At 40.7% G+C, this 144179-nt stretch overlaps 1 protein-coding gene and 1 non-coding gene across 2 annotated transcripts; both read right to left on the reverse strand.

Annotated features, from left to right (window-relative positions):
- Nucleotides 1-28816: 28816 nt before the first annotated feature.
- On the reverse strand, nucleotides 28817-114029 carry LOC126419344 (uncharacterized). The gene is made up of 4 exons (XM_050086529.1): nucleotides 113999-114029; nucleotides 83951-84028; nucleotides 71254-71331; nucleotides 28817-29626 (listed from the first exon to the last, which is right to left on the reverse strand). Exons 2-4 carry the CDS (start codon nucleotides 84020-84022, stop codon nucleotides 28817-28819), a joined length of 960 nt encoding a protein of 319 aa, XP_049942486.1. The 5' UTR covers nucleotides 84023-84028; nucleotides 113999-114029.
- Nucleotides 54466-54540, reverse strand: Trnal-caa (transfer RNA leucine (anticodon CAA)). Its single transcript has one exon. It is a non-coding gene; the product is annotated as a tRNA-Leu (tRNA).
- Nucleotides 114030-144179: the final 30150 nt, after the last annotated feature.

The following is a 144179-nucleotide window of genomic DNA, read 5'->3' on the forward strand; positions in this document are numbered from 1 at the left end:
GGTTTCTGATTTTATTTGCATGTTACTAGCAGATCGAGCATTATACTAGGTGGTTTGATAAGTCTCGTAAAAAAGCAAGAAAAAAATGTTTGTTTCGTAAACAACTCACCTTACTTCTCAACATAGTCTTCTTTGAGGGCCACACACTTGGTCCAGTGATTCACCACATTTTTCATCCCATCGCAAAAAATAGGTTCTGCCAAACTCTGCAAACTACTCATTGACTGCAACTATCAAATCCTTATTTGATGAAGATTTCTCCCAACAACCCAAAGTTTCAAGTTAAGGAAAAGGAAGAATTCACTTCGGGTTAAGTCAGGTAGATAGGGTGGATGAGGAACCAATTCAAAGTCCAGTTCATACAATTTCGCCATTTTTATCGTTGATGTGTGGGATGGTACATTATCATTGTGAGAGAAAACTTTTTTGCGTGCCAACCATCTGTTTTCAGCCAACATATATTGTAACAATAAAGCTAGTAGGGACCTGTTACGGTTCTGCATTTTTCCAAGTAATCTATGAGGAATATTCCTTGGGAATCCCATAAAGCAATAGACATCAATCTTACCAGCTGACAAAATGGTCTTAGTCTTAATTGGTGCACTTTCACCAGAATTTATCCATTGTTTTAACTGCTGTTTTGACTCTGGTGTGTAATGGTAGACCAAGGTTTCATCAACAGTCACATATCGGCGCAAAAAGTCTTGTAGATTGTGATTAAACACCGACAGACATTGTGCTGAAATGTCGGCTTTTGGCCTACTGTGAGCAATCTCGGCATACACCTCGCTTACAGTTTCTTCATAGTCAATTCCCCATACAGGATATTATACAGTTGCTCAGTTGAGACTCCTATAGTGTCAGCAATCTCATGAATGTTTATTCGGCTGTCTTGCATTAACATATATGGATTTTGCCAATGAGTTCCTTTGTGCTGATCTCGATTGCACTGCTGAAGCGCGCTTCGTCTTCGGTGCTTGTCCGACTGAATTTAAATTCATTAATCCAAAAGTAAATGGTCTTCAGTGATGGTGCAGAGACCGTGTGAACGTCATTCAGTGCTGTTTGGATTTGCGCAGCAGTCCAACCCTTCAAATCAAAATGTTCAATGACAACACGAAATATAGTTTTTTTTCCATTTTCAGTCGCAGTCGACACACTGATCAAGCATTGGGAAAACAATACTCGCGTTCGTATGGGCTCGAGATTTCCCGCTACGCGGCAGCGTTCGATACAATATCGAACCTGTTCAAATAATTATGTGATATGTCAGTCACTCGGTGCGAATGTAAGGGATGTGCAAGAAATTACGAATTAACCCCAACAAGAAGCTATGGCTATGCATTAAAATTGACAGTTTAGTGAAACTCAGAAAGAAATAATGTTGAGTCTTACCACTGCTCAACCTGCCTATATAACCATTTATGCTGATGTTTAAGTTGGAGTCAACAAGCAAAGGCGAAAATGTAGCCCTCCAAAAAAAAGTAATTTGACCAAATCCAAATATCTTATTTGTGTCTGAGAGACTAATGATTTACAAAGTGGGTTGTAAAATAACATTTCAATCTCTGTGTAAATACCATTATGTGAGGTAAAAACGTTACAAATCAGGGTGAAAACAAGATGGCACATTCAGATGAAACAAGGAAGAAAAAAATGGCTCTGAGCACTATGGGACTCAACTTCTGAGGTCATTAGTCCCCTAAAACTTAGAAGTAGTTAAACCTAATTAACCTAAGGACATCACACACATCCATGCCCGAGGCAGGATTCGAACCTGGGACCGTAGCGGTCTCGCGGTTACAGACTGGCATCGCCTACAACCGCACGGCAACTTCGGTCGGCGAAACGAGGAAGAAAATTAATCAACAATTAAGTGCCTAACAAACGACATACCTTGTAGTTGCTATCCTGGTGATACATTATAACAACAAGAACCATCTTAGTGATCAGGCGTCAGTAGATACAGGACGTGCGAGTACTCAAGAACTGTGCAGAATCATGACTGCAATCTCTTATTGATTTATAGTTTCGAGGGAATTTATTACGATTTCGTTACGCAAAATTAATATATTTAGCTTGAAAGAGTTTTTATCTGCCATTGTGTCATATAACTTGCACGTTTGGGATAGGACGTGAAAAATTGTTAAAAAATCGATTTTTCAAAAATATGTTCATTTTTGTAGCGCATATCTTGCTGAAGAGTTTGATAATTAAAACATATTTGTTCGACGAAATGGAAGACATGTTATTTGGTCTTAAGTGTGCAAAGTGCAGTGCATTGCAAAGCATTCTTCTATCGCACATCCCTGTACTTCGTTCTGTGGAATTCAAATGTGTGTATTTTATAAAGGAAGCATTCAAACCTATGTTCGGGACATTGGAAATAAAAATCCTTTGGTGGTTCTCCTGCTCCTGGTTGACTGGTTTGACACCATATCCCCATTAAAAAATACTCACAATTAATGCTAGGTGGGGTTGCTTGTGACCAGGAGAATAATAACTCTTAAGAAAATTTGCACTCTTTATTTCTTGTTAGCTAATAACTTTCTCTTTTGTGTGACATGAAATTAAATATAGGAAACAAAACCAGTAAAGACAAGAGACAGGCGACACAATAAACATTTCTTCCATTCTTAGGTTCTAGTATATTTTTCTCTTTAATCAGAGTGCTATCCTTTCTGCAAAAGAATACCTCATCAAAGTTCTTCAAATGGTTTACTACATGAAAAATCAAAATGTCGTTGTTGAAAAAATCATTAGTTCAAATAGTACCCAAAATTGATGTGGCTTCTCAATTTTATTAAATCTGTTTTGTCACTGTCTGCTAGGTAAAACAAAATAGGTATTTCTAGTACTGCAGCAATTGTAACACACGCCAAATAAGAGAGACTGCTTTGGCACAAATGGTCACTTGTATGTAGCTCATTTACATAAATAACACGACAAAATATAATTCATGAAGTACCCATATTAAGTGCTTATCACGCCCAACACAAGCAAAACGTTTTGTGTTAGGAAACAGTTTCAGATTTCATGCATATGCTCCAGTTTCTCAAACGTGAGACTGAAAAGTAGCAGTACGAAATTTATATGTGAATTTGGAATCTTCATATTTTTCCATATAATTTATGTGACGTCCCTGTTTCTTCCCCTTCCTCGTTCTAACAAACCATCTTGTCATCACTAATTCTGTGCCTATTCCTGCCATTGGAAAACTATTCTCTGTTTAACTTACTTAAATCTACCAGAATGATCAGTTCAGTTATCCCGCGTCTATTGTCCGGTTAGGTGTTACTACGTGTTCATACATCTCGTTTTCCACGATAATTCGAAAACAATTGAGGTCTGCTGACCGGGTCTGTACAATTGGCCCTATTATAGCGATCTGGCAAAAATTTTCTGTCAAAATTTCGTTTTCATTGGATACACAGAGAAGATATGTAATCTTTCTTGACTGCTATGCCTGTTAGTCGTTTATTTCCACTCTGGTAGTCTGAATCTATGGACTATAATAACGTTTACCGTTTGCACACACAATCAACGACATAAATAAAAAAGCGGTTGGTAGGGGAGACCAGGGACAAAATTAGCATTTTGCATATTGCATTTTTCATTACACCCCTATTTTTTATTACATCCCTATAAACCACAGAAATAAAAAGCGATTTGTAGGGGAGACCAGGAACAAAATTAGCATTTTGCATATTGCATTTTTTATTACCTCCCTATAAACTTTTTAAGCAAAAGGAACTAATGTATGTGTTCTCTGAAGCTTTCCTAACACAAATGAATTTAGTTTCCAGAAAATTACATATATTTGGTATTTGTAAAACTAATTTCAAGGCATCAGTGTAGCTGTTACTCCAAAATAATTTTCTTCTGATTCTAGTATTGTGCTTCTGAATTACATGTTTCATCCTATATTTACTCTTTTTAATAATCGCAAATGATACAAAGTAGTAAATGCACTGGCATGTAAGTGTAAGAATCCTTACACACCTGAAAAGGATTCTGCAACATGCTAGGTTATCACCTTTCACAATAATCTTACTGTATACATTTATGGAATAAATACTTTGTTGACCTTGGCTGCATTGCTTCACAAGATTATGCAACACCCCAGTGTTGAGTGAATACAGAAATCTCATTTGCAAGTCAACTCAATAAAAGAGTTTTCCAAGTGTAAAGCAGGCACAATTGAGCTTTTTGTTTAACTAATCTGTTGCAGACGGACAGGTAATTAACATGAGACACAATAGCTGACTGAAACAGGAGAAAGAAGTACCAGTAAAAGCAGAAGACAAATGAATTGCTTTGAGAGATGGACTTGTGAAGGCAGCAGACGATCAAGTTGACAAAAAGACAAGGCTCGGTATAAATTCTCAGCTAACGCACAAGAGACTGAATTTAACTGATAGAAGGATAAGATGTAACAATTCAACAAATGTTGCAGGCAAAATAGACTACATATATCTAAAAAACAAAACTGATAAGAAGAGTAAAATAACAAAGCAGAAATTGCTAGAGGAGAAATGCAGAGCTGTGGAATCATGTGTGACTATGGGAAAGATTGATTCCATCTACAGAAAAATTTAAGAAACCATTAGAGAAAGAAGAAGTAACTAAATGAAGTCAAAGAGCTAAGATCATAAACTAGTACTAAACAAAGGAGGGTGAAAGGTGGGAGGGACATGTAGAAGGGTTCTACAAAGGGAATGTGTGTAAAAACAATAAGGAAGGAAATGGAAATAGATGGTGATGCAATAGAAGAAACAATGTTGTGAGAGAAATGTGACCGAGTTGTGAAAGATGTAAGTTGAATCAAGGCCATGCCTTCAGAATTGCCATGATCCTTGGGAGAAAATACTATTCTGATGATATATAAGATAACTGAGATAGCTGACATGGCCTAAGACTCGAAGAAGAACGTAATAATTCCAATACCAAAGGCAACAGGCATTGAAAGATGTGGACAGTACCAAACCGCCAGTTTATATACTAACATGAATTACTTATAGAAGAGTGGGAAAACTGATAGAGCCAGCTTGGAGAAAGATTAGTTTAGGTTTTGGAGAAATGTGAAATGTAGGAACATACCTATGACTTATATGAGAAGATAGGTTGAAAAAAGACAAAACTAAGTTCATACACTAATATTATGGAAAAATAGATTTCTGCTTACGACATAGGGAATGCATTGAGTAGATGAGTTCTGCTGTTTTAGCAGACGGCAAACTGCATAAAATGCAAACTGGTAGTAGCAAGAAAAGTTATCCTGAGAATAGAAATTTGTTAACATCAAGCACAAATTTAGGTGTAAGGAAGTATTTTCTGAAGTGTAATATGGAGTGTAATCTTGTATATAACGTTAATATAAAAAGAGAATAATTGCTTTTGGAACACTGTTTTATAGAAGCATGAGGGAGATTAAATGAGTAGACTGGATAACGAACAATCAGATACTGAACTGAACTTCAGAGAAAAGAAATTTAAGATATAACATGAGTACAAATAGAAATCAACTGATGGTATGTAGATTCTCAGACATCAAGAAATTGTCATTTGGTACTGGAGGGAAGTGGGAGGGGGGCGGGGGGTGTAAAAATTGTAGAGGGAGAACAACTCATGACTACAGTAAGCAGTTCAAATGAAAATATGTTGCAGTAGTTATTCAGAGATAAAGAGGCTTGCATGCAACAAACTTGTGTGGGGAGCTGAAATCAAACTAGACTTTGGACTGAATCTATTATACATCCAGATGACTAGGAACTTCACACATGGAGCTTCATCCAGAGTGTGCCCACTGATCCCTACTTCTGAAACCATGTGAGCCATATTTGTTTAGAATTGCATAACACAAGTCTTCATAAGATTAAGGTTTAAGCTGTTTGCTGTGAACTATTGTAAGCCTTATTCATTATTTTCCTGGCTGTATCTGCTACATCGCAACTCTACACTAATGGGCAAGAACATTATGATTACCAACTCAATAGCATGGATGTTAGAAGTCCCAGCTAGGTTTCTGGAGGTAAATAGCATCAGACATCTATGTACAGGTTATACAATTCCTTAAATCAAAGGCCATGAGTTTTTGGTTACAGTATTGGTGTCTAAAAGTGTCTCAGATGTCTTCTATCAGATCAGATGAATTTGGTGGCCAAGGTATCAATGTGATTCGGATGTGCAAGGTCTGCAATGTTGTTGATGTCGTGGTCTTCAGTCCTGAGACTGGTTTGATGCAGCTCTCCATGCTACCCCATCCTGTGCAAGCTTCTTCATCTCCCAGTACTTACTGCAACCTGCATCATTTTGAATCTGCTTAGTGTATTCATCTCTTGGTCTCCCTCTATGATTTTTACCCTCCAATGTTAAATTTGTGATTCCTTGATGCCTCAGAACATGTCCTACCAACTGGTCCCTTCTTCTTGTCAAGTAGTGCCACAAACTCCTCTTCTCCCCAATTCTATTCAATACCTCCTCATTAGTTACGTGATGTACCCATCTAATATTCAGCATTCTTCTATAGCACCACATTTCGAAAGCTTCTTGTGGTGTCACTGCCAGACACCACACTTGCTAGGTGGTAGCCTTTAAATCGGCCGCGGTCCATTAGTATACGCCGGACCCGTGTGTCGCCACTGTCAGTGATAGCAGACCGAGTGCCACCACACGGCAGGTCTAGAGAGACGTCCCGGCACTCGCCCCAGTTGTACAGCCGACGTTCATAGCAATGGTTCACTGACAAATACGCTCTCATTTGCCGAGACAATAGTTAGCATAGCCTTCAGCTACATTTGCTACGACCTAGCAAGGCGCCGTATTCAATTGATAATTAATATTATGAAGCATGTACCGTAACGAGAGATGTTCTACAATTGTGGATTAAAGTTAAGTATTACATCATCTACGTACTTTATTTACAATTCTCAAGATATTGTCCTGTTCCAGACCTCACGCCAGTCAGCGTGTAATTAAACGCGTGCATTTCGGCCTCCTCTAGAAAAACAGTGTTGGCTTTTCTGCCAACACTACAAATTGGCGACGAGTCTCAAAAGGGTCTTCTTTTTTCTACTTGCTTAATTTACTTGTGTCATGGCTTCGCCACAATCTCCAGATGTACTGTCCGAATTTTATCGCTTGCAGAATCAGCAGACGCAGGCGTTATTGGATGCCCTTGGACAGCTCGTCCAGGGTCAACGTGCAATGCAAACCGATGCGGCAGCCGCCGCTCCACCGCTACCGCAGCCACAACATGCAGTTGCACCACCTTTTCGTCATTTCGATGCGGCAGTGGAAAGCTGGACGGAGTGGTCACACCAATTTGGATTCCATCTCGCCGCCTACAGAATTCAAGGTAATGAGCGGCAGCCTCACTTATTGTCATATGTCGGCGTCCAGACATACCGTGTGATAGTGAAATTGTTTCCCCGACGCGACTTAGCAACTCTGTCCTACGACGAAATTTTGTCTGCATTAGATGCATATTTCAAGGAATCAGTCAATGTAGTTGCAAAAAGGTATACGTTCTTTCGTACAAAACGTACAGCCGGTCAAACTAATCGGGAGTGGGTTGCAACTTTGCAAGGCCTCACAAGGGATTGTGCTTTTGAGTGTGAATGTGGACTCCCTTATTCAGATACTATGGTGCGTGATGCAACTGCACAGAACGTTTCTGATGTTCATATACAGGAGCAGATTTTGAAACTAGTCAATCCCTCTCTTCAACAAGTGATAGACATATTGGATAGGCAAGACACACTTGACTTTGCTCAGGAATCATTTGAGACTTCGCCAGCCGTGTGTCACATTAACCGGCCCGCCGGGCGAGCTGCACAGAACTGTAAACAGCCCTCGCGCCCGTCTGCGCAGCTGCCGCCACGATCTCAACCACGTGTCCCGTGGCAGCAAGCAAATGCAGTGAAATCATGCCCGCGGTTTGCTACTAGACATTCGCGTGAGAATTGCCCATCACGCCAAGCTATTTGCTTTTTTTGTAATAAAAAAGGACATGTTCAGAGTGTTTGCCAGAAAAAGCTCAGATCGGACATTCACAACCATTCCAGGCCCTTTGCTTCGCGCCGGAATCGAACCAAGAATATTCAGGCTCGTGAACCCTCGCCCATGGACATTCATGTAGTTAATTCCACTCCGCCCAGTGCCACTCTCTCTAAAAGTGACTGTGTGCGTCCCACACATAGTGTGCGTCGACGTCGATGGAAATCCCGTCAAGTTGCAAGTGCTTCTGTACCAGTGTCTGTTCAAATTGCACGAGACAGTCGCTCTTGCCGTCAGCTGGACAATAAACTTTTTGTAGACTTGGACATTCATGGCAACGTGATCCCATTCCAGCTCGATACCGGAGCTGCAGTTTCATTGATCAATAAAGACACGTACAAACAACTGGGCACACCTCCGTTGCGTGCCGCAAATGTTACGTTAAATAGTTATTCAGGTCAGAATATCCCTGTGTTAGGACAGTGCAGCCTTCTTGCAACATACAAGGGACAAACAAAACTTGTGTCATTTTACGTACTTCGTTCTTCTTCTGCAGTGAACTTGTTTGGTTTAGATTTATTTCAGTTGTTTAACTTGTCTATAGTCAATCAGGTCCTATCGGTGAACCAATCTGTGCCTTCAGACAGTGTTTCTCGTCTATGTGAAGAATTTGCAGACTTTTTGCACCGGGCCTCGGTTGCGCTACGAACTATAAAGCACATTTGGAACTGAAAGTAAACGCGCAACCGAAATTTTTCAGAGCGCGCAATGTTCCCCACGCATTGTGTGATGAGGTCGCAAGAACATTACACGAATTGGAATCACAAGGTGTGACTGAACGTGTGCAGGCTTCTCTCTGGGCATCACCCTTAGTAATTTTGCCAAAACCTTCCGGAAAATTGAGACTTTGTGTGGACTTCAAGGCAACAGTGAAACCACAATTAGTGATTGCAACTTATCCTTTACCCCGCCCGGAAGATCTTTTTGACAAACTGTGTCTGGGTAAATACTTTTTGAATTTGGACCTAGCAGATGCGTACTGGCAAATACCAGTGGACGACGAATCCCAGCGTGTCTTGGTGGTTAACACGCATCTTGGTTTGTACCGATTCAAAAGACTGCCATTCGGGTGTGCATCCGCCCCTGCATTGTCTCAGCAATATCTGCAAACAGTTTGTGCGTCGGTCCCTAATGCAGCAAACTATCTGGACGATATTGTGATCTCTGGAAAGACGGAAGAAGAACATTTAGCCAATCTCTGAACATTATTTCAGGTCTTGCGACAAAATGGTCTTCGTTTGCGGAAGGACAAATGTGTGTTTTTTGCTCGGGACTTACCCTACCTGGGCCATGTACTCAATGCCCAAGGCATACATCCCAGTCCAGAGCACCTCCGTGCCATACAAGACTTGCCTTCGCCGCAGAATTTGAAGCAGCTACAGTGTGTGCTGGGTAAAATTAATTATTACAACCGATATATCCCACATGCCTCTTCCATTTCAGCTCTGCTTCATCGCTTACGCCGTAAAGGTGTTCCGTTCGTCTGGACGACGGAATGCGAACGCGCCTTTCGCCAGTTGAAATCGGCGTTGCTTTCAAATACTTGCCTTATGCCATTCGATCCCCAGAAACGCCTTTTGTTGATGGTAGATGCATCGGATTTTGGGATCAGTGCTGTGCTTGCGCACAAAGATGGCTCGCATGATCGCCCTATTGCCTTTGCGTCCAAATTGCCCTCATCTGCGCAAAGTAATTATTCCCAGATCGAGAAAGAAGCCTTGGCTCTTGTATTTGGTGTTACTAAGTTTCACGATTTCTTGTATGGTCGTCACTTTACCATCATCACCGACCACAAACCTTTGACATCGTTTTTTTATCCGAACAAGCCTGTACCTCCACGTACAGCGCAGAAATTCATTCGCTGGTCTATTTTCCTCTCGCAGTACCGCTACGATATCTTGTATCGGTCCACTGCTATGCACGGAAACGTTGTCCCGTTTGCCTATTGCTGAGGATAGAGCATTCGATTTTTCCGAACTTGCTTGCATGTTCATTGATTCGGAAACCGATGATGTGGTCGAATCATTTCCGATTGATTTTCGTCGTGTAGCTACAGCCACAGCTGCTGACCCTGTCCTTGCTGCCGTTTTGCGTTTTGTTGCTACGCAATGGCCTTTGTCAAAATCACGGATCGAGGATCCGTTGGTTCGCCAATTTTTTGCTCACAAGGAGAGACTTTGTGTACAACATGGTGTTTTGCTGTTGCGTTCTGATAATGATCAGTCCAGGGTCATGGTCCCACGTTTGTTACAGTCCTCTGTCTTACGGCTTCTCCACCAAGGACATTGGGGTATAGTGCGCACGAAACAACTTGCTCGTCAGCACTGTACTTGGTTCGGCATCGATGCTGCGATTACGAAACCATGCTCTTCTTGCATGGCGTGTGCCGAACAACAATCCGCACCACCGCGGAAATTCTTTGCATGGCCGAAAGCCACTTCCCCTTGGCAACGCTTACACATCGATTTTGCTGGTCCATTCTGGAATGCTCGATGGTTGGTTGTTGTCGATTCCTTCAGTAATTTTCCTTTTGTTGTTAGGATGTCTTCCACGACGTCATCTGCCGCCATCCAAGCGTTATCCGCTGTCTTTTGCATAGAAGGTCTTCCACAGACTATTGTTTCCGACAATGGCCCACAATTCATGTCCGCAGAATTTCAGTCATTCTGCAAGGCCAATGGTATTCAACATCTGACATCCGCGCCGTTTTCGCCTCAGTCCAATGGTGCCGCTGAACGATTGGTCCGGACTGTCAAGTCCCAGATGTTGAAGTTGAAAGAGTCGCATTCTCGGGAGGACGTGTTATTGCTCTTCTTGTCCTCTTATCGCTCTCAGCCCCAAGATGGTCACTCGGCGGCTGAGTTACTCCACGGTCGTCTTCATCGAACCTTGATGTCTTTGCTGCTTCTGCCGCATCAGGTTCCTGTGCAGCGGCAGACACCTGCTTTTGTTCCAGGCGACGTTGTATATTATCGCAACTATCGAGGTTCACGGCGTTGGCTCGCAGGGCGCATTCTTCGCTGCCTCGGCCGCGCTATGTATTTGGGGGCCGCGTAATTAAACGCGTGCATTTCGGCCTCCTCTAGAAAAACAGTGTTGGCTCTTCTGCCAACACTACACTTCTATTCTCTTCTTGTCCAAACTATTTATCGTCCATGTTTCACTTCCATACATGGCTACACTCCATACAATAATGTTCACAAAATTCCCAGTTGTAATGGTACCTTTAACTACTAGCAAGGGAGCTGATGACCTCAGATGTTAAGCCCCATAGTGCTCAGAGCCATTTGAATTATTAGCACGGGCACCTTGGAAGTGTAGGTGAATTTTCCCCACAGCATAATACTGCCCCCACTAGTCTGTGTCCATGGTGTAAAGCATGTTTTGAGAATATGTTCACTGAGATGACAACTTATCTGGACACATCCATTGGCCTTGTCACAAGAAACATGATTCATCCAAACAGGCAACACTATTCCATTGATCCACCACCCAATCTCTATGATCCTTTGTGCAGTGCAGTTATTGTTTATGATGTCACTGGGTCAATGTGAGAACCATAGAGGCTGTCTACTGTGGAGCCCTACATCCCAACAATGTGCATGGATGAGTGTGCTCTCAAAACACTTGTGGGTGTACCAGCACTGTACTCTACCATAAGATCTGCCACTACTCATCCTCCTTTAGAATCAGGTAAGCCTCCAACCTCCACATTCCATGTTTAGGTGGGGACATCCATCACCTTGTCACCAATTCATTTGTTTCACCACTTTCCGTAGATGCTCACTACAGTAGTACATAAACAGCTGAACAGTTTTGACATTTCAAAGATACTCATTCCCAAAAGCCTGGGCATAACAATCTGCCCTTTGTTGAAGTCACTTATGTCAGTCAGTTTCCCCAGTTTCTGCTTGTGTTACTGCTGGAATGATTCTCTGTTCACCTCTGATCCATTTACATACTTTCCTCACAACATCACCAGGCAACATTCAGTCTCACAGTGGGCAGTCGTTATAATGTTTTGGCTCATCAGTGGAAACCTTCCAGCCCATTTCATTACTGGCAATGTTTTCAAAAGTGTTTGAAACGGTTATGTACAAAATGGACTTATAAACACTTAGTACAGAAAAATATTCTCATTCACGATCAGTTTGGATTTCGGAAAGGATTGTCAACTGATCAAGCTATATTCACTTTTACAGATGATATATTAGAATCAATAAATCAAAAGTTATTATCACTTGGAATATTCTGTGATCTGGCTAAAGCTTTTGACTGTTTTAAGCATGATATACTTATACAAAAATTAAAATATTATGGGATAACAGGAGTAGCAGGCTCATGGTTCACATCTTGTCTTTTTAATAGAAAACAACATGTGTCTGTATCAGGCTCACCACATAAGAATAGTCATTCAAAATATGAAATCATCAGACAAGGGGTGCTCAGGGTTCTATTTTAGGTCCCTTGTTGTTCCTATTATATATTAATGACCCTCCATATGCAGTGTCACAAAATGCAAATTTTGTCTTATTTGCAGATGATACAAGTATTGGTATATAAAACAGTACTTGTGATCTCCCTGAGCAATCAGCTGATGAAATATTTGTAAGTAACAATGGGTGGTTCACAGCAAATGGATTGTCACTGAATTTTGACAAGACCCAGTACATACAGTTTAGTTCCTCACAAAGAATAACTGACCCTATAAGTATAATGTATTCAAACAATGAAATTAAAGCTGCAGAAGATGTCAAATTTTTAGAGCTACAAATTGACCACAACCTAAATGGGTAAAACTCACACTCTAGACTTAATGAAACATCTTAGTTCAGCTACATTTGCAGTACACATGATAGGAGAAATAGGTGATTTAAAAATGAAGAAGTGGGTTGATTCGGCCTACTTCCATTCACCAATGAGTTATGGAATCATCTTTTGGGGAAACTTCTCTCACAAAGAGAACATTTTCAAAATTCAGAAACGAGTCATTAGAATTATATCTGGTGTCAGTCCTAGATCATTATGCAGAGACCTCTTTAAGAAACTTTGTATTCTAACTTCTACTTTTCAGTACATATACTCATTGATGTCCTTCGTCATTTCCAACATGTCTCTTTTTACACAAAGTAGTACAAAACATGATTATATTACCAGAACCAAAAACAATCTGTATAAGGACTATAAAAGCTTAACATTAGTACAAAAAGGAGTCAAATACATGGGCACTCGTATATTTAATAACTTACCAGAGCATATCAAAGCTCTTTTAAGTGCTAAAGATCAGTTACAGAGTGAATTAAAGAACTTCCTGTTGGCTCAGAGTGAATTAAAGAACTTCCTGTTGGCCAACACCTTCTACTCCATCAATAAATATCTTCACAAGGATTGTAGCTGCCAGTTTCTGTATCAAACTATTTGTTTTGAAATGTATTTTTTGTGCAAAAAAAAAAACATAAAATATCTTGCATTTCATTATGGTTTTCTTGCTCTTTGGATGCATAAAATTGTTTCATGGACCAAGTGCTGCCTACCACTGATCTACACATAATCTAAGGTGTTGGCTAGGTAACAGAAGATTTATTTTGTTTAGCTATATCATAACTGAGTTTGAGAGATTACATATTGCTTTCTCTTGTAGAAAGCCAAACTGAGCTGTTGTAAAAGTTTATGAGAAAGGTGGTGGTGGTGGTGATGATGATGATTCGTTTGTGGGGCGCTCAATTGGGCGTTCATCAGTGCCTGTACACATTTCCAATCTGAACACAGTCCAATCTCGCCACTTTTTATGAATGATGATGGAATGATGGGGACAACACAAACACCCAGTCCTCAGGCAGAGAAAATCCCCAACCCAGTCAGGAATCGAACGTAGGACCCCATGATCCAGAGGTAACGTGAGAAAGGTGGTTCCATATTCTTATATAAGATACTGCTTCCCAAAATTTAGAGAACACATAAGAGAGAGAGGGGTCTGCAATTAGATGTCATTTGCTTACTTGGCTTTTTGTCTAAATGGTTATCACTTGCACACATTTCAGTCTTTTAGGGAACACGTTTTGACTCATCAACAATTACAAACATTCTCAAGTGGACCACTATCAATTCAGCACAAGATTTTAGTAAATTGATTAAAATACCATCATCAGCAGAAGAATTACTGCTTTTCAGTGGCTTAATGATGGCTTTAATAACTGATTTATCAAACCTCATATCTGGTGGTTGAGTATGCAGTTTCTCTCTACCCGTCTAATGGAACTTCTAGATAGTCCATGCTTTGCTACTGTATTTTCAGCTCCTGTCGCAGAGAATTCATCACCTGTCTGCTGCTGTCACCAGGGAATTTAAAATCATTTGTATTAAGTAGTTCATTAGTTTCATGATTAGTAACATCCTAAACTTCCTCTGCTCTGTTATTGGAATTTTGAAATTTTTGTTCAATGTATGGTTTTAGCCTTTTTGACGATACAATGAAGAATTTAACAAAATTGCTTACAGTGCATTTTAGTCTTTTTATCTCCTCCACATGTCCAATGTAAACTGTCATTGTCAGATAACCCATTTGTTATGGAACACACATCTATTTTATGAATGACAGTTGGTTTTAGAAATAAATTATTAATCGTTGTTTTGCGATTAAATCAAGGATTGAAATCAGTAGCCCCTAAGGGGCCTCAGTCAGTAATATCAAAAATCACTTACAATAACTGCCCAGTTATATCAAAAAGGTCTTATTAGTACCAGCTCCAATTTTGTAATGGAGTTTAAAATATTTTCTGTTGTGTTCTCATACATTGTCAGAACCGCTATTCAAGCCAAATAGTGAGATACTTTTTTTGTTTCTCTAATGACTGTTGCATTTGTGCGTATAGTTATTCGGCAGTTATGGTTAAACTGAATGTTGCTGGGAATTAGTGGTGCAAGTAAAATACTGCCAGAAACATTGAGATGTGTGGGGTGACATTTATCACTCCCATGTGATATCACTCTCCTATTTGAACAACTCCTGCAGCTCTGCATCCACATGTTTGAAAAAGTTTCATACAGGGTTTGTCATATTGCTCCTACAGTGATACTGCCTTATTAGTGCGAGGAGCATTCCCAAAGACGTGCTTGATGTTATCCTCGATTTCATTGTTGTGGTCAGAGGTCAAACTGTTTCCAGCTCCCCCAACAATCAACATAGTTCTACAATATTGAGATCTTCCTCAGAGAGACAGGTGGCATGCACTTTGCTTCAAGAAATTAATTCTTCAATATACACAATCCAGAGACCAATTTACTAGTTCAGACGATCCCCTCACAAGAATATTCCCTAGTAGATACTTCTTCCTTGTCTTTTAAAACCTCTGACTACTTCTACCTTAAACTTACACTTTTTTCCCTATCTTGTCTGACCATTCCTCGACACCTCGTGTAGTCTGCCAATTATGGTCCATTGTTTCCAGAGCAGTGATGCTGATAATTATGTCTATACTAAAAACAGTAGGCATGTAGCATCTCTGGATCCTTTTGCTTGATTCTTACCACTGTCCAGTCATCTAGTCTATTCTTATTTCTGTGTTGGGGAAAAATCTCCAGTACAGAACAATTAAGGTAGGTGTTCCACAGGGATCCGTATACTATTCTTCACAATAGAAATGATTTTAGTAGTCTTAAAACTTGTGTTGCAAATACAACTGATCAAGTGTCCTATTGGTTTAAAGCAAATGTATTCTTGCTAAATGAAAATAAGACACAGCAAATGGTTTTTAGTCTAAAAGACAATCTTCCATCAGATGAGCCACATTATGTTAAATTTTTGGGTGCATATTTAGGTGATAATACAGAGTCCGCCAGAAAAATGTATATACACTTGAAGGAACAAAAAGTATTACTTATGTGTTTATTTTACATTTAATAACTGGTCACACATGTTGTACACCCTTCAGTTCAGCACACGGTTACTTTAAATGTTCAAAATTTTCACCATTGGTGGCTACACGCATAACAGAATGCTGAGCGGTCGTCGCAACTATGTCAGCCAATGTTAGTCACTGCACGTGTCACTGTAATCTCCTGGCAAAGTTCCTCCAGTACATGTGGCTTACATTGATAGATGTTATCTTTCTGAGTTCCTCACAAGTAAAAGTCCATAGGTGTTAGATCTGTTGACCGTGGAGGGAACTCAATGGTCCCTCTTCATCCAGTCCAATGCCCCGAAAAATTTTCTTGTTGGCTTGAAACCATAAAAAATTATCACTGAATGACACAGATGTATTTTTCCCTTCTCCTTAAGCACTGCTGTGTTGCTCCTCCAGTTATTGTTGGTTCTGCTGCTGCTGCTGCTGCTGTTCTTGTTGCTGTTGCTGCTTCTGATGATAATGATGGTGCTGCTGCTGTTTCACTTATTTCTGGAGTTTGTTGTTACACAACTGCTGTGCCTTTCTGTGAATTGTTAACATTTGGGGTGTCCACTTGCATTAATAAAATTTCAGACTTGTCTTGGAGAGGTGTAGCTTCACTGACAGCAGAGTTCACATTTGAATCTCCAGGTAACACACACTTCCTGTCCATGAGAGGTATGACTTTTCTATCATCACACCGCACATTTGAGATTTTATTTACTAGTTCTAAAATTTTTTGTTACTATTACATTTTTTCCAAGTACATTTAGACAAGAACTGTGTGTTGTGTGAAATCTTTTCCCTAAATTGCTAGTGTTCACAAATGTTACATTTTCAAACCTCCTGCAAATCTTTTGCATCTCTTTATTTGCAGTTTCAATTTCTTTATTTACACAGAACCATTCTATCAATTTGTAACAGTGTGGCACTGAAAAACCAATAACATATGTTCATCTCAGCTCATACAGTTTTCTTTTTAGTGAGATTAAGAGATCGTTTTTTTCATTCTTAGCGACATCATTTGATCTCGCCAGGAAGGTGGAAAAGTCCTTTTTGCTCAATGAGGAAATTTTTCTTGACTTATTGACATAGCAGCACTGAATTTTGCTCCTGGTTTTATTGTACAATTAAAATTAAAATTCTGACTGCTTGTACACCGAAATTAAGTAGCTATATTTTGTCCTTGGCTGTTGGCATACTGTTCAATTTTACTACTACTTGCCGTTCGAGATTACCTGTTTTCTGCCTACCTTTGCAGTAAGCAAAGTCTTGTTTGGCACTATTTATTATGCCTTTTTTGTTAACACACGTCGATATTGTCTCAGTAGAACAGCTTAATGGTGGAAGATTTTTGGTGAGCACTTTTGCATGTGATCTTTTACTTAACTGCTGCTGAAATATTCCATGTTTTACCTCATTCACAAAGTCGTTTGGTTTTCCACATGGTACACTCGAACTGTTAACAACACTGTCACAATCCATAGTTGAAAGAACATGAAAGTAATTTTCATTCACTACATTTATGTTTCTTTCACCGTTTTCTGTATCTTGTGTTATCTGTTTGTGTCTTTTGTACTTCACTTCCGTCCAATTCTCCGACATATTCGTACTTTCATGGCACAATTCTGTCATGTTCCGTTCACTTTTTTCTTCTTTAAGTTTCTTGATATTAATCTTCAAGGAACCGGTAATAAATTGTAAACTAGACACACGTTCCCTGAGCTTTGTAATTTCATCCTTACAACTGTCACAATTTTGCTTTTACACAGCAAAATATTGAAGGATAATTAAAAACAATGGTAGAAGATAGTGCCAGAAGTACGTAGTTTAAATAGATTAACAGTTATTAAATAATGCCTTAAAAGTAGTTGAAACAAATATAAAATTGAAAATCAAAGGAGTAAATATGAGGTCATAGTGGTGGCTGACAAATGGCAATCCTGCTGGTAGTTACTTAGTCATAGAGGAACCGGCTAGTGAAATTTTTATAAAGTTGTCATCACAGTATCATAAATTTTGTTCCTAGTGACAAGTTGTTCATTGAGACTCAATTCTTCATAATGTTTCAAAAATGTTATTTCAAATTCCTCTAGTAGAGTTAACTTTTTACCCTTAGTTCCACATGAAGAAACTGTTGTTGGTTTGGCGTGCCTGCAAACCTTCTTATGCTCCACAAATGACGATTAGTTTTTCACAGCCCCTTCTAGTAAGTGCTCATGAAAACAAGTTCTAACCTTACATCTCATCTGTCTGATGTATCCATGAGGGCACTGGTTGGATATCAATTTGTAGACCCCACAATTAGCAAAGCAATCTCTACCATGTAGTTCATCATGGATCAACTTCTTTTTAAGGAGATCTGCAAGCCTTTATGATATGTTACCCACAAATGGCAAAGTGATGTAAGTACACTCAGTCCTAATATGAGAATAGTGGAGCATATTATTCATACTGGCTAATTTCAAATAGTGCAATGTATCTACAAGGCTGGGGTTATAGCCATTAGAGTATGCAGTGTATATCAGTTACGAATTTTTAAAACCTCAAATGGATGATTTGAAACATATCGCATACTCTAACAACCTGCAAGAGAGACCACCTTTTTATTTGAAAATTTGACTGCTGTTGCTGAACCAGGCTGGAAATGGAGAGGATAAAAATGACTGACTTATGATACTTAACAGAAGAAACGCACACATGCACGCATGCATGCACCTCGTAGTCACCCAACCCCTACCTCTTTGCAGATGTACTACACATTTGCCATACATCTTCACAAACTTCCCCCCCCCCCCCCCCCACCCACCTATAGCCAATAGAATCAACAGCCTCAACAGACCAACAACCTCTGAAAACTTTAGTGTCACAGAAGTACGGGTCCCTTCCAAAGACCTCACCTGATGTCCCTCTCCTAAATTCAATCATGCTGGGCTTATAAGAGACCATCTCCCCTCCTCCCAGTCACTACAGTGCAAATACTTTTTGTCACCAATCCTACAAATCAGACTCAATACAAAACCAGTACTGAACCCTGCCTCACTCAGTTTACTCATCCACCTACCTGTGATCCCCACCCCCAGGTCATCGCCATATAACTTTGCAGAACTTCCTAGCCTTCATCATTCTCCAAATGCCTCAACATGGATATCTCTCTCTCTCTCTCTCTCTCTCTCTCTCTATCTATCTGTGTGTGTGTGTGTGTGTGTGTGTGTGTGTGTGTGTTTTTCTACATCTGGAAAAGGACTCTGACAGCTTACGATATCTAACAGTATTATTTCAATGTACCTGTCTGCCACTCAACACCACCTCTATGTGATCAGTAGCAATGTTCTATATCAAAAAATTGTTGTAATTATTTTTAGTAATTTAATTTTCTTCAGTTTATTTTATTAGGATTCTGTGAATTAGGTAATGACTCTTTTCATGACCAAATGCATTTGGTTCCCATGGTTCCACAGAACCAGAGGAAAAAAGTACCATAAAGTAAAAAGGGTGCAAGGAGAGAAGGTCTGTCATGAGTAGAACTCACCTGTCACCAGGGAAGTTCTAGCAGCTATGCTTTGTGATTCAGAAGGTGTGTCATTCACTGATGTTGTTCCTGACTAAATGACAATGATTGCAACATAGTACAGTAAGTTATTGGTTGTAGAAACAGTTAAACAAACGTGCCAAATGTAAACAAGATGCAAAATCCCCAAGATTGGCGATCTTTTACAGAAGCTCCAAATTTAACATGGACTTCAATGCAGGATGCTTATAAATTTCTCCAACAAAACTTTGTCTTGAAACCTGGCAGAAAATGCGAAGAGATTCTGCTCGTATGTGAAGTATGTTAGCGGCAAGAAACAATCAATGCCTTCTCTGCATGATAGCAATGGACATACTATCAAAGACAGTGCTGCCAAAGCAGAGTTACTAAACACAGTCTTCCAAAATGCCTTCACAAAAGAAGATGAAGTAAATATTCCAGAATTCAAACTGAAAACAGCTGCCAACATGAGTAACGTAGAGGTAACTATCCTCAGAGTAGTGAAGCAACTTAAATAAAAGCAAGTCTTCTGGTACAGACTGTATACCAGTTGGGTTCCTTTCAGAGTAAGCTGATGCATTAGGTCCATACAACCAATTGCTTGATGAAAGATCTGTACCTAAAGACTGGAAAGTTGCACAGGTCACACCAATATTCAAGAAAAGTACTAGGAGTAATCCACAGGCCCATATCATTAATGTCAATATGCAGCAGGATTTTGAAACACATATTGTGTTCAAACATTATGAATTACCTCGAAGAAAACGGTCTATTGACACACAGTCAACATGGATTTAGAAAACATTGTTTTGTGAAACACAACTAGCTCTTTATTCACATGAAGTGTTGAGTGCTATTGACAAGTGATTTCAGATTGATTCCATATTTCTGGATTCCTGGAAGGCTTTTGACACTGTACCACACAAGCAGATTTTAGTGGAACTGCGTGCTTATGGAATATCATCTGTTATGTGACTGGATTTGTGATTTCCTGTCAGAAAGGTCACAGTTCGTAGTAGTCGATAGAAAACCATAGAGTAAAACAGAAGTGATTTCTGGTGTTCCCCAAGGTATTTTATAGGCCCTTTGCTGTTCCTTATCTATATAAACAATTTGGGACACAATCTGAGCAGCCGTCTTAGGTTGTTTCCATATGACGCTGTCATTTATCGACTAATAAAGTCATCAGAAGATCAAAACAAATTGCAAAATGATTTAGAAAAGATTTTTGAATGGTGTGAAAATTGGCAGTTGACCCTAAATAATGAAAAGTGTGAGGTCATCCGGATGAGTGTTAAAATGAATCCATTAAACTTTGGTTACATGATAAATAAGTCAAATCTAAAGACTGTAAATTCAAGTAAATACCTAGGAATTACAATTACGAACAACTTAGATTGGAAGGAACACACAGAAAATGTTGTTGGGAAGGCTAACCAAAGAGACAGAATCTTCTCACGAAATTCCAATCACCAACTTTCTCCTCCAAATGCGAAAATATTTTGTTGGCACAGACCTACATGGGGAGAAATGATCATCACAATACAATAAGGGAAATCAGAGCTTGTACAGATAGATATATGTGTTCTTTCTTTCTGCGCACTATACAAGATAGGAATAATAGAGAATTGTAAAGGTGGTTTGATGAACCCTCGGCCAGGTACTTAAATGTGATTTTCAGAGTATCTGTGTGGATGTAGATTGGTTGACATGGACGCTGCCTATTGCAGGAAAGAACTGGGAAAGCATTCCTCACATCTGCTTCAGCATGACAACTCTAGCCTCTAAAAACGCTCCTTACAGTCTTGTTTTACCCTCATTTGAATTCACATAGATGAGGGAAAAATGAGCAACAGCAGTTGTCTTCATTACTTGTGCAGATCTCTAAGTTGTTTGGTGAAGGGATTAAGAAAATACAGTAGAGTCCCACTATTCTGAAAATCTGCCTATTCTGAACAGAGTTCAGAAAAAATACCAATTTTCTTAACTTAAAAACAAGATAAATTAAGACATTTATACAAAGAAGTTAAACAGACATACATAAGGCCTAAACTTGATGAAAATGCATGAAAACTTATTGGAATGAAAGCTGGTTGCTTCCAGTACAGTACATAATGTACACTTAGACTCCATTAATAAAATTCTGCAGAATCATTTTCAATCACTGCTAAACACAGAAGAATACTAATTTACACATACTCAAGACATAAAGTTAGTCATTTTCTTTTGACAAAGAGCACTGAATCAACTTGAGGATGTAATGTTCTGCCAGCGTAGCATGAACATATCATCATTTGGTGTTCATGAAGTGTGCTGTTCAACATAGTATAAGGCGAGGTCAAGAGCATTTGCCACAAATGTGTGTGACACGAGTTCCATTTGAGTGTTCACCTCCTCCTTGCTTTCCTCTGACTCAATATGAGCTGATGAGCCCTGCACCATTGCTACGACGTCTTCATCTCCATACTCCTGGTGGCCATTGATGTTGACAGTAGTTCACTCCTCAAGACAGCTTTCTTCTGTGTCCACTGCCACAGTTTTTCTTGACTAGTGAAAGAAGTCACAGTCTTTCACTGGTGTAAAAATTGTTTCAACAAATTCCAATGTAGGCCAGAGATTTTTCCCTGATTTTTGTAATGCATCTTTAGTGGTGTTATCCCATGCTTCAGCCAACCACTAAAACACAACTTTTATAGTAATTTTCTTCAGTTTTTGCAGGATTGTGATTTCGTTTTCATCCTCTTCAAGTATGGTGTGAAGCAGCATTTTTGTTTTACGGTCTGCAACATTCCCTGGTCCACAGGCTGAAGAATTGAAGTTACATCTGATGGCAGAAAAACTGCTTTGACATCACCACAAACAAGTTTCATTTGTTCTGGGTGGATGGAGCATTGTCTATAAATAGCAGAACAAGATTAGACAGTCCATTTTCTCTATTGAATGCAGTCACTTTAGGAACTAATTGGTGCTTGAACCATACCTTGAACAAGTCACACTCAATCCAAGCATTTTTTTTTTATTCTTATAATACACAGGGAGTGAATTGACATTAATGTTTTTGAACACTCCTGGTTTTGACGATTTGTCTATTACCATCAACAGAAGCTAGCTTGTTGCCAAGGCACTGCTGCAAGCTAAGACAGTTGGACATTGTTTGCCCATTTTAAACCCTGGGGCATTTCCCTTCTTATGAAGCAAGACTTGTGATAGAAAAAGCCTTAAAATTTAGACCGATTTCATCTGTGTTGTAAACTTGCTGTGGTGAGCAGTTTTGAGAAAAAACAAGATATTTAAATTCTTGTAAGTAATTGGCAGCTGCTTCATTGTCAGCTGACAGCTTCTCCCCAGTAATCATGACCTGTCCAATTCCGTGTCTTTTCTTCCAAAGATGCAAAAAACCACAGCTAGCTGAAAATGATGGGTCACAATCCATAAGCTCGTTCAGTTGAAGTGTCTTTTTTTTTTTACCAAAGACCCAGAAATAGGGATTCCTTTCTGTCTTTGAGTGAACCACAAGAATAAGACCTTGTTAAGTTTTTCATATGATGACACGGTTGTTTTTTGCCACTTCTCAAGAGTTATTTCACTTGAAGCAGAATGAAACCGCCCAATTTTAACGCAGTTTCCTTCCCAGTCATTAATCATTGCTTTCTGACACCATATTATTTAGTATCACTTTCTCCCTTGTCCAGTCTTTGTAACACCTCAAGTTTTCGTTTTAAAGTACATGAAGAATGACCTTGTTTACTTGTCATGTTTAATGTTTTAGGGTTGAAGTCAAGGTCTACAAATATAAATAAAAAATGCAGAGTGATTCAGTAAAGTAACTCAATACTCACGGAACAAAACTTAGCAATAAATTTGCAATAATGTGTTTGGATAGCATCAAGATGGCGCCTATAGAGAAAGTACGTGTAGGTTCAGCTCCCAGTTATGAAGATAAAAGTAATAGTAATTGTAAATTGTGTATCAGAAAAGTTCGTAAAGAAATTCAGTGTAGAACCTGCAAGTATTGGTTTCATGAAAATTGCTGCAAGATCAACTTAAAACTCGTAACTGATGCCTATTTGTGGACCTGTGAGCTGTGCATAGCAGCCAGGTGTGAAAGTAAATTTTCAAACATTATCAAAAATAAGGACGAAATAATCAGAATGCTAAAACCGATACTGAAGTGCTAGAAGTGAAATACGCTGTCCTCCAAGACCAATATACAGCTCTACAAAACAGTAGTGCTTCAACAGTGTGTGTAGATCGGTGTTATGTACGTTGTGAAAACGTAACCGTCAATGACGCCACATTCATATACAAGAAAGGAAACCCACAAGTGAATAAAGAAGCCTCAACAGTGGACAAAGTTCAGTGCTTGATAAACAGTGATAATTCAAATAACAAAAACAGTGCATCTAAAATTGTAGTAGACGGCAACACGTGTACACAAAACACGCGTGGTTGCATAAGAAAAAGTTCCGATCGTGTACGTAAACAAACACAATGGAAAAATAACGTAAAAATATTTGGAGACAGTCATGCTCGCAATATTTCGACATACATGTCGAACTCTGCTCAAGATGGTTCGTGTATATCAGCAATTGTTAAACCAGGAGCAAAATTCATGAATGTGGTAGAAGACATACACACAGAATGTGCTAAATTCACGGAAAAAGACTGTGTTGCGATAATCGCAGGAGCAAACGATGTTTATTGCAACGAGGCCAGCACTTTCATTAAAAAGCTACTCGTATTGCTGCAGTTATTACAGCATACAAACATAATACTAACAACTGTGCCCACGAGATATGACCTGGCAGACTGGTCTTGTGTGAACAGAGAAATTCGCCTAACGAATAGTAAACTGAAACACTTTTGCACTAAGTTTACGAATGTGACACTACTGGATACAGACAGGTATGAGAGACACTGCTTCACAAAGCATGGACTACATCTAAATCAGTTTGGCAAAAATAAACTAGCAGCAGACATTGGAAAAGCTTTTTATGAAATAATAGGCCTAAACAATAACAATCATGAAAGCAGACCAGTCATAGCCCTAACTAACGAGGGAAACTAGTGAGCTGGGCCAACTCTAGCAGGATTTGGTCCAGTAACAAAAATCTGCAACAAGTAATTAATACACAAAATGGCTCTGAGCACTATGGGACTCAACTGCTGTGGTCATAAGTCCCCTAGAACTTAGAACTACTTAAACCTAACTAACCTAAGGACAGCACACAACACCCAGCCATCACGAGGTAGAGAAAATCCCTGACCCCGCCGGGAATCGAACCCGGAAACCCGGGCGTGGGAAGCGAGAACGCTACCGCACGACCACGAGATGCGGGCATTAATACACAAACGAAAGTTCACTCAAACAGCAATACAATTAAAGACAAACAAAAGTTAACAATGTTTCATCAGAACATAAGAGGCCTATACTGCAAGCTGGATCAGTTCACAGTAAATATAGAAGACACAAAAGCTATAAACAGTGCCCACATTCTGTGTCTAACAGAACACATCACTGCTGGTATTGAAGTGGTCCCTATTCCCAACTATGTTTTGGCAACGTCTTATTGCAGGAACTATATGGACAAAGGAGGAGTAGCTGTATATGTAAAAAACAATGTCTTGTTCACGGCAATAAATGTACAAAGATTCTGCTTTGAGCTACATTTTGAAGTATGTGCTATAGAGGTGCCAGACACTGTCTCCAGATTAACAGTTGTGGCAGTTTACAGGGCACCATCTGGTAATTTTAAAGTGTTTGTTAAACAATTAGATACTCTTTTGTTGTACTTAAGTAGAAAAAATAGGGGCATGGTAGTTGTTGGGGATTTCAACATAGATTTCTTGGTTAATTCTCCCTGCAAGGTGGAGTTTGAAAATCTCATGTGCACGTACAACCTTGTTCCCGTGGTTAGCTCGCCCACCAGAACCACAACCTCTTCCAGTACTCTCATTGATAACGTTTTTGTTGATCAGAGTAAAGTCAACCATATTAATATTGAAATGGTTATAAATGGTCTGTCTGACCATGACGGACAATGAGTTACTTTCAACAGCTTGGGAATTCCTCTGAGTGACACCTCACTTAGATGGAAAACAGTAAGGAAAATAAGTGAGGAAGCTATTCAAACGTTCAGATCATGTCTTCAGCATACTGACTGGACACCTGTTTATCTAGCAGAAACTGCTAATTCAAAATACAATTTATTCACAAATGAGATAGCAGGTACCTTTGAAACTGTATTTCCAAAAAAGTCATACAGAGTCCAACCTGCTAGGTCTGCAAAAAAAAAAAACATGGCTCACTGTCAGAGAAAAAGACAACTCTACATAGCATCAAAGACTTCTAACAACTCTGCTCAGCTAAAACATTATAACCTCTACTGTAAAATTCTTGCCAAAGTAATTAAAAACTCTAAAAGTATGTGTATAGCATCTGAAATTACTAATTCTGAAAATAAAATTAAAACAATCTGGACTGTGATAAAGAGGGAAACAGGGACTGTAAACTACATCAAAAACAAAAATATTGTTTTAACTGTTGACAACTCAGAGATAACTAATAGTGAGGAAATTGTTGAAATCTTTAACCAACATTTTTTAACTGTCTCAACACAGATAAGTTGCCATGGTTCTGTAGATAAAGCTGCCTGTATAATGAAAAATAATTTTGCAGAACCTTTCAGTCAAATAAGTGTGCTTCCCATTACTGCCAATGAAATCAAAAAAATCATACAGTCTTTGAAAAATACACATTTTGCTGGTATCGACGATATTTCAAGCAAGCTGTTGAAGGCTTGCTGTAGTGAAGTGACCGAAGTCTTGTCTCACATCTGCAACACATCCATGCAACAAGGAGTGTTTCCAGACAGAATGAAATACTCTGTTGTCAGGCCCCTGTACAAAGCAGGGGATGCTACAAATGTGTCAAAGTATCGCCCTATCTCTCTATTAACAACATTTTCAAAAGTCCTAGAAAAAGCTCTGTACAACAGGATTGTGGCACACCTTGGTGACCTGAACATCATTAACAGTCAGCAGTTTGGTTTTCAAAAGGGAGTTTCAATAGATAACGCAATTTTCTCATTCACAGATGATGTTCTAGAGTCTATAAACAGCAAGAGGCTGCCAATTGGTGCCTTATGCGACCTATCAAAGGCGTTCGACTGTGTAGATCACCAGATACTCTTCAAGAAGGCCTGTCATTATGGAATTACAGGACCTGTAGGGAACTGGTTAAAATCATACCTCGAAAATAGGAAGCAGAAGATTATTCTAGATGTTTCAGATAGTGTATCACAATATATAGTGGACTCTGAGTGGGGAATTGTGCAGCATGGAGTGCCACAGGGATCAGTGCTTGGGCCTTTGCTGTTCCTCATATATGTTAATGACCTGCCTTTATCCATCAATAAGCAGTGTAAATTTACAATGTTCGCTGATGATACGAGCATTGTGGTGGATAATGTGTCAACTACTGACTTAGAATCCGAGGTCAATGATATCCTTAAAGAAGTTCTGGGTTGGTTTAGTATTAACTCCCTTTCAATAAACCTGGGAAAAAAAATAAAAAATTATCCAGTTCCAGACAACCCACAAAAACCCAAAAGAAATAGTTATCACACAGAATGATCAGATGATAAAGCAAGTGTACTTATCAAAATTCCTAGGCGTATACGTGGACAGCAAAGCTGAACTGGGAACATCACGTTCTACAAACACTAAAACGGCTGACGTCGGCAACATTTGCTTTACGAATTTTGTCACGCTTCAATGACATTACCATCTCAAAGTCAGCTTACTTTGGCTATTTTCATTCAGTCATGTGTTATGGCATCATCTTCTGGGGCAATACACCTGCCACAAAGAAAATCCTCACAGCACAAAAAAGAGAAATAAGAATCATTTGTGGTGTACCCCCATGACCCTCATGTCGAAATCTTTTTGAACAACTTGAAATACTGACAGCAACATCTCAGTATATATATTCACTGATGTGCTTCATAATAAATAACCCCACTCTGTATGAAACGAATTGCCTACATCATGAACATAACACCAGAAGAAAAGAGGATTTCCACTGTGAGTTAAAGAACTTGACACTTATTCAGAAAGGGGTAAAGTACGCTGGAACGAAAATTTTCAATTCCCTACCCAACAGCATCAAAAGTATAAGGAGTAGTACATCAGTATTTAAACGCAGCTTGAAAAATTATTTACTTGAGACCTCACTTTATTCACTTGAGGAATTCTTTCAGAGAAATAAGTAAAACCCAGATTGGAAAGATGTTTTTAAATTTTTTGACACTGTTTACTGTTAAACTAATGTAATAATGCCCTAATGTAAAAATTCCTGTTTTCCTCATTTCCATTTTTGGGTCACTTTTAAAGCCAAAGTGGGAAGTTTTGATTACTGTTCAAGATTAAAATAGATGCAATAATGCCCTAAATATGAAACTGCTATCTTCACATTTATGTTGACTAGTTTTTAAGCTAATAAGTATGACTTTTGTGCACTGTTATTAATATTGTTATAATATATAACAATGTCTTTACTCTATGTATTTTATTATGTACATTGACACGTTCCACATCTGAGTGACTTGCTCACATGTACAGATCTATGGAAAAAGTATATAAATAAATAAAATAAAATAAATAAACGTGGGAAGAAGAGGGATAGGTAGGGCACCTGTGCTATGAATCGTCGAAGATCACTAGCAGATGTCCCCGCACTTAATTTATACCTTAACAAGTCAATGTACTAATATTATTCATGAGATCTGCCTATTCTGAATACCAGCTAAGCCAAACAGTGTTCGGTCTCAATTGGCTAGGAATAGCAGAAATCTACTGTACACGTCTGGTAGATAAAAATGTGTTTTTTTGAAGGTAACTTTATACAAAATAATATATTGCTGTTATAAATTTATTCATCACAAGCAAATTTATAAAAACATATCCCTCAAAGCTGTTTGCCAAATTAATTTTTGCATCCAACACTGAAATCAGCAGAAATCACATAAAGGAGGTAAGTCTCAATGCAGTCATTAAATATCAAGGCCCAAATATTAAGAATTTACTAACTTCATCTTTAAAAGGAAATAAAATTCACAAACTGTAATTTATTGCATTTTGGAGTTTATTGGGTTTTGGAATTATTTTTACCAAAAGTTTAAGAAACTTATACATTAATGTAAGTAATGAAAATAGTAAAGTTTATCATACTTTTTACTGAATTTTGTGGTCAGCATCACCTTTTATATTCACTGAAACACACATTTCAATAATATTTGAAAACTTGTTAGAGACTTTTAATTCACCATTACTATCAAAATGTTTATGTTGAATGCTGTAGCATATTATAAGGTGGAGCACTGAGTTGTAGAATGGGTTCCTCATAAATCTCCTGGATTAAAAATGAAACATCTGTTCTTGTAGAATCTTCTGAGAATTCAGAAGTGGTAGATGATCCATTGATGTCGTCTTTGCCACATACGACCAACGATATTAACTGGCCCTTCTCTACACTGTTTTGAAAGTTCTGTTGCTCATTAGTTTCTTCTTCATTTACAGCAGAATCCTGTTGTAAATTGTCAGTATATTCATTCAGGGATCTGGAAACCTCTGTATCTTCAGTCGCCTTTTTGTTATAGATATATTCATTACACCTATTATGAAAACCTGAGATGCTAGCCTGCTGTATGCATTCCTGTGGTGCTTCTTTCCGACATTCCAGACTGTCTGAGAAGGCATCTCTCTGAACAACAGTATGCTGTTCTTCGTCATGCTTTGTGATTTCATCACAACTCTCTACCCCTCCTGTTAAATAGGGGTGTGCAGACTTATTGTTTTGCTGACAGTTCAAGTTTATGAAAGTTTGCACTGAATCTGTATCCCGAACCTCTGATACAGAAGAACTTGTGGGTTCTAGGGTGCTAGATGTATGTGACTGCCTGTCAGAAACAATTCTTGTTCCTTTTTGCTGTTGTAAAAACAGCTGCTTGATTGTGTGTAAATCAAATTCTTTTTCTGAAAGTCTCATTTGTTCAGCTTCCACATCCAAATTCTTTGCACAGAAGCTGTTATCATTACAATGATATTTGGAGCCCCTGTCTTTCAGCAGCTCCTCAAGCTCCCAAATTAAACCCTGAAAACAAGAGAAGAATGTCAAGTATAACATACTTAAGAGTGAATTAAAATACAAGGGTAAAATATGCCATCTTTTTAGGCTGATTATTAAAGCACAAGCAAAATAAAAACACTTCAGCAACACCTTCAGAGCAAAAATTTGATAAGGAATGAATGAAACTCATGCACATAAAAACTATGAATACACACAACATTACTCAGAAGAGAATCAGAACTGTTCATGTTCTGACATAGCCACAAATGGCCAAGCAATTAAAAGTTGGCAGCTGCTAAATAGTAGCCTGCACTAGTGGCAATCATTAGATAATGGAAAGCAAAAAGTTTCAATAAATACACTGCTCCTTCTATTATTGTTGTTTTATTTAGTGCCTCAAAGCTTTTTCTGTGTACAGACTTAGCTTGTAACACAGCAAGATAGGCCCATTGTACAACATGTTTTCATACCACAGCCGACTTTAATATAATTATTTTTTCTTTGTTTTATGTCATTCTGTTAAAAACACATAAAAAAATAAAAAATAACAGTTAATTCTTACTACTGCACTGTTTCATTAAAATTGCTGTTCACTGGATACTTTTCAAACTACTGATGATGATAGTAAATTTCGTTCTTATGGAATGGGAGGAGACAGTGGTCATGTGTGCATGAGGTGTGCTTGCTTGTGTGAATATATGTGTGTGTTTTCCTTTTTCCTTTCTGAAGAAGGCTTTGGCTGAGAGCTCAATGCATAACCCTGTTTTCTTTTGCTTGCCTCCCTTTCAGTGCGTCGTCTTTATGATGAGTAGCAATCTATCCTTCCCATAATATTGTTGCTATTCCACCCTGGACCTTTGATTGTTTGATCTTGCCATACATGTGAAGACATGAAGAAATGATGAGAAACAGGGAATAATACTTCATTGCTACTTTTTCTGATAGTAAAACAAAAGACTACAATGTGTTTGGAAACTGAGAAGAAAATTGTATTTTGCTGTGTGATTTGATTTATATTTGAACTCCATACTCTGCTCAGAAGCAGTATATTTAATTTTGTGAATTTAATATAGTTCTTATAGCTTTCACTGCAGACACAGAAATGGATAGATGGCAGGTTGAAACTAACAAAACCTCAATGAGCTGTAGGGAATTATGTTATAATAAGAGACCAGTCCCGAAGATGCTATAACCTATATATCATTAAAGAACATAGTAAATGTGGAAGGACTGTCACAACAAGGATTCTGTCACTGTCTGCAATGGACTGGATGGGATAACTGAAAAATGATTTAATGATAGTGATGGAAGAAAAGTCAAAATCTGATGACACATGTTTGATGGACTGTTTCCCGCCAGGAAAAGATGGCATGCAGATGATAATTTGATGATTTGTAATGGAAATAGTGCAGTGTTAGGTACCACCAGAATATTGACATGTGAAGTGCAACAGGTGATTTCAACCACATCCAAAGTCACATATGGAACATTCATTTACTAAATATTGATGTCCAGATATGATATATATATATTGAACTTACTGGGAAATACATGTAACAATAGAAGCAAACAATACCGAAAGTCAATAATAATAAACAACCAACATGAGTAAAAATGCTGTGGAAATAACAACAATGTAATAATGTCCTATGTATTGAAATGTGCTGCTGACATTGGTAGGAATGAATGTTATTATCTGGCTCTTTGGTAATTTGCAAAAATGTAATCACAAACAATGAATGATGCAATATAATTTATCAAACATTACGATGGTCATATTTCAATGTAATATTAACCCAAATGTATTACTATTAAATGTTCTTAAGCTTTTCATGTTTTCAAAGCTACAGAAACAAGTTAATTTGTTAAAACTGTACAGTTCATGATGAAGGAATTATTAGGAAATATGTAAACAAATCTAACTTCCTGATAGCCAAGTTTTGCCTCTATCATGAAATTCTATACTTAATTTCATCTCTCATTATATATGGTAGGAACTCTTTATTAACTAGTTTGGCCATAATTAAAGAAAGATGTAACTGAATTGTTAAATTGAACATCTCGTATTTCACTATGAGAACATAAAAATTACTGTGACCTTTGTATTTAGAAATATTTACTTGTAAATTAGAAGTATTTTGCCATCCATTTGTCAGTTCAAAGTGAAAATTTTAATTGTAACCCCACCTGATGAACTATTTGCAATGTTAGCTGTTTTCATGAACAACAACAAATTCTTTTACACTTCAGCAGATTTTGAAATGATGTTACATTTCAAAGGAGTGGAGGATCTGGGATTCTAAATAAGACAAACTGCAGTGCTGATATAAATTTCAAGTTTTAGGTGCATCAGGGAGCCCACAGAAAGACAAGGAATATAATGTCAATGGGAAACTGATGACAACATCTGTGTGTAATCTGCTAACATCTAACTAAATGCAACCATGTTACCACAGCAGACTGTAACCTTATCTGCATGACACAGTTTTCATGTACTGGAAAACAGAAGATATTTCAAAACAATTTTTTTGAATACGAACAGCAGTGCACACACAATAAAGTAGGTTGTATAGGAAAAAAGTTTATTTTGAGTAATACAAAACTATCATGTGTGGCAAAGTAAATAGTGAATTGTTTACTCCCCTGTGGCGGGCAGTCATCGACCACCGGAATAGAGCAGAGTGGTATCTCTGCGCACTGACACACTCTTAGGACACGGGTCTTGGTGCACGCCTTTGTGCAGTTGTGTTTAGGTTTCAACCGGTGATGCTAGCGAGGCTTGTTTATGTGTGTATATGTGTAATTGTGCAGTTAGAATAAATACGAGTTTCATACAAGTGGTGTTCAGGTTATTACGGCAGCTAAGTGACCCGATTCCCATAATGGTGACCCCGGACTTTTTCGATACGACCACAGAACACACGTTTCTCATTTTTCCTCCTGCCACCGTTACGCACTGATGAACCACCACGTGATTTGTGACCTGGAACTTGCCATGAGTTTGCCTACAATATCATTCGTGGACAAATTGCCGGTAATTCAGCCATCGATGGCTCTGACTGCAGTGTTAAACCTGTGTGCACAACATAACCCCACTAGTACAGTCCATGCACCGTGGCCCACACATGTTGCAGTGCATCCAAGCGTGTGGCAGTTTCCAGACTTCATACCGCAGGTGAAACAAGAACTTCCCTCACCACAGTGCTCAGCAACACCCTGTATGAATATGTTACATACCAGCCCGACACACGACCAGGTACTTTCGCCCGAAGCGCATACCGCTATGTTCCCGACATACCAACAGCATGCGACCGCATTTGCAGCAGCTGCGTTTGCTCCCGTGCTGTGTGTGTCATGTGGTCAGAGGCCTAATTGCGCTACAGTACAGACACTCGACCCTATACCAGTTTCCGGGCCTCCGCTGCCCCCCCCCCCCTCCCCCATCGCCATCTTCCCACAACACCACAGCAGCCACCTGTAGGGCAGTTTCAGAAGCTGCCACAACTACAGAAGGACAACGCTGTGTCATAGTTTGTGTTAGTGGACAATATTCTGGACATTCACGGAGTGTGGGGAGACAACGCACATTTCATTTGTTTAATTACCCACCTCCACGACGAACCGGACCTGGTCAGTGACCTATTGCTCTCGCCACCAAGCTAGCACAAATTCCATCGCAAGAGCTCGCATCATCAAGCACTTATCGCGCCCTCCAGCAGAAGCCATCCACTACATAATTCACGACGTGCCAATAGGGGACCGTACGCCTTCACAACTTTGGCGCCATTTAAGGACCCAGGTGGGCAAGGAGCTACTCCCCGACCTCGCACTCTGGGCGTTGTGGCTTGTAAAATTACCGCCAGACCTCCAACTACACCTGTTGGCTTACCAAAATGCCACTCTGGAGGAAAAACTACAACTGGCGGACCAGGCATATTCCATCATCAAACATTGCCAGGTCGTGTCCTCCTGTTTTTCCAACACTCCTAATGTTGGCAACACTGTCGTCACGTCTACTACATTTCATCGGCCGGCCGGCAGAGGCCGGGCGCGCAGCTCGCAGCAACAACTGATGGAGCCCCCTGGTGGCCAGACGGCCGTACTTCCTATGGTTCTTTGACCGGTTGCCCCGCCCACCTCCACGCGGACGCAACAGAGCATGCCACATGACGTTGCTGGCTCAGGCACAACACCCAGCATACCTACTATGCTTGTATCATATCACGTCCGGCGACGCTGCGCGATCTTGTCGCGCACCCTGCAACTACCCAAACGGGAAGCGTGAGTCAGAATAGGCACCACGGCTTGCACCGGCAGTTTAGTGTGCCAAAAACATTATCGACTGACCACCCCCGCTGCCCACCATGCCGGCAGACTGTACATCCATGACAGGACAAGTACACACTACTTCCTCATGGACACGGGTGCCGATGCTAGCATCATTCCTAAGTCGAGCGCCCCATCTTCGACATTGACGCCCGCTGTGCCACTGCGAACAGCCAACAATTCCACAATTTGTGCCCACGGTTCAGCCGAACTCCAAATAAATCTCTCGCCTGATTTACGTTGCACCTGGACATTTTGCATCACGGATGTCGACTGCCCCATTATCGGTATGGATTTCCTGCATAACTTCAGGCTCTCGCCAGACCTTGAGGCAGCAGCCCTCCTGCATCATGCTTCCGGCAACAGGATACCAGGGATTTTCGCCACCTTCCCTCTACCCCCTGCCACACACTGTGATACCTTGCCCACTGTGACAGCTGAACGCGCCCATCTCACGACAGAGCTCTCCGCCGCCCGGTCGCGCCTGACAACCCAGCGCCTCGAGATCACCGATCTTCGCGCCGAAAACGCGCGCCTGCAACAGCTGATTACTGCCATGTCAGACGAACTGTCACGCGCACGAGAGGCAGCAGGGGACGCTTCTGCACCGTGGGGATACATCCACAATAAGTCCACCGAGGCACAGATATCTCTGCAACGATGCATTTTCCCGCAGGTCAGTGACATTCCTACCTCTAATGTAGTGTGTGTTACCCCACCTAGTCCCAGTGTGGTTCCCCAGGGTGTCCTACAGGTGATAGGTGCGATTACTAATGGTACCAGTCACCCCACAGAAGGCTCCCCAGTACGCAACAAGGCTTGACACCTTAATGCCACCAAATTACAGCATGCAAAAACCGCTGTACAGGAGCTGTTAGATTCAGGTATTGTCCGCCCATCCAACAGCAACTGGTTCTCGCCTATCCATCTAGTGCCCAAGAAGGATGGTTCATTTCGTTTGTGTGGCAACTACCGACAGTTGAACGCCAGAACGATTTTAGACAACTACCCTATACCAAACATACAAGATTTCGCCCAACAACTCCATGGTGCACGCGTTTTCAGTGTACTTGATTGCTGGAAAGCATACCATCAGATCCTCATGTACCAGTATGACATCTGTAAAACAGCAATTATCACCCCTTTCGGACTGTACAAATACTGTTACATGCTGTACGGCCTCAAAAACACCGCACAGACTTGGCAACGGTTTATCGACTCCATCCTTTTCTCACTCCCATACTGTTACGTGTATTTGGACGACATCCTCATTTCATCAACTACCCTCAAGGAACACGAACAGCACCTATCAACAGTTCTTAGTATTCTCGCCGAGAATTGAGTCCAAATCAACGACGATAAATCTCAGTTGCGCTCCGCTAGTGTGAAATTTTTGGGTTATACTGTTTCCGCGGAAGGGACCCGCTCCACGTCAGACAGAGTCGCCTTATATGTGACCTCCCCCTGCCCGAGACTTACCGCAACCTACGTTATTTTTTAGGGATGATACATTTTTCCCGCCGGCACATCCCACACGCCGCATCCCTACAGGCTCCTTTGACTGACGCACTCATCGGAAGGAATACTTCAGGGCTCCGCAAGGTCCTGTGGGGCGACAACATGTGACGCACGTTCGACGCACTAAAAACGGCACTAGCGAGCGCTGTCACACTCACGCACCCGGTATCTGACGCCCCAATATCAATCACAGCAGACGCAAGTGACACTGCTATCAGCGCTGTGCTCCTGCAGCAGGTGGCAGGCTCCGCACAACCACTACGTTTCTTCTCGCGGAAGTTGTCAGCCTCCCAGCATAAGTGGTCCACTTTCGACCAAGAACTCTTTGCTATTTACGAGGTAGTTCGGCATTTCCGAGAGGACATTGAGGGTAGGTCAGTGACCATATACACAAACCACAAACCGTTGGTGGACGCTGTGCGTAATGCCACAACCGACCTTCCCCCCCGCCCCTCCCTAGCCGTTTCAGGCACATGGACCTAATATGTCAATTCACAACACAGACGTCCGTTATAACAAGGGTGCGGACAACGTCGTTGCTGACTACATGTCACGGGGCGGTACGATCCCGTTTTCTTGAGACTTCGACGTCCTAGCTGCCCAGCAAAAAGTGGATGATGACATTCAACAGTTACTGAATAGCGAGTTCACCTCGCTCTCAATTGAGCCCCACTGAATTCCAGGTTCAGCCTTACCAGTCCTCTGTGACGTCTCCACAGGTACTGCCCGCCCCCTAGTATCGGCCGCCTTGCGCCATAAGTTATTTGCCACTATCCACAACCTAGCACATCCCAGTATTCGGGCTACCACACGCCTCATAACACAGCGATTCGTATGGACTGGGGTTAGAGCAGACTGCAAAAACTGGACACGGGCATGCATACCTTGCTGTCCGAGGGTTTCCGTTACATTTTATCTATCATCGAGCATGTTAGTCGGTGGGTGGAGGCGATTCCAATAACAGACATTACTGCCGACCTGTCGCACAGGCTTCCATCGCCTCCTGGATCGCACGGTTCAGCTGCCCATCTTCGGTCATGACGGACCAAGGACGACAATTTGAAGCTGTGCTCTTTGGCAAATTATGCGATCTATGTGGTGTAAACAAATTATGTACAACCGCCTACCACCTGCAAAGCAATGGGTCGGTCGAGCGCTGGCACCACACGTTAAAAGTACCGCTGATGTGCCACAACAGATCTTGGTCTGAAGCCCTCTCTTGGGTACTACTAGGTGTCCGTTCGGCTTACAAAGACGATTTGCAAGTCTCCCTCCCACCACAATTTGTCGAGGATTCCGATCCTCCCTCGCAGTCAGAACTTCCAACGCTTATAGAACACGTCCGACACTTCACCGCGAATGTATGCCCCCAGCCCCCACGAGCACACATGGTCCCTCGTGTCTTCGTGCACAAAGACCTACACGTTTGCGACTACGTGATGCTGCGCGATGATACAGTACAACCTGCACTACCCTACTCGGGCCCACACAAAGTGATAAGCCACTCGCCACAGACCTTTGACATTCTGTGCAACGGCAGAATACAAACAATGTCTGTCTCGCACCTTAAAACAGCTTGGCGCCTCAACAATGAGGCAACTTCAGAATACAACTTCCACCCCAACCACACTCTCATGCCACTTCCCATCTCTAATACCTCAAACGCGCCAAACCCCCCCTTCGGTACCCGTGACGCAAGTGACGATGAGTTGGATGATGCGTGTAACACAAGTGGTTCGTGTTCTCATCCCAGCTCAGAGGCTGCAGGAAGGTCGCGTGTGAAGGTTTCACCCCTCCCACCCCTCACCTTAGTGTTTCCGTCAACTGGCGACGCAGACCGACAACACCAGTGTCGCTGTTTTCCACGTCGACGTGTCACCTTCGTGTTCGTCCCCCCACCCCCCCGCACACTGGACGATTCAGCCGCCCAGGTTACACTCCTATGCACGTTTGCAGCACCGACAGACGCGGAGGAGGTGGCAATCATCACTTCGATTGATGAGGACGGCCACGTCTGCATTCGCGTGCCACTCACGGCACACCATGTCCCCGCATCGCCAGGCCGCTTGATCCCAGTTTCCCATTTCGGCCACCCGCCAAGCACACCGGCGTGGCACCGCGACTTCATCACAATGGACTGATCACCACGCCAACCTACATCACCTCCTCTCACCATGCTCCGCACTGTTAGGGTGGGGCTCTGTGGCGGTCATCGAACACCGGAATAGAGCAGAGTGGTACCTCTGCGCAGTGACACGCTCTTAGGATGCGGGTCTTGGCGCGCACCTTTGTGCAGTTTGTTTACGTTTCGACCGATGATGCTCGTGAGGCTTGTTTATGTGTGTGTATGTGTAATTGTGCAGTTAGAATAAATACCAGCTTCATACAAGTGGTGTTCAGGTTATTACGGCAGCTAAGTGACTTGATTCCCATACCCCTTTTCACTGGTTCACTAATGTGGAAGTCACTATAATGGTGGAAATAATTTAACTGAAGCAATGGCCAAACTTATTAATGGGACAGCCACCAAACAGTGTCAAAAGATTGATCAAAAGATTAGTGAAAACTTTAGAAAAACAGAATGAGGATCTTAAACATTTTAGGAAGGAATTTAATATTGTCAAAATCGATATTACCAATTCCACCGAATTTGTTGAAAATGCGGAACAAGAATGAACTGCATTTGAAAAAATTGTTGATTAAATGATAACCGTCTAGCTGAAGTTGACAGGCAAGATAAAAATAACAGGGTAACTGACTTTCGCTTCACAGCCTGTTTGTCTGAGGATTGTTTTGTGTAACCACGCTAATACAAATGGCAGAGATAGAGGTAGAGGTAATTGTAGGGGGAAATCTCATAATAGGAACTACAGATCATATCAGATAAATAAAATCAACTTCAATAGAGAGTTTCGAGAGGAAGTTTTAGCTAGTATAAGCAGGGAACTAGACGCAGATATCTTTATAAATTTACTTAATGAGACACAAAGTAGTAATTAAGTTTCGAATAATGATAGCTATGAAAATACTCAATGTGATTTTTGAGAGAAACATGCACTGTTCAGCTTTCTCGACAAGCCTATGCAGCCGGCTTTAGCAAAACTTGCTTTACTCCACACTTACAGAATAGACAATACAGCCCATGTTTGCAAAACTTGCCTCATGCATGTCTAGGGGTATTTTCAAAACTCACTTTATGCCACTTAGTTTGCCAAAGCTGTTAGAAGTATTCACAAACATATACTCTGAAGACCCAGTAAAAGTGGTCTTTGACATCCAACACATCTATCTCTGTCAAAGCTCTCTATCGGAGAAGTCTTTTAGACATGACAGGTATGGTTCTATAACCTGACTGTGGTGATACATGAGCCAAAACAAAGTACTGATAACATTTTTCAATATACTTGATGTGAAACAGAAGCTGGAACAGGTGCAAATGAAATCTTAACTGCACTACAATATTTTCTTCTACATCATTTGAAAGAGAGGTTTAGATGTCACTGGAACATGTATTTGGTAGAGCTGAGAAGGAATTTCAGAAGAAAGAAGAGATATCACCCTGTGAACACAGGAATATTCTAGCAAAGTTTGGTAAGGTGCTGGTGTGGGGAGAAGAATGGTTTTCCTACAACTTCTAATGGGTTTCTAAGGAAATACTATAGTCTATCTTGCCTTTCAAAATGATGGATGTACAAGCAATAACACACAGGCAATGGTAAGACAATGTGCTGTTAAAACAATGTATTTATTTGGACCAGAGGTATGTTGTGACACTTCAAGTATAACATTCCTTCGTTCAAAGCCAAGAAATGAGCTGTGATTATTCCCAAGATAAACCTTGTGAGTGCAGAAAAAAAGAAGGATCTAAAGAAGCTCATGCATTTCTTTACCATTCCTAATGATGCAGTAAGTTTCTACAGAGATATACTCTCTGCAAATGGTGAGGAGTATCAAGATCATGACAGTTGTCTACTAATTATAAAATACGGTCTAAGAGCCAAAAATAAAAAATTTCATTTTACTGTCTAACTATGGTCTATGTGTCCAAACTTCATCAGTAAAAACTGGGCTATCTAGTATCAGTGTGGAAGTGATTTAAAACATTGCCACCAGAATGTGCCAACTGTTAAGTGACACCTGTTCTGAAACACAATCCACACTATGTGCCCGTGTTGCTGTTTTTAGTTTGAGGTTTGATTGTGTTCAAGTTGCAGTGATTAGTACTGTCTGTTGTGTTTACTATTGTGGTTTATTTGATGGATGAAACAAGAAACCGTCTGGAAATGGGTGAAGGTAGAATTTCCCAAATAAATAAGAAACTAAGAGCCGAGGGAAAACCATATGAGAACAATAAGAAAGTTACTGTACCTCAAAAACAACCGCCACCTGATGAGATAAGCATATATGGTAACTTTAATGCCTTAGGACTAAGGCTTTTTTGAAGAACTTTGCTTGATTATGATTTTTCTGTGGCATTTTAAGCTAACCTATGTTTAGATTATGCAGACCATGTTATGTTATGTTTGACTTGGTTCCAGGACTGTAGTAGACATAGTAACTGTGCAGAGTAGCAAACAAACAGGTTATTTGTGGCAGTCACAAATTATTTAATGCCTCTAATTCCTGTGTTTGTTTGTTGTCGGTTTCATGCAGGTGCCGCTATCAATGCAGAGACATAGCATTGGAACACAAATTAAACATATTCAATCAGTTCTACAATCTTTGATGGGAAACTTAAGTGTATGCAGCGTTAGAGGATGGTATCTTGGTTCCTACGAAGGACCTGAGGAGAGTCACAAACAGGCTAGTGTTTTTTATACAGTTCCTGATGACAAAGGCAGACATTTTCAAGTTTGCAAAAAAACCTTTCTGAAAATATGCAAAATTAACAGGCAAAGTGTGGAAACCTTGGTAAAAGTAAAAAAATAGTGGTGATGTTACCTACACTGAACGTAGGGGAAATAAAAACAAAGAAAGGAAATATACAGCTGCTGATGTAAAACATGTTGTTGGACACATCGAAAGTTTCCCCAAGGATGAAAGCCATTACACAAGGGCTAAAAGCTACCTTCTACTTTTAAGCCAAGATTTAAATTACAGCATAATGTATTAGACTTCTGTTATGCTTTAGCCAAACAGAAACATTAGATATTTGTACTACAAAAAAGTATTGAAAGAACACTTTCCCAAACAGATTTCACCACCCAAGGAAATATACCTGTACTACATGTGATCTGCTTAGACGCAACCAATAGAGCTGTACATTGTACTTCACTAGAATTTCATTATAGATGCATTGAAAAAGCTAGATAAGAGATGAAGTGTGATCATGTACATTCTACCACTCCTACAAGTCATACATGCACAATATCCACAGGTTTACAACAGGTTTTCTATTCGCCAACATTGTCACACTGCCAAATGTATTATTTATGTCAACTTTCTTGTTACAATTTGGGATTGCATATGGCAGATAATAGTATAGGTTTTTTTGTTTCTTTGGCATGAGGGCAGGAGTGGCAGGGGAGGCAACAAAATAGAGGAGGATTAAAAGTAAAATTACCCAGAAAAAAAGTTAATAGTGTGGTCTGACAACAGCTGTGGCCAAAATAAAAATCAGATGGTATTGTTCCTATGGATATACTTGGTCTGTAATGATTTCTTTGACGAAGTTCACCACAAGTATGTTGTCTCTGGACACTCATACTTAACCTGTGACCGAGACTTTACTCTACTTGAAAAAAGAAAAAGAGTAGACAAATGTGAAGTTCCTTTGGATCTCGTGAAAGTTTTGTGTAATGCCAATAGCAAAACTCCTTTTCTATCCACTATGATGAACGATGATGATTTTTATGACTTCTCCTAAGTAGCTAAAGAACATCTCATCACAAAAAAGTTAGAAATTCCCAAGGCCATTAAGATCAAAGTTTCTAAAACCAACCCAGGAAAAGTGTTTACAAAAAACAATGAAGTTGAAACATGGACACAAACAAATGTATTCAAAAAAGGTGTGAAGATGGAAACCATAAAAAGCTTAGATCTACCCCAGCTTGAACTAACAGCCAGATTGAAAACTGGGAAGGAGGAGGGCTTAAAAAGGATGATACTTCATCTCAAACAAGAAAACAAACAGTTTTACCAAAATCTGATTGAGTAAACACAGCAGCTGTTTACGGACTGTAACACTGTAATATTTTGTTTATAAAATAGTGGTAAATTAAAACAAAATGTAACTTTTTAAACTTTGTGAAATGCATTTATTTTGAAATAAAATTTTTAAGAACACAGCACTTCTGCAGGTCTGACTGTCTTTCTTAGCCCAGTTTTTATGTTAATGAAGTTGGCACATGGCCCTGTTCTTGTTTTGTTCCATCAACATTTTTTGTTGTTGTTGTTAAATGTTTTACAGTAACTTTACTTTAAAAAATGTTTGTAGATTAACTGTCTTCATTTGTTTAGACTATAAAAAAAATAAGGCTATCAAAAAAGAATGCTTTCTGGAAGTTTTTTGTGATTTCCTCAAAACAACAGTTGTGGCATTTACCACAGATTTTATGATTAGTCGACAGTTTATGGACAATTTATGAGGATAAAGAGCCCTTGAAGTTGCGTATAAGAGAAAAAAAGAAGTATTATTTTAAAACTTTAATGTAAAAAAGAGCATTTACCATAATATTCAGGTATCACTGATCAAGTTTGAGCATAAAGTGAGTTTTGGAAAAGAAAACCGTTGTCCTACTCCCAGAAGCTGATGAACTATCAAAAATTTTATGTATATGCAAAGCCTACCTTAAAACATATTCAGAACTGTACGAAATTTGTTAATTGTAAAAAAAATTTCCCTCACAACTCGCATCTTAATTAGATAAATGTCTCTCCTGTAAAATTTTTTGCATAAAGCAAGTTTTGCCAAAACGGTCCTATTTATGAATTAGTGTTGGCTGATATAAACAGTGATGAAAAGGTAAGTCATGCACTTCAGGGGGGGGGGGAGGTAAAATTTATGATATCAATGATGTTTTTAGTGATACTTGAGAGGCGTATAAAGATGGCAGTGATTTGAAGTTGTAAAGAGTTGATGATGATGGTGGTGGTGATGATGATGATGATGATGATGATGATGATTTGCTATATGAAGAATTAGATGGGGTAATTTATGCATAAATACAAAGTGGCAATATGAATGATAATGGGAATACCATTATTGATCTTAATGATGATGGAGAGACAAAGAGGGAATACATGTTAATCCAATCATTCCAGGTGATGACAGTGAGTGTCCAAATGTCCAAAGTTAAAAGAGAGGAATTGCTTAAGAATAGATTAAAGAAGCTTACTACAGAGTATTTTGATAAATTTAAAAAGGTAATAATAATGTTGTGTGGCTAGGGCCTCCCGTCGGGTAGACCGTTCGCGTGGTGCAGGTCTTTTGAGTTGACACCACTTCGGCAACCTGCGCGTCGATGGAGATGAAATGATGATGATTAGGACAACACAACACCCAGTCCCTGAGCAGAGAAAATCTCCGACTCAGCCAGGAATCAAACCCGGGCCCTTAGGATTGACATTCTGTCATGCTGACCACTCAGCTACCGGGAGCGGACAAAAAGGTAATGAGGAAAAATGGATAGTGCATGTTATTTGAAAGGATTTTAGACCAGAAGGTAAAGCTAACTATAAAACAAATGTTGAACACAACTGCAATATCATAGTTGAAAGTTTACAACCTCATGAAATTAATATCCCTGTTGAAAATGTGAAAGATGTGTGTTTCAGGGAGATTGAGGATGACTTATTATATGAGAAGTAAAATACAGGTAAACAATGAAAGGGAACTGCCTGCAGATACTGAGAGCCCAACTTATGGGATGTCTGGAAAGTTGAGAGATAAAATTAAAGGAGGTATCAATTTTACTGAATTCCCTGTAACTGGGGTTAAACTAATTACAAAACATGTTCTTCTGCGCTTTAAAATTAATGAGATAGAGTTCATGCAAGGATGCCTAGCGGTGGAAGACCTGAATGAGTATCTAATATTAGGCATAGCATGGATAAAAAAAGCCAAGTTCAATTTGCATGTAATGATAAATGGGTTATGTTTATTGACCCAAAGACTGGAATTTCCAGATCTGGGGACTAAGAAGTAGTTTGGGTTTCAGGATATTATGAGGAAGAGGGAGAGTGCATTAATGATCCTTTTGATACCAAATCTTATAGTGAACTACTTAAGAGCAAAGAAGAGGAGGCAAAAGCATTAAGTACAGAAGACAGAACTTGAGGCATTTTATGTGAAAGTTGTGAAGCTTTCAGGGAAAGACCTGGAAGGGTGAAAGATAATAAATGCACCTTGAGATTAGAACTCCATGACCACTTCTTTATAAAGCCCTACAGTATTGCCATTTACAAAAGAAAAGAGGTAGATAGAGAGCTCCAAAAAATGAAAAAAATGGAAAATAATAGACAGCAGTTGCAGCCAGTACAACGGCCTGCTGGTTGTGGTATCAGAGGCTGAAGTGGGCATACATTTTTGTAAAATCATTAAAACTAAGGGAAACTTATATTTACTGGAGGGAATGTAAAAGAAAAATCCCTGTTAGCTGAAAAGAAAACTGCTAAACAATGTTTACGAAAATGGAAAATGTATGCTTAATACCATCAAAACAAACAAAAATTCTTATTTGAGGTACTGGAAGATAAATGGCTTAAATTTGAAATTTGCCAGAGCCTAAGTCACAAGCTTTATGACTTACAAATTATTTTCTCAAAACATAAAAACAAAAAAATTATTTGTTTAGGGTGTATACGTGGACAAGAAAAAAAATTCTCGGGTTTATCCCGGATTTCCCAATAAAAATACACTTTCTCCCAGGTGAAAATACACTTTTCCATTAAGTGACAGTATACTTTTCCTCGGAACTGTAAAACTTATCAATCCTTTGAATGGTTATGGTTTTATACACCAGCGTAGAATTTCCCAGCAGTTTAGGGAAAAATGTTTTTGGAAGATCTTTGATGTGCAGCAACATGTACACTGCATATTTTCGTATTATGAAAGCATAAATTCATATTCCACCAAACACCGCATCTTATTTTCCGAAGCATTGAAATCGAGATTACGTTGTGCTTTTGCAAGCCAGACACAGCTCATGTGTCACGATCTCGCCAGCTGATATTCAGATTGTAGTATAAGCGATCGTGTCAGCCAATAGCAACATCACTTAAGTAGCGCTAACACAAAAATAGGGAAAGTTAATGGCTTCAATTAATATAAATGGGGTTGCTACAAGAAAAAAAAAGCTTTCACATATAATATTGGTCTCTAAGATTAATAAGCTGCAAGAGAAGCTGAGCTTTCACATACATCATACAAATGTGCCAGTAAAATTTTTAATAACAACAAATGTCTGATCTTTTGGGCTCGAAATTCTTCTAAATGGTCGTCCACAAATAGTTGATTTTTAAATGAGAGTTAAACACTGTGATCTGAGAAATTCATCGAACATTCTCGTACATAGTTCATCTTGCGTAAAAGGAAACTTACTTTGAAAGTAATGCTTTTCAAACAAATATTCACAATGTTTTCTTGCGATCTGTTACAAATAGGTTCATTTCAGCAGTTGCCATGGAGCACCAGATAACAGGCATTACCAGGCTTGCGCATCTACGATTATGCACGAAGCCTGTATGTTCGTATGTGCAAAACATTAAAAGATCTTGTCATAAAAAAAGAAAAGAAAACAGTGGATACTCCAAGAGCATCGGAATTTCGTGAACCATACTAAAATGCATAATTCGCCCAAAGTGCACATTCGTATGTCCAGATTCAGATGTATATTTTCTTGGAGTACCAGTACTGTATCATCTCATGTTTGGTTCTTTATTAAGGCATAGTGCCATACGTGCTAGAAGATGATAACGTGCACTTGAAATTCAGCGAACAGGTTAAACTAGCCAATAGTGTAGAATTAAACACTTTGTTTCAAATAAATTTACTCCCTCAGTGGGAAAAATTAATAAAAGCCAAATTTCTTTAGCAAACAGGCCAAAATAACTTCATTGTTCTGCAAAGCGATTAATGCTAGACTGTTAAAAAAGTGGAAATAAAATCTGACACTAGTAAGGTATTTCAGCCTTCCATAATTATGTGAATGTATTTTAATTCACTTGATAGCTCCCAGCCACAGAAATCCGTTTTGTTTTCATTTGACATGAGCAATAAACAAAGAGGAAACAGCAAATTCACTAAACATAAACACGGGTCACGTGGAGACTACCCACCTGCCCACTACAACTCTGACTACTTTGTGCATCAGCCCTGGATCTACAGTATTTCCAAACCAGGGCAATACTAGATAGTGGCTTTATGTTAGGAAATAGTTTCACATTTCATTCATACGCTCCAGGTTCTTAAACATGAGATCAAAAAGCAGTGGTACGAAATTTTTATATAAATTTGGAATCATCGGATTCTTCCCTAATTTGTGTGATGTCCCCATTTTTTCTCCTTCCTCGTTCTAACGTACAATCTTGTCATCACTAATTCTGTAACTCTTTCTGCTAGTGTCAAAACTTATTCTCCAGTTAATTTCACTAACCCTGCCTCAAAACTTATTCTCCAGTTAATTTCACTAACCCTGCCTCAATCACTGGTTTAGTTATACCCATGTTTATTCTCTGGTTAGGCGTTATTACGTGTTCGTACAAGGAGTTTTCCAACGCTACTCCCAGAATAGAACTTAAGTGGCTGCTAGACTGGGACTGAACAACTTGCCCTTACTAGTGTACCAATCTGTTCAAAAATTGTCAAAATTTCATTTCTCTTGGATACACTGAGAAGATAATACGTAATCTATTTACCTGTTATTCCTGTTAGTCATTTATTTCCACTCCGGTAGTCTGAATCTATGGATTTTGCTAGTAACTATATCAATGCTGATCATTCGCAAATCCAGTCAACCACATAAACAGCAATTGGCATTCACCCGTTCGGCTTTATTCCACTCAGCTCGCATAGCACCATCCCCTTTTGTCTACAGGAAAGTTTATTTCTAGATGTGATGATAATTCTCAGACCAGTGACATCACATTACACTATGCACACATTCAAAAATCAACTTATGATTCATTTGGAAATCAACTTAGAATGTGTTAAAAAAATGTTCAAAAACCAACAGGGATGCATTTCAAAATTATATGAATAATCGATAGATCAACATGTGCTGTGTGCTAGGTGCTTTGTGAAGCATGTTTTCTTTTCCTCAAAGAATATGAATTTGGCACCTCAACCCCTCCCACATCCCTTGAAATTGCCACCCGGGTCACATACCCTGGGGCACGCCAGTAAAATTTTTCCGGGTAGCATCTGGCTGCTTACTGCTACTGCTTATACAGCTAACAGCCACCTTTCTGTAGCAGAAGCAGGAGAAGGTACTACTCACACACGACTCAACTGCGCATGCGCATGAACTTGCTTGCAGCTGCTTGAACGAATCTAACGTAAACAGTTGTGACTCATCGGCAGCAGTTTGTTGTTATGAAGCATGAAGCATTTGATACATTTTGGTGTTGGCAGCCGCTTGTATCAGCACTGTTTTGTTGTTGTATATGGCGCATTTCCTTTGCAATTTAAGTTTTATTTTTGCTTTTTCTCTGGTTCATGTTTTATTGCTGCACTATTATTCTGCAGAAGCAGGATACAGTAATATCCTTTATTAAGAGTATTGGTTCCTACAAGTCAAAATTACAAAAATTTAACTGAAAACTAAAACAATGAAAATTCCCGGGTTTTTCCTGGTTTTCTCCCGGATGAAAAAATTCCCTGATTTTTCCTGGGTCTCCCGGTTGTCCCAGGTCGTATACACCCTGGCTTCGCCCTAATACAATAAATATTTTAAATAAAATTGAAAATTTCAATGTTGCAAGCAGCAATCACAGGGAGAAAAATCTCACGGAGATTGCTGCATGCTCCTGGATTCTTCTATAAACTATGAAGTGAAAACAGATTTAAATTGCTTAAATGAAGATAGTATATTCGAAAGCTGTTGGGTAGAGCTTAATGACCTTAACATGTTAAGTCATTTCAGTTCATAGAACTCCAGAAAGAGCGTTAGTCATTCCATTCCTCTCTAAATCCCAGTGCTTGCTAGATAAAGAAAGAAAAGAGGAAAAGGGTTGTAATAACAGCTGGTTTTAATATAAACACTGCAAATGACAAAGAATCACACTCAGCAACATGCACTGATAACAATGTAACAAATTACTAATTTCAAAATGTATATACATTCTCTCTATCTAGACTTATGACTTTCTGATCACTCAGCCTTGTTTGTCTCAGTGCCAAAAACTGATAAAAATAATGCGAGAAAAACTTATGTTAAAAGAAGTTTCAATAAAACAAATATTGAAATATTCTTTGAGAAACTAAGTGAAGTTAAGTGGTCTCTTGAGGAGGATGGTGATTCAACAAATTTAAATTTTAGTACATTCTTAAACATTTTTCTTGAAGTGATTAATGAAAATTTCCCACCAAGACCACATTGCAATAAAACATCAAGTAAAATAAAATGGATCACACCAGGAATAAAACTTTCCAGTGAGAGGAAAAGAAAGCTACACTATCAGCTGAAGTACAACAAAGATTCTGATTTTGAAAATATGTTAGGGACTATAAAAATATTTTTAAAAAGGTTGTAAAAGCTCCAAACCAAATAACAAATAATACATTCATTCTAGGGGAAAAAAATAAATCAAAGGCAGTATCGTCTGTAGTTAAGTCTGAATTAGGTGTCAAAAATCACAAACAAGACATTTCAAAAATCAAACCTAAGGAAAAATCTGTTGTAAATCCAGATCAAATATCTGAGTGCTTAAATGAGATATAGCACAATATGATTTAGATGTAGTAAATTATCAGCAGGAAGTAAATAGTTTTGGATCAAAAGGCAATATCAGTGAATGTCTTAAAAAATCAGCACAGTCTCAACAAAATTTGTTGAAAATGTCATACTCTCCTTAAAAGACAAAGACTCTTGCAGTTAGGAAGATATACCCATCAAAGTGATTAAAAAATTTCACAACACAACAGCTCATCCCCTTTCTCTCTCTCATAATAAACAAATCATTTGAGGAGGGTTACTTCCCTGATCTCTTGAAATACACACCATTGTTGAAAACAGGTTCAAAAGATGATATGAGAAATTACTGCCCCATTTCTACACTCCCAGTCACATCAAATATAACTGAAAAAATTTCTGCTTTACAGGTACAAAGCTTCATCACACAGCATGATATCATTCCAAATAACCAATTTGGCTTCCAACAAGGGAAAAACACATAAGATAAATAAGTTATTGAAAAAATTACTTCATAGATAGGAAAGCTAAAATTGCAGGAATGTTCTGTGATCTAACAAAAGCATTTGATTCTGTAAACCATGTCATGTCGCTTTTCAAACTCAACAGGTATGGATCAGGGATACTGCTTTGAAGTGGTTTGAATCATATCTCAAGGAGAGGAAACAAAGGGTAATAATCACATCAAATTAGATTAGATTAGATTAGTACTTGTTCCATAGATCATGAATACGGCACTTCGTAATGATGTGGAATGTGTCAGGTTAATAAAAGGTGTCTATACAAGATATTACATTACACAAAATATTATGACCTTTTTTTTTTTTTTTTTTTTTTTTTTGGGGGGGGGGGGGGTGTTGGGGAAATTATCCACTTACTATAGCCAAAAATTCATCTAATGAGTAGAAGGAGTTGCCATTAAGAAATTCTTTTAATTTCATTTTAAATGCTATATGCCTATCTGTCAGACTTTTGATGCTATTAGGTAAGTGACCAAAGACTTTTGTGGCAGCATAATTTATCCCCTTCTGAGGCAAAGTTATATTTAATCTTGAGTTGTGAAGATCATCCTTTCTCCTAGTGTTGTAGCCATGTACACTGCTTTTACTTTTGAATTCGTTCGAATTGTTAATAACAAATTTCATAAGTGACTATATATATTGTGAGGCTAAGATCTCTAGCTCTTTAAATAAGTATCTGCAGGATGACCTTGGATGAGCTCCAGCAATTATTCTGATTGCACGCTTTTGTGCAATGAATACTCTTTTACTCAATGAGGAATTACCCCAGAATATGATGCAAGACAAAAGCAGAGAATGAAAATAGGAGTGGTAAGCTAATTTACTGAGATGTATATCGCCAAAATTTGCAATTACCCTAATAGCATAAGTAGCTGAACTCAAACGTTTCAGCAGATCCTCAGTGTGTTTTTTCCAGTTCAACCCCTCATCAATGCATACACCTAGAAATTTTGAATATTCTACCTTAGCTACAGATTTCTGATCGAAGTCTATATTTATTAATGGTGTCATTCCATTTACTGTGTGGAACTGTATATACTGTGTTTTGTCAAAGTTTAATAAGAGCCCATTTGCAGAATGTGCAAATGGAGCAGATTACTTCTCATAGTGGAAACTGTGTCACAAGGCATTCCTCAAGGCTCAATCCTTGGACTAACTTTACTCCTGCTCTATGCAAATGACTTGCCTCTCAATATAAATACTCATTTGACCTTGTTTGTAGATGATACTTCTGCCCTAATTGAAAATCAAAATTCTGACAATATACCACAGAGTGTCATGAATACATCAAGAAACATGGAAACATGGTTCAGTCTATATGGCTTGAAACAAAACAAAAAAAAATTTAAGAAATCTGTATTACTCACAATAATCAAAAACGAGAAGAATTTGATTCAGTCAGATTCCTAGGAATAAACTTAAGGTGCAAATTTGAGTTGGAATTCATGAACAGAATCTCTAGCAAATAAATTAAACAGCCTTGGATTTGCAATGGAAATTTTAGCCAGTGTCATTCATATTGACACCAGGTACTATTTCTTGGAAGCTTTCATGAAGGACAAAGTGATATTTTGAGCTGTATCCCTAAAATGGAATAAAAATTTATGATAGTTACAGTGGATGTAAATATTGCAAGTTTGACAAATTTTAAATAAGTAAGTTCTTCACAAAGTAATATAGTCAGTGTAACAGAATTTCATATAAGTGAATTGTAACCTTGACATTTCTACTGTACATCAAACATATGTTCTGAAATTCTGTATGTAATGAGATGACACACGCATTTCACAAAGAAATTTTTAGAACGTGAGACTGATTATTCTTAACAAGTCTGACAATGTAAAATACATGACTTGCCTCGACTTGACATCTGGGTTCCATCAGATTAAATAGGAAGATGAATCCAGAAAATCTACTGCCTTTCTCTTCAATGGGAAGAGGGACCAATATTGTATAGTGCCCTTGGCTTAAATTTGTCAGTGGCAGGAGCAGGAGGTTAGATAATGTACTGGGAAAAGAAATACTAGAAATCTGACTATATGTAGATCACATTTTAGCCTCAACCAAGACTTGGAAATAACATACAGAAACTTTGTGGGAAATTTGTGACAAAATGAGAGGGCAGAATGACATTGAAGCTATCTAAATGTAAATTTGCTCTCAAACAGCTTAAGTTTAAGGGACATACTATCACTTAACGTGCAAACAATTTCTGATTTCCCTCCTCCTAAGACTAAGAAGTAACTTAACTCATTTTTTGGTTTAGTAGAGTTATTTTGCAAATATGTGGAAACATAACCATTAAATGCACCATATCTCAACAATTTGCTTAAAAAAATAATGTCTGGGAATGGGATGATGAATGCCAATCTGCATCTGACGACATCAATGCATAGTTAGTTAACAGTGAGATATTACACAGACCAAACTTATCCATCCCTTTTTGCCTTACAACTAACAGCAGTGATTTTGGATACAGGGTCCAAGTGTTCCAAGAAAAACTTTTAGCTACATCTACATCTACATTTATACTCCGCAAGCCACCCAACGGTGTGTGGCGGAGGGCACTTTACGTGCCACTGTCATTACTTCCCTTTCCTGTTCCAGTCGCGTATCGTTCGCGGGAAGAACGACTGTCTGAAAGCCTCCGTGCGCGCTCTAATCTCTCTAATTTTACATTCGTGATCTCCTCGGGAGGTATAAGTAGGGGGAAGCAATATATTCGATACCTCATCTAGAAACGCACCCTCTCGAAACCTGGCGAGCAAGCTACATCGCGATGCAGAGCGCCTCTCTTGCAGAGTCTGCCACTTGAGTTTATTAAACATCTCCGTAACGCTATTACGGTTACCAAATAACCCTGTGACAAAACGCGCCGCTCTTCTTTGGATCTTCTCTATCTCCTCCGTCAAACCGATCTGGTACGGATCCCACACTGATGAGCAATACTCAAGTATAGGTCGAACGAGTGTTTTGTAAGCCACCTCCTTTGTTGATGGACTACATTTTCTAAGCACTCTCCCAATGAATCTCAACCTGGTACCCGCCTTACCAACAATTAATTTTATATGATCATTCCACTTCAAATCGTTCCGCACGCATACTCCCAGATATTTTACAGAAGTAACTGCTACCAGTGTTTGTTCCGCTATCATATAATCATACAATAAAGGATCCTTCTTTCTATGTATTCGCAATACATTACATTTGTCTATGTTAAGGGACAGTTGCCACTCCCTGCACCAAGTGCCTATCCGCTGCAGATCTTCCTGCATTTCGCTACAATTTTCTAATGCTGCAACTTCTCTGTATACTACAGCATCATCCGCGAAAAGCCGCATGGAACTTCCGACACTATCTACTAGCTACAGTATGGGAATATCAAAAATTTAGAAATTACTTATAAGCTCACCAAGCAGAGATATGTACAGACCATAAAGCCTTAAGCTATATTCAAGAAAAGAATATTAGAAGAATTTGCAGTCAACTCAGACATAATCAGAACTGTGATGACAAATGAATATTGGTAAAAAGTTGTCTGGGGAAAAAGGGACATGGAAAAGTACAACAACAGTACCAGGTTTTCGAGGAGATTCTTTTTTACATGTACAGCCGCGACAGGGATAGGTGGAAGGTTTGCTGGACTGAAGAATACACATACACCTTAATACTTTACACTCATACCAGTTTTGGTCACTGTGGGATAATAACGTGTGCTCAAAAAATACAGGACTGTGTCCATTTTCATAATATTGCCCACGGAGTAACAAAGTGCCTTAATTCTGCGACAGGTGCCAATGTGCCAAAGTTGATAATTATATCAACAGGAGCCACTTACAGAGTAACGCCTCATAAGCAGATGGATGTCATGGGCATTGACTTCTAGGGCAATTAACCAAAGCAAAGAGGAGGGTTGGCGGGGCGGGGGTGGGGGGGTGGGGGGGGGGGGGTGAGGGGGGGGGGGGTTATTGCTACATTTTTCTAATGGTGGACCTATTCTCGAAGTTCATTAAAATGTACCCAATAAAGAAAGCAACCAGCAAGAAAATTATTCAAAAAATAACACAAGACTACTTTCGTACAGTCAGTACACTGAAAGACTTACTTTCAGGTAGTGGAAGCCAATCCACATCCAAAACTTGGAAGTCATTTACAAGAGAACACAACATTAAAGATGTTCTCACCTCAGTGTAATCCCCAGCCTGTAATCCAACCGAATGATACATGCAGGAAATAGGTCGCCTGTGCAGGATCTATTGTAGGAGGACCATACCAACAGGTTAGAATACACTGAAAACTTTTCATATGTCCTAAACAGTCTGCAACATACCACTACAGGATTCTCATCCCAAGAAATAATGTATGACAAACAACGTGCATATCTGATCAATGAGTTAATAGTATTTCCATTGTGCAAATGCATCTCAGCAGCAGAGGGGGGAGGACGCTGTTAGGGAAACTATAAAGCAACATAGCAACAAAATAAAACAAGTACATGGTGGTAGGGTAAAAGACCCCAAATTAATGTTGGCGGCTTAGTCTTAACAAAGAGGTGTGCAAAATCTAAACTCATAAACAAAGAATTCAAAAAATTCTTTGACATACACATTGGCCCCTTTGAGGTTGTGGGAAATATTCATCCTAATGCATACAGGCTCACCTACTCCAAATGAAGAAAACTGTTCGAGTCTGGAAGTGTGACTCAACTAAAGTTTTACAAATTTACCAATTAATGTGAACACTGATATCCACTTTGTTTTTACTTTATTCATTTGTGTTGCGACAATAGAAGAAATTTTTAAGATGAGTTTCATTCTACCTCAGTGGGGTGTACATTCTTTGTGTGTCATGTACATGGCATGCACAGGGGTCCAACCATATGGCATTTTCTTACATAGCTATATAGATGTCACACAAACACCTTTACTACATTTTCAGTTGTTTACTGTATGTCTACGAACCTCATTTACATGTCACTTTAGACACCCTTACCACACTTTAGCTATATTTGATTATATATATCCTCTGATGTCATGATGGTTCAGTTATGGGATCACTGACTGGCACAAAAAGCTACAATTTTTTACAAAAACTGAAATTTATTTCAATTTATGATCAGGATGTATACATGGACAAGGAAAAAAAATTCCCGGATTTCCCAGTTGAAAATACACTTTCTCCCAGGTGAAAATACACTTTTTCCGTGTTAAGTGACAGTATAATTTTCCTCAGCACTGTAAAACCTATCAATCCTTTGAATGTTTATGGTTTTATACACTGACGTAGCATTTCCAGGCACTTTAGAAAACGAAACTCAGCGGGGGAAAAAAACGTTTTGGCTAGATCTTTGATGTGCAGCAGCATGTACGTTGCATATTTTCGTGTTACAAGGGTATAAGTTCGAATTCCACCAAACACTGCATGTTACTTTCTGAAGCATTCAAATCCAGATTGCGGCACGCTTTTGTAACGCTCATGTCATGTGATTTCACCAGCTGATGACAACATAGGACGCGTGATGTAGTCAGCCAATAGCAAGATCACTTAAGTAGCGCGAACACACAAATAAGAAAAGTTAATAGAATGAAATTTTCACTCTACAGCGGAGTGCACGCTGATATGAAACTTCCTGGCAGATTAAAACTGTATGCCGGACCGAGACTCGAACTCGGGACCTTTGCCTTTTGCGGGCAAGTGCTCTACCGACTGAGCTACCCAAGCACAACTCACGCCCCATCCTCCATGGAGGATGGGGCATGAGTTGTGCTTGGGTAGCTCAGTCGGTAGAGCACTTGCCCGTGAAAGGCAAAGGTCCCGAGTTGGAGTCTCGGTCTGGCACACAGTTTTAATCTGCCAGGAAGTTTCATATCAGCGCACACTCCGCTGTAGAGTGAAAAATTTCATTCTAGAAACAACCCCCAGGCTGTGGCTAAGCCATGTCTCCGCAATATCCTTTCTTTCAGGAGTGCTAGTTCTGCAAGGTTCGCAGGAGAGCTTCTGTAAAGTTTGGAAGGTAGGAGACGAGGTACTGGCAGAATTAGATCTGTGAGGACGGGGCGTGAGTCGTGCTTGGGTAGCTCAGTCGGTAGAGCACTTGCCCGCAAAAGGCAAAGGTCCGGAATTGGGAGTCTCGGTCCGGCACACAGTTTTAATCTGCCAGGAAGTTTCAAGAAATGTTAATGGTTTAAACAAATATACATAGTGTTGCTACAAGAAATACAAAGCTTTCACATATAATATTGGTCTCTTAAGATTAATAAGCTGCAAGAGAAGCTAAGCTTCTACATATAATGTTAACCTTTTTCTACATCTACATCTACATCCATACTCCGCAATCCACCTGACGGTGTGTGGCGGAGGGTACCCTGAGTACCTCTATCGGTTCTCCCTTCTATTCCAGTCTCGTATTGTTCGTGGAAAGAAGGATTGTCGGTATGCTTCTGTGTGGGCTCTAATCTCTCTAATTTTATCCTCATGGTCCCTTTGCGAGATATACGTAGGAGGGAGCAATATATTGCTTGACTCTTCAGTGAAGGTATGTTCTCGAAACTTTAACAAAAGCCCATACCGAGCTACTGAGCGTCTCTCCTGCAGAGTCTTCCACTGGAGTTTATCTATCATCTCTGTAACGCTTTCGTGATTACTAAATGATCCTGTAATGAAGCGCGCTGCTCTCCGTTGGATCTTCTCTATCTCTTTTATCAACCCTATCTGGTACGGATCCCACACTGTTGAGCAGTATTCAATCAGTGGGCGTACAAGCGTACTGTAACCTACTTCCTTTGTTTTCGGATTGCATTTCCTTAGGATTCTTCCAATGAATCTCTGTCTGGCATCTGCTTTACCGACAATCACCTTTATATGATCATTCCATTTTAAATCACTCCTAATGTGTACTCCCAGATAATTTATGGAATTAACTGCTTCCAGTTGCTGACCTGCTATTTTGTAGCTAAATGATAAGGGAACTATCTTTCTATGTATTCGCAGCACATTACACTCGTCTACATTGAGATTCAATTGCCATTCCCTGCACCGTTCGTCAATTCGCTGCAGATCCTTCTGCATTTCAGTACAATTATCCATTGTTACAACCTCTCGATACACCACAGCAGCATCTGCAAAAAGCCTCAGTGAACTTCCGATGGCATCCACAAGGTCATTTATGTATATTGTGAATAGCAACGGTCCTATGACACTCTCCTGCGGCACACCTGAAATCACTCTTACTTCGGAAGACTTCTCTCCATTGAGAATGACATGCTGCGTTCTGTTATCTAGGAACTCTTCAATCCAATCACACAATTGGTCTGATAGTCCATAAGCTCTTACTTTGTTCATTAAACGACTGTGGGGAACTGTATCGAACGCCTTGCGGAAGTCAAGAAACATGGCATCTACCTGTGAACCCGTGTCTATGGCTCTCTGAGTCTCGTAGACGAATAGCACGAGCTGGGTATCACACACGACCGTCTTTTTCGAAACCCATGCTGATTGCTACAGAGTGGATTTCCAGTCTCCAGAAAAGTCATTATACTCTAACATAATACGTGTTCCAAAATTCTACAATTGATCGATGTTAGAGATATAGGTCTATTATTTCGATATCTACCATTTTGTCATCTGTGCGACAATCTAGAGAAGGAACTACAGTGCAGTCTTCCTCTGTGAAACAGCTTTGGAGAAAGACATTTAGTATTTCGGCCTTTAGTCTGTCATCCTCTGTTTCAGTACCATTTTGGTCAAAGAGTGTCTGGACATTTTGTTTTGATCCACCTATCGCTTTGACATAAGACCAAAATTTCTTAGGATTTTCTGCCAAGTCAGTACATAGAACTTTACTTTCGAATTCATTGAACGCCTCTCGCATAGCCCTCCTCACACTACATTTCGCTTCGCATAATTTTTGTTTGTCTGCAAGGCTTTGGCTATGTTTATGTTTGCTGTGAAGTTCCCTTTGCTTCCGCTGCAGTTTCCTAACTCGGTTGTTGTACCACGGTGGCTCTTTTCCAACTCTTATGATCTTGCTTGGCACATACTCATCTAACACATATTGTACGATGGTTTTGAACTTTGTCCACTGATCCTCAACACTATCTGTACTTGAGGCAAAACTTTTGTGTTGAGCCGTCAGGTACTCTGTACTCTGCTTTTTGTCACTTTTGCTAAACAGAAAAATCTTCCTACCTTTTTTAATATTTATATTTATGGCTGAAATCATCGATGCAGTAACCACTTTATGATCGCCGATTCCCTGTTCTGCGTTAACTGTTTCAAATAGTTTGGGTCTGTTTGTCACCAGAAGGTCTAATATGTTATTGCCACAAGTCGGTTCTCTGTTTAACAGCTCAAGGTAGTTTTCATATAAAGCACTTAAAAAATTTCACTCGATTCTTTGTCCCTGCCACCCGTTATGAACGTTTGAGTCTCCCAGTCTATATCCGGAAAATTAAAATCTCCACCCAGAACTATAACATGGTGGGGAAATCTGCTCGAAATATTATCCAAATTAGCCTTCAGGTGCTCAGCCACAACAGCTGCTGAGCCAGGGGGCCTATAGAGACATCCAATTACCATGTCTGAGCCTGCATTAACGGTGACCTTCACCCAAATTATTACCTCTACGTAACAGTGGTTTCAACCTTCTTTTCTCAGACTTGCCAGTTGCTGAATTTTTACTTCCCTGCAGTGTCTTGTTTCAAACACTGTTGTTTAGAACTAATTCCTTACACTTCGGATGGTGCTTTGCATAGGGAATTTCAATACCTGAAGGGATAATCTCTTCTGTCTTCTACTTCGACCAATTAAGGCAATTTTAGTACGCAAAATGCGAACTTCCTTTACCTCTATTCAGAAGCCCTATCTGTCGCTTTCATCCACTCTTAGCAGTCCTCTTTGCTTTCGTACGCCGCTGACAAACTGAACAAAAATTGAAAATTTTTGGCTCTCACAGTTTCAAGATATATAGAATCAAAATATTAAATTAAATTGGCAAATAAATAGAAAACTTACACCGTTCGGTGCTTTTCTCTAAAAAGTGGTAAGTGGCTGAATACTACAAAATATCTCCAGTATTCTCCTATCGATTCTAATGTTTTGAACTTCTGCTCAAATACAATTTTGTAATCGAGGATCATAACGCTATTTGGGTATTAGGAATAGTCAGTGCTAAAGGGTGAAAACTGAGTTTGAAGAACTCTATTCTTTTTCGTGTTCATTTGTCCATTTTCAGAGGTTACAAGCAGATAAAGGCATATTACGTAGACAAAGGCAATAGATTAACTACTTCTAATTTTTATTGTAAACTACAAATAAACTGTTAAGTCATAAGTTTTCTCCTTGTATGACGTCGCAAATTTGTTGTGCTTCCTCCCGTTCTTAATCTTTTAAAGGAAATGGAGCACTGTACTTCAGTGGTACGACACTTCATAAAATACTTCCAGACTAGGTATGGAGTCATTCTGTAATACAACTGAGGTCCGTCGAAGGCAGCTTGAAACTACCATATGACCATATGGAGTAAGTCTTGCACTCGCCTTGTACACGCGTACCACCCAACAGACCACGCCACGTGGTAACAGGTACACTATTGTCTCAGCAATGCTGTACCGATGCTCGTTTCTGTCGGCATTGTTATTAAAATCGCAATGACAGCATTTCTCATTTTCTATAACATGCAATATTTCAAGGTAATGGAAAATTTACGAAAAAATACTCGTTTTTTTTAAAATATGTTTACTGAAAAACAAAAAAACAAAAAAAATAGCACTGTTGCTACGGTTAACTGATATTTATGTCTTTTTTGCTCAGTTATTAATAAAAAATAAAACCTGTTATAAACGAGACCAAACAAATATCGAAAAGTAGGTATTTTGCATCCCTACTCCCGTGGCCGCGCTACACACTCATGTTACACTTTAAGATAAATCACACAAATGTGCCAGTAAAATTTTTAATAGCAACATAAATGTCTGATCTTCTGGGCTTGAAATTCTTCTAGGTGGTCGTCCTCAAAGAGTTGATTTTTAAATGAGAGTCAAATGCTCTGTGATTTAAGAAATTCATCGTACTTTCTCGCACATAGTTCATCTTGCGTAAAAGGAAATTTACTTGGAAAGCAATGCTTTTCAAATCACCATTTGCAATATTTTCCCGTGACCTGTTAGAAATTGGTTCATTTCAGCAGTTGCCAGAGAGCGCCAGATAACAGGCGTCACTGCACACGCGCAGCTACGATGACGCAGGAAGCCCGTATGTTCGTACATGTAAAACATTAATAGATGTTTCATTATGTCTTAAAAGAAATGAGACATCCAAAAACGCATAATTTGGCTTAAAGTGCACATTCACATGTCCAGATTCGGATCTAAATTTTCTTGAATGCCCGTACTGTATTATCTCATGTTTGTTCTTTATTATGGCACAATGCCATACAAGTTGGAAGATGGAAAACGTGCACCTGAAATGCAGCGAATAGCTGAAAGTAGCCAGCAGTGTGAAATTAAACACTTTGTTTCAAATAAATTGACTGCCTCAGTGGAAAAGATTAATAAAAGCCAAAGCTCTTTAGCAAACTGACAAAAATAACTTCATTTTTCTGCAAGGCGATTAATGCTTGACTGTCAGAAAGGTGGAAATAAAATAAAATCTGAAACTAATAACATATTTTTGCCTTCTGTAATTATGCGAACATATTTTAATTCACTTGATAGCTCCTGGCCACAGAAATCCGTTTTGTTTTCATTTAATGTGAGAGCAATGAATGAAGAGGAAACAGCAAAACCACTAAACGTAAGCACAGGTCACATGTAGACTACCCACCTCCCCACTTCAACTCAGACTGCTCTGTGCTTCAGCACCGGATCTTCGATATTTCCGAACCAGGGCAATATTAGATTGTGGCGCCCAGCCACACATCCGTAGCCAGAAGCAGGAGAAGGTACTACCCATACGCGACTCAGCTGCGCATGCTCAAGAGCCCACACGCAACTGCTCAAACGAATCTAATGTAAACAGCTGTCACGTTATGCTCATCGGAGGCAATTTGTTGTTAGGAAGTATTGCACAGTCTTCCTAAAGCCTTTGACACCCTTTGCTGTTGGCAGATGCTTGTATGAGTACTGTGTTTTCTTGTTGTATATGGTGCATTTCCTTTGCGACTTAAGTTTTATTTTCATTTTTTCTTTCTCTCGTTCATTTTTTGTTGCTGCAGTATTATTCTGCAGAAGTGGGATACGGTAATATCCTTCATAGTGTGTTGGTTCTTACCAGTCAAAATCACAAAAGTTTAACTGAAAACTAAAACAACAACAAAAATTCCCGGAATTCTAAGAAATTCCCGGGTTTTTCCCGATTTTCTGCCAGATGAAAAAATTTCCGGGTTTTTGCCGGATCTCCCGGTTGTCCTGGGTCGTATACACCCTGATGATACTTTTATGATAGTAATACACTATCTTATGATGAAATATTGTGTTGTGGTCCATGTAATGGTCCAACAATGAAAAAAGAAAGATGATTATAAGCAAATGTAACAATTTAAGTTAGACATGCACATTTCAAGGAAATTTTGACTAAGCTCATAAAGATAATACATGCCTGTTTCGGTGTTATATGCTTCACACTTCACTTCTCAGACCTTGGAGATGATCTCAGAAACCTACGTTCGCATCTTCAAAACATGTATTGCCACCTCTTGGCATTCAATCTTTCAGGTATGCTCCTGATTAATGTGGTAATGTCCTGTTGATGAATCATACCCCATTCTTCTAGGAGGGCGTTCCGTAGGTTCTGCAGGGTGTCCAGATAGTGCTGACAGGCTCTTTTCCTCAGCCAGTTTCAAATGTGCTCAATAGGATTCAAATCAGAGCTTCGAGCAAGCCAACCAATAGCATGAATCCCTGTTTCATCCAAGAACTCGTGCACAATTCTTGCAACATGTGAGCGTGCATTGCCACACATTAGTGTAAAATCACCACCAATAAATGGAGCGAGAGGCACAACATGCTCCAGAAGGATTTCCTCCACATACTAATGTACAGTAAGGCTCCCATGCTCCACAAAGACCAAGTCCCTGCTTGCAGCTGTATTGATTCCTGCCTACACCTTCACAATACTACCCTGAAAAGGTGTCCTGGATAAGACTGTGCAAGTGGAATACCTTTCCCATGGCCTTCTCCAGAGACACTCTCTTCCATCAGGTAACCAAAGGCCAAATTGTGACACATTGGTGAACAACACTGGTGAGTTTCGGACCTGTAGCAGGTCTTCTTGACTGAAGATTGTCTTCTTCAGGTCTCTTCGAAGAGATCCCTCAAACTTGGTGGAGTCAGTTTTGTGCTTCAATAGTGGTGGTGTGAAGGTTGCAGAAGACTAAGTTATAAGAAGCAGTCATTTCTTTCCAATGTTGCTCTTCTCGGGCCTGTACCTAGTCTCCTTGCAAAGTCTCCAGTTCCCTGTACCTACATACGGTTGTGGAAATAGTAGAAGGTGTAGCTCTTAACACTTTGGCCACACAATGCATGCTGTAGCCATTTTCAATAAAGGAAAAGCTTTCACAGCTTGTCCAGGGCTTAATGACATGTGTACTCCAGAAAGGTGATTATGACTATCACAAAAAGATCCTATTAACATGTGCGATTGAAAGGGGAACAATTCAGTGAACAGCAATAAGCACTACAAGAGCGGGAAACCATTATTCGTGCACATTCAGTGATGTGTTTCCCAGTTTGCACGGGAAATAACTGGGGCTAGTGCAACAATCAATCAATCTATCAACACTTCATTGTTTGCCTGCAAAGCAATGCCAATAACATACCCTGACTCAAAAAATTGGTTGTAGTGTTTCACTTTGATTAAACAGATAATTACACAATGATTACACATCATTTATTGGGTGCTCCATTTTTGTGCCAGTCAGTGTAATTTACTTGATTTATGATTTACATTATTATGGTATGTTGTAAGGTTAGTTTTACAAGAACATTTGAGATTGGGTTATACATAACTCTGACTGCATGATTGTTGAAGAAACTTACTGAATATATTGTGCCTTGTGTCTGGCAGGTTATTTGGAACATCTGTTGATGGTGAAAATGCTTTACTTATTTTATTACTGTCCTTGACAATATTTATGCTGTGTGTTGAAGGAGAACATACTTTTTAAGAATTTTATGCCTTAATACATTAATACATCACACAGTTTACTGCTGATCTCATAACAACATTGTTGACTTCAAGAGAAGATGTAGAGATTGGTTAGGGAGAATACATTTATATTTCTTGCAAAAATACCACGCTTCGAGTGTCTATGATTTATGCTACAACACTATGACACTACAAATTTTTACACTTGGAGTTACTGATGTTTGATGAGTGGGAAAAAAAAAAAAAAAAAAAAAAAAAAAAAAAAAAAAAAAAAAAAAAAAAAAAAAAGAGAGAGAGATGCTTCAGGCCTACTGATAAATAACCTTGTGACTTAAAATGAATATTTTGATGTACAGTTATATTGTTAAATTCATACATATTAATACAATGATAGGAACTTTGAAGATGTTGGAAAATATTTTGAGGACACAGACATTTGATATTACTGAAAAACCCACATTTGAAGAGATTTTGTTGCACATCTGTACACATTGATTACATCAAGTTGAGAAGAGGTAGGATGAAATGCTAAAACTTATGCTTTCTACATTAGCTTGTGATGAGATGAAGTGAGAGTAAGAAGTGACTGGAAGTGAAGTTTTAACAGTTAACAAGCCTAATTTTACAACTTTTTCTTATACTATGCTTACAAATGGATAAGTCTTTGGGAAGACACTGTTGTCGTTATTAGACAGACTACACAGCTAAACATGAGGACAAACTGACATTACCTTTATTTGCTCTGAAAAGTCTCTGCCAAAGCTATTGGCATTCTGCCTCTTTATGTGAGAAAGGAAACCTTATCAGATGGATTACTTTTTTTGAGGATTGGTGAGGAGTAAGATTTCATTTGTAAATTTAATACTCCACTGTTTTCCACAAAAAATATGAATCAACACTACTTATGTTTGAGAGAGAAAAGACTTTGCCTTTCAGTTTCGAACTATTTAATTTAGCTATATTCATTTTGTTTAATTATGGATGTATTTCCATACAAGAAAACGGACTAACTAAAAGTACGACTGATGGGAAAATACTTAAAGATTTCTATGTAAATATGTTTAAAATTTTAAAAAATGAACTGATACTCTAAGTCTGTGATAGGATAGGTGGTTTATTACACAATGGAGTCTGTGATAAGCAAGAGGTTTACTGAGGGAAAGACTAGTTTCTGAGTTTATGATAAACTAGGTGGTTTATTAAGGAAAAGACTGATTCCCCAAGTCCATGGTAGGGTTAAACATAAACCGATTTCTCAGATATTCGAAATGTGCAAACTCTGAATAATCTTAGAGACATACCTTGAGTTTACAACTGAACATAAAACACTCGCATCCTAAGCAACTTTGAAAAATCAATTTTGAAGAAAGAACCCACATCCCAACACCACTCTCAGTATTAAAAAAAGGTACCAATCTTGAGTCATGACATAAGTCTTTTTGTACTTTCATATATGTGGTTTTATAATTTACACTATGTCATGCCAGTATTTTGAAGAAATGGTATTATGTATTTCACTGTATATCTTTCTAAATTGTATTAGATGATTTTTCACTAACTTTCCTTATTATGTAGTATTTTGATGACAAGATACTCTGATCTTTAACATATTTCATTCTGTACTTTACTGCATGTTGTTTAACAATATTTTTCTATTTAACATTGTATCTTTCAAAATTTATTATTCTGTTTAGGGATATATTTTCTGCATGTACGACAGGGTGTCAAAAAATAACTGGAATCATTTTTTTGCATTTTAATGTGCCCATGCTTGAGTACTGGACAGGTCTGATCTTGAATGATGTAATACCATACAAATCAGTCACCTGGTGGTATGCAGTTGGAGGGAGGTAGAGAAAGTGTATGGGTGTGTTTACTGTACCAAACATGGATATCATGTTGCAGCAGTGCACGTAAATTAGATTTTGCATTCTTCCTGACAAAACTCCATCACAAATATTGAAAATATTGCAGCAAGCCTACAAAGAGCAGGCCTATGGGGAAAACACAAGTTTTTGAGTGGCAGCTCTTGCAAAATCTCCTTGAACAGCAAACGCTTCTAACAGCGGCGATTCGAGATTTCGTCGCGGCATCAAAAATGCGGGGCGTTTCTCGTCGTTGGCTGTACCTCCTTTTCCACCTTACGACGAGACGGTGGAAGACTGGTCTGATTATGAAAAATGTCTTCGACAGCACTTCTCGGCATTTCATGTCACGGACGAACAACCATGTAAGTCTCTGTTCCTTTCCTGGATTTCACCTCAAATGTATCGGTTGTTGTCGCAATTGGCTCCTTTGAAGGATCCTGCGTCTTTGTCCTTTGCTGAAATGTGCTCCCTTCTGTCTGTCTATTTTCAAAAGCAAACGCATGTGGTAGCCTCTCGTGTTGCCTTTTATCGTTGTCAAAAACAACCAAATCAGTCCTATCGCGCTAGGGCCTGCTGAACTTCACGGCCTCAGTCGAAAGTGTCAATTTGTTACTGACGTTCACAAAGAATCCTATGCCGATTCCATGGTACGGGATGCTATTATCCGGTCGGTGCCCGACAAAGAAGTTCGGCAACGTGCCCTTCAGTTGGCGAATCCGACTCTAGATGAAGTTCTCTCCATTGCGCAGTCTTTTGAAATTTCTCGGGCCACTGGGGCGCAAATAGAAGCGTGGGGTGACGTCGGGGAAATACAACCTCTGTGCGCTGTTGACGACGCGTGCGGCGTGGCCCCGCCGGCCTACGTGGCCGCAGTACGCTCCCACGCGCGGCCTCGGCCTAGCCGTAAACAACCCACTATGAAACTGCAGCACAATCCCCGGCAACTTCCTTCATGTCCGTGGTGTTTTATGAAACACTCACGCGAGGATTGTCTCCAACGTTGGGCTGTGTGTCACAATTGCAAAAAGAAAGGTCATGTGTCTTCCGTTTGTAAATCCGACCGCATACACGATATTCATGAACATGACGCTGATTCTGATTCTGTGTTGTCTGTAAATTGCACTTCTTCCCTTTCAGGGAAGTTATTCCTCACTGTCCAAATCCTTGGTCGAGATGTTCACATGCAAGTGGATACCGGTTCTGCTGCCACTATAATTAATTCTCAGACGTATCTTCAGCTGGGTTCTCCACTCCTGTCCCCTGTCACTCGGCAATTACGGACGTACAATAAACAGAAGATTTCTCTCTTGGGACAGTTTAATGCTGAGGTATCTTACAAATCCGTCGTTCGCACTGTTCCCATATTTGTGGTCGACCAGAGCAACGCAGAAAATCTTTTTGGTTTCGATGCCTTTCGCGTTTTTGGGTTCTCCATAGATGACTCTGTCAATATTGTCTCTGACGCTATTCCTTATGCTCAACTGGATTCCTTGTCGACGACATTTTCGTCCCTTTTTTCTCCTGGGTTAGGCCGTGCAAACGACTTTGAAGCTCATATCACGCTCAAACCTACTGCTTGGCCTAAGTTTTTTCGGGCTCGGCTCATTCCTGTGGCCCTTCGTGATCGGGTAAAACGGGAGTTGGATCGTCTCACTGCTTCAGGGGTCTTGCTTCCTGTCACTTCCAGTGAGTGGTCCTCTCCTGTCATTGTAGTTGCTAAGCCCAATGGTGATATTCGTCTCTGTGGCGATTTCAAAGCCACTGTAAATGCTCAATGCCTCATTGACACTTACCCTATGCCCCGTCCTGAAGAACTGTTCACTAAACTCGCTGGAGGACAGTATTTTTCTAAAATTGACCTGTCGGAAGCTTATCATCAACTTCCTCTCGACGCTGCTTCCCGGCAGTTTCTGGTCCTTAACACGCCTTTCGGCCTCTATCAATACCAACGCTTGCCATTCGGGGTTGCTAGCGCCCCTGCTCTTTTTCAGCGATTCTTGGAACAATTATTGCTCCCTGTCCCGGGGTGTATCAATTACATGGACGACATAGTTGTCACTGGCTCCACCACTGAAGAACATCTTCAAAATCTCCGCACACTTTTTAATGTCTTACAGACTGCCGGTCTTAATGGTAATCTTCAGAAATCACAATTTTTTCAGGCATCTATCACGTACTTGGGGTTTCAACTCTCTCGGGATGGTATTCATCTGCTTCAACACACTGTTGCTGCGATCGATGCCCTTCCTCGCCCTACATCTGTTAAGGAACTGCAGGCCTTCTTGGGGGAAATAGAATACTATCACAAGTTTTTACCATCTGCGGCGTCGGTGGCTCAGCCGTTGCATCGCCTGTTGCATAAAAACGTGCCTTTTCACTGGTCCGCGTCATGTGACGCGGCTTTCCGGAAATTAAAGACTATGCTGAAACACGCCCCGTGCCTGGCTACTTATCGACCGGGCCAACATCTTGTTCTTGCCACAGACGCCTCTCAATATGGGGTTGGTGCAGTCCTTGCGCACCGTTTTTCTGACGGTTCGGAACAACCCATCGCTTATGCCTCCAAAACGCTCACGGATGCCCAACAAAAGTATTCTCAAATTGAGAAAGAAGCTTTGGCCATCATTTATGCTCTTCATAAGTTTGGTGTTTTTCTCTGTGGCTCAAAATTTCATCTTGTTACAGATCACAAACCACTTGTTTCCTTGTTTCATCCATCAACGTCACTTCCCGACAAGGCTGCACACTGCCTCCAGTGTTGGGCTCTTTACTTGTCCCGTTTCAATTATGACATTCATTTCCGGCCAACGGCTCAACATGCGAATGCTGATGCTTTGTCTCGCCTTCCCATGGGTCCTGATCAGGCATTCGATAGGGACGAACTTTTGTGTTTCCACCTGGATGTTGCCGAGCAGCGGGTTGTGGACGGGTTCCCCATCACTGGGGACAGGCTGGTGGCTGCTACGGGTTCTGACCCTACCCTCTCCCGGGTTTTATGCTGTATTCAGAAGGGTTGGCCAGATCGCCCGTCCGCTAAGACTTCTGATCCGTTGCGGAACTACTACACTTTGCGCTACCGCCTCACGGCTAGGGATGGTGTTATCCTCCTCTCCACTGACAATGCTTCGCCGCGTGTTGTGGTACCTGCGTCTTTGCGTGCTTTGGTCTTGCGCCTCCTTCACCAGGGACACTGGGGTGTGTCTCGCACAAAATCTCTGGCGCGCCGTCATGTGTACTGGCCTGGCATCGACTCTGAAATCGCACACATGGTCGCTGCCTGCGGCCCTTGTGCGTCACAGGCCGTTGCCCCGAAGTCATCTTTGTCACCGTGGCCTTCGCCTGAGAAGCCATGGGAGCGCATTCATGCTGACTTTGCGGGACCCTTTTTAGGTACTTATTGGCTCCTCGTAATTGACGCCTACTCTAACTTTCCTTTCATTGTCCGTTGCACGTCACCTACCACCGCGGCAACCACCAGTGCTCTCGCCCGCATTTTTTCTTTGGAAGGCCTCCCCTTTACTCTTGTTACTGATAATGGTCCGCAATTTGCCTCTTCCGACTTTGCGGATTTTTGTGCTTGTCACAGCGTTATGCATGTCACGGCCCCGCCGTTCCATCCACAATCCAACAGTGAGGCTGAACGACTGGTCCGCACATTTAAGGCTCAGATGCGGAAACTTCTGACTTCTTCTGCTGCTGATGATGTGCTTCTCCAGTTCCTGGCGTCTTACCGTTTCACCCCCATGGGCGATCACAGCCCGGCTGAGCTCTTACATGGCCGACAGCCCCGCACGCTACTTCATCTTCTGCACCTTCCCACCTCACGGCCGCGGGTGCCTTCACTTGGCCGGTTCACCGCCGATGACCTCGTCTGGGTACGGGGATATGGCAGGCGGCCAAAATGGAACCCGGGCCGCATCTTACGACACCGTGGCCGACGCCTGTATGAAATCCAGACGGACATGGGTGTTGCAGTGCGTCATTCGGACCAGCTTCGGCCTCGGGTGCCAGCAACGCCTGTTCCGAATGCCGCCACACCACCTTTGGCTCTACCTGATGCTCGGGATCTTGGCATCTCTCAATACTCACAATGCAGCCCTCTCACCGCCATCGCGATGCCAGCACCAGAACGGATGCCACCAGGAGACGTGCCCATGCAGGAACCAGAGGACCATCCTCTGTCAGAGTACATCTACTCGCCTCCTCCTCCAACAGACGCCGACACATCGCCCATGTCTCCTGTCATATCAACTGGACTTGCCGCAACGGGCAGATTGGTGCATGGGGCCCCAGCAGATTCGACCCCTACGTCTCCCGTCATCTCGACCCGTTATCATCGGGGACACTTCCGTCTGTACGGGAAGCCTCCTCCTCGAGACTTTACGGCGAGTCAAACAACGCCTATGGACGTTAGCCATCTCCAGGACACCTCCACCAAGACCAGTGCAACCATTTCAAAGGGGGGAAAACTGTTGTGACTCGCCGATTATTCAAAGTGCCACCGCGCAATTACGCACGTCCTCTACGTGCAGCGCTGTCTGCCAGCCATGCAGCAGCTGCGCCACCTAAGCGGCCAGCCGAGCAGCGGCCGCTAGACTGAGACTCAGTGTTTAATCGAATGCCAACTTGTTCACAGGTCCACTTACTCAGTGACTTATATGTGTTGTTGTGTTGTCCGAAATATATGTGTTAAATTTGAAGATTTAACAGTAAGTTTTGCCTCTATCACGAAATTCTATACTTAATTTCATCTCTCAATATATGGTAGGAAGTCTCTCTGTCAACCAGTTTGGCCTTAAGTAAAGAAGGAAGCATTTGAATTGTTACACTAAATATCTCATATTTCACTATGAAAACAAAAGGAGTACTGTGACTTATGTATTTAGAAAATATGTACTTGTAAATTAAAGTATTTTGCCATCTGAATTGTCAGCTCAGTGTAAAATTTAATTGTAAGTGTTCATAATAGTTAGCCCAATTTAGTGTTTATTATAAATATGGACAGATTTTTGTACGCAGCATGTCAGTCTTCTACCAGATTTTGAGGTGAAATCTATGTCATTGGTCCTAACAATGTGATAACAAGCATTAATATTTAAAATGGTGTGTCTGATTATTATACATATCACACACAAAGCCTGCAGATCGGAAGAATTCCAGATTATCTACAAGAATCAGCTGTTGCAGCAAAGAAGAAAAGAAGAAGAAAAGTATTTGTACTTCACTGAATTTACATCCCAGTCTGATAAAATATTTGCAGTATTAGCTGTTGCCATGAGCAGCAACAAATTCTTTTACACTTCAGCAGATTTTGTAATTGCGTAACATTACACAATAATCAAACATAACTAATGTGCCAAAGAATGGGGAAAAAAAACGAAATATTATGAATGATGGATTTGTAAACAGGAGCCTGAAAAACATAGCTTTGAAGATTTTGATTCTTAAATATGAAGTTTTTTACTAAAAAGCTACAGAAGAATCTGTCATCTCTAACTTACCCTAAAGGAAGGTAACCACATATAAGCAGCATATAATAATAATTGTAAATGTTCAGTATGACAAACTGAACCTATGGTATCTCTCATACACTCGGTAATGAATTATGTATGCCAGCAATATTCTTATAGTTCTTAATTCTCTCTACTAGCTCATAGCAATAACCTATATATTTTTAACATACACTCCTGGAAATTGAAATAAGAACACCGTGAATTCATTGCCCCGGGAAGGGGAAACTTTATTGACACATTCCTGGGGTCAGATACATCACATGATCACACTGACAGAACCATAGGCACATAGACACAGGCAACAGAGCATGCACAATGTCGGCACTAGTACAGTGTATATCCACCTTTCGCACCAACGCAGGCTGCTAATCTCCCATGGAGACGATCGTAGAGATGCTGGATGTAGTCCTGTGGAACGGCTTGCCATGCCATTTCCACCTGGCGCCTCAGTTGGACCAGCGTTCGTGCTGGACGTGCAGACCGCGTGAGACGACGCTTCATCCAGTCCCAAACATGCTCAATGGGGGACAGATCCGGAGATCTTGCTGGCCAGGGTAGTTGACTTACACCTTCTAGAGCACGTTGGGTGGCACGGGATACATGCGGACGTGCATTGTCCTGTTGGAACAGCAAGTTCCCTTGCCGGTCTAGGAATGGTAGAACGATGGGTTCGATGACGGTTTGGATGTACCGTGCACTATTCAGTGTCCCCTCGACGATCACCAGTGGTGTACGGCCAGTGTAGGAGATCGCTCCCCACACCATGATGCCGGGTGTTGGCCCTGTGTGCCTCGGTCGTATGCAGTCCTGATTGTGGCACTCACCTGCACGGCGCCAAACACGCATACGATCATCATTGGCACCAAGGCAGAAGCGACTCTCATCGCTGAAGACGACACGTCTCCATTCGTCCCTCCATTCACGCCTGTCGCGACACCACTGGAGGCGGGCTGCACGATGTTGGGGCGTGAGCGGAAGACGGCCTAACGGTGTGCGGGACCGTAGCCCAGCTTCATGGAGACGGTTGCGAATGGTCCTCGCCGATACCCCAGGAGCAACAGTGTCCCTAATTTGCTGGGAAGTGGCAGTGCGGTCCCCTACGGCACTGCGTAGGATCCTACGGTCTTGGCGTGCATCCGTGCGTCGCTGCGGTCCGGTCCCAGGTCGACGGGCACGTGCACCTTCCGCCGACCACTGGTGACAACATCGATGTACTGTGGAGACCTCACGCCCCACGTGTTGAGCAATTCGGTGGTACGTCCACCCGGCCTCCCGTATGCCCACTATACGCCCTCGCTCAAAGTCCGTCAACTGCACATACGGTTCACGTCCACGCTGTCGCGGCATGCTACCAGTGTTAAAGACTGCGATGGAGCTCCGTATGCCACGGCAAACTGGCTGACACTGACGGCGGCGGTGCAGAAATGCTGCGCAGCTAGCGCCATTCGACGGCCAACACCGCGGTTCCTGGTGTGTCCGCTGTGCCGTGCGTGTGATCATTGCTTGTACAGCCCTCTCGCAGTGTCCGGAGCAAGTATGGTGGGTCTGACACACCGGTGTCAATGTGTTCTTTTTTCCATTTCCAGGAGTGTAGTATCTGTATGGAGCTTTGGGATGTGTGTGGTCTGGTATTGCATAAAACTTTCCCTAGACCAAAAGATATTTTTAAAATTTAACCATACAGTACTGAAGAATTATGCCTCTTCTCATGATTGTATATTTTCTTGACTACAATGTTATTAAGACGAGGGAGCACTAATTCTACTAGGTGGAACTAGAAAAAGGAATAGACATTATTGAAGGACTCATCCTGTTGCTCACTAGAACTATTAGAAATGTCATAATAACACTACTAGTTCATGTAATGTTTTACAGAGCTAAAATTAAGTAAAAGATAGAAAAAATACTTACTGCAAAATAAGCGCGTGGCTCCAGGAGGCGCAGGATTTGCGTTGGTGGAAGATAGTGACCATAAGCTATTCTGTACTCCTGAAACAGAGTGTGGCATCAATTAGCTCACTATAGATAGTGAGAAAATATGATTAAAAATAACAAACAACAGCAAAGTACTAAAATACATGTTTTTCATTGATATTTGTATTCTTCTGTCATATAACTTCTAATTATTGTTGGGAGTACACCATGAGCACATCTTATACCACTGCTTTATCAACAGATTTTTGGTGACCTAATAAAGCAATGATATAAGATGTGCTCAGCGTTTATGTTGTGGTCACAGGCCTCCTGCAGACTTTATGTCACAACTTAAGTTCACTGGTGGTGCCAGTCTTTCCATCATTTCCTTGCTAATACCAATATTCTTAACCCATTGTCTGATATTTATAAATCTTATACTTTGTATGCAAAACTACATTGTTCTTTCTACATTTCTGTTCAGTTTTCTTATTAGGTGACCTATAGCTCTCCTTGGCAACTTAATTTCTGCTGTTTGTAACAGCATTTTATTTTTATTGAATTAATATCTCACTTTCAGTTACAAAATTATTTAAGAGGATAGATAAAAATCTACACACCTAGCGGCAGCAGAACACACAAAGACAGTTTTAACTGGCAAGCTTTCGAAGCCAGTGACTCCTTCTTCAGCCCGAAGGCTGTACGGTAAGTCTCCCCTGACCCACAGTTCTGGGTAACTTTCCCGAAATCTACCCCTTTTTCTAGATCTCAACAGTCCTTTTCCTTCACCCCTCTTCCTTGCCCTTCAACCCTTCTGCCTGAAGAAAGAGCCACTCGCTCTGAAAGCTTGCCAATTACAACCGCCTTATGTGTGTGTTCTGCTGCCACTTGGTGAGTAGATTTTTTATCTATCCTATTAAATAATTTTGTCAATAACTGATTCTTTTTACTTCCATGTACGAAACATGAAATTTTCTACTTTTTAAAGATTATGAATAATCTTGTTCCCTACTTTTTTGTATTTCTGGAGAGAATTTCAATATATAATTGAGAAATTTTGTTCCTTATATCCAAAATCTACTTGATTTTGAAAGTAGGATGAACTGGCTCCTCCTACCCACTAATATTCAAAGACTGTTTACATATAATGATTTCTGGTCCTGTACATGCCATTCATTTAGTCTTGTCGGTCAAAATACAATTACCACTGCTTTAGTATCACTCTCATTAAACTCTGATAAACTCTTTATATGCAGTTTAGAAACTACAAAACATATACACCATATATGATGGTATATAGATGGAATAGGTTAGCAGTGTTACATTTCTGGGATCAAAAGTTGGCAAAATTCAGTTTGGAGGAGCAAACAATAAACCTGCTGAAACATCTAAACAAGTCACTGTTTGCAATATGAACATTATCAGGTGATGTGAAAACAAAAAGGTTGTCATCATTGTTTACTGGCATTTGATAATGTTTTACATATTATATTTTTGAGTAACAATCATACTATGAAAATGACAGATTGCTACTCACCACATTGGATATGTTAAGTCATCGGGAAAAAAAAGAAAAAAACAGCTATAACGCATTTCAACACTCAAATGAAGGGCCTCTTCTGAAGTAGAGAACACATACACATTCATAACAGCACAACTCACACATACATGACAAATGTAGCTAGCCACTGTGGCTGGACTGTGTTGTAACTGTGCCTGATGGGAGCAGCAGTACAGTGGTGGGAGTTAGGAGAAAGCAGGGGGTTGGGGGGGGGGGGGTGGACAGGGGTAGGCAAGATGGGGTAGAGGAAGATGTGGTGCTGCTTGTGGGATCGTGCAGAGAAATGCTGGGGATGTGGTAGGAGCTGCTGGGAACAGTCGGGTATTTGGTGAGGGGAGTGGGAAAAGAGAGAAGTAGAGAAGTTGAAATGCACTAGTGGGTGAGTTGATGAAATAGAAGCCTGTGTTGTGCTGAAGTGGGAGCAGAGAAGGCATAGGTAAGTCAAGAACAGGCCTAGCGAAAGCTGGGGGAGTGGGGAGGGGGAAAGGGGGGGGGGGGGTTAGGAACCTCCACTAGGCCCTGTCCTCCACTTACCTATGTGCTTGCTTACATCTCCTCCACCACAACACAGGCTTCCAATTCACCAACACACCTAATAGTCCTCTTCCCCTATTCTACTTCTCCTTTTCCACTCCCTCCCCCCTCCTCCCCAAACCTCCCAATTGTACCTAGCATGTTCCTGCACATTTCCATAGCAGCACCATGTCTTCCATTACACCATCCTGCCTAATGCCTCTCTCCATGCCACCTCATCACCCCACCAGCAGATTGCTGCTCCCATCAGCTGTAGTTATGACTCCTTCCTGCCACAAAGTATGGTGAATAACAATCTAGCTTTCTCACTACACTTTTGTTATTCCATCTTGGATTTTCTGTTGTTTGATATTTCTGAGTAACTTGTTAAACCAAGCTATAGCTTTCTGGCTCCAAGTGTGTGCACTGTGAATTGTTTGTGGTGTCAGTTCAAGAATGTCTGGTAAAAGCTGTTCAAAAAACTACGCATATCAACAACTGCTTCTCAGTACATTTATTTCTTAATGAAGTTTGTCATAAGTAATGTCCCTTTTTTACAGTCTAACAGCTCAATCCACAGAAACAGTACCAGCAATAACAACAAACTTTATAAGGCCGAAGTTATTCACTTTCATTCAGAAACATGTTCATTATTCAGGAACAACCATTTTCAATAGCTTGCAAAAAAGAGTAAAAAGTTTGGGCACCACTAAAGAACAGTTTTATAGTAGCCAAAATAATTAATTTGTAATCAACTTCTTCCACACAACTGATGAATTTCTTAACAAAATCAACCCTTGTACTCACAATTAACTATTTTATATAACATGAATACTTTGTAATATATGGCATAGTACAGCTATGGTGCAGTAATGCAATTATGTAAATAAGCCTTGTAAGCGTTTTCTTATTTTCACAGTGCTTGGTCACAAGGACCTATGAATTATTACTGTATACACATTTAGTTGTATTTGGTAAGCTTGTAATATACCATTCCCAAGTCTGTTGAGGCAAGATTTTAATTGGGGCAGGGATTTTATTCTTCTTGAGTCTGACCTGATAGCTGGCCATGGTGTAGAATCATTCCCTTGCTGTTAGTGATGCATCCATCCCTGTACATGCCTTCTATTACTTCTACGAGATGCAGAAGAACATATATTTCTCCAAAATTACCAACAGCTGTTGGTAATTAATTTTATGAAATTATTTTATGTAATCTATAAATAGGTGCCCAGGAAATAAATTTGTGAAGATGATTTAGTATTTCCAGGAGAAAAATGCATTTATTTAAAAATGTATGCTTTAGAATGTCCAGCTCTCTTGTCAGTACCATTTCTGAACATACTATTCTGAAGACTGATCAAGATGAGCTTATTATATGCTACAAGCATGCAGTGTCACTGCTTAGGTCTGTCATCGAAATATAATGCACAAAAATGGAATTGCCATCCTGGATACCACTTATCAATCACACTAACAAATTTATTTTGTTTCTGTGCTCATAAACATAAGTGACAAGGAGTAAATGACTAATCAAAGAGACACAAGGATGGATGTGGGTTGTGGTCATGTGAGGAGCAGAACTGGAAATAGGAAAACGCAGAAGAGGGAGGGGGGACCACACAGAAAGGAAGAGAGATGGGCAGATAGATAGATAGCTTACTCTATTAATGAGAATTCCAATATGATGGGAAAGAGGAAAAGATTCACAATGGACCAAAAGTTGCAGGAAATAAAAAAAATATGAATAATGACACAAAGGTGTGCACTGATACAGACAAATACAACCAATCCAAAACCTCTCAAATAGCTTTCTCATTTTTTGAGTTGTCCAGGGAGTGTGATGAACTGGGAATTACATCAGGGACCTGATACTGACAACCATGGTGAAGATTGAGAAACACTGTTCTATACAAGCAGAATGAAGTAGTATCAACACCCAGATAATATGGTGTAGAGCTGTCTTTTGCATCCAAAACAGCTAGAATCTCCTAACAGATATATACAACAATGCAATTCGCTGGGGGTCATTCAGATTTTTTGTCATTTCTTGCAGTGAAACTTGACCATCTTCTTGAGAGGCACTGGAAGCATTTAACAGGGCTTTAAGTGGTTTTCCAATACAAGATATGTTGTTTCGCAGTAATCTTCATCAAACCACTCTACATTTAGAGCAATTTGAGAAAGGACATTACATTTTTGACCATAGCACAAACTGGAAATATAACACAGTCCAAACCATGATAAAGTCACCACCACATTTCACAGCTGAAATAAAACAGACTCAGGTGTAAACTTTCTCTGGTAGTCTTCACAAGCAATCACATCCTTCACAACAGTGCATGGTAAGTGTGGTCATAAAGTATTACATGATTTTGCTGGTAGTTTTAGGTTTTATGTTCCACAGATCATGTTCCCCCTAAAAACCAATACAAAGTGTATGGCAGAGACTACTTCCCATAGTATCATGTAGTAGGCTTTCATCTCTACTTCTATAGAAAGAGTGACTGCTTCAATGATTCTGTGTGCACATGAGTCTTGCATCTTACAGTCCATAAGAGAAAAATATTTTCCTAGGTTTCGCATCTAATTTTGGATCCTGGAACTTTATAAGTAGGCTCTTCAGCATTTCTCTGAAACTCCCCAGTGGACCAAATAGGCCTGTGACCATTCATGACGTCATTCTTGGTATATGTTGAATATTCTCTGTTAGTCCTATTTGGTAGAGTACTATAAATGTGAACAATATTCTAGTAACGGTTATGGGCTGCACAAGAGTTTTGTAAGTAATCTTCTTTGAAGATTAATTTCATTTTCCCAGTATCCTACCAATGAACTGAAGACTGCCACCTACTTTACGTACAACTGAGCCTACATCACTGTTTCATTTCGTATCCTACTACAAACTGTTAAAACCACATTGACTGAATATAATTGTCTCACATTGATATTGTAGTCATAGGATACTATTTTCCTGATTTCTTTTATGTGTACAGTTTTATATTTCTGAACCTTAAACCAAGTTACCAATCTTTAAAATCTCATCAAATCATCTGTGCAGTTTTCTTCACACAACACTTCATTAAACTAACTGCATCATCTGAAAATATTTTGGAATTACTATTAATACCATCATGTGAGAAGAGCTCAAATTGGGATTGTATGACAGGTGTTTCTGAAATTCCCAGTTGTTTGGCATGTAGGAATCATTCCAATCAGATTTGAGCTCGCAATTTGTTCTAAGATTCTATAAGAGATGGATGTCAGTGATTCTGGATGAAAGTTTTGTGGATAACTTTTGTTACTTCTCTTATAGACAGGTGTGATCTTCAGTTTCTTCCAATTACAAACACTGTTTTTGTCCAAGGTATTTAACATTTGGTAAAAGTAAGCGAAGCTGAACATTTTAATAGAGAATGCGTTGAGTCATCGGCAGACACGCACAAAATAAACAGAAAACTTGACAGCTTTCATAAGAAATCCTTTCTCAAGCTAGAATATATATACACACACACACACACACACACACACACACACACACACACAAGCTCTCGTGCAACTGTGCCCCTGAATGTTGCCAGCTGGATGCACAATGCAGGTCCGTGGTTCAGCAGGTGGACTGATTGAGAGGGTGAGAGAAAGAGGGGGGGGGGGGGGGGAGATGGGAGGCAGGAAGAGAGCAGGAGGTTGAGGTGAGTAGCCAGTACCTTGGGGGAAGGAAGGTGGTTTGCTGGCTAGGAATGTGGGAAGATGGATGTGCTTGGCATGTCATGCATGGGTGCTGGAGCCAATGGAGAGTGGCACACAATGAAGGGGACAATGAAATGTGAATTGGAAGGTGATGATAGGAGAAGGGAAAGTAAAACTGCTGGATGGAGGATGTGGGAACAATGGGTTAACAGAGATGGAGTCCATGAGGGTTACGGGAATGAAGGATGTGTTGCAAGAATAGCTCAGTGAAAAGGATAGATAGGTGCATCAGCAGAGCAAACACACTTACTTCTAAACTATTATTAAGTATCACATTACTATACAATGTGTGACATCCCTGAGGTACCTCACCATCTCAAAAATTTTGGAAAATTATGGATTGAATGAGACTGGTCAGTGGTCACCGACAGCTCTGGCATCACCTTTTTGTTATAGAAAAGCATAAAAATGGCATATTTTATGCTGTCCTAGAAAATACCCTGAATTAATTATGTATTACACAGGTGTCTGAAAACATTACATATTACAGGGCCATAACATTTTATTGTCTTGTTGTAGACAAGAACTTCATACAAATTTTTGTTTCTGTGTGTTGTAATTATTATTTTATTTCAGGTGGGGACTTATGAGATACTATCATTTCACTAAATTTCCTCAATGTTGCTTCTTCTATTTCTCTCCTGAACTCCTTGAATCAATTTTCTCACTCATTTTCAAAAAGTAATTATTAAAAATATATACTACTACTAGCATGGATTGTAGCCTATTGCGATTGCGGTTTATCGTATCGTGACACTGCTGCTCGCATTGGTTGAGATCCAATGACTGTTAGCGTAATATGGAATCAGTGGGTTCAGGAGGGTAATATGGGACAGCCTCGTATCACTAGCAGTCGAGATGACAGCATCTTATCTGCATCGCTGTAATGGATCATGCAGCCACGTCTCGATCCATGAGTCAACAGATGGGGACGTTTGCAAGACAACAACCACCTGCACAAACAGTTCGATGACGTTTGCAGCAGCATGGACTATCAGCTCAGTGACCATGGCTGCAGTTACCCTTGATGCTGCATCACAGACAGGAGCGTCCGCGATGGTGTACTCAACGATGAACCTGGGAGCATGAATGGCAAAACGTCATTTTTTCGGATGAATCCAAGTTCTGTTTACAGCATCATGACGGTAGTATCCGTGTTTGGCAACATGCGGTGAACGCACATTGGAAGCGTGTATTTGTCATCGCCATACTGGTGTATCACCCGGCGTGATGGTATGGGGTGCCATTGGTTACATGACTCGGTCACCTCTTGTTCGCATTGATGGCACTTTGAACAGTGGACGTTACATTTCAGATGTGTTACGACCCATGGCTCTACCCTTCATTCGATCCCTGCGAAACCCTACATTTCAGCAGGATAATGCATGACCGGATGTTGCAGGTCCTGTACGGCCTTTCTGGATACAGAAAATGTTCGACTGCTGCCCTGGCCAGCATATTCTCCAGATCTCTCACAAATTGAAAACATCTGGTCAATGGTGGCCGAGCAACTGGCTCGTCACAATACGCCAGTCACTACTCGTGTTGAAGCTGCATGCGCAGCTGTACCTGTACACACCCAGAGGTGGTTGTTCTGGGTACAGATTTCTCAGGATCTATGCTCCCAAATTGCGTGAAAATGTAATCACATGTCAGTTCTAGTTTAAAATATTTGTCCAATGAATACCTGTTTATCATCTGCATTTCTTCTTGGTGTAGCAATTTTAAGGGGCAGTAGTGTATTTTGATGTTTGAATATGAACCCTGTCAAGCAGAGGTATACTGATGACCAGAGAGGACTAGGCAGCAGACAGCCATAATACACAAGGTTGCTGTAGGTGAAGTCCTCAAGTAAGTTTCTCGGTTTCATTAGGCAACAAAACGCTAGATGGACATTCACAGTGATAGATTTATGTGTAACATGAAATTAAAGTCTAAATATTTTATTTAAGATGGATAAGCAGTTGAGACATAACAATCGCCCAAATAAATGCAACGGGGAGGATCAGGAATTTGCATGGCTCATATAAATAGTTTTCCTATGCAGTCAAGTTACTACCCCATAAAAAAATCCCAACATGACAATTTGTATGTAGATCTAAACATTAGCAAGATGTACAGTCTTTATCCAGGTAAGTGAAAATTCAACAAGAAGGAATCTCTTAGCCATGGCTTGTACTGTAAAATATTTTGTCAGTTTTTCAATATTGGCTTTGTAAAACCACATAGTGATACCTGTCGAGTTTTTTACCACTTTAAGATGCAAATCCCATCAAAGAAGAATTGTCAGAAAAAAAGAAATAGAAGAAAAAGTTAACTTCTATGTTAAACAGGCTAGTACTGCCCATGAAAATCTGGAAACAGGCTCAGAATTTTCAAAAACTAATAGTTCTGTTATGTTCATTGCTTTCATCTCTGTATGCATTGTTTTCCGACAATCTAACTATTATAGTGGCCATTGGCTCAATCTACTTGAGCCTTATGTGATGTGTTATCATCAATTCACCCTTTTACCAGTACTTTTTATTATGTTTAATGGTAATTTGTAGTTGTGGATGTTTGATAATGTACAAAACAAACCTACACATATTATTGTTTCTCTTTATTAATTACTATTTTTCATGTCATATCCCAATATAAAGGATATGACGGATCAGAAACGTTAACTGGTCTATACTATATGGATTTCTTAAAAAAAAAATGTAATTTTTCCAGCCTCATTTACAAAACACTATTTTTCTACATTTCTTAATTCTGTGGGTTAGCCCATTTTTCCACACGTCTTCAGTTATGACCTGGTGTATGGTAACAAACATTTTGGAAATGGAGAAGCTAACAGGCTGTCGGCTTGCACTCATCATGAGCACCTATGGAAAGTGGTTGAAAGACAGTGAAACCTTGAGTGTGTGACAAGGTGTTGGACATCCTCAGCTCATCGCAAAGTGTACATGTCAGAAGCTTGCCCACTCTGTAAAGCTGCATAGGAGTAATCCATGGAAGATCTGATGAGAAAGTAGGCACAGGTGTTTCAGAGCACACAGTTCAGTACATATTGTTGAACATGGGTCTCTGCAACAGACAATGCCTATGTGCTTCCCTGTTGATGCAACAATATCATCATTTATGAAGTGTGCATAGTATCATCAATAATGGACCACTGATCAATGAAAATATTTCACCTGGTTGGGTCAATTACCTTTCTTGTTTTTGTTGTCATACAGGTGAACATGCACTGTGCCACAGGCCCTGGGTGGATTTGGGGGGTGGGGTGGGGGGGATGATATTATGCTATGGGAGACAGTCACCTGAGCTTCTGTCGAACCTCTAGATAGCACCATGATGGCTATGGAATATGTTGACATCGTTAATGACCACCTGCATGTCTTACGTAATTGCAATGGTATCTTCCAGCAGGATAATTGCCTGTCTCACAACACCAGAATAGTGTTACGTTGGTTTGAGGGGTTTGATACTGAACCCATGTTGGTGTCTTGGCCACAAAATTTGCCTGATCTGAACCTGATGAGTGCATTTGAGTCACTATCAGGTGACTGCACTCCCACAAACCACTGGCCTATGATTTACAGGATCTATGGAACTTCTGCATATGCATCTGCTGACACACACCTCCAGAAACCTACAATGGACTTGTTGAGTTGCTACCATGCAGGATCTCTACTGTGTTGCATTCCAAAGGTTGATCAAGATCCCATTAAGTGTTTGGTCATAATGTTATGATTCATCAGTGTGTAAGGCATGGCAGCATTGGAGGAAAGACATAACATAATGAACTAATTGGAGGTTAATGGAAAGAAGTAAAGGGGAATGAACGATTAAGAAGAGAGTATCGACTGTGAACACACAGGATTAAAACAAATATGGTAGGATTAAGGACGTTAATGGCCAGATGTGGCTGTCAGCAGGAAATTAATAAGAACAGTAGCGGTATGAATTAAGTAATGTAAGAACAACACTTGAACATATGAAGTTTAGTGAAAGGAACCAATTGATGATATATGAAAGATATTTAATAAGATTCTAATATTGAGCAGAGTAGTGATGAAATGTGAAGTGATGTTAGATGTGAATGAGGAACTGCGATTTAAATAGTAGCGGACTCAGGTGTTTTATATGTCACTACATTAAGGTTAAATAGACATCATAAGGTTCACTGCAACAATTGGATATAGTACAGTATTTGGGTACTGAGAAATAGGAATCTAAATCTAAGATCATCAAAATCGCACTTATTTCTACATTTAAACTGTAATATTTCTTTAGTGTCCTACAACACTGATGTTATCTCAGAGGCAGATACTTCAGCTGTATCTGAATCAATGCCTTCAGATCACAGCCAGGCTAGGTGACTGTGGCAGGTAAGCTGGGCATGCCCTCCAATGAAAGAGTGCCACCCATGCACTGCCTCTGGTGAGTGACAAAAGTTTCATGCAGCTCCCCTAGCCAACATTTGTTGTCTGTCTATGAAGCTATTGAATACGCATCATTACAATCCCAGTATAATGACTTGGCATTACTATGTAAGACTTCACTTAGGAAATTTTCATTGGCACTACAGACTTAGCTCATGAGGATTTTGAATTAATTCTGGTTTACAGTTATTCTACCTATCTACTATAGCTGGTTTGAATGCATCAGCTCAGGCTACTCATGCTATTGTAGTTTCTTTGCTTTAGCTTGTAACTTCACAGCTTCACTATTCTACACTAGTCACTAGATACAAATGTGACCAACAGAAAAACTTAAGACTAGATTAAAGTGAGATACTTACTGCATATCAACAGAACTTGTGAAATATTATTAAATACTGAAATGTAGTACTGGGACACAAAGAACTACACAAACAAAGTATGTATAGTGTCATATCTTTAAATCCCCATATAAGAAATGTGACTGTTCTCACATATGTACATTATGAAAATATCAGTTTGCCCTATATAGAACACTGTAAGGTCTGATATTACACCCCATGACAATGATCACAGACATACTGGAACCTCAGAATTCTGCCAGAAATGAAACAGCACAGTAGACAATGTCCGAGCAAGATACCTACATTAGAAACCAAGTTCTGGAAAAGCATTTATATCACAGTATTATTATTTCGAGTATTATTATTTTGTCCAAACCCTATGTATCAGCAGTTATGTAATTCTGCACCAGGAAAATAATTCTCTTTAGTGATCGAAATCGAACAATGGAAACTCCAGGTAGGAATATCAACAATGTAGGAAAAGACTGGTTGCTACTAACTGTAATGATGGCACGTCAAGTTGCAGACAGGCCCGAGATGCTGGAGTTGGCTCTCATGTATTATGTGCTTGCTTTTGTGTGTGTGTGTGTGTGTGTGTGTGTGTGTGTATGATGGAGGCTGTGGCTGAAAGCTAATGTCAGTGTCCTAATTGTGCCTGCCTGCAACTTGACGTGTCTTTTTTACGGTAAGTAGCAATGTCTTTTCCGACATTGTTGATATTTCCTAATGAGCCTCCTAAGGCAGTTCATTCAGTGTCCTGTCTGTGCTCATGCACAGGCAGTGTAAAACATTAATTGAAAAAGTGAATGAAGGTACGCAACATTTAACTAAACAAAATGTATTCACAGTTGCGAATATGGGCAATCATCGGCTGTATATAGGAATGACAATGAAAATTTGTGCTGGACTGGGACTCAAACCCACATTTCCTGCTTATTGCAAGAGATCCTCTCACCATTAGGATATCTGTGCATACTTCATCGTCAGTTACAGTCTTCCCATACATTGTTAACCATACATCTACAACCTGCACTCACACATCCATATTCTCATGCAGGGAGAAATTTTCACTGAATGTTGCTGTGTTGGCAGATAAATATGATAGTGCAGTGCCTGTGTTGTATAGATGTACAAAGCAAGGTTCTTTTGGGCATGCATGCAAGTCTAAAGGAACATTCATTGTACTTCTGAACAGCACAGGATTTCAATATCATAATATGTGGCTATTCCCAAAGAGGTCCAAATTCACTAAAACTGTCTGCAGCAGAGGAAAAAATAGAACTCGATAACTGTATCAATCACTGCAAATTAAAGCAAATTTACAGTATTTAAGGCACAGAAACAATTGAGTCTCTAGCACTGAAACTAATAAATACTTTATTTGCCACAAGAAAGAAACAGAAACGATCAAATGAACTCACAATGAAGACAAGTAAAATTCATTCAGTTTGCTTCTCAACATCAGTTTTTATTATTTCTATTATTCCCCTCTTCCTAAAACAGTACTTCTCTTCCGTCTTTAATATTCTTAATATCCATTTCTTACCTTCATCGTGGAAAAGGTGAACGAAGGTTGTGCTAATAATGCAGTGAAGGTCATAATTGGAACTAAAATACAAGTTGGACATTAAGGATTAAAAAATTTTAAACAGCTTAAAAAAGATTGCATGTAAGTTAAAAATTTAACTATGTTACATAAATATTTTGCATTTGGATCTGTTTGTTCAAATCTATACCACTTAATTATCTAATTCACACAAATTGCAACATACTTCTTACTCAGTATTGTCATTCTACTAATTACATCAGCACATTAGCTTTTGAAGTGAAGTATTATCACAAGCTGTGTGGAATAAGTGCAAGATGTTTTTATATGAACAAGGCTGACAAAACTGAGATTTTTAAAATAAGAAATTGATTCTTTACAAAACAGAACACAGAGAGGCAGAGACAAGCCAGGTAGACAGGGCTGGAGGGGATAGATCAGAGGAAAAAAGAGAGAAGAATGGAGAGAACTGGAAGGAAAATTTATGTACAATGCAAATTAATAATTGTATAAAAATCAATACAGTAATGTAAGCAGTAAAAACTAATCCTACCTTAACCTCTCTGGCCGTAATTGTTTCAAAATTGTCTGGTATTCCATTAGCCACAGGACTATTAATTTCCATTTTTATCTAGATGAAAAGACATAAAATGAGATTCATGTACTTGCAACAGAAATAATTCATACCATCAACTTACATACTTTCCTAAGCATGAGCAATAGAAAGTGGTGATCAAATAAATCATCTTAGAGGTGTCCACAACGCATTATGTAACACATTTATTGGTTCCATTAACCAAGTTAAGAGGACTTACGTTACTCTAAAAATTCAGCAGAAAAAAAGGACATTTTTTGACAACATGAACTTTTCTCACTCCTGCATCTATTGCTGTTGTGGCACTAGTGTCACAGAAAGAGCAACATATATTTGTAATTTTAAGAAACAGTCAAATATTACATTTAGTGCTATCTGCATTAATTCATTTTATTTCAAACAACAACAAATCCAATTACTCTGACTCACATATTCTTCAAAACAATGACAAAAAAGTTTGCTATACACTACACTCATTTATTTTGTCAAGTGACTACTGCTTATTTATTTGAGATACATATTCCATAGAGGGTCATTCCATATCAAATCACCCAATAAAAAATAAATTTTGCACCCACCTCCTTAGATTTTCATGAAATTTGGCTCAAATGGTTCTAATACCATCCTGACAACACCTGCAATTTTTTTTTGCTGTATCTCTTACAGTTTTTTTTTATAAATTTTTAAAGTTTTTATGTTTTGCGTTTTCTGAACCTTCGGAAATGGTCAGTTTAATTTGTATTCAAAACTTTAAATTTGCTTATCTTAAAAACTCTTTTAGATAACACCATGAATTTTTGCAGTTTTTGTAAAACTAAACATCCGTTAGCTAAAAAAAAAAAACCTTATAAATTTTTTTTTATTTGGAAGAATTTAATATATCTTTATGGTAATTTTTTTTAACATTTAGATATAATACACAAACTTATTCCAAAATTTCATACTGATATCTTGAGTATTCTTTAATATACAAATTTTTTTAGTTGTGAGGACACGTTTCAGTTACAATTTCCGACTGCTGAAACAAAGCCAAATCTAAAAAATTTAAAAATTTATAAAAAAAAAACTCTAAGAGATAGAGCAAAAAAATTTTACAAGTGCTTTCAGGATGATAAAAGAAGTAATTGTACCAAGTTTCATCAAAATCTGACATGGTTGGTGTCAAGGCCTGGGTGACTTGACATGGAATGGCCCTAGATCCAGTATGGCATGATTACGCATGTATGTGGAACGAGTCAAAGCAGATAAAATATAGATTTCATAAAATACAGTACATACTGGTATATTACACATGGTAAATGAATAATTCGGAACTAGTAAAATACAATAATATAATAGAGATAAACAATGCAATACAATAAAAAAATACAATAGTGAAAAAAAACAATACAGATACAATGACAAAGGAAATAATCTGAATTACTACTCAAATTATTTATCTCTGCTGAAGAATTCATCTAAAGAGTAGAAACATTTTTCCAGTAGGAATTCCTTAGCTTTTTTTTAAATAGTGTTTTATTTTCTTTTAGACACTTTATATTACTCAGAAGTGCTTAAAGATTTTTGCACTTGTGTACTTTACCCCATTTTGTACCAGAGACAGATTTTTCCATTCACAGTGCATATCAATTTTCCGTTTTGTGTTATAATGATGGTATGCCTCATTTGTTTCATATTCAGAGGAATTGAGAAGTGTGAAAGCCATGGGTGAGAGGAGATATTGTGAGGTAGTGGTTAATATACCTGACTGTTTAAAAAGATTGCGACATGAGGTTCTTGGAGGAACACTACATATAATTCGAACTACTTTTTTCTGCCTTACAAAATTTTTTTTTGAAAGTGGTGAGTTGCCCCAAAAGATTATTCCATAGCACATCACTGAATGAAAGTAGCCAAAATATGTAGACTTTGATACATTGATGTCTCCAATTTTGGAGATTATTTGGATGGCAAATGTTGCTGAGCTAAGCTTTTTTAGTGTTTGCTGTTTATGGAATTCCCAGTTGAGCCGGTTATCTATGTGAATGCCTAGGAACTTTGTGCACTGAACGCTCTGTAACTGTTGGCTCTCGTGTGCAATGTTAATCTCTTCTGGGCTTATGTAACTGGTCTGGAATTACATGTAATTTGTTTTACTGAGGTTTATTGCTAGAGAATTTGCTGTGAACCAGTTCAGAGCATTTTCAAGTGCTTGGTTGGCATTTAACTCTACGCCAGTGGAGGTTTTGCTGGCTGTCACTATGCTTGTGCCATCTGCAAACATTGTGTTATTGCTAGCACTGTTTGAGGACAGGGGTAGGTCATTAATATACATAATAAATAGGAGGGGACCAAGGACTGACCCTTGTGGAACTCCATGATGTACTGTTCCCCAGTCAGACTCTACTTCTCCTACTTGTAGATTGTTAACACCTAATACTATTTTTTGTTGTCTGTCTTCTAGATGTGATCTGAGCCAGTTACCCATTTGTCCACGGATTCCATATTGGGCTGCTTTCCCTAAAAGTATTCTGTGATTGACGCAGTCGAAAGCCTTAGTCAGATCACAGAATATGCCAACGGGTAATTTTTTCTTGTCAAGGCATTCTAAAACATTATTTGTAAGTGTGTAAATTGCTTTAGTTGTAGATATACCTGATATGAAACCAAATTGTTGTTTACTAATTAGTGCAAATTTTTCAAGGTGCTTGACAATCCTGACGTATATTAATTTTTCAAAGACTGAAGAAAATGCTGTTACAAGAGAGGTAGTACAATAGTTGGAAACATCTGTGGGATCATCTTTTTTTGTAGAGGGGCTGCACAGTAACATACTTCATTCTGTCAGGGAAGATACCTTGATTTAGAGAGGCATTGAATATATGAGCTAGAACTGTAGAGAGTTGATTACTGCTGGCTTTTAGCAGTTTGCTGGAAATATTGTCTACACCCAATGAACTTTCACTTTTTAGAGAAACTATGGTTTTTCTTACTTCTTGCACAGTTGTGGGGGCCATACCTATCATGTCTATAGAGTTAGGGAAAAGTTCTTTCAGAGTTTTTATTGCCTTTTCTGAAGAGCCTTTGCATGCTGTTTTCTCAGCAACAGTTAGAAAGTGCTCATTTAGGATTTCAGCTACAATGTCTTGATTTTGAACTAGCTTACCTTCATTGTTAAGAGCAATATTTTGGGTCTTGTTGGGGTAATTTGCACCAGACCCATTTCGTATCACTTCCCATATAGTTTGATTTTATTAGTGGAGTTATTAATTTTTGAGCACAGATACATACTTTTTGATTTCTGAATGATTTTGTTAAATACTTTACAGTATATTTTACAGTTATTTAAAAGGTTACAGTACCAAGCACCATCATCATGCCATCCTAAACGTGTTTCGTTACAGTGTACAATTAAAACGTTCCTTAGGAAAGGCTTTTATAAAATAAAGTAAAAATGTGACTGCACACTAAAGCGAATAGTTTTTTTCTTATTGTGTAGGTCGCTGCTCCGACTAGCAGTATGTCAGGAATGTGTGATTTATTCATTAATCTGACTTTTTGTAGATAATGCAGTTAGCTGTTTTGAAGTATTATCTGAAAAAAAAAAGAAACTGCATATATATTCATGCAGATCGTGATAAGAGTCCATAGCAGTACAAAGACTAGCAACTTGTTTTAAATGTTAAGAAATGTAAACCAGCATACTTCACAAGATACAGAAAAGTGTTATCCTATGACAGCAATATTGATGAGTCACTATTGGAACCAGCCAACTCAAAAAAATACCTGAATATAATAATGTGTAGTGATACGAAATTGAAAGATTACATGGACTTGTAAATTTGCGAGAATCAGTAACAAAACGCTGACTGCCACATGCCTAGAGGTGGATGTTTCATCACCACACACCACTAGACACACAGCATTAGGGCGAGGCTCTGGTGTGGCCACCAGTGGCCACAGTGCAGTCAATGTGCTAGGAAAAGAATCAACAGTTTCCTTCATCTCCACATGTATTGCTTCCCACAGCAACCATGAAGACAAGACTTCAGGGTGGTTGCAAAGTCAATTTCTATTTTTAATTTTGATTCTCCTAGGAAGTAGCATCACCTCTTGCTGCTCTGTAATAACATTTACTAATATGTTTACCATTTATGATTTCAGAGCTTGGTTGAGTGAAAGCCAAAGAATCGCTGGTGTAGTCACAGTAGAAGACACAGCTAAGATTGTCACCAGGTATGAAGTTTGGCAGTCAGTGGTGCAAGTTCAGAAATTGTGGAGGTCAGGGGTGCCGACTTACAAAAAATATTGGGGGGGGGGGGCATCCTGGGGGTCTTGCCCTGGGAAATTTTCTAAATTTTAGATGAAAAATAGTGAGTGTTAAAGTTTTCTAAGCATTTTGAGTCATATGATCAAAATTAGAACCCTGAAAACTGGACTCTCAATAACTCGACACTCCAGGAAACTCTACAAGCCTGACACATTTTTTGGCTTTGAAAAAAGAAACAAAACATAAACACACACAGTATTTTCGTAAAAAGCCGATTTAATTTACAGTAATAATCAAGCTTATAGACTATTACAGAGCAGTGAATGTATAGCTCTGAAAAGACTGAAATTATATTTAAATAAATCCTAAACGATCATTAAAAGAGTAAAACATAAAATATTGCTGTCACACAGCAATAACACTTTGATTAATAAGTGAAATAGCTAATTTAAACTTACTTTGAATAAGGCTCAGGGTGCATTAAATAAAAACAATATCTCAAAGTTAATGCTTTAATAAAGTTAATGCAGTATGCATAATACTTTCAGTCAAAAAGTATGTAAGTAGCAGGTTTTAATTGGGGCTTACACCCTAAAAATATTTAAGTAATTGAAAATAACTAATACAGTAGTACTGTATTACTATAATACTGTACTAAACTAGTACTAATATTTCGAAACTAAAAACTTAACACTGTGTATGTATTTAATTCTCTATTTTATAAAGATTTTTAATATTGCTCTAAAATGCCATTATTAGGGCTAGAGTGTCTTTAGAAAGGTGCAAATGTCGACCATTTGACTGGATTACTGAATATGAAGTCGATGACTGGTCAGATATACAATTCATCCAAAACATCTTGGTGGGCATGAAGAACAGCCAAGTTGCTCAAATGCTTCTGTCCCATTATTGATTGGAGATATGACTTCAAATGTCTAAGGGCACTAAATGACCGTTCTGCTGTTACTGTCGTGATTGGAAGTACTTGGAGAAGCTTAATGCACTTCACTGCTTCACATAACATTTCTCCAACTGCAGTCTCTTGTGTAATGTACTTTCTTACATCATGTATGTTTTTTAAGACCAGTTGTTTTTTATTAGCGATATCGGCTAACATATTCAAGTGTAAGCGCAGCCTCTCAATGTCTAGGTCATTTTTGAAAAACTCAGTTGATTTTCCCAAATTTGTTTCGTCTCTGTTTACTAATAGCAAGCACTCTTGTTCAGCTGCAATGACCTGTGTGAGTCCAATTGAAGCAAACTGCTCTGTAATGCAAGATTACACCATTTCACAAACTTCAATGTAAATAGCTTTGTAGTATTCCTTTGGAGTTTTGAAGGTGTGCAGTGAGCTGGCTTCATTGTTTTCATACTTCTTTGGTATACTTCGATTCCAAAGAAGGGATGGATCATCAACTTGTGAAGGTTTTCCATTTAAACTCAATTCCCAAAACTGTTCAAAACTATCACACCTTCCATTCAATATAAAAATCAAACTCTCATTTTTTTCCAGATGAGCAACACTTAGGTTAGGGCATTGAATATTTTTATTGACCTCCTCTACTGGGTTCATTGCATGGCAATAAAGACATAAAAAGAAATAAGTCTTGAATTATATCATTGACTCAAGGTAGCCTGCACATTTGTAACCTGCCTCTGTTTTGTCCTCTGCAGAAAATGTTTCAGAAAACTCTAGAAGTTCTTGAAAGTTTTTCAATATTCTCAAGATACTAGAAGCTCTCATAGCCCATCGAGTCAGGAAAAGGGGTCATAGACCAGCTTGGTCATTGGCGCTCTCACAGAGTATGCTTCTGAAAAGTTCCATCCTTTTGTTGGATTCCCTTACGGTTTTTATTAAGTCCTTGGCTAAAGCCATAATATCCCTCATAGACATAAGATGGTGGAGACTGTCTACGACTGCCAAGTTTAAACTGTGAGCAGTGCAGTGCACATAACGTGCGTTTGGTTGTATATCCAAAACTAACTTTTTTAGTCAATGAACTTACATCTCATATCTGAGGCACCATCATAGCACTGTTCTCTTAAGTTATCCACTGACAAATCAAGACGAGCAAAAACGTCTTTTAAAACACTACACAGAGTTTGTGATTCAGTGCTGGGGGTCTTGTATAAGCCAATAAAGTTTTCGTTGATGATTAAGGAATCATCGACAGTACGAATACAAAATGACACTTGTTCGTGACTCGAAGAATCACTTGTTTCATCAATCATAATAGAAAAATGTTCAGTCTTCTTGACTGAAGCCAGTACCTTTTTCAACACACTTTCCTAGTAGATCAATGATCACATTTTGGATATTGTGGGACATCCACTTATACTTTGAACGCCCTAACTAATCTTTAAACTCAGGTATGTCATTCCTTTGGAGTTCCAACAATTGATAAAAAATTGAGTTTACATTTTCGTGCCCTCTAATTGCTAGTCCTTGTCAGGATAGAAATTGCACGGTAGTAAAAACTGTCTCTAGAGCTAAACAGCCTTTCTTCATAACACTAACTGTTCATTCAACTGGGAAGCCACACTTCGGTTAGTGATGGAATTTAGTTTCAGAACATCATCTTTATGCGTAAACGTATTGCCATGAAGGCGGAACTATTCCAAAGCCTTTTTCCGGTTAGAAAACCTACGAAAGTAGGAAAGACGCAAGTCAATTCTGCCCTGGGAGACCCTCAACGTCCAAATCAGAAGACAATATTATTGTTCCAAGAAGGAAATTTTCACTCTGCAGCGGAATGTGCGCTGGTATGAAACTTCCTAGCAGATTAAAACTGTGTGCCGGACCGAGACTCGAACTCGGGACTTATGCCTTTCGCGGGCAAGTGCTCTACCAACTGAGCTACCTAAGCACTCTCACGACCCGTCCTCACAGCTTTAATTCCGCCAGTACCTCGTCTCTGACCTTCAAAAAGGTATGCAGAAGAGCTTCTGCGAAGTTTGGAACGTAGGAGACGAGGTACTGGCGGAATTAAAGCTGTGAGGACGGGTCGTGAGTCGTGCTTGGGTTGCTCAGTTGGCGCCGGCACGGTAGCTCAGCGTGTTCGGTGTAAAAAAAAAAAAAAAAAAAACTGAGTGAACGGATCAACGAACAACCTGAAAGAGTGTTATCGGACGTCCGCCACGAACAAAGTCTACGAACAATATAGGACAAAATGGGATTAAAAAGAAAAAAAAGTTGGTAGAGCACTTGCCCGCGAAAGGCAAAGGTCCCGAGTTCGAGTCTCGGTCCGGCACATTTATAATCTGCCAGGAAGTTTCAATATTATTGTTGTTGACGTCATCTTTGGACAGAGCCCCCCAAAGTCAGCAAGTCAAGCTGCTATGGAAATGGGATTGTCACATCACACAGTAATGACCATTTAAAAAAAAGTGCTTTTTTTGGGCCTTGGAAGCCACATTACATGCAACACCTGTTCAGCGAGAACTGCAACAAGAGAATGGAATTCTGCGAGTTTATGCTTGGTTGGGAAGACGATTAACCCAGTCTGTACAACAATACCATGTGGTGTGATAAAGCGGTATTTCATGCTGGGTGTTTTGTGAGCTGTCATAACTGTCATTATTAGACAAATTTGGATCCAAATGTAATGTCTGAAAACATGCAATCAAAACCATGGGTAACCGTGTGGTGCAGGATTACGTCAAGCAGATTCACAAGCCAATATGCAGTTAACAATACTTCAAGAGGCTTCGAACATGTTTATGGCATGTGATTCGAGAATGGTAAAATGGATGGGAATTGCTGTTTGTGTAAGATGGAGCTCCACCCCAAAATGCAATTTCAGTGACAGAATGGCTTGATGGCAGTTTCCATGGCAGATGGATTGGCCATTGAGGAGTGACAGAATGGTCTGCACCCACCCCCGATACAACTCCATGTGACTTCTTCTTTGGGGCTGGGCTAAGGAACGGGTACCCAAGTTAAAATTAAAGGATATTAACAGTCTTAAACAAAATATTCGTGAAGTATTTGCAAATTTCCCAGTTTAGATGCTAAGAAAAGCTGTGGATTCTGTTCCTTAAAGATTCAAGATTTGTTTGGAAAATGAAGGTGCATACATTGAAATTTAACTTAATAACCAAATGGTACACCCGAATAATGTATTCAATGGAAATGAAGCTGCGATAAGTTGTATACTTTTTGAAATATCCATTGTTTCAAACATGTACTGACTTACCAACCACCCTGTAGACCAGAGGGCTTCAAACTTTTTTGATCAAGAACCAAAACTGACGTTTTGGTATGGCACCTCGGCCGCACGTTTACCGGTCTTATTAACCAGTAGCATACATAAATTAGTATGTTACGAGCGCTCAATAGACTAATAATAGCAAGGGCGCGGTAAGTTGGCCACCGCCGGCGGAGTAACGCTACTAAACGTTGCAAGTCTGCACCATTCGGAATACTTTGTCATTTTTCCTGTTTTTCGGAGTGTAGCCGCGCTTAGCGGCCCCAGAGCTGTGTCATTTTAATTGCCTGACGCAATTTTGTTGTGTTGACTATGTGAGCGGATGATTAATGGATTACTAACAGTAATCGTACTTCTTTTTAAATGCATCGTGCAATGTGAGACACGGCCACAAATGTTACGAATGTCGTTTTCTACTGGTTGCATTTTACTACAACAGCCTTAATTTAGAAATACATGCCACGACTGTAGATGACAGTCTCGACTTCTGAGTAAACATTGATACCACAGCAGCTGATCGGTGCACGTCGCAAACATTCTTGAGTTGTCAGTACTGGAAGACAAAAACATTCCCCCTCTCACATAATCTAACCCAGTAGTGGCCGGACAGCTTATCCCTCTGTCCATGAGGTAAGCGTCCAACTTTACTTAGTTCACGGCCGAATGCGCCAACGTCAATTGAGACCAAGCACGTCTTAAAAAAATACTGTCTCAGCAAGTACGAAGCGTATTCCAAAACTAAGGTCAGGTGACCAATATTTAACTGACGGTAGGCCTGGATGAAGTTTCACACACACAGCGCTGTCTACCGACACTTGAGGGAACTACTACAATGTTGCTTTCATTCAGTATTCGTTTGCTAAAGTGCGTGTCATTTACGACAGCGGCCGAATTTAGGTTCGTTCTACGCACCTGACGCCACAAAACACAGTCAGCCAATGAACAGAGAACGACGTTGCCAGAGCTCGACTGCAGTGCAGAGTACGGACGAGTGTCTTCAGTTTTAGAAACGTTCAGTCATAAATAAAGTAATTGAACAAAAGCAATGTCTTGATAGCAGAATTTCTTTTATAGAAAGTTTGGGAAAAGCATTCTTTATACCAATTGCTTCATAGTCTATTAATTAATTAAACCAAACAAGCAATAAGCCTCCTAATTCAGCCGATAGCAAGGAAAGGTGTTTGTATCATTCTCACTAACCGCCTTTTCGCAATAAATAACAGCGGTTTATTTCCTATTGTACTTCGACGAAACGTAATTCATAGTCATACCAACAGTGTTTGTCGGTATTTTGCGTGACATTATAAAGTCCTCCGGGAGATCTACTGAATGACGAGCTGCGTTAGCGTAATGGTTAAAATGTTAGGCTGCGAAACGAAAGGTTCTGAGTTCAAACCTTGTACAGAGTTTAATATATTCTTTATTTAAAAACAATATCGAAGTGTCTTACTTCATGAATTTTATTCGTTTGAATGTATTTTTTTGAAATTTCTAGTAGCAACTAAAATCGACCATACGGAAAGTATACGCTATGGACTTTTACCTCTGCAAACTCTTCAAAATTTCGTGCAATAGTTTACCACATCTAAAGCTGCACAGTAACTGCGTTGAACATCGAAACAAAATTAAGTCATTTATGAAGAAGATTTGTAAAAATCAAATTTTTGGGCCGAATAGTTTTTGTGAAATCGAATGATAAAGTGTGTCAAAGCAGTCGAAACACCATGTGTCTGCACAGGCGAGCAGTGCAGTGATGACAAAATCGCGCACAGCGCGGAATGCGGGTAGCACGTCTCTGTAGCAGCGAAAGGGTTAATGCGGCCGTGGTGGCTTTACTTCATGAACTGCGCGCTCCCCCTTAAACGTAAGTTTGCGAACTATAACATGGCGCTGCTTCTCTTGGCGCGTGCAACTGGCAACGCAGCAATTTCCCGCGTCTGGGCGGGCATGCGCGAACCGCCAAGATTGAATTGAACTATAGTCTGTGAGAGCAGATCGCAATGGCCGAGACAATCGCAGATCGCGTCAGTTGTGAAGAGTGCAGTGTTTTGCTCGCAAAAGGATCTTCAGCCACTGATATCTATCGTGGGTTATGCCTAGTGTATGGACCTGAGTGACAAACAACTTCGAAAATGGTGTCGAGAATTTCAAAATAGTGAACAAGTGTTCACGGTGAACAATGGAAATGTAGGGCCAGTATTCGGATCTACGACACCATTAACCGAGTGAATCAAAAATTTCGAAGTGATCGACGACTGACTGTTAGTAATTCGGCTAATGAATACCAAAATGTTACTTCAACCTCAGTACTGGGTGTTGTGTGATGTCCTTAGGTTAGTTAGGTTTAAGAAGTTCTAAGTCCTAGGGGACCGATGACCATAGATGTTAAGTCCCATAGTGCTCAGAGCCATTTGAACCATCCAACCTCAGTTTACAGGGTTACCACTGAAAGCATTGGATATCACAAACTGTGCGAGATTGAAAACCAGCACTAAGCAAAGAAGGAAAAGCTGAAAAGTGGAAAAAGTATACAGAGGGTCTATACAAGGGAGATAATCTTGAAGGGGATATTACAGAAAGGGAAGTGGACACAGATGAAGATGAGATGGGCGATATGATATTGCGAGAAGAATCTGACAGAGCTCCGAAATATTTAAGTCTAAACAAGGCCCCAGGAATAGACGATATTCTGTCAGAACTAATCATAGCGGCCAGCAATGACAAGAGCTCTGCCATCTGGTGGGCAAGATGCATGAAACAGGCGAAATACTCTCAGTCTTCAAGAAGAATATAATTCCAATTCCGAATAAAGCAGGTGCAGACAGATGTGAAAATTATCGAATATCAGTTAATAACACGAATTCTTCATTGAAAAATGGAAAAACTGGCAGTAGCCGTCTTTGGGGAAAATCAGTTTGGCTTCCGGAGAACTGTAGGTTAATGAAAGAGAAACCAATGTTTACAGCATTTATAGACTTACAGAAAGCTTTTGACAGTGTCGACTGTAATTCTCTCTTTGACGTTCTGAAGGTAGCAGGGCTAAAAAACTGGGAGTGGAAGGCTATTTACAACTTGCACTTTGAGGTTTGCTGATGATATTTTAATTCTGTCAGAGACGGCAAAAGACTTTGAACGGGTTGAACACTTTCTATAAAGGAGGATACAAGATGAACATCAACAGAAGCAAAATAAGGATAATGGAATGTGCTGCTAAGGGAATCAGATTAGGAAACGTGACACTTACAGTTAGAGAAGCAGATGAGTTTTGTTGTCTGGGTAGCAAAATAAGTAATGATGGATGAATCAGAGAGGATATAAAATGCAGACTGGCGACGGAAGAAAAGCATTTCGGAAGAAGAGAAATCTCGTAACATCGAGTATAGATTTAAATATCAGAAAGTCGAAGTGAAACATAGACGATAAACAGTTTATACAAAAAGAGAATAGAAACTATCTAAGTGTGGTGCTACAGAAAAATTCTGAAGATCAGGTGGCTAGATCACGTAACTAATGAGGAAGTACTGAACAGAATGAGGAAGACAAGAAATTTGTGCCAAAACTTGATCAAATGAAGGGATCGGTTGACAAGACATCAAGGATCACCCATTTAGTATTTGAGGGAAGTGTGGGGAATAAAAGTCGTAGAGGAAGACCAAGAGATGCATACAGAAAGCAGATTCGGAAGGATGAAGGTTGCAGTAGCTATTCGGAAATGAAGAAGATCGCACAGGATAGAGTGGCATGGAGAGCTGCAGCAAAACAGCAACAGAACTGGCTTGAATAAGGTGCAATGTAGGCACCTCAGTCTGCTTTGCGATGGTCTTCTATGGAAGTTTCGATGAATAGGTAAGGAGCTTTTCGTTCTCTTTAAAATGTATGCTACAGATAATAGCATTTTTAATGTTAATTACAGCATTTCTTCTACATAGCTGAACCTACAGATCACATGTCTTTGGGACAATTGTGACTAGTTTTCTGATTATAGTTTTTACATACCGCCACAACCTAATTCGGCATTATTATCAAGAAGAACGAAAAGCTCGATAGAACAGAAAAATAGCAACAACACAAAACTGCCCGAGGCTTCTCGACAATAACGTAGTGCGCAGAACAGAGGAAAATCTCGGTTCTGCGCACGCAAATTGCCCCCCCTCCCCCCTCCAGAGTTTGACTAGGCACCTTTAGCTGCCTGCTACGGTCTGTGGCGCGGGGATTACATTGTACACCACGAGTGGCGACAACGTACCTGCAAATCATCAAAATTTTGATTATATAATTTCATGTTTCTTGGTGATAATTAAATCTTCGTGAGTCGTCCTCGTAGTAAAGCACTGTGGTTTTCACATCCCTTTTGGATTGAGGAGAGTACCGGTAACCTTTATTTACGAGACAGCGGACACACTTTTGAGCGAGATGACATGGCAAACTCGGCTAGTAACGTGAGCTAATAACTATCAACCAATAACGCAGAAGACAGCGGAGAAATCTCAGTGCAAATGCGTGCTTTATAGAAACCGCTCTACCCTGACATAATTCCAGGTAATGTTAATCCTACTGACACAAAATTTTAGAACACCGTCAAAAACTGAAAACGAAATATGAGATTGAGATTTCATCTTAACAGGGCTAAAGAAGAAGGTACATACACAAACTGAACTGACTGTAATAAGAGGGTAAAGATGTTTATCGACCACTTCTGAATTGGCCAGTCATGAATTATACGTTATTGATCTATAAAATACAGCGCTGCTACGGTTTGTAGCTCCTGTTGCCATTTTTCACGTTTGCAAATTACATTTGATTTTTAAAAGCTACGCCTCCTGCAAAACACAATGTTTTTCTTAGTCTTAACTTGACATGAACGATGGACCTTGCCGTTGGTGGGGGGGCTTGCGTGCCCCAGCGATACAGATAGCCGTACCGTAGGTGCAACCACAACAGAGGAGTATCTGTTGAGAGGCCAGACAAACGTGTGGTTCCTGAAGAGGGACAGCAGCCTTTTTAGTAGTTGCAGGGGCAACAGTCTGGATGATTGACTGATCTGGCCTTGTAACACTAACCAAAATGGCCTTGCTGTTCTAGTACTGCGAACGGCTGAAAGCAAAGGGAAACTACAGCCGTAATTTTTCCCGAGGGCATGCAGCTTTACTGTATGATTAAATGATGATGGCGTCCTCTTGGGTAAAATATTCCGGAGGTAAATAAGTCCCCCATTCGGATCTCTGGGCGGGGACTACTCAAGAGGACGTTGTTATCAAGAGAAAGAAAACTGGCGTTCTACGGATCGGGGTGTGGAATGACAGATCCCTTAATCGGGCAGGTAGGTTAGAAAATTTAAAAAGGGAAATGGATAGGTTAAAGTTAGATATAGTGGGAATTAATGAAGTTCGGTGGCAGGAGGAACAAGACTTTTGGTGAGGTGAATACAGGGTTATAAATACAAAATCAAATAGGGGTAATGCAGGAGTAGGTTTAGAATGAATAAAAAAATAGTACGGGTAAGCTACTACAAACAGCATAGTGAACGCATTATTGTGGCCAAGATAGACACGAAGCCCACCCCTGCTACACGATAGTACAACTTTATATGCCAACTAGCTCTGCAGATGACGAAGAAATTGTTGAAATGTATGATGAGATAAAAGAAATTATTCAGGTAGTGAAGGGAGACGAAAATTTAATAGTCATGGGTGACTGGAATTCGGTAGTAGGAAAGGGAGAGAAGGAAACATAGTAGGTGAATATGGATTGGGGCTAAGAAATGAAAGAGGAAGCCGCCTGGTAGAATTTTGCACAGAGCACAACATAATCATAGCTAACACTTGGTTTAAGAATCATGAAAGAAGGTTGTATACATGTAAGAACCCTGGAGATACTAAAAGGTATCAGATAGATTATATAATGGTAAGACAGAGATTTAGGAACCAGGTTTTAAATTGTAAGACATTTCCAGGGGCAGATGTGGACTCTGACCACAATCTATTGGTTATGAACTGTAGATTAAAACTGAAGAAACTGCAAAAAGGTGGGAATTTAAGGAGATGGGAATTGGATAAACTGAAAGAACCAGAGGTTGTACAGAGTTTCAGGGAGAGCATAAGGGAACAATTGTCAGGAATGGGGGAAAGAAATACAGTAGAAGAAGAATGGGTAGCTTTGAGGGATGAAATAGTGAAGGCAGCAGAGGATCAAATAGGTAAAAAGACGAGGGCTAATAGAAACCCTTGGGTAACAGAAGAAATATTAAATTTAATTGATGAAAGGAGAAAATATAAAAATGCAGTAAATGAAGCAGGCAAAAAGGAATACAAACGTCACAAAAATAAGATCGACAGGAAGTGCAAAATGGCTAAGCAGGGGTGGCTAGAGGACAAATGTAAGGATGTAGAGGTGCATATCACTAGGGGTAAGATAGATACTGCCTACAGGAAAATTAAAGAGACCTTTGGAGAAAGGAGGACCACTTGCATGAATATCAAGAGCTTTGATGGAATCCCAGTTCTAAGCAAAGAAGGGAAAGCAGAAAGGTGGAAGGAGTATATAGAGGGTCTAAACAAGGGCGATGTACTTGACGACAATATTATGGAAATGGAATAGGATGTAGATGAAGATGAAATGGGAGATATGATACTGCGTGAAGTGTTTGACAGAGCACTGAAAGACCTGAGTCGAAACAACGCCCCCGGAGTAGAACTACTGACGGCCTTGGGAGAGCCAGTCCTGACAAGACTCTACCATCTGGTGAGCAAGATGTATGAGACAGGCAAAATACCCTCAGACATCAAGAAGAATATAATAATTCCAATCCCAAATAAAGCAGTTGTTGACAGATGTGAAAATTACCGAACTATCAGTTTAATAAGTCACAGCTGCAAAATACTAACGTGAATTCTTTACAGACGAATGGAAAAACTGATAGAAGCCGACCTCGGGGAAGATGAGTTTGGATTCCGAAGAAATGATGGAACATGTGAGGCAATACTGACCCTACAACTTATCTTAGAAGCTAGATTAAGGAAAGGCAAACCTACGTTTCAAGCATTTGTAGACTTAGAGAAAGCTTTTGACAATGTTGATTGGAATACTCTCTTTCAAATTCTGAAGGTGGCAGGGGTAAAATACAGGGAGCGAAAGGCTATTTACAATTTGTACAGAAACCAGATGGCAGTTATAATAGTCGAGGGGCATGAAAGGGAAGCAGTGGTTGGCAAAGGAGTGAGACAGGGTTGTAGCCTCTCCCCTATGTTATTCAATCTGTATATTGAGCAAGCAGTAAAGGAAACAAAAGAAAAATTCGGAGTAGGAATTAAAATCCATGGAGAAGAAATTGTAATTCTGTCAGAGACAGCAAAGGACTTGGAAGAGCAGTTGAACGAAATGGACAGTGTCTTGAAAGGAGGGTATAAAATGAACATCAGCAAAAGCAAAACCAGGATAATGGAATGTAGTCGAATTAAGTCGGGTGATGCTGAGGGAATTGGATTAGGAAATGAGACACTTAGAGTAGTAAAGGAGTTTTGCTATTTGGGGAGCAAAATAACTGAGAATGGTCGAAATAGAGAGGATATAAAATGTACACTGGCAATGGCAAGGAAAGCGTTTCTGAAGAAGAGAAATTTGTTAACATCGAGTATAGATTTAAATGTCAGTAAGTCGTTTCTGAAAGTATTTGTATCGAGTGTAGCCATGTATGGAAGTGAAACGTGGACGATAAATAGTTTAGACAAGAAGAGAATAGAAGCTTTCGTAATGTGGTGCTACAGAAGAATGCTGAAGGTGGGTAGATCGCATAACTAATGAGGAGGTATTGAATAGAATTGGGGAGAAGAGGAGCTTGTGGCACAACTTGACTAGAAGAAGGGATCGGTTGGTAGGACATGTTCTGAGACATCGACGGATCACCAATTTAGTATTGGAGGACAGCGTGGAGGGTAAAAATCGAAGAGGGAGACCAAGAGATGAATACACTAAGCAGATTCTGAAGGATGTAGGCTGCAGTAGGTACTGGGAGATGATGAAGCTTGCACAGGATAGAGTAGCATGGAGAGCTGCATCAAACCAGTCTCAGGACTGAAGGCCACAACAACAACGAACTTGACATGTTTCGACAACTATGCTTATCTTCAGTGTGTCATTTTATTTCTGTGAAATATTGTACAAACTTATGGTTGGTTCTCTATTTTGGGCCTGAAAACTAAAATGGTTCAAATGGCTCTGAGAACTATGGGACTTAACGTCTGAGGTCATCAGTCCCCTAGAGCTTAGAACTACTTAAACCTAAGGACATCACACACATCCATGCCCGAAGCGGGATTCAAACCTGCGACCGTAGCGGTCGTGCGGTTCGAGACTGTAGCGCCTAGAACCGCTCGGCCACTCCGGCCGGCCCTGAAAACTATAATGGGCGCCTTTTATGTTATGTCTGCGATTCTGAAACTACATTAATGTTAAGGTCGGCCTACTTTTGTCCTCCGTTCCGTATAAAAATGATTAGTTGAAGCGATACAAGTGCTTGGTGGAAGATTAGAAAAAAATAAAACGATGAAACTCTAACGCTGTACGAGTAGATGTCTAGTGTGCCGTTGTTGACATAATTATTTTTCCATGTATTTTTAGTATATGTAGCGCAAGGTGTTTGTATATGTGTTCCACACGTTTTTTAAAAATAGTGTTGTAGTAGTTAATCTTTGCTCAGTCGGTTATTTCTTCTTATATCATGTTGTGTATGAGAAAATTGAAGCGCACTCCTTTAAACATCACCAAATAGTTACTTGTCATTAAAATAAGAATTTATCAGTTTTCAAAACTGCTGCCAATCTGGGAACAGTAGCAATATGCAGATGAGAACAACAGCTGTACGAAATGTTTCTCACATAAGTATGACAGCAGTCTCAAGTAAAACATGGCATGAAAAGTTAGCACATCACATATGTCAGAGATGTACGAAAAAGAAATGGCACTGATTATATTGGTGACTGGAATAAATATGTATGTGATGGTTGTATCTACGACATACAATATCACAAATATCATTCAATAAACACGAAGGTTGCGGAAAATACTCTGGATGTAATTCATGTGGACTTCGTTAAATGAATCACTTATCGTTGTGAAGCGCAAGGTATTTCTTGACATTTAAATATGATTTTTCCCATTTAGTAACTGTTTATTTTCTGAAAACGAGAAATGGTGCTGTTTCCAAGCTATTAGGTTGGTGCACAAGTTCGTAGCGTTTCTGTTTTGCATGTTGGCATTCCAGTTGCTACAGGTTTATTTATAGAATGTACATTTTTTGTAGTTCACTGTTGCTATCTGAGTTTACATACTCTCATTTTGTCATTTCGAGATAATAATTGGATCTGTGCACGCTACAGAATGGAGTACCAATTGGAGAAATCCGAACACTTCCGACGTATTCTTCTGTTCTGAGTTCAATAACTCTCAAGCCGGCCGGTGTGGCCGTGCGGTTCTAGGCGCTTCAGTCTGGAACCGCGTGACCGCTACTGTCGCAGGTTCCAATCCTGCCTCGGGCATGGATGTGTGTGATGTCCTTAGGTTAGTTAGGTTTAAGTGGTTCTAAGTTCTAGGGGACTGATGACCACAGATGTTAAGTCCCATAGTGCTCAGAGCCATTTGAACCATTTGAACCAATAACTCTAAGGAAAAGAAAAATATATCTACGTCTACATCTGCATCTATGGTCTATACTCTGAAAACCACAGCGAGGTACATGACACAAGGTACGTCACATTGTACCAGTTATTACGGTTTCTTTGTGTTCCATTCACGTATGGAGCGCGAGAAGAATTTTGTTTGAATACCTCTGTGCGTGCAATAATTATTCTAATCTTATCCTCACGATCCTTATGTGAGCGATGCGTAGGGTTGTAGTATACTCCTAAAGTAATCATTTAAAGCCGGTTCTTTTTCGTTTATAGGCTTTCTCGAGATAGTTTATGTCTATCTTCAAGAGTCTCCCAGTTCAGTTCCTTAAGTACTTCTGTGACACTCTCTCACGGATTAAACAAACCCGTGACCATTCGCACTGCCCTTCCCTGTGTACGATCAATATTCCCTATTAGTCCTATCTGCTACGGGTACCACACACTTTAACAATGCTCTAAACTGGTGGCACCAGTGATTTGTAAGCAATCTCCTTTGTATACTGGTTGTACTTCCCCAGTATACTACGAATAAACCGAAGTCTGTCACTTGCTTTACCCATGACTGAATCTATGTGATTATTCCATTTCATACCTCTACAAACCGTTACATCCAGGTATTTGTATGAGTTGGCCTATTCCAACAGTGACTCACTAATGTTATAGTCATAGGATAGTACGTTTTTTCGTTTGGAAATTCAAAATTTTTTATTTCTGAACATTTACAGCAAGTTACCAATCCCTGCACCATGTTGAAATCTTAACAATATCTGAATATTTATGCAGTTTGTTTCGGACAGTAATTTGTTACAGATAACTGAAACATCTGCAAAGGCCTGATTTTAATATTAATATTGTCTGCAAGGTCACTGATATACAACATGAACAGCAAGGATCCCAACACACTTCCCTGGGGCACACTCGAAATTACTTTTACATCTGACGATGGCTCTCCATCCTAGATTACATGCTGTGTCCTCCCTACCAAAAAGTCCTCAATCCAGTCACAAATTTCACTTGACATCCCATATGATCGTAGTTTTGACAATAAGCTTAGGTATGGTACTGAGTCAAATGCTTTTCAGAAATCAACAAATACAACATCCACCTGATTTCCTTGATCAAAAGCCAGCCGCTTTGGCCGAGCGGTTCTAGGCGCCTCAGTCTGGAGCCACACTGCTATTACGGTCGCAGGTTCGAATCCTGCCTCAGGCATGGATGGGTGTGATGTCCTTAGGTTAGTTAGGTTTAAGTAGTTCTAAGTCTAGGGGACTGATGACCTCAGATGTTAGTCCCATAGCGCTTAGAGCATTGATCAAAAGTGCGAGTTGGGATTCACATGATCGACGTTTTCGAAATTATGCTGGTTGGCAGTGAGGAGATACCTCATTGTGATTGAGCTCAGAATATGTTGTAAAATTCTACAACAAATCTGTTGTTGTTGTGGTCTTCAGTCCTGAGACTGGTTTGATGCAGCTCTCCACGCTAATCTATCCTGTGCAAGCTCCTTCATCTTCCAGTACCTACTGCAACCTACATCCTTCTGAATCTGCTTAGTGTATTCATCTCTTGGTCTCCCTCTACGATTTTTACCCTCCACGCTGCCCTCCAATGCTAAATTTGTGATCCCTTGATGCCTCAGTTTATGTCCTACCAACCGATCCCTTCTTCTAGTCAAGTTGTGCCACAAACTTCTCTTCTCCCCAATCCTATTCAATACCTACTCATTAGTGATGTGATCTACCCACCTAATCTTCAACATTCTTCTGTAGCACCACATTTCGAAAGCTTCTATTCTCTTCTTGTCCAAACTATTTATTGTCCATGTTGCACTTCCATACTCCATACAAATACTTTCAGAAACGACTTACTGACATTTAAATCTATACTCGATGTTAACAAATTTCTCTTCTTCAGAAACGCTTTCCTTGCCATTGCCAGTGTACATTTTATATCCTCTCTATTTCGACCATTCTCAGTTATTTTGCTCCCCAAATAGCAAAACTCCTTTACAACTTTAAGTGTCCCATTTCCTAATCCAATTCCCTCAGCATCACCCTACTTAACCCGACTACATTCCATTATCCTCGTTTTGCTTTTGTTGATGTTCATCTTATATCCTCCTTTCAAGACACTGTCCATTCCGTTCAACTGCTCTACCAAGTCCTTTTCCGCCTCTGACAGAATTACAATGTCATCGGCGAACCTCAAAGTTTTTATTTCTTCTCCCTAGACTTTAATACCTACTCTGAATTTTTCTTTTGTTTCCTTTACTGCTTGCTCAATATACAGATTGAATAACATCGGGGAGATGCTACAGCCCTGTCTCACTCCCTTGCCAACCACTGCTTCCCTTTCATGCCCCTCGACTCTTATAACTGCCATCTGCTTTCTGTCCAAATTGTAAATAGACTTTCGCTCCCTGTATCTTACCCCTGCCACCTTTAGAATTTGAAAAAGAGTATTCCAGTCAACATTGTCAAAAGCTTTCTCTAAGTCTACAAATGCTAGAAACGTAGGTTTGCCTTTCTTTAATCTTTCTTCTAAGATAAGTCGTAACGTCAGTATTGCCTCACGTGTTCCAACATTTCTACGGAATCCAAACTGATCTTCCCCGAGGTCGGCTTCTACCAGTTTTTGCATTCGTCTGTAAATAATTCGCGTTAGTATTTTGCAGCTGTGACTTATTATACTTATTATAAACTATCAGTTTAATAAGTCACAATAAATCACAACAAATCTATGTCGTGGATATTGGATGGTAGTCTTGTGGATCACTTTACAACCCTTCTTGTAGACAGGTGCGACATGTGCCTTTTTCCAAGAACTGGGCACGGTTTTTTGTTTGAGGGATCTACACACGTTATAGTTAGAACAAGGACTAGCTCAGCCGAAAATTCCGTACAGAATCTGACAAGAATTCCATCGGGGCCTGGAGCTTTGTTCAATTTTAACGATTTCAGCTGTTTTTTTTTAATACCACTGACACTAACATTTATTTTATTCATTTTTTCAGTGGTACGAGGAGTAAATTGGGGCAATTATCCAGTGTTTTCCTTTGTAAAGGAACATTTGAAAGCCGAGTTAAGCATCTCAGCTTTTGCGTTGCTACCCTCAATTTCAATTCGTCTCATTCACTAGGTGCTGGACACTATGACCAGAATTTCTTTGGGTTCTGTGAAAGATCACTTGACAATATTCTGCTACGGTAGCCATTGAAGGCATCATGCATTGCTCTCTTGACAGCCGAACGCGTTTTATTCAGCATCTCCCTATCTATAGCCCTATGCTTTGTTTTACACCTATTATGCAGTAGAAGTTTCCTTACACTGACTGCATACCATGGAGGTTTCCATGTATTGTGAACTGTTCTACTGGATACAAATGTACCCAGTGCATGATCAAATATTCTTTAAACTCGAGCCAGAGTTACTCTGCATGCTCCTGCCCTCTACTGAAGGTTTCAAATTTCTCATCGAAATGTGACCCTATTGAATTTTTTATCACGTTTACTTTCTGCATGTTTATCTGTTGTTTGTACTTTGATAATCATTATTGCCACAATCGCGTCATGCCACTGATACCAGTTTCGATGTGGACAACCTCAAAGAAATCATATCTATTTGTTGCCATCAAATCCAATACATTTCCATTACGAGTGAGGTTCCTAACTATCCATTCTAGGTAGTTTACAGAGAAGACATTTAGTAAAGTTTCGCAGGATGTCTTATCTCGCCCTCGCCCACCACTATCAATTAATTATTTAATGAGTTCAAATGGGTCTGAGCACTATGGGACTTAACATCTATGGTCATCAGTCCCCTAGAACTTAGAACTACTTAAACCTAACTAACCTAAGGATATCACACAACACTCAGTCATCACGAAGCAGAGAAAATCCCTGACCCCGCCGGGAATCGAACCCGGGCGTGGGAAGCGAGAACGCTACCGCACGACCACGAGCTGCGGACTTATTTAATGAGTAGTCTCCAACGATTATTACAGTATACCGGGGAACTTACGTTTAGGTGAACGGAGGTTTTCTCTAAAGTTTTCGATTACTTCATGAGATGAGTCTGGTGAGCGATAGAAGGATCAAATCATTTGATGCCCACCCCTTATACTAAGTCATGCCAAAACAGCCTCACATACAGCTTCAGTTTCTATATGTAGTGGCGTCATGCGTTTTTCTTTCAAGAAAATTATTTAAAAGTAGATGTTATGAAGGTTTTTAACAGGTCGAAACAGTCTTTTTGGCTACTTCCAAGTCGCCATTCTACTTCCAAAATATTAAACATAATCCATAATTCCAGACCTAGCGCCCATACAAACTACTGGTAAGGGCGCACTTGCAGTGCACCCCTCAAGAAGACGGAAGAACTGAAAGAAATGCGCACGGTTGTCGTGCAAGCACGATTAGCAGCAATACACGCACGAAACCTGAATGGAAATTTGTGAGCCGCAGCGATAAATTATGCAGGCTTTATGCTAAATCAAACTGGAAAATGGTCAGTAAAGGAATAAGTCTCACTGAATTGTGGTTTGTACGAAAAATAGATCTAACTAATTTGAGAAGTTTTGGACGCGACTGGTATGTTCTGACTGCGGATCACAAACGATGAAAGATAAAAAGAAATCAAAGAAAGGAATCTTTGTAGGATACGAATCGGATTCGCCATGGTACAGAATCTACCTACCTGATGAAAAAGGATGTCGTTACGTCTGATAATGTCATATCTGCCGAAAGAACATAAGATAAAGAAGAAGCTGCTCTAGCAAAGACCTTCACCAGAGAAAAGAAGAATGAAGTATAATATCCTGAAGAAAACCAGATATCTGATTACGTTATATAAAATAGAGTCTCGCTACCAAAAGTACGTGACCGACGAAACCTTGGGGCTTAGACAGTCAGATATACAGACCACGAAATGGATCCTGTGCAACGCAATAATAATGCAAACTCTGGCATTATAGACGACGTTTAAGGCATTTCTCTTTCAGATGCCCTGAGAAACAAAAAACGTTGTAGAGCAATATCTGATGAATACAAATCGCTAATAAAACTGAAAACTTGGCGTCTTGCAGAACTTACGAAGAACGTAAAACATGTAACATGCCACTACGGTACCGCGTAAAAAGCAATACGGGAGTTTTAAAGCCGTAATAGTAGCAAGAGGATTTGAGTAAGAGGAAGGACTGGGCTATTCAGAAAACTTCAGTCCTCTAGCACTTTGAGAATCAATTAGACTGCTTTTTAGTGAATATAACTTTTGATTTGATGTAAAGACAACATTTCTGTGTAGCGATCTGCGAGAGGTAATCCACATGAATAAACTTGACGGATTCAGCAACTTCGGTAGAAATAGGGTTTGCAAGCTGAAGCAGAGTTTACAGGTCAAACAAGCTCCAAGGAACTTAAATGAGATATTCTCAGATTGTATGATGACATTAGAATTTTCTGTGTTGTGGGACCTGAAGCATACATTATGTCACAGTACGACATTATGTAGAAAATTGGAAAACAGTATGTGCTTGATATTATATTTTGGTGTGTACGCTTAGTACGGCTTTATTGCCTTAATCCGAACATGTCCTGACCTTGTAGATCGACGTTATCAACTCTGAGTAAACCATTACTAGAATCTGTAGTGGCTGGTGTAACACGAATTCACCATCTGACAGTCGTAGAAATTCAAGTCTGACAACTAATTGTTTACTTAAAGATATCTTTGAGCAAACAATAATACACTCCTGGAAATTGGAATAAGAACACCGTGAATTCATTGTCCCAGGAAGGGGAAACTTTACTGACACATTCCTGGGGTCAGATACATCACATGATCACACTGACAGAACCACAGGCACATAGACACAGGCAACAGAGCATGCACAATGTCGGCACTAGTACAGTGTATATCCACCTTTCGCAGCAATGCAGGCTGCTATTCTCCCATGGAGACGATCGTAGAGATGCTGGATGTAGTGCTGTGGAACGGCTTGCCATGCCATTTCCACCTGGCGCCTCAGTTGGACCAGCGTTCGTGCTGGACGTGCAGACCGCGTGAGACGACGCTTCATCCAGTCCCAAACATGCTCAATGGGGGACAGATCCGGAGATCTTGCTGGCCAGGGTAGTTGACTTACACCTTCTAGAGCACGTTGGGTGGCACGGGATACATGCGGACGTGCATTGTCCTGTTGGAACAGCAAGTTCCCTTGCCGGTCTAGGAATGGTAGAACGATGGGTTCGATGACGGTTTGGATGTACCGTGCACTATTCAGTGTCCCCTCGACGATCACCAGTGGTGTACGGCCAGTGTAGGAGATCGCTCCCCACACCATGATGCCGGGTGTTGGCCCTGTGTGCCTCGGTCGTATGCAGTCCTGATTGTGGCGCTCACCTGCACGGCCCCAAACACGCATACGACCATCATTGGCACCAAGGCAGAAGCGACTCTCATTGCTGAAGACGACACGTCTCCATTCGTCCCTCCATTCACGCCTGTCGCGACACCACTGGAGGCGGGCTGCACGATGTTGGGGCGTGAGCGGAAGACGGCCTAACGGTGTGCGGGACCGTAGCCCAGCTTCATGGAGACGGTTGCGAATGGTCCTCGCCGATACCCCAGGAGCAACAGTGTCCCTAATTTGCTGGGAAGTGGCGGTGCGGTCCCCTACGGCACTGCGTAGGATCCTACGGTCTTGGCGTGCATCCGTGCGTCGCTGAGGTCCGGTCCCAGGTCGACGGGCACGTGCACCTTCCGCCGACCACTGGCGACAACATCGATGTACTGTGGAGACCTCACGCCCCACGTGTTGAGCAATTCGGCGGTACGTCCACCCGGCCTCCCGCATGCCCACTATACACCCTCGCTCAAAGTCCGTCAACTGCACATACGGTTCACGTCCACGCTGTCGCGGCATGCTACCAGTGTTAAAGACTGCGATGGAGCTCCGTATGCCACGGCAAACTGGCTGACACTGACGGCGGCGGTGCACAAATGCTGCGCAGCTAGCGCCATTCGACGGCCAACACCGCGGTTCCTGGTGTGTCCGCTGTGCCGTGCGTGTGATCATTGCTTGTACAGCCCTCTCGCAGTGTCCGGAGCAAGTATGGTGGGTCTGACACACCGGTGTCAATGTGTTCTTTTTTCCATTTCCAGGAGTGTACTTAGTTAATGTTGCCACAATTCAAGCTCACACGTTTTGTACGTTTTTCACTAAATCAAAAAATAATGAGTCGGTGGGGTTTGTAGGTCTGCTTATTTGTAAAAACTCTTTCACACTTGGTTCTGTAACCACCATTGCACGTCGGCAGTCATGAACCATATTCATTCAGTTCTATCATTGCTATTGTAGTCGAAAAGTCTACTTTGACACCTGTAAGTTGTGGCGAGTGGAATCGGTATTCTTAAGACTCCTCCAATGATACTGCTATTAACAACAGATTGTTCGATGGAAAAATTCTAGATCTGTTGTATGAAAATCTGTTTACAGTGAGTTGCTTTCGGAACATCCAAGAAATTGTACTTTGGATCGAATTTCACTGTCTCAGAATATTCCTTCGTCCATTTAAACTGGTCCTAGGACCCAGGTCAGTTATCTGTATCTGAAAAAATAGTTATTACCGCTTATTACTAATGGCAAGTGACTACTACCATTGGATGGACATCAAAAGCAATCGATAAAGCCGCGCGGCACCTCCCATCGGAGGTTCGAGTCCAAGGAATGGGTGTGTTGTGTTGGTCTTAGGATTAGTTGCTGTAAGTAGTGTGTAAGTCTAGGGACCGATGACCTCAGCAGTTTGGTCCCTTAGGAATTCACACACATTTGAACATCTGAACAATCGATAAAAGAGGAACGCTGCTGAGTACAGTTGATAAACTAACGAAAATTACAAAAATGAAGCTTTTAATGTGTATGAAGCTGAACGCTGAACAGTTCGTATTAACCATGTTTACTCGTTACCAAGTTATGATGTTTCAACACAAAGACCATTCAAAACTTGAACGTTGCTCACCGGCAAACGGAGAGGCGTGTTGCAAAATACCTGGAGAGTTTGGAATGCAAGTAAATGGATTAGAAAACAGACTAGAATAGAATGCATAAAAATGATAGTAATGAAAAAAGGGGGAACTGGGCTGGACGGTACCCAGGAAGATGGATGACAGACGAGCAAAGGAAGTTATTTTCTGGATGGGAAGAAACATGAATCTGAGAACACCTGCGATAAAAGGTAGGCAGATGACATTGGACGATACGCAGGAGCAACAGTGAATCGTAGATTCAGATCGCAGTGCATGGAAATATCTAGAGAAGAGACTTATTCAGCAGTGGATAATGCAACAGCCTACAAAAATTTTGATACTAAAGATTATTTTAAGAATAATAATTTAAAGTGATCGCTAAATCTTTATCAAACCCACTTTGTTCTTACCCCTCAGAAACTTTCATTTTACTCCATAGGAGTAATTACCCGGAGGTTGTACACCAAAATTTGCGTAGGAAGGAACAATTTAGTTGTCTCAGTTTGAGCATAAACGTGAAATGTGTGAGTTCTGAATTTAATAATATTTTGCATCTCCAGCTTTCCTTGCATTCGTTCAAAATTTCGCAAGTATGTCGGTTAACGTTTTTCGCTGGCTTCTCATTACGACTGAGGAGGAAATAGGCAAACGAAGGCATTTACATTAGTGACGTTTCGCAGTAATAGTTGCTATATCTCAGATAGTTTCTGATGTCTCCAGTGACATGAGAAGCGCTTCAAAGATTTTGTTAAAGTAAGTTTAACGAAGAATAGGTCTTATTTTAGCGCCTAAGCGCAGTGCCGTGTCTTAATATTGCTCGTAAATTGCGCGGAGAATATAACGTTCTTTAAATTCTTGGCCTGCTCGAGATAAATCACCTCCTCTTCCCATTACTATCTGTGATAAGTCTGTAATGATCACGCCATGGGCTGTATGCTAAACCCTAACATTCCTTACTGATGCTTAGATTATTTTACGAAAACATCGAGGTGAATGACTTAGCTCCATACTGTGCTATCTCCTAGCCACGTTAGAGTCACCGCCAAACACCTATTTCAGCCTAACTTCGACGGTTTGGCAGCAACGCCATTGTAGTTATTTTTCATATTGTTGTCTTACTCTATTTAGACACGAATAAAAAAGATACTCCTTGAATGATGGGAGCTGGAACGAGTCATACGAAGTAATAAACTTGAAAGGAAAAAAGAAGCAGACAGACTGTTGAAGACATGGACCTACTAGAACTTTCAGAGCGATAAATAGATTTCTTTCACTTGTTGTCAAAAGGCAGCAACACACACAGAATCCGTTGTTAGCATTAATAACAAAATGGGACTTTTTACAGATCAAGCAGTTGGTGGAAAATAGTTACAAGAGGAACATTTGAACAAATGAAAAGTTATAACCAATGTGCCGAAATTTTTCAATAACATGCATCCTTCGCGATATTAGAATCTGTGCCCTCTGATCTCCCTGTTGAACAACAATTACCGCAGACGTCTATTAATGTTTCCTAGTACCTTGTGCGGTGGAAGCGAAGCGTTATTTCGTCTGCACGAGATGTTCTTCATTTACAGCTGTTATCTCCAGTAAGTATAATATTTAAATACATTATTCCCCCTAATTACATTAAAAAATTTTTGAAGCAATTTACAATCGCAAATGGGGTTTACAAGACAAACTACGAGAATTATATCTATCCGCAATAGTACGACAATATTCTAACAATAATTACTGGTGATCATTTATAATTGAAATTTACATTTATACTGCGATATTTTCATGAACTATTTGCATCGGAATGTTTCTGAAATTTTAACGTTATAAGGTTGCTACATGTTTATTACTGAGTGGTAGAAGTTACGACTGGTAAAAGACGCGCACTATCCCTCCCCTTTTAATTATTATTTGTAGTTTATGTACGATATATATACATGATGGTTTATGTACGATATATGTACATGATGGTTTATGTACGATATATGTACATGATGGTTTATGTACGATATATGTACATGATGGTTTATGTACGATATATGTACATGATGTTCAGCCAAATATTCGTCGGGACTTGTCTGTTATCTAACACTCTAGTCAAAATAATTGTATAATGACGTGGTTACCACTGTACTCTTTCTGTAATTTCATTTACAGTTGTATTTAAAGTGACGTGCTTCAAGTGATGTGGATATCACAACGATTCTGAGCTTGAAGAAGCGTAGTTATGTAATAACCTAATTTTTAAAATGTGTACGATTTTGCTCGTTTCTATCAAATAACGAGGTCTTACAATGTCGTATCTTGGTAACACAAAAAACTAAATGCATTTTTAAATAAGCAGTTCTTACAACTATTTGCATATTATTAATTCATATTAGCCAACGTTCACTCGTTTAAAATATTATATGTCCACAATGTTCGTTTACAGTGATCATAAGGAAGAGTAATAATGATGATTCCCCCCCCCCCCCCCCAACTCTCTCTCTCTCTCTCTCTCTCTCTCTCTCTCTCCCTGGTGTATTTGGCCTAGTTTACATGTCTGCAGAACACAACAATTCTCTTTTTTTTTTTCTTTAAGTAATACCCGGGAAGACGCTTATTCCATGAAGGCGATCAGCTGTCTCTAGCACTCAACGCAGTTGTTGTTTTATGGAAACGGAACTTTGGTAATTCGTATTCGTTGTAGTATAGTCTGTGTGTGACTACTTGTATGTTTTATTTTAGACTCTTTGAATTCATAGTTTCTCTACGTTATCTATTTAAATCTTCTGGCAGTGGGAGCAATACACTACGAACTACAGTCGCTAGAAAGCGGTTTCAGAAAATTTGTGGATCAGAAAAGAAAAAAAAAAAAGTTGAAGAGAGAGAGAGAGAGTAGCTGTTTGGTTTTAGAGCGTGCAACACTTACATCATTATTAGCTCCCACTGAAACTGGGTGCAGAGTAGAATCCAGGATTTTGGTCGTGTGTGTGTGTGTGTGTGTGTGTGTGTGTGTGTGTGTGTGGAAGGGGGGGGGATGGGTTAGCTCGTAGAAATTTTGTATCACAGTGTCGTCTCCAAATTCCCTAGAGCAAACAAAGCTGTTTACTTAATATCTTATAATAGCAAATACAATAGCAGCCCACCATTCCTACCCCTGGATTCACCTCTGACTTGATACGTTTTTAATGCTAAAATACTAGAAAGTTCGACGTTTTTAGTAATAAAATACTAGAAAGTTTGGAGTCTTCAACGTCCGGAACCCCGCAAGTGACATTTGTTGCTAAATTGGTTGGTTCAAGTAGTATTTAGCGTATCTAACACTAGTGGAAAGTAGACAAATAATTCCTTACTGATAGTACACAGTTCTTTAGCAGCGTGTACACTGCGATGGACCATTGCAATAAAATTGTGTGCCAGACAGAAACTCGAATCCTGATTGTTACTTTTCGCGGGTTGTACCAACTGATATCCTAGGTTTTGAAGTCTCAAGCAATAATTATAGGCAGACACCAAGGGTGTATTCCGGCTTCCCACGCGAAGTCAGGCTGCCTGCTGTGACGTCACCGGAGACACGACAGCAGAGCGGATATAGCCGCTATACTGCTACAACAATTATTCAGGTCATTTTCAGTTCCTAGTGCGGCTCTCTATCGTGACACTACTGGATCCTTTCCTACAAGACGCAACTGGCGTCACATAGACAGTTAACTACAATCGCGGAGATCGGCTTACATTAGATAAGCAACAAAGTAATGTCGACCGCCGTTTTCTCGGATACACTGCACGTCACGAGTTTTTTTAGATCGTCGTCTGCTGCAGTTCAGCCTTTGGCCGCTTAAAATCAGTTTGCGATAGAATATCTAGCATTTCCTACATACCTCGCAGCGGCTGCTTCCAACATTGCTTCGCGTTACACATAAACAGCCTTTGAGAGGTGATCCGCCGTGTTGTGTATCGCCGATAGCCGAGCGATAGCTGGCAGCCGATGTGGCAAATGTGTGGCAAATGTGGCCGATGTGTAGTGGCGAAAGACAGACCTCAACTATAAAGTAATTTTCATTGGACTGTAATCGCGATTAGGGATGGACGATTATGACTAAGAGAATACTAATTTGCCTTTTATTTAATTTAAATGAATCAATTGTATCTCAATAATCGATTAATTGTTGCTTTACGTCTTTATTTTAGGTCCATAAAACATTCCTCTAAAATTGTTTTATTATGATTAGCTTTGTTCTACGAAAATTAAAGCGACTCTCTCACGGGTATATGTGTATATTTCTCCTATTGCAACTAGCACAAATGTTGCTCAGGTTTATGAAATACATGATACCATTTTTTATGTTAAGCAGAAGGATACAAGTATTAAACATTTGTAATTCATATGGTAAACTGAGGAATATTAATTTATGTAATCTTTCTCCACTGAGTCACGAACGGCCGGATGCTGCTGTGTCCCCTTCCATAAAAGACAGTCTTTCAAAATGGGCAGAAGAAGCAATTAATCCAACACATTTATGAGACACACATTGGATGACAGAATACACTTTCCCACTGTCTTCCCGCAATTGCAGAGGAGATGATTTTTGGTTAATTACAGACTGGTGTAAATAGAGTCGAATTTCAGAGACTAAATCCTGGCCATTTGCTGTTACTGTGGTAGAGCTCTCTGCTCCTGCTGAATGAAACTAATAGGCTATCTCATGAATGCTTCACAAATCATCTTCTGCAGTAGCCTGTAACTGTATTTGTGATTCGTCGACTTGGGATAGTTTCTTTGTTTGTTTTATCTGAACAACTGCGTTTAAAGTGCTAACGGCAGTAGTCACTTCACTGCCAAGGGACCTTCAAAATGTAGCCGCTTAAAGCATTGATCTTGAGTGGTTGCATACGCTTCCGGGAAATCTGGGAAAATCCCGGTAATTTTTTCATCCGGAGGTTCAAAATGGTTCTGAGCACTATGGGACTTAATATCTGAAAATCGGGGGGGGGGGGGGGGGCATGAACTTTCCAGAATTCGAAATTTTTCATTGTTTAAGTTTTCAGTTAAATTTTTGTAATACTCTAACAAAGAATTTTAGTTTAATCCGCAACTGCTGAATAATATTATAGCACTAAAACAAACGACAGAATGACATCAAAATCTGTAGTTGCAAAGAAAATGAGCCATTTACAACAACAAAACACCGACAGCAGTGTCAAGGACTAAGCAATACTTTGTAGCCGGCTTGTGTGGCCGAGCGGTTCTAGGCGCTTCAGTCTGGAACCGCGCGACCGCTACGGTCGCAGGTTAGAATCCTGCCTCGGGCATGGATGTGTGTGATGTCCTTAGGTTAGTTAGGTTTAAGTAGTTCTAAGTTCTAGGGGACTGATGACCTCAGATGTTAAGTCCCATAGTGTCCAGAGCTAATACTTTGTAGGCCCCGTTTCGATGCGCGAGACATCACAAATGTTTAGATTTGTAGGAGTCGGGAAAATATTGCTGATGGGCGTTTGAGAAGCATTACTTTCAAAGTAAATTTCCTTTTGTGCAAGACGAATGATGTCAGTGTGAGAATGTGCGATGAATCACTGAGCTAACGCTCACTGAGGACCAACCTCATTCAAAACTCAACACTGAGGACCGACCACTTAGAAAAATTTCGGGCCCAGAAGACAGTCATTTTACGCCATTATTTAAAATCCTAATGGCAAATTTGTGTTTCGTGTATCATAAATGGTAACGCTCGGTAAAAAAGACTCAAGTTTCAAGGGTAGTTTTTCATATTTATTTTAGTTCTTTCATAGATTAAAAAATATGCAGTAACGATGGAAAAAGAAAAGTATAATTGTCCTTTAAAAGAAAGTGCGAAGTGAGTTCTTGAGCAATTTCACACGTCACTGGCTTTTCTACAGGGAAGTAGAAGTGCTCGACGGAACATGTAATCAGCCAAGTAACCCGCAAAATGTTCGTCGTACAGCAGTGAAATTTATAATTGTGGTAGTCATTAATATTCCGCAGCTGTAATTTAAACTGTGCGGTTAGAATCCTGCCTAACCACACCCACGAAAAAAAGAGCAAAAAATGTTGACGAATACTATATGCGACAACGTTTTTCGTAGATATACTGTATGTATATTAATTTCCTATTTGTGTGTTCGCTCTAATTAGTGATGTTGCTACTGGCTGACTATATCAGGTGTCCTAGGCTCAATACCTGCTGTCATTGGCTGGTGAGATCACGTGGCATGAGCTATGATTGGCTGAGCACGTGGTATTTGGTGGAATTCTTGCTTATACATTCGTAATACGAAAATCTGATTAGTAAATTTCCCGTCGCAATAAAGATCGTTCCTAAAATATTTTTTTTTTTTTTTTGCTGGGTTTCGTTTCCTAAAGTTCGGGAAGTTCTATGCCGGTATATATAATCTGGGGTATAGTGTATTTGCAAAAAAGTGTATTCTCACCAGAGAAAATAAAGCGTTGAAGCATTAAAAATGTCGAGTTCCAGCTTGTGAGGCAGTCCTGAATGAGCTTAAGAATTTCGCCCAGCTTAGGAATTTCACCTTCTGATTTTCCAGCAGATGTTCAAAATGGCTCTGAGCACTATGGGACTCAACTGCTGAGGTTATTAGTCACCTAGAACTTAGAACTAGTTAAACCTAACTAACCTAAGGACATCACAAACATCCATGCCCGAGGCAGGATTCGAACCTGCGACCGTAGCGGTCTTGCGGTTCCAGACTGCAGCGCCTTTAACCGCACGGCCACTTCGGCCGGCTTCCAGCAGATGTAAGAGGTCGCCGAAGTTCATCTGAAACACAAACATTTCATTTTACATATTTACCTATCTGAAATAATTAATCGTAACTTAATCGATTACATTGTGATTTGATGGTAAACAAATATTCGTATGTCCAACAATCGATTACCAGAATGATTACTATTAATTGCACCAAATCACCCGTAGCCACGGTCTTTAAGTAGTAATGGTTTCGTGTATGATTGGTGATGTGACTTGGATCGTCACTAGTAAACCCCTCGATTCTTTACAGAATGAAACATCGTCAACGTCTGATTACTTCATAAATTACTTAATTTGTTAAATATTTGTCGTTAAATGAAGTAAGCGAGAAAAAATTTCGTGAAGTTTTGAAATTATGTTTAAAGTTTATTGAAAGTCACTTGGTATTGTCATTAACAGACACTGTGTGAGTATTGTCTGAGTACCAGCACTAGTCATTGTGACGTCGAGTTCGTAATATACTGGCAGCTTCCATGCCACAGATAAGTCCCGTGCTACCATCAACTGAAGTATGACGTCAGCAAATGTAGCTTATTCGACTGTCAATGCTCATCTTGTCCGAGGGTTACAACACATACCTGTTCGACAGTTTTTAAACAGTTCTCCAGTTTTAAATAAACTGCCTCGTCCAAGTTTGGAGTGTTGAACAGCAGAAGAAAGGATTCTTCTGTCTCCTCCTCATATAACTGCTTTAGAAAAAACACAACAACAACATCGCAGATTAACGGAAACGACATCCAGTCAGTTGTGCGTCAAACTGGGTGTCAATTTCATCGGCAATTCATTTTATAATGATATAAGCAAAGGCATCTTCCTCCTAAATTCTACAATGATATAAGCAAAGGCATCTTCCTCCTAAATTCTACTGAGAGAAGTGGCACAGTGAAAAGTACACTGGACTCGCATTCGGGAGAACGACGGTTCAAATCGGCGACCGGGCATCCTGATTGTTTTCCGTTATTTCCTTAAATCGCTTCAGACAAATACCAGGATGGTTTCATTGAAATTACGCGACCAACGTCCTTCCCCATACTTCCCTAATGGGACCGATGACCTCGCTGTTTGGTCCTCTGCCCCAAATCAGTCCACCTAAATTCTTCTTTCGGTTGCTTCCGCACGTCCTAGTGAAGATGCGGCACTCAGCACGTTAAAGTACCTGGCAGGATACACTGTCTTTAAATGGAGGAACACTGACAGTTCACTGGAAAGTCATACAAAAGGTGTCACGGATAGTGATCGGATTACTGTGGTTTCGTGATCGGATTACTGTGGTTTCTAAAGGAGGCCTTTATCTCCGTCACCTGAACGGCTGAGTACACTGATGAGCACGAGAAAATTTTCCATTTGCAAATTCGCCTGGAATGGTATTCACATTTATCAGATATTTATAAACGGTAAAATTACGCAGCTGTGAGAAACCGTAAAGCCTACTCTGCAACGTTCTGTCAATTTCTGCAGTCTAATTCTCTTTCTAACCCCGCTACTAAGCATTCCCAGCTCGACTTATTAGAACATTAGTTGTGTAGGTGTTTTAAAGGTATAACTGTTTATGATTAGTACGAAATCACCAAGGAAGAACATCGCGGTCACCGCTTTGGGCCCCGGAGATTTGTAGTTTCTCCAGTGACGTCGGGGAGCGCTCGCCAATGGCAGCGTGATCAGCCGGTACTGGCGGCCTACAAGTTAAATTTGCACCTACCTTGGGCACACGCTGTCACACTCACGAGGGAAGTACACCAATTACGACTGCTGAAACCGAACAAAATTATTTTAAAATACGAAAATGTATAGATTCTACCGCTCATGGAGATCGTGTTTATTCTGTGAAACTTTCACTACCGCACATTGTTGAACGTTAAATCTGAGGATGAAATAGAATCACGATGAGCTGCAGAAACGTCACTGTGCAACATAGAATGGAAGATTGTGACCACATCTACATCTACATGACGACTCTGCAATTCACACTTAAGTCATCTTTGATATTAATAAATCGCTTCAGCCGCAGCTGAACCGGTGTATTAATACCCAAGTTGATATAGCTGTGGTGTTCCCTATCTACAAGGTTGCCTCTCACCCTTAAGTGCTTAACAGGCGTTTCACTGAACCACTTTCAGACTATTTCTTTACCGTTCCACTCTCGAATAGCACGTGTGAAAAAAGAACATCTATATCTTTCCGCGCGAACTCTGATCTCATTTTATTAAGACGGTCATTTCTCCCTCTGTAGATGGGAGTCAACAAAATGTTTTCGCATTCGGAGGAGAAAGCTGGTGATTGAAATTTCGTGAAAAGATCTCACTGCAACGAAAAACATTTGTTTTAATGACTGCCACCACAACACGCGTATTCATAACCGTGACAATCTGTACCCAACTTCGCGACAATACAAAACTTAGCTGCCCCTCTGTGAAATTTTTCGATGCCGTGCATCAATCCTATCTCGGTTAAGGATCCCATGCCGCGCAGCAGTACTCCAGAATAGGACGGCCAAGCGTAGAGAGGTAGTGAAATCAATAAATTTGTTGCATCTTGTACGTGTTCTGCCAATGAAAGGTAGTCGTTGGTTCACAGTCCCAAAATTTTATATGTGATGGTTCCAATTTACGTTGTTCGTAACTGTGATCTCTAGGTATTTAGTTGAATTGACAACCTTTAAATTTTTAGCAGTTTACAGTGTAGCGAAGTTGTAACCGATTCCTTTTAGTACTAATGTGGAGGACCTCACACTTTTTATTGTTTAGAATCAGTTGCCACTCTTCGCGTTATACAGATAACTTGTCTACAATATTTTGCAATTGGTTTTGATCTTCCGATGACTTGACTAGACGATAAGTGACAGCATTTTGTTCATACAATCTAACAAGGCTTCTCGGGTTTTCTCCCAACTCATTTATATAAATTAGGAATAGCAGAGTGCCCATAAAATTTGCTTGGGGAACGCCAGCCAGAATATCGCTTTTGTTTCACTCGATGGCTCCCCGTCTGTTATCGCGAACTGCAATCTTCCGATGAGAAAATCACGAATGCGTTCGCACAACTGCGAAGACGATACTCAATAAGCACGCAGTTTGAACAGAAGTAGCTTGTGAGTAACGGTGTCAAAAGTCTTCTGAATATATGGAATTGATCCTCTGTTGAGAGCATTCATTAGTTCGTGTGAATAAAGAGCCAATTGTCTTTCACAAGAATGAAATTTCCTGAATTCATGCTAACTTTGTGTCAACAGATTCCCTCCCCCCACCCCTCCAAGATATTTAATCTTGTTCGAAGACAGTATGTACTCCAAAAACAATTGATGTCCGAGATATGGCTCTATAATTCAGCGGATACTCGTATTTCTTTTCTTACTGGTACGACCTGTGCAACTTTCCAGTTCTTAGAGTGAGAGCAAAAAGAAAGGCGGTAGTCTGGGTGCCGACTCGCCGCGCTGTTGTTCGCGCCTACGGATGCACACAGAGAACGCTGGTTACAGTCAAGGTGTAACAGCGCCATTACGGGTAGAACGTTACGCGCGCTCCGTTAGCTCTGTAGTGTTTCTCACACAATTTTACATGAATTCTTAAAAAATTATAGTATTGGATTGAAAAAGTAAAATAAAAAACCATACAGGGCGTATACACGGACAAGGAAAAAAATTCCCGGATTTTCTCCCGGGTGAAAACATACTTTTTCCCTGTTAACTGACAGTATATTTTCTCTCGGAGTTGTATAACTTACCAATCCTTTGAATGGTTATGGTTTTATTTCCCGGTGCTTTAGAAAACTTAATTCAGGGGAAAAAAACACGTTTTGGAAAGATCTTTAATTTAAGGCAACATGTACGCTGCATATTTTCGTATTACTAAAGTATAAATTCGAATTCCATCGAACACCGCATATTACTTTCCGAAGCACTGAAATCGAGATTGCTATGCGCTTTTGCAACTTTCACATATAGTATTGGTCTCTAAGCTTAATACGTTGCAACAGAACCTAAGATTTCACATATAATGTTGGTCTTTTATGCACGTATTACACTTTAAGATATACCACACAAATGTGCCGGTAAAAGTTTTCTGGGCTGGAAATTCATCTAAATGGCTCGTCATCAACGAGTTGATTCTTAAATGAGAGTCAAACGCTCTGTGATATAATAAATTCATCTTACATTCTCGCATTTAGTTCAACTTGCGTAAAAGGAAATTTACTTCGAAAGTAAAGCTTTTCAAACGCCACCGCGCTTGCGCAGCTACGATGACTTAGGAGGCCCGTATGTTTGTAGGTGTTAAAAATTAAAACATGTTACTTATGTCATAAAAGAAACAAGACATCAGAGGATACTCTGAGAGCATCGGAATTTCGGGACCCATTTTAAGTGCACATTCCTATGTTCAGATTCCCAATGAAATTATGTTTTTCAGTATGGTTTTCGGGATGTAAATTTTCTTGGAGTACCAGTACTGTGTTATATCATGTTTGGTTCTTTATCATGCCATAATGCCATACGTGCTAGAAGATGAAAACGTGCATTTGAAATTCAGTGAACAGTTTAAACTAGCCAATAGTGTGGAATTAACGACTTCCTTTCAAATATATTGACTGCCTCGGCGGAAAAGATTAATAAAAGAAAATTTCTTTAGCAAACATACAAAAATAATTTCATTGTTCTGCAAGGCAATTAATGCTTGACTGTAAAAGATGGAAATAAAATAAAATCTGAAACTAATAACATATCTTAGACTTCCGTAATTATGTGAACATATTTTAATTCACTTGATAGCTCTCGGCCACCAAAATCCGTTTTGTTTTCATTTGACGTGAGGGCAGTAAACGAAGAGGAAATTGGAAAATCAATAAATGTAAACACGGGCTACCCAGTTCCCCACTATAACTGAGACTGCTTTGCGCATCAGCCCCGGATCTACGATATTTCCGAACCAGGCAATACTAGATAGTGACGCCCCCCCCCCCCCCCACCCCGCTCTCTCTATCGAGAGTTTGAGTATGCCAAAGTGCAGTGCCCCGCTTCTTCACACAGCATTCTTCTATCGCACGTCGCTGTATTTCGCTCTGTGGAATTGAAACGTGTATATTTTGTACTGGATGCCATCAAACTATATTCCGGACAGTAGAAATTAAAATGTCTTGCGGTGCCTCTCATGCTTCCAGTCGGCCGGTTTGACATCCTGCCCCTCTATGAAAAAAAACTCTTCAGAAAATTTACCCTCTGTATTCCCTATTAGCTAACAACCTGGTGCTTTGTGTGACATAAAATTAAATACAGGATACATAAAACCAGTAAAGACAAGAGACAAGCAAGACAGTACACATTTCTTCAATCCTTAGCTCCTAGATTTTTTTTCCTCTAGTCTTGCTACAGCTTTACATAACGTGCTTTCCTTTCCGCGAAAGAATCTATTACTTCATCAGAGTTCGTCAAACGTTTTGCTACATGAAAAATCGAAATGTCGCTGTCTAAAACTGAAAAAGCTGTTGGTACAAATAGGACCCAAGACTGGTGTGGTTTGGCGATCTGATTACGTCTATTTTCTGACTGTCTGTTAGGTAAGACTAAATACGCTCCAGTTTCTCAAGCATGAGATCGAAAAGTAGTAGTACGAAATTTTTATACAAATTCAGAATCGTCATATCCTTCCATAATTTGTGTGATGTCCCCGTTTCTTCTCCTTCCTCGCTCTAACAAACAGTCGTGTCGTCACTAATTCTAAACTATTCCTGCCAATGTCAAAGATTATTCGCCGGTTAACTTCACTAACTCTGCTAGAATCACCGGTTCAGTTATCCCGTGATTATTCTCCGGATAGGCGTTGCTACATGTTCGTCCAATGCTACTTCCAGAATAGAACTTAAAGCGGCTGCTAGCTGGGGACCGTACAACTGTCTAGTATAGCGATCTGGCCAACTACTAGTATAGCGATCTGGCCAAAAATTTTCTGTCGAAATTTCATTTTCTTCGATACACCGAGAAGATAATACGTACGACCTGTTATTCCTGTTAGTCATTTATTTCCACTCTAGTAGTCTGAATCTACGGATTTCGCTAGTAATTATAACAACGCTTATCATTCGCAAACCCAATCAACCACATAATCAGACAGCGGTTGGCATTCATCCGTTCGGTTCTACTCCGCTCAGCTCGTATAGCCCCTTTCGTCTGCAGGGAAGTTCGTTTCTAGATGCAACGAGGATTCCCTTGACAGACACATCACGTACACTATGCACGCATTCAGAAATCATGATTCATTCAGAAATCAACTTAGAATGTGTTCAAAGCTCGACAGGGATGCGTTTCAAAATCATATGAATAATCGATAGACCAACGTGCGCTGGGTGCTAGGCACTTTGCGAAACAAGGTTTTTTTCCCCCTCAAGAAAATAGAAAATGAATTCTTCGTCCCCCCCCCCCCCCCCCCCCGGATCCGCGCCTGCTGCGCATGCATGAATCTGGCAGCTTGGACGCGCCGGCAAATTTTTTTCCCGGTAGCATCTAGCTGCTTGCTGCGACTGCTTACACAGGTAACAGCCACATTTCTGTAGTCAGAAGCGGGAGAAGGTACTACTGAACTGCGCATGCGCATGATCCCGCTCGTAACTGCTAAAACAAATCTAATGTAAACAGTTGTTACATCACGCTCATCGGAGGCAATTTGTTGTTACGAAGCATTGCAGAGTCTTCCATTGACACATTTTGCTGCTGGCAGACGCTTGTATCCGCACTGTGTTTTGTTGTTGTATATGGCGCATCTACTCTGCAATTTAAGTTTTATTTTCGTTTTCTCTCTCGTTCATGTTTTCTTGCTGCAGTATTATTCTGAAGTAACGGGATACAGTAATATCCTTTGTTAGATATTGGTTCAGACAAGTTAAAATTACAAAAATGTAACTGAAAATAAAACAATTAAAAATTCCCGGGTTTTTCCCGGTTTTCTCCAGAATGAAAAAATTCCCGGGTTTTTCCCGGTTGTCCCGGGTCGTATACATCCTACCATAGCTTCCGCTATATCGCCGTAGATAAGGAAGTTCTCTATGTTCACCATATAGCAAAATATCTTCTCTTTGCATGGCATCATTTGCCAAAATCTCATATCGATATCTCTAACGGTTTATGAGATACGAGGTATTTTATGAATATTTCATTCCCGTGCGCGTACGCTCGAAAGTGAACGCGCTACGTTAATTCCATTTTCTAGAGATCGTGGACAGATAGTGACCTCTTCCCCAGTCTAAAGAAAAATCCTCTATCTTAGCTAAATTTCTTTTGCAGCAACAAATGGTATAATATGCATCAAACGTAAAATCATAGCGACCCATATGAAAACGTTTGAGAAATATTGCAGGGCGTGCGCACAGATTCTATCAACCCAGTGCATCGCCAACCGGCGCGCCGAAAGCGGGCAAAGAATGTCTCGTTCATTTCGGCTCGCGGGCCTGTCGGCGCCACCACCCGGCTGCCATTGTGTGCTGGCCTCATTGGATAGCAAGGGAATATTTCCAGCAATTTGACAAGGCTCCTCGCGCCTGGCTCCCCTGCACAGGTAGCCAGCCCGCTTTCTTTATGTGCACACAATCATGTTCGGATATTTCGTCGAGCGAGTGGCTGTGTATAATTGCAAAATACGAAGCTTTGCATCAGCATACGCCGATACACCCTGTGTCAGATTAGAGTACTGTTATACAGTTTCGATTGTTGCAGAGCTATCGGGCATAAGCCTCCTCGCGCCTGGCTCCCCTGCACAGGTAGCCAGCCCGCTTTCTTTATGTGCACACAATCATGTTCGGATATTTCGTCGAGCGAGTGGCTGTGTATAATTGCAAAATACGAAGCTTTGCATCAGCATACGCCGATACACCCTGTGTCAGATTAGAGTACTGTTATACAGTTTCGATTGTTGCAGAGCTATCGGGCATAAGCCTCCTCGCGCCTGGCTCCCCTGCACAGGTAGCCAGCCCGCTTTCTTTATGTGCACACAATCATGTTCGGATATTTCGTCGAGCGAGTGGCTGTGTATAATTGCAAAATACGAAGCTTTGCATCAGCATACGCCGATACACCCTGTGTCAGATTAGAGTACTGTTATACAGTTTCGATTGTTGCAGAGCTATCGGGCATGCCCATTATGGCGATGGAGACAAGAAACCAGCAGTGGTTATGCCACCATGGACCATAGCAAAACGTTTATAGAACTTTTCATCAGTGCACTGATGTTCCATATAAAACGCAAACTAAGATGGTACAAAGTATGTTGTACTTCTAACACGATTAAACTAGCACATCAATTGCATTACACAATAAAAACACATACTAATAATTCTTTAGAACATGTATCCATTCCAATAAATTTCAGGCAGACTGCTATGAACTTCATCAAAATTTACACACTGTGACAATGGTGTAAAATCAGAAGGCTATTTATATGATGTGTGCTACAGCTGTTAAGCAATCATCTCCATTGCCCCGGTAATGCACAGATAAACTGTGAAGTTTATAATGAGTTTGATTTTATAGTTATAGCAGAAAAACAGACTGAAATGTGTAATGATGAGTCGTGATAAAACACATCCATCTTTTTTTAAAAAAAGTCTTCGAGTTATTTGGGCTTTATCTCATTACATAGTCATCAAGACTTCTGTTATTCCTTTCTCCAGGCACCTACACCTTGTCGGTTTTTAGGGCCGTATATGCTCGCACTGCAAAATCAAATGTAGGTTTTAAGTGGTTTAGAATATGGTCTTTCTAATGATACCAGTTTAAAAGACTTTGCAAAAGATTCTTTTTTCGTAAAAGTGGGCCAAAAAATAGCCATTTTTTGAATTAAAAAAATAATCGTCAACTTTGTCCGCAATTTGTGAAATATTGGAAAGTGGTAGGAGAATGAAATTTTATATTCTAAGACCTTATGTCGGTAGGTTACTACACCCAAAGTTTCGGGATTATCTCAAAATTACTTCCGGAGATACGGAAAGCTAAACTTCATTTCTTTTTCAAGCGTCTATTTTTTCGGACGAATTTGCTTCAAATTATTCATATAAAAACTGCTCAGAAAATCTTTTTTTATTCTTTCGCTTAAGAGTCCACAAAAGTTTTTACGTCTCAGGGATACAGAAAACTTCATGAGTGCATTGTTTAAATGACTATATATCCACAAGAACTGAATCAGTGATCATGAAACTTTGCCAGTGCGTATTGGGAGAACATATGCAAATGTTTAACTAGTTTCATCAAAATCCGTGATGGTAATGCGGGAACCACTACATCACTTGGCGTGGTATGGCCCTAGGGTCACTCAATGCCAAGTTGTAATTTCGGAAAAAGTTACTGTATGATAAAAATTGATTGTAATGAAATTTTGTATGAACATTCGCATACATTTCCAATGAAGAATGGTAAAGTCTTACTTTCACCAGTTTAAAACTTGCAGATATACAGTCATTTCTTTAAGACCCATAGCGCAGCTATCAACAGTGCACTCGTGATGTTTCGGCAGCTTTGAGACATAATATCTGCGGCAATATTTTCTTAAAAGAAACAAACTACATCTTGTACCACTTGTGCTGAACAATTTTCATATGTATAATTTGAAGCGAAGCTAGCCGAAAAAATTGACGCTCGAAAAAAATGTCAAGTTTATCTTTTTGTATCTCCGGGAGCAATTGCGAGAGAAAACAAACTTTGCACATAATAACTTACCAATACAATGTCTTAATATATAAAATGTCATTCTCCTACTGCTTTCTAATAGTTTACAAATTGAGGGCAGAGTTAACGATTTTCCGAAAAAACACCAAAAAGAGGCTATTTTTGGCCCACTTTTACAAAAAAAAAAGGTCTTCCGCAACACCTTCTAACCCGTTTTCACTAGATCGACTAATGTCCTAAACCACTTAAAAACTATATTTGGTTTTGCAATGCAAGCATATAAAGCCCTAAAATACAATGATAATGTGAAGCAAATTCGTATAAATGCATAAGGCCCTAAAAACAACGACAAGGTTGCACTGAAAAAGGGACCATATTCTGCCAGTACTAAAATTAAATCTGACATTTTATTATTTTCCGCAATTAGTACTTTCTGTGGAGGATATAAAAAGTCCTAATTAATAGGAAATGAGCTCGAGTCGGAAAAACTGCAAGTAAGTAGTCTTTTGTTTTCAAACATCACTGCAGAATTCGGCTCTAAAACATTCTTGTTACAAAAAATGAAATGGAATAAGGAATCGAGTAAAAAGAGTAACACGTTTTTAAAACGGACTAAAAAGTATAAAATCATTTCGCGTAGCCCCATACAGATTCCTAACCCCATACCGATAATTCTGGAAATTTCTGCTTATGAATTTTTAACAGCTATGAAAATACATGTGGAATTTAAAACGAAAAACATGGGGTGTGTGCAGTAAGTAATAGTATGGAAGAGGTGAACTATTCATGCAATAATTATGCATTATCTGCAGCTCGTGGTCTAATGGCTAGCCCTCCTGCCTCTGGACCACGGGGTCCCGGGTTCGATTCCCGGCTGGGTTGGCGTTTTTTCTCTGCCCGGGAGGGGAGGGGGGTGTTAGTGTTGTCCTCATCATTTCCTCCTCGTCATCATCCTTTGTGACAGTGGCTCAAATGAACTGTGTATAAATTGGGACTTTGTAAAGGTGCTGATGTCTGCGCAGCTGAGCGCCCCACAAACCAAACTTCATCATCATTAATTATGCACTGTATGTGCATGTTTATAGTTTTGAATTTGAAAAGTATTTTCATAGCTATTAAAAATTCGCAAGCACAAGTTATCAGGATTATCTCTATGGCGTTAGAGAGTCTATATGGAGCTAGGAGAAATTATTTTTTACTCTTTTAGTCCATTTAAACACGTCCTATATTTTAAAAAATTATTTGAATAATTAATGTCTGCTTTTTATTCTTGTGGGTGTCAGGTCATTCCGTCATTTTCAAACATTTTTATGAGATTACAAGAGAGACATGGAGTTAAGTTTCGGGTTATTTCACTTTCTCTTCACCTGTATCAATTAATACATTGCTTCCTCCTACTCATCTCACGAAAAGATCTCAAAGCTAAACATTGCAGAGAATCTAGCTCACACGGGGACTTACCAGCAACCGTTCTTACCACGAAACATTTCTAGTGGAACAGGGAAATGGGCAAAATAGTGCTGGTACACAAAGTACCGCCCGCCACACACCTGACATGGAAGCGGATTAGTATTGAACTGTCATCCAGTTATGAGCTAATTTGTTATGAGCTAATTTGTACAGTTCAAGTCTCTATCTTATAGGGAAGTTGATTTAAAATGAATTGCAAAATTTTCGAAACAAACAAAAATGAAGGCGACCTAATAAAAAAAATGTTAAAAATGTCACATCAGTTGGTAGAGCATGTCTCCAAGTTTTGATTCGTAATACGTATCATGGCATAGTTGCACTACAGGGGTAGACAAAACATCCGAATTAGTAGGTGCCTATAGGGAACCAAATGAACGAATTTCCAAAGCGGTCTGCTGTCGGACTTCTCGGGTAATTAGTGTCAGCGACGTCGATGAATTGCACGCACGTAATAACATTTGCGGAGACACAAACTGTATCCATATTGGAACACCTGCAATATTCCGAGAGTGAAATTTTCACGCTGCGTGTGCTGATGTGAAACTTCCTGACATTAAAACGGTGCCGGACCGGACTCGAACTTGGGACTTTTGCCTCTTGAGCGCAAGTGCTCTTCCGACTGAGGTTATTAAGTGTGCCTGTCCTCACTTCTTTACTTGCGCCAGTACCTGGTCTCCTGTCTCCTGGAAACATCCTCCAGGCTGTGGCTAAGCCATGTCTCCACAGAATCCTTTCTTCTACGAATGCTAGTTTTGCCACTTCCGTAGGAGAGCTGTGAAGTTTGGAAGGTAGGAGATGAGGTACTGGCGGATGCAAAGCTGTGAGGGCGCGTCATGGGTCGTTTTTGATTAGCTCAGTAGGAACGCCGGCACAGTGGGTCAGCGTATTCGGTCAGAGGGCTCACTGCCCTTCGTAATAACAAAATTTGAAAAAAAGGACAAACCTTAAGGGAAGTATTCAAAAAAATGTTCAAATGTGTGTGAAATCTTATGGGACTTAACTGCTAAGGTCATCAGTCCCTAAGCTTACACACTACTTAACCTAAATTATCTTAAGGACAAACACACACACCCATGCCCTAGGGAGGACTCGAACCTCTGCCGGGATCAGCCGCACAGTCCATGACCGCTCGGCTAATCCCACGGGTGAAGTATTCACCGATGATCTTGAAGGAGTGTCAGGTGACGTCCGCCTAGACTAACTAATTAGAACAATTACGAACAAAATGAAGAATAAAAAAGAAAGTCGGTAGAACACATGTCCGCGAAAGGCAAAGGTCCCGAGTTCGAGTCTCTGTCTTCTGCCGTTCCACCTGTAATGCGAGTCAAAAACTTGGAAAGATGCTCTATCCACAGATGTGTGTCTTTATGTATGTCTTGTTTTCGCGCAGATTTCTTAAGAAACCCCAGAAGTACTTTAGAACAACCCTGTATACAGGGTGTTACAAAAAGGTACGGCCAAACTTTCAGGAAACATTCCTCACACACAAATAAAGAAAAGATCTTATGTGGACATGTGTCCGGAAACGCTTAATTTCCATGGTAGAGCTCATTTTAGTTTCGTCAGTATGTACTGTACAACGTGATCAAATTGTAAATTTTCACAATCAACATGTGTGGACAGACGAGAATCCGCACGCAATTGTGCAATCACCTCATCAACACACATTTTCTGTGAAAGTTTGGGCAGGGATTGTTGGCGATGTCTTGATTGGGCCCCATGTTCTTCCACCTACGCTCAATGGAGCACGTTATCATGATTTCATACGGGATACTCTACCTGTGCTGCTAGAACATGTGCCTTTACAAGTACGACACAACATGTGGTTTATGCACGATGGAGCTCCTGCCCATTTCAGTCGAAGTGCTCGTACGTTTCTTAACAACAGATTCGGTGACCGATGAATTGGTAGAGGCGGACCAATTCCATGGCCTCCACGCTCTCCTGATCTCAACCCTCTTGACTTTCATTTATGGGGACATTTGAAAGCTCTTGTCTACGCTACCCCGGTACCAAATGTAGAGACTCTTCGTGCTCGTATTGTGGACGGCTGTGATACAATACGCCATTCTCCAGGGCTGCATCAGCGCATCAGGGATTCCATGCGACGGAGGGTGGATGCATGTATCCTCGCTAACGGAGGAAATTTTGAACATTTCCCGTAACAAAGTGTTAGAAGTCACGCTGGTACGTTCTGTTGCTGTGTGTTTCCAACCATGATTAATGTGATTTGAAGAGAAGTAATAAAATGAGCTCTAACATGGAAAATAAGCGTTTCCGGACACATGTCCACATAACATATTTTCTTTCTTTGTGTGTGAGGAATGTTTCCTGAAAGCTTGGCCGTACCTTTTTGTAACACCCTGTATATGCGGAGGAGACAAGAATGGAGGATTATTCTAGCGTCTATATGGGCCACAAATGGGGAAACCCACTGATGTAAGTGACTAACAAAAGGCGGATTGTTATGATCTGGCGTCTAGGAACGAGCATCTCGAAAACGACGAAGTTGATCGACTGTTCGCGTGCAGTTGTCGTGAGTCTATGGAAAGTGGTTGTGGTTGAAGGAGGGTAAGCCACGAGTAGACGATGAGGTGTTGCACGTCCGTACCTCATCGCAGGTTGTGGAGATCGGATGCTTGTCCGCTCTGTAAGGCAGGATAGCCTGCGATCTGTGACAGATTTGATGACAATATAATAATGCTGATGCAAGCACAACTCTTTTGCATTACGATGTTCAGCGCACTTGGTTGAACACGGGGCTCGGTAACAGACGAGTATGAAAGTTGTCGAATGCGTGAACATTATTGCGAACCACCTGCATCCCAGAATGCTTGATGTCTTCCCTAGCGATGACATTTTCCAGTAGGATAACTGTCTGTGTCACAAGGCCAGAATCGGGCTACAGTAGTTTTAGGACCATGGCTCTTGCCCATCGGATTCGCCTAACCTAAAATGATGGAACACATCTGGGCGCTTGTAAGCGCCGACTCTTAAATTATGGCAACTGCGTGACCTGTCGTAGACATCTGATCTCTCAAAACCCGGAAACCTCCCAGGGACTTGTCCAATGGAGCAGAGTCGCTGCTGTATTGCTTTCCAAAGACATACTAACACGCTGTTATCATTAGCGTATTTTATGAGTAAATCCCCCAGCCGCATTCATGAGTGGTTGGACATCCTTTTAAGCCCTAATTATGCCACAGCTTGAGTGTTCTTCGTGTAGTGATCTCTCAAAACCCGGAAACCTCCCAGGGACTTGTCCAATGGAGCAGAGTCGCTGCTGTATTGCTTTCCAAAGACATACTAACACGCTGTTATCATTAGCGTATTTTATGAGTAAATCCCCCAGCCGCATTCATGAGTGGTTGGACATCCTTTTAAGCCCTAATTATGCCACAGCTTGAGTGTTCTTCGTGTAGTTTCCCAATACTTCACCGAGCAGTCAGAAGACGCCGGATTCGTTTTTGTGAGGACTGGTTCAAATCTCAGTCTGATCATCCAGATTTACGTTTTCTGTGATTTCCCTAAATCACTTAAGGCGAATGTTGGGATGTTTACGTCGAAGGGGCACGGTTAATTACCTTCTCCAGCCTGATTAAGAGCTTGTGCTCCGTCTCTAATGACATCGTCGGCGACGGGACGCTAAGCCGTTATTTACCATCCTTTCTATCATCATCGTGTAGTTAGACGGTGTCATTCAACTTCACTGATACTTGCTTGGTAATACACTAAAATAGGGATTAAGACTCACTGTTCAAGTACACGCGCAAGAGAGATTCCCTCTGTCATTAAAACTGTCACCCACGATTCATTTTCCACAGACTCCCACAGAACAATGCTTTCATTTGCGCAACCTACAATTATTTTACTCGACGCTATCACGTATTCTGAACTGCGCCTCTATATGGTTGCGGCTATGATACTGTCAAACTTCTTTTTGATCTCGTGGGTGCTTTTATCCCATACACCTCTCCAGTAAAAGCCCTAATTTTAGTGTACAGTAATTACACTATGTGCTAATTTCTGTGCCAGTAGAGCTACAATGTGTAGAAAATGTATGCGCAATCCACCCAAGAGGTATTTCACACACGGGTACGTCATCCGCTACGTGTAAAATTCTGACAGCGTATACAATGGGTCAAAGAGACGTAGAGAGACCAGAATGGGTTTTTACGTGAAGTTCCAAGGATTATTTGTATCTGTATCGCGTAGAGGGAGGTGGGTAGGCAGCGATTTGAAAAGCTCCTGCAAGCGGATGAACGATTCCCGTTATAATGGAACAAATATTGAAAACATGTTCCACTCTTTCGCTTTTACTGGGTTAAAGTGCGGTAATATTTTAGAGTGACATAATTACTGCATTTTTTATCAGCCGTACATGATGCAGAAACAATTTTTCATAACTGCATAGTAGACTGATGGAAAAAAAGCAACACCAAGAAGTTGTGCGACATAAACCCGGTCGTGAACGTTAGTTACCTCTGAGATACGACGCCGGTGAGTTCATGTTCGTAAAAGACGCTATTATCAGCGCACTACTGAGTTTGAACCAGGTGGTGTAATAGGGTTTTTTTTCTGCTGAGACATTGCAGAAAGACTTGGCAGGAATGCAGCTACTGTACATGACTACTCACAGCGGTGGTCACGAGAATTCACAACAGTAAGAAGACCGGGCTCCGGGCAGCCACGTAGCACCACCGAGAGGAAAGACACCGTTTGCGGCGTATGGCTCTGGCGCATCGTACTGCATCTGCAGCAGCAATTTGAGCAACAGCTGGTACCGCAGTGACACAACAAACTGTTGCAAATCAGTTACTTCAAGGATAGATTCGAGCCAGATGCCCTGTAGCGAGCATTCCACTGACCCCAAAACACCGCCATTTTTCAGTGGGGTCAAGCAAGAGTTCTTTGGACGGCGGGGTGGTGGGAGGGTTTCTGATGAAAGCTGGTTCTGCCTCTATGCCAGTGATGGCCGTGTGTTGGTTAGCAAGAGGCCTGCAACCAATCTGTCTGCCTGGTAGACACAATGGGTACACCTGAAGTTATGGTCTAGGGAGCGTTTTCATACTACAGACTGTCCATGTGTTTCCTTGGCCTACTCGACTATCAGATCTTTCTCCAGTCGACGACATATTAGGCACTATCAGACGACAACTCCAGCGCCATCCACAGCATTAACCATACCTTTCTTAATTGACTGAGTGCAATAGGCATAAATCCGTCCCACAAACTGATATCCGGCACCTGTACAACCCAATGCATGCACGTTTGCATGCTTGCTTTCAACATTCCGGCGGTTACACCGGTTGTTAATGTACCAGCATTTCATATTTGCAATGGTTTATCTAACATTTACATTAACATGTGATCTTGCAATGTTAAGCACTTAAAGATATTATCTACATAAATGTAGTCCAGAAATTTCACTACTTTACATTAATTATTTTTTGGTGTTGCAATTTTTTTCCATCAGCGTATATAGGGTGTCCATAAAGTCCCTCTATCACTTCAAAAAATCGTCACGTGCAAACTTTTAAAGACAGAGAGACGTGGTTTGTTGTAAACCATTTAGCAGCTCTCAAAGTTTTTTCTTTGTTCCAGATTTGGCTTGCAGTGCATAAAAATAGCGACAGACCAGGAGAAGGTGCAATTTGCCATCTCGTCTGCAGAATCCGAATCTGTGACAACGGTACTACAGAATTATCGATGCCACAATAGGAGGACACTGCCGGCAAAGAACAAGCATAATTTGAAATTTAAAAAATCATAATGGGTAATATTAACGTGGTGGACATGCTCAAACAGTTCCACCACCACAGATCTAAGATCTGCAGCTGTCCATCATCTTCCACCATAATGACGCACCCCCACATTGGAGTTTGAACTTGCGGGATGTGCATGACACATTTCCTCAGACGAATTGCAGTGTTTGTCTTTTTCTGAATTAGAGTGCGCGCAATGCAACGTGACCGGTAGACGCAATCGGCAGGGCACGCTTGGGTAGAGCGGTTGTGGTGGAAGTTAAGGGTAGACACTGTAGGGGTAACGCCGATCGCTGAAGGAGTAGTTTCGTTCTAAACTGAAGCCTACGCTCACATTTTTTGTAAATATTAATTGAAGCCTTTCGCTCCCACATTTGCATGGTGACCATTGAAATACAACTACTGTCACCTTTGTTTTGATTAGTATCTAAAAAGAATTCCGCACATTTCTCTTGCTGACATGTTAAAATTTGCTTCTTTTGCCCAAAACATGGCAAATTTTGCACAATGTCACCTCACAAATGCCGTAAAGAATTGCTATAATTTCAAAAAATCGTAACCTGGAAGCTATTACAGATAGAGCATCGTTGTTTGATATAAAACGTTTATCAGTTTTAAAAGCTTTCTTGTGTTATGGTAGAATTTCAATGTGTGCCTAATTTGTCGCTCGTACAACATCAAGACGATATTTTGTACAGGTCGGCAGCGTTCCATCAACAGTTCCGGTTGCTTCATTGTTTCATACATCCTGTATTCTTGCATCACTTTACACCCACGGTGTCATCTTCTTCCACTGCAACAGGGTTAGCACAAGGTCGTGTGTGATTACGAAAGTCACTCTGAATTCGGTATTCTTCTGGCATATATATATAACGATTCTTCCCCTTTAGGAGAGCCATTGAACTTGAATTCATAATTTCATCTTCGGATGTTTTTCTTCTTTGCTTCCCAAAACCTCCTCATCCTCTCAGAATGCTCCCTCTTCCGTTCCTCTGTCCATTTTTTACCAGGCTGACGCGATGTTCTTTCCCCAAACTTCACACTTGTGATTTTATGCCGGCCCATTCGGCGCGCAGGTCGCCCAATGTGGCGTCGAATGTATCGGCTATAAAATGCAATGACAACCATGAAAACTTGTGCCAGACTGGGACTCGAAGAGCACAACTCACAACCAGATCCAGACTTCCATATGTCGTCGCGGAAAAGTGGGAAATCCGGGTTCGAGTCCCGATCCGGCACAAATTTTCATTGTCATCATTCCATTATACAGCTAATGGTCGTCCGAAGGTCAACGTGAACACAGGTAGCTGCATGAAGCCAAGGTGGTGAAGGGTTCACACCCACCGGGTAAGTTGCAGGGAGCGAGAAGTTAAGCTGGCGAAGCAATAGCCGAAAGTGAACTCCAGGAAGTAAGAGAGAAGAGGGACACGCCGCATCTTGCGATCACAGGAGTCATCGAAGAAGGAGGCATAAGGTAGGTGGCTACACATGGCAGACAAACGGCATGCATACCTGCGCAGGAGAAAGTCACGGAAGTAGGACAGCAGTAGTTCAACAGCTTCAGCTTAAGCATACAGACTCTCAACTGGGCTAGCATAAAAGGCGCCAGTGGCCAAACGGACGCCACGATGGTGGATAGTACTGAGACCGCGTAAGAGGGGCGGATGTGCAGACGCATAAACAAAGCACCCATAGTCTAGTTTCGAACAAACAAAGGACCTGTGCAAACGGAGGAGGGTGATTCGATCTGCACCCCAGGAAGTACCATTGAGGGCAGGTAGCACATGGAGGGATCATATTCAGCAGACTGTCAGGTAAGACACGAGCGAGGGCCAAAAATGTTTCCTGCCGAACCTGAATCCCAGGAATTTCGTAGTTTCAACGAACAGAAGAGCAACAGGCCCAAGATGTAAATATGGTGGGAGAAACCAATTGCACCACCAGAAATTTATACAAACGGTTTTTTCAGTGGAAAAGTGATAGCCACTGTCGATACTGCATGAGTAAAGACGATCGAGACATCGCTGAAGACGACGCTCAATAATACAGGTCCGTGGAGAACTGCAATACATGGCAAAATCGTCAAGAAAAAGAGAGCTGGAGATGCCTGGTGGGAGACAGGCCATTATAGGGTTAATGGCGATAGCAAAGAGAACGACGCTCAGGACGGAATCCTGAGGCACACCGTTTTCCTGGGTAGAGGTGTCTGACGAGGCAAAACCCACATGTACCTTGAAAACTCAAGGTTGTTAAAAATTCCACAAGGAAATGGGGCAGGTGGTCACGTAAGCCCCACGTGTAGAGGGTATGGAGGATGGTAGACCTCCAGCAGGTGTCGTAGGCCTTCACCAAAACGAAAAACACGGGATTTCCGCAGAAAACCATTCATTAGATGGGGGGACAAAGAGACGAGATGGTCAACAGCAGAATGGCGCGTTCGAAATCCACACAGTGCAGTGGTTAGTAAATTGCGAGACTCGGGCCACCATACCAGCCGGGCATGAATCATACATTCCACCACCTTGCAAACACAACTGGTGAAAGATCGGGCGGTAGCTAGAAGAAAGGTGTTCGACCTTATCGGGATTAGATATGGCTACGAAAGTGACTTCACGCCAGCGTCTGGGAAATGTGCCCTCTACCCAGATGCGGTTGCTCATATTAAGCGGAAAGTGTTTGCACGCAAGAGAAAGGTGCTGCAACATCTGAATGTGGACAGCATCTGGTCATGGGTTGGATCGAGATGTTGTGAGCATGATCTAGCTCCCTCATAGTAAATGCGCCATTGAAGCACTCACGATTCTAAGAGAAAGCTATCGCCCGAGTCTCCACCACTCGTTTCCAGTGGAGGAAGGGAAGGTGATAGTGGGAAGAGCTCGAAACTTCCGTAAAATGGCGCCCCAAGGTGTTAGAGATAGCAATAAGGTCGACGATGACATCATCTGCTAATATCAGGCCAGAAACAGGGGAATGGATCTTGGTCCTAGAGAGCCGCTGGAGGTTGACCCACACAACAAAGGAGGGAGTGGAGCTGTTAAAAGAATTAGCTTTTTTGACATCCCGAAAAATGCGGCGACACTGTGCATGCATCTGTTTGTAATGAATGCAGTTTGCCATCGTAGGATGACGGTTAAATTCGCGGAGACCAAGTCTCCACGCGCAAATTGCGTCGCGGCATGTCTCAGTCAACCAAGGAACCAGGACACACTGTGGTAAAGTGGAAGAGCGGGAAATGGAGCGTTCTGCAGAGGTAAGGATAAAGTTTGTAATACAGTCCACCTGGTCATCACAACTGGGGAAATCGTGTTCGTCGAAGATCGCCAGGGAGGCGTAAGGTCGCAGGCAGGGTATGAATCAGCCAAACGGATAGTACTCAGGAAATGGTCGCTCGAGTATGTGTCAGAAAGAACAGACCACTCGAGACCATGGGAAAGCTGGGCAGTGCATAAGGATAAGTCCAAATGGGAACAGATGTGTGAGGAGACGAAAAGGAATGTGAGTGCTCCTGTGTTAAGACAGACGAAAGTCAGCCAAGAGGGCACCTGACAGAGAGGTGGGAGAACCCCAAAGGGGATGATGTGCATTGAAGTCACTGAGCAGGTGGGTGAGGTAGCTGCCAATAAGCTGGAGGAAGTCTGTCTTGGTGGCATCGAATGATGTAGGGATGTAACTGGTACGGAGGGAAAAAGTCAGGTGAGGAAGGAAAAGGCAAACTGCAACAGATTGAAGACGTGTAGTGAGAGAGATCGGTTGACTATGAACGTCATCCCGTATGAGCAGCATGAGATGGAATGCCGTCCTCATAGGGAAGGTCAAAACAGACTGGGAAGAAATGAAAAAACTCAAAGCAGTCGTGAGGAGGCAATTTTGTTTCCTGAAGGCAGAGTACAAGAGGACGCTGCGATTCTAAAAGTAGTCGTAAATTCTCTTATTGGATTAAAGGCCGCGAACGTTCCACTGGAGGAGAGTCATGAAGGGGAGTCATCTCGGTGGTTGCTGAGTGCTAGCTTGCTAAGACTCCCTGTTACAGGGCCTACAGGAGGATCCTGCTCATGAATCGGCTATCTTGTGCTGTTGGTCTGCGGAGTCCAACGCAGAAAAACGGTTGGAGGTGCGCACCAGCGACGCAGAGGCTGGTCAGGTGAATGTATCACGTGGCGATACCGTCGAAGAGGATTTTCGAGTCTACGAAGGAGAAGATGGACTTCTTTCAGCCTTCCCGGTTAGCAGAGGAAGACTCGGGTGTTTGTTGGCTGGAGGGACATAATGAGTCTTCACGGGAGTGCTCTGTCCTTTCTGGGCTGCCGGTTGTGTAGCTGGTGACTTCGCCCCTTGAGGCGAAAGTTTGATGGCTTGTTGCACAGCTAGAGGAACGGCGATGCTACTTAGACACCGGGCGATTTCACAACCTCAGAGCTGAATTTGAGGTCGCATGTCTGTGTAGCCACGTCTTTCATGGAGCGAGACATAGAACAGTACTGTAAGTGCCAGACGGTAGAACACAGGGTTTGGGACTAGCCAACAATTTGTGAGCGACTGATAAGGAACTTTTTCTTTTGGGCAGCCCGCTCATTGAGATACATTGGGACAATCTTGAGAGGTGGCCGCATGGTCACCATTGCGATTGATACAGTGGGGAAGGGGAGGCAGACAATCACTCTCGTGCGCATCCCTACCACAGGTTACACATTTGGTCATGTGTTGACAAGATATGTGGGTGTGGTTGAAACGAAGACAATGGTAGCAACGTATCAGGGTCGGAATGTACGGTTGGACTGTGATAACTTCATAGCCTGCTTTGATCCTAGACGGAAGAGATGAGAAAAAGAGTGCATGTGCGCACTAAGGAGGAATCTACCTTTTTCATTACCCGATGGACGGCAATGACACACTGATCAGAGAGGTATGTTTGGATTTTGGCCTCGGTCAGACCGTCGAGCAGCCTAGTATAAATAACACCACGGGAAGAATTCAGAGTTCTATGGGTCTCGACAAGAACAGGATAGCCGTGGAGAAGCTGCAAGCAGTAGTTGTGCTTGAAAATCAGAAGCAGTCACCAAAAGCAAAGTGCCATTCAGTAAACGAGAGCAGGATTTCATAGGGCCGGAAATTGCATCACCACTTTCTGAATAATAAACGGAATTACCGTTGTGAAGGACCGACCGTCTTCAGTACGTGAAACCAAGATGAACTGTGGTGCAGCTGGAACGGTCTTTGAATTGTTAGCCTCATTCCGTTTACGTTTCGTAGTCGTTGATTGCGAAGATGATTGGCTCATTGCGAGAAAATCCCCCATGATTGGCAGCGTCTCCGACGGCACGCTCCTTCAGCCTTAGGTGATTGTTCACAGCTGAGGCCACACTTCCCGACACCTAACAGAGGGACGAATCGGCAATTTTGGAAGGTAGCAGCTCAGGCAATCAACCCTCCCAGGGCCTGGCCTGTACCAGGAGGTATGTGCGAACCCTACCTAGGAGGTACGTGCGAACCCTACCTGTCGACCCGGGGCTGGGAAGTGCTAGTTACGTAGTCAACCGTTACGCGTTAAACACGTGGGCTGGCCTTCAAGAGCGCACAGAGAGGAAGAAGAAAAACAGGATCCTCAAACGCCGAAGCGGAGGAAGAAAAGGAGAGGGTAAAGAAAGAAAGGAAAGGGAACGAAAAACAGTGGTGTGAGTGTTCTTACATCAGCGACAGACAATACAGAACATTCCCACTAACACCCCAGACATGTTCCCAAGGAAGGGGAAAAAGAATAGCAAGAGGACAGGAATGCAGCACGGAAGAGAAAAGATGCTGCAAAGGCTGGGGCCCGATGGTAGCCAAGCCCTGGGGGGCAGATTATGTGCGATGTGATGTTCTTTTGTGGATGGACGTCAGGGTTTCAGTATGAAGTTGTACATCCTCACAGAACGTCATTACCTACAAGGGAGAATAATGTAGGGAAATTGCAAGAAGTAAACATGATCTTAAATTCATTCAAATTTTCGTTCATCCCGTTTCCTTTCCGTTGAGTAATGGAAGCATCTCTTACTCTTAAACGCTTCACAAAACCGTGGCCAGACGGCGTTAACAATTGTTCTTGGGTCAAGATTTAGAGTAAGAAGGGTCATATTTTCAGGGCATTTTGTTGAAGTCACATATTTCATGTACTCTGTCCCGTCCAAAGACAAGTACTAGAAGACTTCCACGTTTCTCAAATTTGCTTTCTTACTTTTCGAATTACGAAAGCCATAAATTTTTCTGAATACGGCAGGTGTCAACTGCCTACTCCAACCTCTCTATCGTCTTCCTAAGAGGAAGCTCCCTGCACATAATATTAGTCACCCCTTAAAAAAGCACATTGTTCCTATGGAGCGCTGCGGACGGGATAGAAATGATACCAGGCTATCATGTGACCCAAAAACTCTGATGGCAGTGAAGTAGCGTGTGTGTGCTAGTCGGCCGTATGGAATCAGCGGATCGACGTGGAGACAGGACAGAAAAAAGCTATCGTGTTGGGACGTCCGTACAACCACACACTCACACTCATGAAATGCAGCGTAAAAATTGTTGCGCCGTACGAAAATACATTCTCCAGCACAACTGTGAGTTCTTTGGTGTACTCCGGGAGGAGATAGAGTGGAACTAGACCACGTAATATATTAGTTCACTTTATTGCGATATACGAGGTTGCGTTCAATAAGTAATGCAACACATTTTTTCTGAAAGCAGATTGGTTTTATTCAGGATTCCTATATACCATATTATTCCCCACTCTTTTGGCTGCAAAACCCTATTCTTCAGCATATACTCTGTTCAATGAGACGCCCTTACACCACCTAAATGGGAGGACCTGTATGCCCGCACAGTACCACCCTACAGGTCGACGTCCCAGCCAAAGTCTTGCTGCATCAATAACCTCGACATCATCATCCACTACTGCTTCCTGCGGAGTGCATCCTTCATTGGGCCAAATGGATGGAAGTCAGAAGGTGCGCAGGCTGCGATCAACCCAGCAGCGGGCACATACCTTTGAGTGCCCCAACTGGTGGAAGAGTATTTCAGCACTACGAATACAGTCATCCAGTTCTGCAGCGTGTTTGATTGTGATCCGTCGATCACCTCGAATGAGAGTGCCTGCAGATTCCAACACTGCATGAGAGAGAGCTGTGTGCGGTCGGCCGGCGAGCGGCAGATCAGGCGGGTTTGTTTGCGACCAAGACAGACGCCTCGCCCAAAGACTCACTGTGCTTTTGTTCACTGCCAGGTCTCTGTTGACATTCTGCAAGCACTTCTGAATATCTGCGATGCTCTGGTTTTCCGCCAAAAGAAACTCACTAACAGCTCTCTGCTTGGGACGCAACTCAGTTACAGACGCCATTTTGAAGGCTACGTATAGCGCCGCCATCCATCGCAATTCCATGACACTACACGGGCTGAAGCGGGAATATTCCACGACGTCCCACAACAAAGTCTGCATTTATTCAACCGAAAGTGGCCGGGAAAATAAATGTGTTGCATTATTTACTGAATGCTTCTCGTAGATATGAAGATTTACTTCGTTCAATCTATTTCCAAGGAATATTCTGAATATTTACAGCTATCTCTCAGTATTAAAGTATCACTTGATACAGACAAATTTACAAGACTCTTCACTTAAAGAATAATGCACATAATGTTCTGCAGAAGACATTTAAGACTCTGGTGGTCTATGTAAGGTGACGCTGTCGCTTGGTAGCCGACTGAGAACTGGAGCGAGGGTTCCTCTGTTTTACAGTAAATGGACCATCGATGACGGCGGCGTAGCGTAGCTGCTCTTTGGACATCACTACAAGAATAGTGGTTGTAAAAAGATTTTAACCAATAGTGACCAGAGACGAGTACCATACCCAGTCAATGACAATCGGTTTCAAACCCTACAGGAATTGCTGCTGTCAGCGAATGCAGGTTCATCTAAACCAGTTCCCGAGCGAACACTGCCAGGCGCCGAATACACTAACGGCCCAATGAGGCGTTTTAACGGTGGAGTTTATGATTCAGACTGAAGGTGATCCTGCGATGTTTTGGGGGTGTTTTTCATAGTATGACTCGAGCGCACTCATTCAAATAAACGTGAATATGAACCAAGATGTTTATTGCAACATTGTCAGTGATGAGTGAGCTGTGGACATTCTCGTATTCTAGAGTAACGACTTCACTGTGTTGTACATATATATTCCTGGACTGACGAACATTCAAGCTCACTTCTGCATCTCTAATGGCCCGCTAAATCACCCGATGTTACTGCCGAAGAAAATGTCTGGGACTATTTGGAATACAAAGTTGCAAGTAGCTATCAGAGCACTCGCAACTTGGGCACTTTACTGTATGATAACACGGCCGTTGAGCAATCACTGGTGGCAGTTGCTTCCATAAAATATGTAGGAATATGCGAACGGAGTGATCTGAAGTGGAACGACGATATAAAATTAATCTCTGGTAAGGCAGATTCATTGGAAGAACGCTCAGCAAATGTAGACCATCAATAAAGGAAGTAGCTTATGAAACACACGTGCGACCAAGCCTTGATACTACTCGTCAATCTGGGATACGTACCAGATAGAACTGATAGATGAAGTAGAGAAGATCCAAGAAAGTGCAGCACGTTTCTGTCCAGATTCATTTAACAAGCGCGAAAGTGTCGTGAGGATGCTCAGCCAACTCCAGCGGCAGACAATGCAAAAGTTTCCATGAAACATAGGCGACTGGAACAGGAAAAGGAGGAAGTTATACAGGTACACAAAGTATCCTCGACACACTATACCGAGAGGTGCTTGTGGAGTATAGATGTAGATGTAATCATTACCATTAAATGGTATTAACGTTACACGCATTGCGCCAGGAGGGAGCCGTAGGTGGATTGTGATAAATGCGATGTGGTAGAGTTTAGACGTCTTGCAATGCCGGGAGAAGCTCACCAAACATGTAGCGCCATAAACTCGCTCTGTGCCCTACATCTGTTTTTATTCTGCGAGGTAATGCGAATTGTCCACTCATGAACACACGGACCAGCTACTACAGAAGCAAATGAAAGGCAAAGTACACTCATGCTCATAAATTAAGGATAATGCTGATAAATGGTGAAACGATGCTCTGGTGGGCGGTTTGCGGATTTAAATCACCTCGGGGTATGACCATGCGGTGCATTTGACCTGCGATCGTCGCACGGTGGCGCTGGCAGCAGTCCACATACGCAGAGGTGTGCTGGTGCATGTGAGAGTACGGTGCAGCGAGTAAGTGTGCAGACGTTTTCAGACGTGCTAATTGTGACTGTGTGTTGAAAATGGCTCAAAGAATGGAGGCTGATGAAACACAGCAGGACGTAGCACGGGCCCTCCGTGTGCCACAAAGTGTGATCTCAAGATCATGGCAACTGATTCCAGCAGACAGGAAATGTGTCCAGGCGCTACAGTATGGGACGTCCACAGCGTACAACACCACAACGAGACCGATATCTCACCATCAGTGCCCACAGACGGCCACGGAGTACTGCAGGTAGCCTTGCTCGGGACCTTACCGCAGCCACTGCAACAGTTGTCTCCAGACACGCAGTCTACAGACGACTGAACAGACACGGTTTATTCGTCAGGAGACATGCAAGGTGCATTCCACTAACCCCTGGTCACAGGAGAGCCCGTAAAGCCTGGTGTCAAGAGCACAGTACATGGTCTCAGGTTTTGTTCACGGACGAGTCCAGGTATAGTCTGAACAGTGATTCTCACCTGGTTCTCATCTGGCGTGAACCAGGAACCAGATACCAACCCGTTAATGTCCTTGGAAGGCAACTGTATGGAGGTCGTGGTTTGATGGTGTGGGGTGGGATTATGATTGCTGCACATACAGCCCTGCATGTCTTTGACAGACGAACTGTAACAGGTAAGGTTTATCGGGACGTCATTTTTGCACCAGTATGCCCGCTTTTTCAGGGGTGTAGTGGGTCCCACCTTCCTCCTGATGGATGATAACGCACGGCCTCACCAAGCTGCCATCGTGGAGGAGTACCTTGAAACAGAAGATATCAGGCGAATGGAGTGGCCTGCCTGTTCTCTAGACCTAACCCCATCGAACACGTCTGGGATGCTCTCGGTCGACGTATAGCCGCACATCTTCAAACCCCTACGACACTTCAGGAGCTCAGACAGGCACTGGTGCAAGAATGGGAGGGGGGGGGGGGGCTATACCACAGCAGCTGCTCGACCATCTGATCCAGAGTATGCCAAACCGTTGTATGGCCTGTGTACATGTGCACGGTGATCATATCCCATATTCACGTAGGGGTACATGTGCAGGAAACAGTGGCGTTTTGTAGCACACGTGTTTCGGGACGGTTTTCTCAACTTGTCACCAATACTGTGGACTTACAGATCTGCGTCGTGTA

The sequence above is a fragment of the Schistocerca serialis genome, chromosome 9 (assembly GCF_023864345.2).
Source record: "Schistocerca serialis cubense isolate TAMUIC-IGC-003099 chromosome 9, iqSchSeri2.2, whole genome shotgun sequence".
Lineage (NCBI taxonomy): Eukaryota > Metazoa > Arthropoda > Insecta > Orthoptera > Acrididae > Schistocerca > Schistocerca serialis.

What these genes read in the sequence shown, in the direction of transcription:
- LOC126419344 (XM_050086529.1), bottom strand. Translation starts at nt 84,022, where the DNA reads ATGGAAATTAATAGTCCTGTGGCTAATGGAATACCAGACAATTTTGAA. An exon ending in TTACGGCCAGAGAGGTTAAG is followed by an intron (nt 71,332 to 83,950) that starts GTAGGATTAGTT and finishes ACTCTGTTTCAG; the next exon opens with GAGTACAGAATAGCTTATGG. An exon ending in AGCCACGCGCTTATTTTGCA is followed by an intron (nt 29,627 to 71,253) that starts GTAAGTATTTTT and finishes TCTTGTTTTCAG; the next exon opens with GGTTTAATTTGGGAGCTTGA.